This window comes from Sorghum bicolor, chromosome 1 (assembly GCF_000003195.3).
Source record: "Sorghum bicolor cultivar BTx623 chromosome 1, Sorghum_bicolor_NCBIv3, whole genome shotgun sequence".
NCBI lineage: Eukaryota > Viridiplantae > Streptophyta > Magnoliopsida > Poales > Poaceae > Sorghum > Sorghum bicolor.
The window spans coordinates 65,970,339-66,077,659 of record NC_012870.2 but is presented as its reverse complement, the minus strand read 5'-3'; the positions used below and the strand labels follow the sequence as shown (position 1 = coordinate 66,077,659).

General features: G+C 44.8%; 9 protein-coding genes, 3 long non-coding RNA genes and 1 other non-coding gene across 24 annotated transcripts; 7 read left to right on the top strand and 6 right to left on the bottom strand.

The window, feature by feature from the left end:
* LOC8082654 (zinc finger protein CONSTANS-LIKE 13) lies at positions 3,840 to 7,186 on the top strand. The gene is made up of 4 exons (XM_002467817.2): positions 3,840 to 4,997; positions 5,109 to 5,339; positions 6,402 to 6,697; positions 6,817 to 7,186. Exons 1-4 carry the CDS (start codon positions 4,377 to 4,379, stop codon positions 6,908 to 6,910), a joined length of 1,242 nt encoding a protein of 413 aa, XP_002467862.1. The 5' UTR covers positions 3,840 to 4,376; the 3' UTR covers positions 6,911 to 7,186.
* Positions 7,550 to 9,202, bottom strand: LOC8082294 (divinyl chlorophyllide a 8-vinyl-reductase, chloroplastic). The gene has a single exon (XM_002465229.2). It carries the CDS (start codon positions 9,072 to 9,074, stop codon positions 7,881 to 7,883), a length of 1,194 nt encoding a protein of 397 aa, XP_002465274.1. The 5' UTR covers positions 9,075 to 9,202; the 3' UTR covers positions 7,550 to 7,880.
* LOC8082653 (UDP-glucose 4-epimerase 1) lies at positions 19,867 to 24,945 on the top strand. The gene is made up of 9 exons (XM_002467816.2): positions 19,867 to 20,261; positions 21,518 to 21,567; positions 22,545 to 22,680; positions 23,253 to 23,354; positions 23,465 to 23,692; positions 23,794 to 23,878; positions 24,000 to 24,082; positions 24,272 to 24,363; positions 24,474 to 24,945. The coding sequence occupies exons 1-9, from the start codon at positions 20,067 to 20,069 to the stop codon at positions 24,568 to 24,570; spliced, it is 1,068 nt and encodes a 355-aa protein (XP_002467861.1). The 5' UTR covers positions 19,867 to 20,066; the 3' UTR covers positions 24,571 to 24,945.
* LOC110432048 lies at positions 27,540 to 37,114 on the top strand. 4 transcript variants are annotated; one of them, XR_002449522.1, is made up of 6 exons: positions 27,540 to 28,115; positions 33,856 to 35,040; positions 35,380 to 35,464; positions 35,887 to 35,987; positions 36,368 to 36,561; positions 36,648 to 37,114. It is a non-coding gene; the product is annotated as an uncharacterized LOC110432048 (long non-coding RNA). The 4 variants fall into 4 exon arrangements; XR_002449521.1 differs by having other exon boundaries at positions 27,553 to 33,966; positions 34,796 to 35,040; XR_002449523.1 differs by having other exon boundaries at positions 27,561 to 33,966.
* LOC8082292 (inactive beta-amylase 9) lies at positions 50,443 to 52,680 on the top strand. The gene is made up of 2 exons (XM_002467815.2): positions 50,443 to 51,399; positions 51,514 to 52,680. The coding sequence occupies exons 1-2, from the start codon at positions 50,686 to 50,688 to the stop codon at positions 52,387 to 52,389; spliced, it is 1,590 nt and encodes a 529-aa protein (XP_002467860.1). The 5' UTR covers positions 50,443 to 50,685; the 3' UTR covers positions 52,390 to 52,680.
* LOC110432047 (tubby-like F-box protein 6) lies at positions 52,957 to 58,491 on the bottom strand. 3 transcript variants are annotated; one of them, XM_021452022.1, is made up of 7 exons: positions 57,924 to 58,491; positions 57,398 to 57,838; positions 55,588 to 55,675; positions 55,376 to 55,505; positions 54,768 to 54,947; positions 54,041 to 54,504; positions 52,957 to 53,438 (listed from the first exon to the last, which is right to left on the bottom strand). In XM_021452022.1, exons 2-6 carry the CDS (start codon positions 57,734 to 57,736, stop codon positions 54,042 to 54,044), a joined length of 1,200 nt encoding a protein of 399 aa, XP_021307697.1. In that variant the 5' UTR covers positions 57,737 to 57,838; positions 57,924 to 58,491; the 3' UTR covers positions 52,957 to 53,438; position 54,041. The 3 variants fall into 3 exon arrangements, with proteins under 3 accessions (XP_021307697.1, XP_021307695.1, XP_021307696.1); XM_021452020.1 differs by having other exon boundaries at positions 54,036 to 54,504; positions 57,924 to 58,488; XM_021452021.1 differs by having other exon boundaries at positions 54,036 to 54,504; positions 57,398 to 57,813; positions 57,924 to 58,488.
* LOC110433168 lies at positions 61,691 to 62,438 on the top strand. Its single transcript, XM_021454912.1, has one exon. The coding sequence runs from the start codon at positions 61,783 to 61,785 to the stop codon at positions 62,362 to 62,364; it is 582 nt and encodes a 193-aa protein (XP_021310587.1). The 5' UTR covers positions 61,691 to 61,782; the 3' UTR covers positions 62,365 to 62,438.
* Positions 67,007 to 70,361, top strand: LOC110431820 (superoxide dismutase [Cu-Zn] 4A). 3 transcript variants are annotated; one of them, XM_021451466.1, is made up of 8 exons: positions 67,007 to 67,219; positions 68,479 to 68,566; positions 68,665 to 68,766; positions 68,872 to 68,967; positions 69,149 to 69,180; positions 69,260 to 69,335; positions 69,930 to 69,983; positions 70,089 to 70,361. In XM_021451466.1, exons 2-8 carry the CDS (start codon positions 68,491 to 68,493, stop codon positions 70,109 to 70,111), a joined length of 459 nt encoding a protein of 152 aa, XP_021307141.1. In that variant the 5' UTR covers positions 67,007 to 67,219; positions 68,479 to 68,490; the 3' UTR covers positions 70,112 to 70,361. The 3 variants fall into 3 exon arrangements, with proteins under 3 accessions (XP_021307141.1, XP_021307143.1, XP_021307142.1); XM_021451468.1 differs by having other exon boundaries at positions 67,068 to 67,219; positions 68,469 to 68,566; XM_021451467.1 differs by having other exon boundaries at positions 67,205 to 67,364.
* TRNAP-UGG lies at positions 71,234 to 71,305 on the bottom strand. The gene has a single exon. It is a non-coding gene; the product is annotated as a tRNA-Pro (tRNA).
* On the top strand, positions 76,330 to 77,123 carry LOC8082652 (translation initiation factor IF-2). Its single transcript, XM_002467814.2, has one exon. The coding sequence runs from the start codon at positions 76,410 to 76,412 to the stop codon at positions 76,953 to 76,955; it is 546 nt and encodes a 181-aa protein (XP_002467859.1). The 5' UTR covers positions 76,330 to 76,409; the 3' UTR covers positions 76,956 to 77,123.
* On the bottom strand, positions 77,527 to 82,991 carry LOC110433310. Of its 4 annotated transcripts, none has more exons than XR_002450675.1 (3): positions 82,469 to 82,991; positions 78,370 to 81,405; positions 77,527 to 78,284 (listed from the first exon to the last, which is right to left on the bottom strand). It is a non-coding gene; the product is annotated as an uncharacterized LOC110433310 (long non-coding RNA). The 4 variants fall into 4 exon arrangements; XR_002450689.1 differs by having other exon boundaries at positions 77,527 to 78,274; XR_002450684.1 differs by having other exon boundaries at positions 78,370 to 81,397.
* On the bottom strand, positions 83,793 to 90,344 carry LOC110431891. Of its 2 annotated transcripts, XM_021451654.1 has the most exons (6): positions 89,859 to 90,342; positions 89,190 to 89,475; positions 87,540 to 87,649; positions 87,094 to 87,465; positions 85,704 to 86,409; positions 83,793 to 84,144 (listed from the first exon to the last, which is right to left on the bottom strand). In XM_021451654.1, the coding sequence occupies exons 2-6, from the start codon at positions 89,209 to 89,211 to the stop codon at positions 84,071 to 84,073; spliced, it is 1,284 nt and encodes a 427-aa protein (XP_021307329.1). In that variant the 5' UTR covers positions 89,212 to 89,475; positions 89,859 to 90,342; the 3' UTR covers positions 83,793 to 84,070. The 2 variants fall into 2 exon arrangements, with proteins under 2 accessions (XP_021307329.1, XP_021307328.1); XM_021451653.1 differs by lacking the exon at positions 89,190 to 89,475 and having other exon boundaries at positions 89,859 to 90,344.
* LOC8082291 lies at positions 94,499 to 96,027 on the bottom strand. Its single transcript, XR_002450346.1, has 5 exons — positions 95,937 to 96,027; positions 95,638 to 95,837; positions 95,108 to 95,192; positions 94,913 to 95,018; positions 94,499 to 94,808 (listed from the first exon to the last, which is right to left on the bottom strand). It is a non-coding gene; the product is annotated as an uncharacterized LOC8082291 (long non-coding RNA).

The window sequence follows — 107,321 nt, the reverse complement described above, 5'->3', positions numbered from 1 at the left end:
TTATGCTAGTGCAAGCATTCGGTAGAGCGGTTAGAAAAAAAAAACTTTTCTGAGAAGTTGCACAAATAAAAGAAAGTATGATCAAATAAGCTAGTCTAACCTAGCTTTTGCATTTCAACAAAGATAAGGGTTATGCAGAGAAACGTGGTCAGAAAATCATCTAAAACAACAATTTTTTGTGAGACCCAGTTACAAACGCAGACACTTATATACACGAGCGCACACTCATTCCCACTGGCGGAGGGTAGTGGAGGCGAAGCTGGGCGCTTGCCCCCCCTTCCTGCACAGCGCCGATCACTGTAAAATCTACATATGTAATTATTTCTCAAGAGTAGTACTACTTTGTATAGACTGGTAGCTAGACTGCTAGAGTAGTTCTTAGGTCTCAACTCTCAAGGTTGTGTCAGCAGGCAAGATAGCCCTCAGGTCTTCATTGGATGTACTAGTCTATTAGACGATTCTAGAAGTGTTCCAAAAAATGTCAAAAAAAGAAGCTTATAAGTGCTTACCTGCCCCCCCCCTTGTGATTGACTCCACGCTCCGCCACTGCTCATCCAAATGAACACACGCACGCACAGCCTACCCCTATTAGCACGTCCGAATAACCGAGTAAGACCGGTAAATCTTGAGATTGACGAAGTCACCATAGGCGTCTCGCTGTAGACGAGCATGTCACCTACGATTGAAAGCATAACGCGGTTAAATCCTAGAATAAATCCAGAAAAAATACGAGCACCCGCATCAAGTCGAGGACTTGAACCTGGATGAGCAGATTCCACTACAAGGGACAGAACTTAGATCCGTTTCCCAAAAGAACATGTTTGGTTTCTAGTTTCAACTTATCTTGGTTATAAACAACTTATAAGATGTATCAAACAAGGCTCTCGAGTCTAGACTCCTACTATTATTCCTCCCATCCATACCTTCAATCTGGGTTGAGTTCCAACTTGCATTTTGAATGATGTTCCACGTTATTTCCATTTTCATCTATGAATGGAGTTCTCAAAATGTAGAAAGAGGCCATGTTCCACGCACAAGGTTGCTAAGGGTCGATCACATACTCTCAAAAGGGTGCTGTAGATTACATCATGACCCGTAGATATCACCGGGGAGAACAAATTTGATCTTCTGGGATGTACTATGAGGGTACGGGGTCAACTACTCAAAGTCTAGAGTCTACATGAGGTTCAAAATAGGTAAAAACCTTGTTCCATACGATACAAGATTCATTTGCATCTGATTGGTAATTCATTTCTGTAACACAATTCATTTCTGTAACACAATCACTAACGACATCGACTTTGTAAGCCTACTTCTCGAACTTGTAACACGAGATTCCGTTGATTTTTATGGGTGTGTTTGGTTTGATTCCTATATTAGCCTGGCTAGCCCAACCAAACCAGGCTAGCATAAGCCTGCCTCTAGCAAGCTAAAATATGTTTGTTTGGTTACCTGCGCATTTGAGTCAGGCTAGAATGGGTTCGTGTTTGGTTGGTTCACTTGGTTTGCATACTGTCACCTTTTCCTCACGCTGGTGAGTTTACCCTCCCTCTCTCTCTGACATTGCCTCGAACAGGTTATGGGTAGAGCCCTTCTCTACAATCCACGGTCGCTATGGCCGGATCTGGCAGCAAAGGAGGACAGCAAGTGGCGGCCTCCTCCTCCTCCTATTCCTCTCTTGTTTCCTCTCTCTCCGCAGCGTGCCTGGATCCCCTTTCCCCCAATTCCCCAAGCAGCCACGAAGAGAGATCCCACGCTCAACCACCGCTTCTCGGCCGCGGCCTCCCTCGGCCCCTCCCTTCCTCCTTCCCTCCGGTGGTCGCCGAGGATGGGAGCGAAGAAGACTCCCTTTCTCCTTCCCTCCGTTGGCCGACGGGGACAGGGAGCGAAGAAGACTCCCTTCCTCCCTCCCTCCGTTGGCCGACGGGGACAGGGAGCGAAGAAGACTCCCTTCCTCCTTCCCTCCGGTGGTGGCCGGGGACGGGAGCGAAGAAGCCTCCCTTCCTCCTTCCCTCCGGCGGTCGTCGGTCACGGGTTGGTGTGCCATCGCATCATTCCTCCTCGCCGCCGTCGCAGTGTACGCCGCAGCTCCCTAACTCCACTCTCATCCACTTGGTGTAGGAGACCCCCGCCGCCGTCGCAGGAGACCCCCAACGCTGCGGCGGAGGAGTAGGTGCAGGCTGTGGGCAGGTGCGGAGAACCACCGGGAGGTCAATCGAACGGGACAGAGGGCTGGCCAGTGCCTGGCTCAGTTGGGAAGCTCGATTTGGGCTTTCAAAGTTGGCCAGGCTATCCCGGTACGGTCGGGCAAGTCTGGCCATGTCCCAAGCCCTATTTAGCGAACCAAACACCCAATTTCTAGCCCAACTGAGCCATGGCCACATGTGGAATGCAACCAAACACACCCTATGTTGCTTTTGTTAGCATTTGTTTTTAGTCATGACTAGAACTTGTAATAATAAATGATTGTTTGTATATTAGAGACAAAAATAAAGACTATTGATTCCATTATTTTCTAAAAAACAAGACGATTTTGCAATTTCCTCAGCAAAGTGAGCCTACTTTTACTCACTCACCACCTCTTCCCAAAAGCCTTTGTGCTCGTATTTCCAAAAAAAACATTCAAATATGCTAAAAAAACCCAACAATATTATAAAATGGATAGATGATGAAAAGTTCTATGTTCATATAACATTTGAGAAGCAACAAAAATTTATACAAAGGAGATAAAAAAAATGGAATCAGCACTTTAGTGCAAAATCCGCAACTATTCACCATGCGTATGCGTATGTAGAAATGATATCATGATCTACACATGAGTAGCACAAAATTCGCTTAGGCCTTGTTTACTTCCACTCAAATATCAAAAAAATTTAAGATTTCACGTCGTATCAAATGTTTAGACGTATACATAAAGTATTAAATATACACGAAAATAAAAATTAATTATAAAGTTTAGTTGAAATTACGAGACGAATCTTTTGAGTCTAGTTAGTCCATGGTTGGACAATAATTATCATAAACAAACAAAAATGCTACAGTGTCGTGAAATTTTTTTAACTAAACACGGCCAGACTTGTTTAGTTCTGAAATTTTTTTGTTTTCGGGACTGTAGCACTTTTGTTTTTATTTGACAAATATTTTTCAATTATGGAGTAACACTAGGCTTAAAAAATTCATCTCGCGATTTACAGGTAAACTGTGTAATTAGTTTTTATTTTGTCTATATTTGGTGCTCCATGCATGTGCCACAATATTAGATTTGATGGAGAATCTTGAAATTTTTTTAATTTTTGGGTGAACTAAACAGGCCTGAAGACGGTTCACATGTAATTTCCTTTTTCCTGGTTTTCTCCCTTCCATACTCCCATACCTTGTACAGTCTTTCGAGTATCCAGTGTTTGGGTCCAATTTCTTTCGTGAAAAAAATCATCACTGCTGACGTCACCAGGCTCCCGCAGGTTCCTCTGCTTTCAAGCTGTCCCATCACCACCAACGGCAGCATCTCCCGCCGGGTCGCACCGCAGATCTTCCCGTCAGACAGGTGCACCTCTCCTCTCTTCCCGATCCCCGCCCCGTCGTCCCGTCCCCGTCCGAACCGTGGCGAAGCTGCTGCTGCTCCGTGCCTTTTGTCCTTTCCTCCCCTACGGCCCTACCCTCCCTCCCGGGCAATGCCACGCCTTCTGGCTCTCCTCTCCGAAAGCGACCACACCTTCCCGCCGTCGCTGCTGGCATCGCTCCCCGCCACGCCCGAGCCCGACGGGCCCCCACCCCCGCCGCTCCCTGCGCGCGTAGGTACAACGACCTTCTCCCTTGTGCCTTTGCCAATTGCCATCAGTACATCACGTCGAGAACGAAAAGGAGCTTCTCTTCTCGCGGCAAAAGACGCCGTCCCCTCATCACGAGTCGCGCGCTGTGCCTGTGCGGTGTCACCGCTCGCCGGTCACGTACACCCGATGCGGTGACAGGGTAACCGACGAGATCACGGGGACACCTGTCCATCGCCGACGGGCGACGGCCGGCAAAGCTTCGCGCCTTCGCGGGGAGTCGCCGAGCGGACAAGTAGCAGTGCACGGTAGACGCAGGGGGGCGAGCCTCTCGCTCTTTCGTCCTCGTCGACGTCGTGCGTGGCGCCTCCTTTTCAGGCCGTCCCTTTCCGCATTTACGGCGCTCACGCTTCTCGCTCCAGTCCAGTCTCCGCCCCGGCCCCGGCGCCCCCCCTTCTTCTTATCCCCCAAGCAAAGCCGCCCGGTCGGGGCAAACGGAAGCGAAACAGGGCCCGTCTCTCCTCCCTCCACTCCGAAGGCTGCGTCTCATCCTCTAGCTGAGCTCAGTCTCACGATCCAGCAGTGACTTGTCATCGCAAGTCCAACGCCATGGGTGAGGATGACGACGACCAGCGGAACCAGATGCTGGGCGCGGGCCTGGACCATGAGCCGGAGCGGCGCCCAGGGGAGGCGGAGCCGGAGGAGGGCAAGAAACCTGCGGCCAGCGAGGCGGAGGCCGGCGGCGACGGCGCCGGCACGGAGGCGGCGACCTGCGACTACTGCGGGACCGCGGCGGCGGCGGTCTACTGCCGCGCCGACTCCGCCAGGCTGTGCCTGCCGTGCGACCGCCTCGTGCACGGCGCCAACGGGGTGTGCTCCCGCCACGCCCGCGCCCCGCTCTGCGCCGACTGCCGCGCCGCCGGGGCCGTCTTCCGCCGCGCCTCGTCCTCCGCTTTCCTCTGCTCCAACTGCGACTTCGGGAGGCACCGGGACGGCGGTGACCCGCCGCTCCATGACCGCTGCGCCGTGCAGCCTTACTCCGGGTGCCCCCCTGCGAGCGACCTCGCGGCGCTCCTCGGGGTGCCCCTCTTCGACAAGCCGGCCACCGAAGATGGTGGTGCCTGGTGGAACATCTGGGAGGAGCCCCAGGTACTGAGCTTGGAGGATCTGATCGTGCCCACAACCCCTTGCCATGGATTCGAACCTCTCTTAACGCCGTCCTCGCCCAAGGTAGTAGCAATGCCTTCTTCTTGCTCTCACTGCCCCAAAAATTTTAGTCGTGTCTGCTTTTTACTCTGATTTCTCTGATTTAAATTCTCGACTGGTCATCCGATGCACAAGAACCGGAGCATCTCGCCGGACGGCAAGATGAACGAGGAGATCCTTCGGCAGCTGGGTGAGCTCGCAGAGTCAGATGGCGGTGTGCAGGCATCAGCAGGTCGTGAGGAGGCAGAGCAAGCTGGTGGAGATCAGTTCCCTTCCTGGGCGTCGCCACAGTATGCCACTGGACATGGCAATTTTGGAACAGAGAACAACCATGAGGTTGCAACCATGCCTACTCCTCTTTACGAGGTTTGATCTGCGGACTTGAATCTCTTCTATGACTGATTACCCCCGCTTTTTACAACCTAAAACTATGGATGTAGACATGAGTATCTTTCACTTCATTTGTTCACCCATTGAGGACGCATTGAGGGACAGCATCGTTCAGAAACTTATACTTAGACTAGTGTATGAAGCATTTCCATTTGAATGGCAGAAACCATAGATGGCATATTCTACAACTCAAAACGTGCTTTGCATTAAGTCATACCTATCTGATGAGGGATATATTCTGAAACTGCCTAAGTCTCATGACTTGAGCATACATCTCACGGGAGTAAGGAAGTGAGCATAGTTAAGAATCTCAGGGATGACTGAGCAGTGAGTACCCATGGTATGCTGTTCACAAACTATGGATGAAGTCAGTACTTATAGAAGAAAAATCATGTTATTCTCAAAACATGTGGTTTCTTCTCACTGGATAAAAAATTCCAGTAACATTTTTGCCACAGCATCAATCAAAATTCAAAAACTATGCCAAGGGAAGATAGTGTCTGAAGCATTTTCTCTTGTATGGCAGAAACCATGCATATTCTTTATCATATGCTTAACACACTTTCCATTGAGTCATAGCTATCTTGAAGAGGGATATATTCTGAATCTGAGGTTCCTAGTGTTAACAGCTCGACACAACACTTTGGAATCAGAAAGAAGTCACTGTAGTTAAGAATCTTGCAAATTCCATTTGGATAACTGGAATAAGACCAGAATAACTTGCTTATGATATATTGATACGGTTCTATTGCTCCGTTTTTCTCTTTTCTGGCTATACCATCAAAAGATTCGATTAGTAAACCTGAAACAATGTTTTGATACTGCCATGGTTCCACACCTCGTTCAGGAAGTAGTACTGCTACTTGCTGTGGCTGAACTTAGTAATGAAAAAGGATACTAAAGTCTAAGTATGGGGTGTAAAATCAAAGAGCTCTGGAAAACATAAATGTACACGTCCTCTCAGTGCTCATACTTCTGTACACAGTGCTTACTTATTTAGACACCAATTAACAAGCTGTTTTTTTTTCTGGCTGGCAGAATGGCAGATGGAATAACTGTGATTTGGATGCCCTAAATGATGCATGCAAGGTCGAGGTCGCATATGATCAGGTTCCAGTCAGCTCAGCTGAACCGTGCTTGTCATCATTTGCCCCATTGTCGGAAATCTGCCCCAGCATTAGCAATGGTAATAGTATGGAAGATAACCACCAGGTTAATCCTGGCATTGGCATGCCCATGCAAGGTCTACCCAAAAGGACTGGCTTTGATGTTGTGCCTTGCCCTGATCGTGACTCGGTCATTTCGCGCTATAAAGCGAAGAGGAAGACAAGAAGGTGAGATATGGATATGCCATGACATGATTTTTGTTTTCCCTGACAATTTTTCTGGTATGGACCAGCTTGGAGCGGTAACTTCTAATGTACATAACTGTGCTGCAATGGAACTCCTGCAGATTCGACAGGCAGGTCCGGTATGAGTCACGCAAAGTTCGTGCTGATGGCAGGCTCAGGATCAAGGGGCGTTTTGCAAAGGCAAACCAGACATGAACCTGAATTTGCAATATGCTAAGCATCTTCCGGCACGAAGAAGAAAATTGATTAGGGGCGATTGCGTGATTATAATGCATAAATGTGCCAGAATTTTGTTTGCGTTCAGTTCAATAGCTGATAACCATAGCTTCATATACAGTGGAATGATGTGTGTGTATTGCAGTTATGTGACTAGTGGCTACACTACTTTGAGAGATCAAACACCTGTATATAGTATGTGACTTTGACGTGCTGGAGATAATATAATAGTACCGTTATGTTTGGTTTGGCTTAGCTATTAACTTATTATTTGGCCTTGTTTAGTTCCAAAATTTTTGGCAAAATGAGCACTGTAGTAATTTCGTTTGTATTTGACAAATATTGTTCAATCATGGACTAACTAGGCTCAAAAGATTCGTCTCGTCAATTCCGACCAAACTGTGCAATTAGTTTTTATTTTTATCTATATTTAATACTCCATGCATACGTCTAAAGATTCGATGTGACGGGGAATCTGAAAAATTTTGCAAATTTTTTTGGGAACTAAACAAGGCTTCCAATGCAAAAGCTTCTTTCACTGATGAGTAATGAACAACGTTGTAATGCAAAAACTGAGAAATGATATTAACACATGGGATGGTGGAAATGTGGAATCTGTTAAGACGAATAATTCATATTCTGTGGCGTGGATTTCTTTTAACAATTCAACAATCGTGGAATTACATTTTACAGTGTTTACTGTTAAGAAACAGTGGGTGAAAACATATACTGTGTGCGGACAAGATTTCAGCTTCTTTGAACCAACAATGATTTTGAGACAAACAAAATTTCTCTTCCTCCAAATTAGAGAATCATCATACTATGGTACAATCGAATCGCAAGTTGTGTTTGCATCATCAAGAAGTCAAAAAGCTCACCTTTCTACAAGTACATTGTCGGCATAGAATTTACAAGTTCCTTTCTCCTGGAAACTGGCAATGGAGAAGGCCTAGAAGATGGTCTGCTCGCCGAGCTCCTGTCCCGCCATCCCTTCCCTTATCACTCTTTGGAAGAACTGCTCGAGCGTGTCCTTGCCGTAGCTTGGTGTCTTCTCGTCGCTGTACTCCCCGGTCTCCGGGTCCAGCAACAGCATGCTCTCTGAGGCATAGTACCTGCCAATCTTGCCGAACTCGGCGGCGTCCTCCAAGCCCGGGAACAGCTTGGCCAGTCCATCGAGCACCCAGATGACGGCGTCCATGATCTGGATGGGCACCTTGATGAACTTGGGCTCGCGCCCGAGCAGGCGGAACAGCATCTCCCCCTGCTCCAGCGGCGTGAGCGCTTTCCCCGGCCCGCCGATGGGCAGCACCTTATTGGCCTTGTCCTGGTCGTAGATGCAGTCGGCAATGAAGGCGGCGAGGTCCTCCTCGCTGATGGGCTTGCAGGCGCAGAGCTTGCCGTCGCCGAACATGACGTACGGCTGCCCATTCTTGACGATGTCGACCTGGCCGCCGAGGCTCTTGAAGAACGCGGTGGGGCGCACGACGCTGTAGGTGAAGGCGGGGTCCCGCGCGGCCTCCGCGGCCAGCTCCTCCTCGAACTTGAGCTTGGCGCGCTGGAACTCGAGGAGCGGCTTCTGCACGCAGATGGCGGAGAGGAGCACGAAGTGGGCGGCCCCGAGCCCGCGCGCGGCCTGGAGCGTGTGCAGCGTGGCGCGGTAGTCGACGCGCCACGAGTCCTGCACCCCGCCGCCGCGGCTGGCGAGGCAGCAGACCGCGGCGTGGACGGGGCCATGCGGGGCGAGGTCCGCGAGCAGCGCGGCCGGGTCGGTGACGTCGGAGAAGACGACCTGGGCCGGGGCGAGGTCCGCGACGACGTCCTCGGGCGAGTTGCGGCCGCGGATGCCGCTCCGGGGCCGCGCCACGGCGAGCACGCGGTGGCCCCGGCGGAGGAGCTCACGGACGACGTAGCGGCCGATGTAGCCCGTGGCGCCCGTGACGAGGACCGTGGTCTCCGAGGCCGGCAGCGCGCGGAAGGGCTGCGCCGCCGCTGGCGCGGGCGCCGCGGAGGAGGCGAGGAGCGGGCTCCGGCGTCGGGTGGCGGTGCCGGGGAAGGAGAGGAACCGGGGAGCGGGGCGGGTGGACGACGACGGCGTGGCGGTGCCGGTGGTTGGGAGGCGGGAGGATAGGAGGAGGGCCGCCATGGCAGTGGCGACTGGCGACGGGGAAGTTGGACGGAATGCGGGAGGCGCAGAGTGTCAGCGAGGAGCTGGGCGGCGTTTGTGGCGATGGCGAGGTGTGGGGAATCCGGTGGTGTGATTCTGGTTTCGGACACGGCGAGCACAACGGATGGATGGATCACATTTCGCGATCTTTTTTTTTTAGAGCAGAGAAAAGACGAGGGCGAGCATGGCAGCGTGATTTTGGGCTGAAATCTTTCTGAGCCCATGGGCCTATGTTGTGTATGAATCGAGAGGATTCCAACCACAAAACGCGGCCCGTCAGAGTCCAGTGTTGAGAATCACAATAAAAGCGGCACGCAGTGACTCTTCCGCCGCCGACGACGACGAAGAAACCCTAGCATCCGCCGCCGCCGTAGCTTCAAATCCTACGCCTGCTGGCTGCTGCTGCGGCTTCTTGCGATCTTCGTCTCTGAATTAGGATTTCTGTGTCCTTTTCCGCACCTTTCGGCGCCGTTTCGTTCCTTCTCTTATTTTTTCTCTGTCGATTCGGGGTTTTTTTTTTTGTTTTTTCAAATGGGGGTTGGATTTCTCTCGTCTCCTCGTTTTTTTTTCCGTCGATCTGTTTTCACTTTTGAGCGGGGTTGGAATTCTCTCTGTTAAAACCGCAAAAGCTTCGCATGATCCGCAAACGATTGGTTTTGCTCCTCATCATTTGTACAATTTCTAGGGATTGGTTACTGATTTGAGTGGTTCGTTGCCGGTGATGACAGCGTATGGCATGAGTCTCGATAACTATTTTGCGCTTCGGGTGATCTCTTGCCCGAGTTATCGGCGACAAAGATTAATGTGCCAAAATGCTAATCTGAGGCCAATTATATACCTCTTTTTTCTTTTTTTTCCTTAAAAAAAAAGGAAGTAGCTTCTTATTGCCCCCAAAAAAAATTGTTTGCCTCCAAACTGATTTTGTACTCGACTGTAATCCCTTTACTATAATCTATGTACTGTCAATCATTACAACGTCAGTCGATTAAGGGCGATCCACCTCAGAAAAGGTGGGTGTGTTTGGAACCTGGATTTGGCCATTTGGGAAGGGTTTGGAATGCTGTTTTTTTTTCATGCTACTAGTGCTAAGGTGCTGCCGGCTGTAGTTCAGAAGTACGACATCACTCCCCAAACACGAGTACGATACCAGTAAAACAAAGTTAACTTTTATTTATTAATTTAACAAGGATAAGAGAACATAATTCTCTACACATCGTTTGTGTTAGAGATTGCCAGTATACCATCAATAATTCTGTTAGAGATTGCTAATCCATACATAGATAAACAAGTTACCAACCATACCAATGGCACATGGCCAATAAGATGATAACGGCGCTATCTTCACCAGTTTATGGATGAAAGAATGTTTATGATTCTACTACAGTCCACAGCATAGCGTCATCGGTCCAATACACAATCTGATCACTTCCATAGTTCATTGCAGGCTTGTTAATGTCTCAGACTCTGAGTGTAGCTTGTTTACTTTCTTTAATGAGTTGGGCCAGCAATTTAGCTCGTTTAGTTCATGAGCTAGCTTAAACCGGCTCGCTGGCTGAACCAGCCAGAAAACAACAATCATAACCTCGGATCTTTCGACCGACCGCACGTTGTGACTCTTCACCTCATCTCTGACTCTTTATCTCCTTTTCAATTCCCATTAGTGACTCCCACGATCACAGGTGTCTATCCCCAACTCCTAATGTGATGGTGCATCATCCGTAGTTCGTAAACAGAAGCTAGAACGCATACCTGACACTCCTGGTTGTTGCACAACTTCAGCAATATTACAAACAATGTTTGCCCTCCACCATAGAAGCCACCAAGTAGTTGGTAACACGCACACACGGGTCACATTATTAGCGGGTGAAGGTACACAACAACAACACAAATACAGTGTGTAAGAGCAAGTGCGGTGCAGTCGTATGTCATCATTAGCCTCAATAAAAAGCTAACCTACATAATGTTCGAAATGGATGGGTAAGTTTTCGTCCCAACTCGACCCGTTTTCTATATTATGATTATGATGATGTTGTTTCTAAATTTAGTTAAACATAAAAATTGTTATTTTCAATTAGTTCTACCACCATTTTAACTATTTTTGTACTCTTTAATCACTAAAATATAGAAAAATCTCATACCGATTTTTCCCATTTTCTATATTCTAAAACTGTTTTTGTCCACTTTCATCCCTCTACCATTTTAACTATTGGGAGCACTTCTCTTTCTTACATTGTGCTCTTTCATGGTTGCTTTTGTATTTTGTCAGGTGAGACATGTGACTTCTACTGGTTACTAGTAGGCTCTACGAGAACACCATTTTCTTACGTACCTTTTCTTGTCTAATCCTATATGGTCTGACGAAGCGAACGTCTAGTATGGAGCAATGGGGGTGGCCTAAGGGCTTGCCCAACCCTACATCGTGGCTGTGTGCCTACGGTTCCACGTCCGCATTCGGTATCCACATTCATTCTTAGGGTGTCAATGCTGCTTGTAGAAGACACTTGCTTCACTTGACAAAAGCGAGAAGCTACTACCCAAGCGCGTGTTGGAAGCCAAAAGCTACAACTATGTGATGCTTTGGAAGCTAAAAGTGAAACAAAACTTTAAGGTAAAATCACTACCCTCGTTGGTTTGTGTTGGCTCTGCCCTAAGAGCTTCCCCAACGCGACATCGTGGAGTGCTGCCCCAGACTCCACGTCTGCATTAAACTTCCAAGTCACTGAGGCCGGTAGCCTCGCAAAGGTGCAGAGTCTCTTGCAGAAGCTTCGATAGCCTCAACTAACACAGAGTAGAAGCACTACTTCCTATGGAGAGCTTTGGGTGCAGAGAAAAGCAAAAAGGATGCAGCATGACAAGCTTTTAGCTCTGCAAAGAGCAGTAAAGACATCAGCACCGTGATAAATGGAGTGTTGCTTCGTTTCGTCTCTTGCATAGGTGGAAGACTACTTTTATATGAGGCTAACGATTCCATCTGCTTACGTTGGGGGAAGCCCTAATAGGCTTCTGCAGAAATAGCTATAGCTTTATCCAACAAAAAGGTAAAGCATGTACGAGGGTTACGTCCGGAGAGAGAAATGCAAGAGAAGTGTATGTTATAGTTTCTTATAAGTTTTGATTTAATTTGATACGCTTTTTACGTGCAACTTATTGTTTCATTCCTCTCCTAACCTTTCACTTGTCTCCGGAAGGACCGAATGGCCTAATAAAAAGAAATGTAACTTAGCCTATAATTTCTAAAACTCTCTTTACGCCTTGTACTCAAGTTTGTACAAGTCTATTATGAGCTTCATACGTTACCTTTTTGTAAATTTATTTTGACAATCACGTGAGCTTTCATTTGGATGCACTGCAACTGCACATGATGATCGGTTGCTGACCCTGAAGAAAGTGGAACTTTCCAGTAGTCCTCACGCAATGGATCTGAGGGGAAATGACCACAAGACACGGGAGAGGCTGGAAGAACAGAAGCTTTCTTCCTGATGAAAGAAGACAAAGGCAAGTGAAGCGACCGGAAGGCACGGGGCGCTGCCAAACTGCTCGCTCCATCGCCTCGCCTCTGCCCTGGCCCCCGGGCCTCTTCCGCTCTTTCTCGTGCGCCGCAGAGCAAAAAGGGCAAAGCTCCGCGCCTTTCGCTAACAACTCCGACTCTCCTAGTCGTAGCCATCAAATTGAGGTCGTGCCCAGGTTTTTTTTCTCGAGTCTGTTCGTTTAAGTTTATCAGCCCGAATCTATCAATCATTCAGTAGTGTTTTTCTTTTACAACAAATCAGTAAATAAATACTGAATTCACTGACTTCTTGTTATTTTTTGTTTTATTAAAGAGAGAAAAAAAAACAGAGAAGTTTAAACCGAAGTTGAGTGGAGCTCCACTCCACCAAACAGCACAGAATGTAACAAGATTTCATTCTAATTGAATGGATCTCCCGTTTATTACCATAGGCAGTTAATATTCATCGCACAAACATTTTATCATGGATTTAGAATTCATATTAAGGTGAGATCAAGTCTAATTAGAGGTAACAAAAATAATAAATTTTACTATTATATTATTGGTATGAGCACCGTAGAGCGTATTATATGGTATAAAGAGCGCCGTAGAACTTATTATATGTTCGTCGCAATGTACAAATATATACTACTCAATCCATCCCAAATTGTAAGTCGTTTGACTTTTTTAATATAAAGTTTGACCACTTGTCTTATTCAAAGTTTTGTACAAAATATCACTTTTTTTTTGTTGTGTATTGGTTTATTAATAAAAGTTCTTCAAGAATAACTTAAATTTGACTATATTTGCACAAATTTTTTAAATAAGACGAGTGATCAAACTTAGGGTAAAAAAGTCAAACGACTTACAATTTAGGATGGAGGGAGTATTTTCTAGCATGGATATAACATTAGCGGGACCCACTCGGCCGTCCAAGACCCAAGAGAGAAAGAGAGAAGGAAAGAATGATCCATCGATGGAAGCTTTGCGGATGTGGATGGTCGCTACGCATGCAGCTGCAGGTCGGTGTCCACCCTCCAAAAACGAAGACCAACTCTCACACGCCTCGCTCACCCATCTCAATCCATTCCATGCCCTGCGAGCCTGCGGCATCATACGAGTATATGCTGAACGATGAATTGATGATAAGGTTGAACTCAAGGCCATGTATATATGTTTCCTTTGTTTCGTTGTCCTAACATTGCTGTGTTCATTCCGCCGCCGCCGTCGTCGTCGTCGTCGTCTCAGGAGGTCTCAGGTCTATCCGGATATGTGTCTGACGCAATGATGATAGACCACCGGATGAGTTATACTACGGGTCTACGGCCATGTTTAGATTGGAGATGGAAAATTTTTAGGTGTCATATCGAATGTGTCGGAAAGATGTCGAGAGAGATTTTTAGAAACTAATAAAAAAACAAATTACATAACTCGTCTAGAACTACAAGACAAATCTATTAAGCATAATTAATCTGGCATTAGCACACGTAGGTTACTATAGCACTTAAGACTAATTATAGACTAATTAGGTTTAAAAAATTCGTCTTACGATTTTCAACCAAACTGTATAATTAGTTTATTTTTTTATCTATATTTATTGTTCCATATATGTGTCCAAAGATTCGATGATATGGATAAAAATTTTTTGGGTGGAGGATCGCTCATCCCATGCCTGTTCCTCGACAGGACCGGCAGGAGATTGGAGTCCAGACCACAGATGCGTCTCATCTCAGGCCGTGGCTAATTTTTTGGGTTATTGTATTATTTTTATTTATATTTAATAATTATTATCCAATTATAAACTAAGTAAGTTTAAAAAATTCGTCTCGTGATTTATATAAAAATTAAATGGTGTAATTAATTTTTGTTTTCATCTACATTTAGTGATGTGCCGTAAGATTCGATGTGACAAAAAATTTTAATTTTTTTTTTGAGTTTTGGAGGAAACTAAACAAGCCCTCTAACGTTGACTCATCCGTCCACAAAGTCATTTCGTTCAACGGCGGTTTGCTAGGAAAAAAAACAGTAGTACCCTTATTCATATTCAGAGAGTATGTGTCATGAGCCTAATTACACAACTGTTTTCATAAATTCTTGATTTAACGGTCGGCTGGGGCCGTTGGGTGGGCCGGGGTCCTTGTTTACTTACGCGGAGCAAGGCGGTTGATCCGACGGTTGTGCGCGTAGTGTTGTGCTGTCCGCTACAACCACAACGACTAGCGTATGCAAGGAGCAACCGCCCAAACTAGTAATTAACCGATGATGCCGATGTGTTTGAGAGTGAGTCCGAGATGACCGAGACCTGCATGCTCGCGTTGCGTCCCATTAATTCCGATCATCAGACACGTTGATCCTCCTCCTTCCCTCCCATCGCTTTCATCCAGATCCATCCACGCCGACTCCTTTCTCTCCACCCTTTGATTCCCTTCAATTCCTCTCGGGGCCTTCCCGGGCCCTGCTGCCGTGCCGTCCATCCAAAATCCAAAAAATGGCTCATCTTTATCTTGGGCCTTGTTTAGTTCCGAAAAGATTTCGGATTTCGGTACTGTAGCACTTTCGTTTGTTTGTGACAAATATTATCTAATTATGGACTAACTAGGATCAAAAGATTCGTCTCGCGATTTCCAGCTAAACTGTGTAATTAGTGTTTATTTTCGTCTATATTTAATGCTTTATGCATGTGCCGCAAGATTCGATGTGACGGAGAATCTTGAAAATATTTTGCTTTTTGAGGTGAACTAAACAAGACCTTGTTGTTACTACTACCCCGCCCGATAGATGTCCTTGGTTTCAGTTCACTTTGAGCAGGTTTACCTGCATCACCGTCCATATATTGTCAAACGAAACCGATGTCCGGCGGGGCTACTACCTGGGGTTGGAGGTTAGTACTCCTACCTGTCCTATCCAGATGAACCACGTGTGGCCGATATCCATGCACATGCTACTCGCGCTGTCAGGACCCCTGCACTGCACTATATGTTAGATTTTTACATTAGAGAGGTGCCTAGACAGTCATTAGTGACGCGAAAACAAATTAAATCACTTATATTACATCTCTGATGTGATAAGCCAAAGGTGTTTTTTGTATCACTCTCTAAACTATTCATACTTCGATTACACCTAGGAAAGAGGCATCATTTTCAAATAGATACAATATCAACACAGAAGAATACACACCTTTATATCTTTGAATGTCTTAAAAAAAACTAGTTCAGTATATCTCGATATTGACAAAGCAATCACAAGTGTGTACTTCCTCTGTTATGTAATAGTGTATTCTGATATTTAAAATTTACCTTGAGATAATAAAAGATTTGGTAAAACAAAAAGAAAATGTTTACTAAATGGAAATGCTTCATCCAGTACTTGACATACTTTTGTGCAAGAGAACTGAGAGTCTACCCTTTATTAATCATGGGGAATAGAATCAGATTTACATAAATTAGAAAATTAAGTGAGAGTACCTCATTATTGACCGGTAGGTGCGGTGGGATAGTTATTTTTCTTTAGATGTACAGGTGTGATAACTGATACCTGGACTATGCATGGTTCACGATCAAACTGGTAAGTTGCTACACATGGCTACGCTCAATTGGTAATGGCCTGGTGAAGCGTCCCTGGTAAACCAGGAACTCAAATGTGATATAATACTAGTCTCAGGAGGCTAGTAACACATTTATTACATCAGATAAGTTTCAGCGCAGTAGTCTCGATAAGCGTGGACAATGAAGGCACGCTATAATAATAAGACACCAAAATACAACATAGGTCCAAAGGACCCAGAAACAAACGATATCGCCATCGAACATCTGACGAGTCCCAATGCCACAGGCTTAGTTGGGTGCAGACACGACCTTACTCGAACGCCACTTCGGGATCGAAGTCCGGATCTTCCTCTGTTTAATAAAGCAAGGGTGAGTACAAAGTACTCAGCAAATCCAACCTTACCCTACGGAAGGGGATAACAGTATATATGCATATGGATAAATCAAGGATGAGGCTTAGTTCTATTTGCATAAAGCTATCTTTTTACACATGCAAGGTTTCATTTCACAAATACTGTTGTAAAAGACCTCTTTTTCCACATATGATAGTATTTCTAAAAAAATGGGGGTTTGATCACAATTTTAAGTGTTGTTGAACCCTTGTTCCCACAACACAATGGCAGTCAACCATTTATTTCCAAAATCACACTCACTCTCATGTTTTCACTCATCCCAATCCATCTAGTTGTTGAAACCGAACCATAACCCGTCTGAGACCGCGGACACGGCTATCCAGATAGATTTACACTCTGCAGAGGTTGTACACTTTTCCCACAAGTAGGATACCATAACTTACACCGTCGTGCAAGCACAGATCCATCAAAGTCATTACCCTCCATAGCTAAGTAATGGCGCTCACCACGGGAACACTAAGGCCACATCTCATGATACCACAATAATTCACAAAGCTCTTTTCATACAATTCCACAATTTCACATACATCACTTAGTGTCCCGTTGCACACCTGCCTCCAGGTGATTGCCATACTAACTAGAGGGATTTAGACTAAGCCTTTCCCATGCAAGGCGAGTGGTTGTACGATAAATGAGTTAGGCAAGATGAATCATCAGCTCAGTCCTTAATCGAGACAAGGCGGATATCTTCACGCTTAACCCCGCAAGGTATAAGCCACAACACCAGGGCATCCCCAAAAGAGATCTCATCCGCCCCATCTCCATAGTAATCACATCTGTAACTTGTTCATTAACCCTTTCACAATACCCACAATTTATTTTCACCACTCACACCTTTTACTTTTAAAATTATTATATTTGGGAAAATATAGCGATGAGTATCCAGGATGAGTAACAAGTCCTAAGCATAGCATATTATTTGTTCCTAGGTTCGAACAAGACAATTACCGGGTAATATCAATTCAAGGATGGCTATTCAACAGGTTTTAACTAAGCAGCAAAAATACTTCGTACATATATCTTACATGCAATATTTAAAACGGCTTCTACGGGTTGTGTTTAAAAATAGGATCAATATGCATCAAAGGGGATCGGTTGGACTTGCCTCCGTCGGCGTCCTCAGCAAACTCTTGCTGACAGTCCGAGTCCTCGGCGTCACACTCGCGGTACTCGTCTCCAACGTTCTCGTTTTCCGGCTCGTTCACTCCGTCAGCTAAAATACGTGACGAACGACACAGACAACAGGCACAGATAAATAATCATATAAATTCAAATGAGCTCCAAAAATCATGAAATTAATATGGGAGGTAGATCATGATTTTAGATGAATTTAGGAAAAAGAATTATTAAAATCAGAGTTAGCATGTGGCATTTGTGAAATGGTCGGAATTTAATCATGCGAAAAAGGCTAACGATGATTAAGGAATGGATGCTTCACGTGGGCATTTGTTTGGCTGGTAGTGCATGTTGCATGCATGCATGTACTATTTGGAGTTAATGCTTGGCCCACACATGCATGGTTAGAGAGAAATTAGCAGGGGTCATTAGAACTCTTCTCTATGTCATGGTTCTATTCGTGGAGTTCTTGGCAGTGAACCGGTACAGACAAATACATGGAAAAATACAGAAAAATACTACAGAAAGACAGAGAAGAGCAAGGAGATGCTCATGAGCTGCTCACCTCGTCTTGCGACGACAGTCGAGCTCGGCTTGTGCGTATGGCCGTATACGGTATACGCGAAGTGAGAGCGTCCGAGTGAGTGAGTGAGTGAGTGAGTGAACGTGTTTCTCGGGTGGTGAGAGTGAGCACCCGAGAGTGCCTTTTTATAGGCCAGAGTGCTCAGCTCGTGGCCATTAGAATTGCTACTGTAGTGCATGGCTACACAGGACGACAGGACGGTGGACGGTGTAATTTTCATGCAAAGGACGATGTCCCATTTGCATGCACGTTGCATGCAAATGGACGGTGTCACCGTGTCCTTGCATGCAGGTGCATGCAAATGGTCGGTGGCATGTCCTGCATGCATGCATGAGATATATATTCGTGTAGGTGCACTGCTATGTTTTCTCGCATGTAAGCTTGCTGGTACTTGCTATTATTTGTGCGCGAAAAATAAATATGGATGGATTAGATGGAGATACTATAGAGCTCAAATTATTTTATAGTTTCTGAAATATATTTTGAAAATAATTTTTAATGCGAGTGATTTTTGAATGCGAATTTTTGGGATGTTACACCTGGTGTGCATTTAGCAAATGAGATGAATTTTATATAATAGGAGGTGTTATCAAATAATTCAATGATAACAAAAAAGGCCTGATTGTTGTTGTATTTGGATCTCATTGTAGCTAGTCGTGATTCTAGATAGTGAAATAGAATATAGAACTCATTAATATATTGATTAATTATTGCCATTGTATAGTGAGAATATCCAAATCGTAAAGGTTTGTATAGATTGTTGAACTCTAAGACTTCATTATAGAATCCAATGTTTGGATCTCATCGTCGCTTTCCCCTTTTTTTAAATTATTTTTCTTATAGACATCCAAAAAGGGCTAAAGTAATACTGTGTTATGGGTGGCAATTAAGGGTGGCGTTGGCAGGTTATTATGTAGTGGATTTATATGTATTTGTTACTCCCTTTGTTTTTATCTACATACCATACTACTAGGTTTATCATAAGTCTAACATTTATATCTTTGACCATTATTTTTTTTAAAAAAAATGTAGTTTTCTTGACAGGTTTATATTTTTAGATTCACTATATAAATACTCACATAATATATACTATAGATGTTGTAAAACTATAATGATTGTTTTTAAATGGATAGCCAAATATACTAATATTTGACTCAAGACATATCAATGTGACATGTAAAAAAAAGAATAGAGGAGTAGCTGCGAAAATAAAATCCTCTTAATATTATATAAATTATTCATGTGTATTGTAGGCAGCATTAATGAATAATTATTCATAATTAATATTGAAGCAAATCCCGTTTCCAAATGGGTGGGGATTGTGGTGGTCAATTGCTTAGATTTGATACGGTTGACCTGATGCGGGCACCGTGGATGTACTAGTACGTATAGTACGTACACTTGGACGGGCGAGATCGCGGGGGTGGCGTTGGCGTGGCAGCGCGCTTCGAATCGAATCGAAAATCGAACGGGGGGAATCGCGGTCGAAGCGGAGAAAAATCTGCGCGGCTTCGTGGGGACGTGGCGGACTCCCGAATCCTCGCGCGCGCCCGGCCCTCGGGCCCCGGCCCAGGGCCCTCAAGGCCCGGGCGAGCGGCTATATATGAGATGGAGATGAGCCGCGGCGGTTTGCCAAGCAAAAACACGGCAGTTCTAGTTTTTTTTCGATCTCGATCGCAGGCGCAGGCGCAGGCGCAGGCAGTGCACACACAACTCGTTCTTCTCCTCTCCCCTCCCCTCTTCCCTTCCTCTCTCTCTCTTGCATCCTTCCTCGACGGGCGATCCGCCGCAGGCTAGTAGAAGAACCAAACAAAGGAAGGGGGAGCGATGGTGTCCGCCGTGCTCCGGACCATCCTGGTGACGGGCGGCGCCGGGTACATCGGCAGCCACACGGTGCTGCAGCTGCTGCAGCAGGGCTTCCGCGTCGTCGTCGTCGACAACCTCGACAACGCCTCCGAGGTCGCCCTCGTCCGCGTCGCCGAGCTCGCCGGCCACAACGGCGCCAACCTCGTCTTCCACAAGGTGCGTGCGCACTCTAGAACGCGTGATTGGATGATTGCTTCCTTCCTACCCTGCCTGCCCGGTGCCAGGTTCCGTTTCCTTTGTTTAATTTCTTCCTACTGTGATGATTTTTAGTTAGTTTTTTTTTTCTCTCCTGGCTCGCTGAAGTTCCGTTGTTGGGATCGTCGCCTCGAGAATTTTTCGGGGTTTGATGATTCTGATGATGGAATTTTATAATATTTGTTTAATCATTTTTGTTCTCCACATACTAGTAACTGAATTCCTAAGTCTTACTTAATTTGTTCATTTTTTTTCCGTTTCCATTCATGATTTGATTTCCTACTAAAATCAACACGAACGGAACAAGTGACAAAAAGGGGCAGATATTGATTGATTTGTGGGGGAGGTTTCTTTCCTGCTTCGGTTGACACGGCCCAGACCTTCCCATGGCGGTTAAGGACCATTTCCTTCTACGTCTAGTCTATTACTATAGTAGTTGTACCCAGCTAGCTCTAGCTGTTCATGGTCACACACCAGCACACCACACATCATCATGTCCACGTATCACACTCCATTCCTAAACCCTGGAACCTTCAACACATGGTTGCTTCACCTTCACCGCGTGCGTCGACGCCGTTTCGTCCGGTTTTCCGTGGCAATCTGGACGGCCGCCGCCCACCGCCCCCGATCTTTCCTCGCGTTGACGCGGCGATTGATGGATGCGTGCCCTCCTCTTAGTGGAAACTGGAAATGGTACACCACACATGCACGCCCACGCGTTGCTTTCTTGCTTCGTTTCTCTTTTTTCCTTCGATTCCTTTCTTCTGCACTCAATAAATTGATAAACAAAACACAGAACGCGTCGTCGTGCCGTCCTCTGCCTGTGCGGTGTTTGTGATTCATTGGTCGGGTCAACCGTTAGCCTACTTCCACTCCGACGGCTCCGTGCGCGCAGCCAAACCTGAACTGGAACCTGGCCTGCCTGCCTAACTCCAATCATCCATTTCCGTTCCGTTCCATTGTTGAATGCTGCGTGATTAGCGGCCGAATTATATTGACCTCTCCCAGCCCACAATTTAATACACATCCCATCTCGCCTATTCTGCACCTTCATATTCATTCGTCAGATCGAAAGATCACTATTCTATATTACTATGTATGCATACCCATTTGTCTGCTAATGCATTTTTTTGTTGTTGAACTAAACTGTCTGTTTCTGCAATACGCACGCTAAACTTAAACTGGCTTTCTAATTAATACCTCCTCTGCCTCTGCAGGTTGACCTTCGCGACAGGCACGCTTTGGAGGAAATCTTCTCGTCCCACAGGTAACCAACAACGCCAGCTCAATTTACCGTCTCTTAATAGTACTTAGTTTGTCATGTATTTTATGGGCGGCCTCCCGAATGTTCCAGCAGCATACTACACAACGACAGCTGCTAAATAAAGTACCCTCCAAACTACGAGTCCAGTCGTGGTTGCCAACAATTGTCCCTAATGATTCGCGGCACTACGCCGCTACTTTATTTACTCGTAACAGATACCATACGAGGCTCTGCTGTTTGTTTTATTTATATACTATCACCATGACATGCATTATTACCTCTGCTTTGTTGGAGCCTGCCAATCAAATTAAGTGTTGCTGTATCTGCCTGCCGAGAATCTGCCACTCTGCTTGCATTTCGAGAGGTGTCAAAATGATTGGATTCAGTTCAGGCCTTGTTTAGTTCCACCCAAAAAGCCAAATTTTTTCGAGATTTCCCGTCACATCGAATCTTTAAACGCATGCATGGAATATTAAATATAGATGAAAATGAAAACTAATTGCACAGTTTGGTCGAAATTTACGAGACGAAACTTTTGAGTCTAGTTAGTCCATAGTTGGACAATAATTACCATAAACAAACGAAAGTGCTACAGTGTCGCGAAATTTTTCCCACAAGGAACTAAACACGGCCTGGCCTGAACTGATTCCTGGCAAGCTGTTTATGGAATCTGCCGTTTCTTTTTTATTCAGCTTAACTGACTTGAATTATTGCCGAATCTGGCATGCTGTTAGTTTTAATTGACTAATTCAGTTTTAGTCGCCGAATCTGCCGCTTTGCATGCATTTCTAGAAAAGCAAGGTGTTTCTATTGCTTGTGCTGCATGGTTACCACCACAGCTCACCTTAGCTACGCTGTTTGGCTATCTGTGATGATCACTTTCTCGGCACCGCCAGGGCAGCTGTTGTTTGTTGCTAAAATATTTGACATTTTCCCTTTGCTCCTGACTAACACACGACCACTTCGAACTGTGGGTGCAGGTTTGAGGCTGTCATTCACTTTGCTGGGCTCAAAGCTGTTGGCGAGAGCGTGCACAAGCCCCTGCTTTACTATGACAACAACCTCATCGGCACCATCACCCTTCTCGAGGTGATGGCTGCAAATGGCTGCAAGAAGGTAACAGACACACTTGGCTCTTGTTTCATATACGAAGCCATCTTCTCTTGCCCTGCATTTTTGGGCACTCATGTGTTGCTTGCTTTACAACTTGTTTCTGTTGGCGTCGCCTACTTTGCATTGCGCATCTGCATGCCCCTTGCTGGGGCTCACAGGATACCGGTGTCCTAGTTTGCTTCTGGACCAGGTGCCACTGTCCCTTTTTCGTTGTCTGCCAGCCAATTTGTAAATTTGTGTCACGGAGGTGCCACAGCCATGCATGCTGTCCGTGACGAAATCTTCAATGCGATGGTTCCAGATTCTGTAGCTTGTCTCTCGGCCATCCATCCGTCTAACGTTTTCTGTTCAGTAGTGCTAGCTTGCTGTGACGATATTTTTTCTGGTGCAGTACGGGTTAGGAACTGAAAAATGACCTTCCTCGGCCATCCATAATGCATTCTCGTTTAATAGTACCTCAGCACTCATTTCAGCTTAGAATCCATTATCTCGCATTAATACAGCAGGAGTCTGAGTAATGCATCACCATCACTGTCTCTGGAAAGCTAACTGAACATGCTTCCTTGTCATTACAGCTGGTGTTTTCGTCATCTGCAACTGTCTACGGGTGGCCTAAGGAAGTTCCATGCACCGAAGAATTCCCGCTTTGCGCCACCAATCCCTATGGGCGGACCAAGGTTCCTTTTTTTTCCTTATTATTTCTTGGTCGTTGGTCCAATACTGCCTTTTTTTGTTCAATGATCATCTATTAATTACAAAAAAAACTTCGATGATACCGTGGCTGCAGCTTGTGATTGAAGACATCTGTCGCGATGTGCACCGTTCAGACCCTGATTGGAAGATCATACTGCTCAGGTACTTCAATCCTGTTGGTGCTCATCCAAGCGGATACATCGGCGAAGACCCCTGTGGTGTCCCAAACAACTTGATGCCCTATGTTCAGCAAGTCGCTGTTGGGAGGTTACCTCACCTCACGGTCTATGGAACAGACTACAATACAAAGGATGGAACTGGGGTACGTGTACTCTATTTGTGCTGCTCTGTTATTGTCTAATGGTAGTTAGTCCAGAACTCAGCTCATTATTGATCTATATGTTACTTACAAAAAACTGCCAGGTGCGTGATTACATCCATGTTGTTGACCTGGCTGATGGCCACATAGCAGCCCTAAGGAAGCTCTATGAAGACTCCGACAAAATAGGTTGGTTACCTATTGTTGATTCTAAACTTCATGGACAACTCAGCTGTTGTATATTCAAGCGATCAGCTAAAGCTGGCTAATGATGTGATGCTCGTCTACTGGTTGGTTGTAATGCATGTAGGATGTGAAGTATACAACCTGGGGACAGGAAAGGGGACATCGGTGTTGGAAATGGTGGCTGCATTCGAGAAGGTTTCTGGGAAGGTAAAATTAAGTTACTTTAAACAAACAAACACACACACACACACACACACACACACACACACACACACACACACACACACACACACACACACACACACACACACACATATATATATATATATATGTTTGCCAACATATTGATGTTTCGTTCATCCTACTGTTTGTCTGAGTTGCTGAAATTCTGTACAGAAAATCCCACTGGTGTTTGCTGGGCGAAGACCTGGAGACGCAGAGATCGTCTATGCCGCAACTGCCAAGGCAGAGAAAGATCTCAAATGGAAGTAAGTATGCTGCTAGCTGTGGCTTGTATGCTGCTGGTGCAGTTTGATTTATTCCGCGTGGCATTCTCCCGATCCGAACCTTAACGAAACAAATATATGAAAACTTGCAGGGCAAAATACGGGATCGAGGAGATGTGCAGAGATCTGTGGAATTGGGCAAGCAAGAACCCATACGGCTATGCTGGATCACAAGACAACGGCAAATGAATCACCGATCCATGCATCCTGCAGTAGTAGCGAGCAGCAAACTGAGCAGCAGCAGCCTATACCACCATAATTAATAACTCATCATATGTAATAGTCACTCAGTCAGTCAGTCATCTAATTAGGGGATGGTGCGATGGGCCTCGTTTCTTCATTGTATAGAGGGAGGAGTAGGGGGGTCCATTTCATCCATTATCTTGTTATTCTTTTTTTATCATTCCTGTAAGATTATTAGACCAGCCTGGTATTGCTTCATGGTTGGTTGCTAGAAAAGGAATAAACTCCTTGCATACCAAATTATTATAGATATATTATATACATGCATACACTGATTGTATCTTTATATTATGTTGATACTTGACTCGAATCAGTTGATGAGACCTACTCGTGCTGTCGTCCGCTCTGGTTCTGCATGATCGTTCGACTCGGAGTTCCTACTGTAAAACAGTACTCGTGTACTCGAAAGCGAGCCTAACACCATCTTTGGAATTGAAACGAACATCTGAAATCCTATGAAACAGGTCTGCTGTGCGCCCCCTGAAATCCTAAGAAATTGGTCTGCTGTGCGCCCTAATTTGCCGATGTTTCCTCCACTCCACTGATGTCTTAGGCCAGCTTTCATCTCCATCCTCCAAAGTCCCCAACCCCGCATGAAACCTCGCCGTCTCCAACCAGTTTACTCACTCGTTATTTTTTTTTACAACAAACAGATTGATTTATATTAGCAGCATGAAACTGATAGTATGGTTATAGGCTTATAGCTTTGCATGTTTACACTAGACAGTTGGTGATGTAAATAAGAGCACACAGGCTCAAGAGTGGAACCAGAAGCAGAGAGAGCCTGTCTAGCTAGGCTATCAGCATGACATACTTAGATAGACTCCCTCTAAGAATGGTCTGTGTACCACTAAAAGTGTCTACAGGTACCTCAGCCAGCAGCAGCCTCCATGGCGAGGAGCGCATAGAATGGGAGGAGGACGAGAGCGGAGGTAGGGAATGAGATCCTCTATAGTTGGCCAGCTAACTTGTCTCTGGAGTAGCTTGAAATTTGGCCGCTCATGTGTATATTTAACGATGACCAGAGCATATGGGCTGCCCCCTTAGCTCGCTGGGCTTTGGCCCAACATCGGCATGGCCTTTCAGAGCAGCATTCCCTTCAAACACAAAAAACAAAAACGTACAATAGAGCAGCACCTTCTAAAAAAAACGTATAATGGACAAGATTAAAGAAAATACTAAAGTGACTGATATGTTTATGGAACACAATCGTAAACTTCGGCTGCCACAAACCTCACACCTGAATACACATTTTGCTAACATTTACAGTATGGTAGCATTGAAAGATTCCACATCGAAGCACATTTTAGTGTAATAAGCATCTTTTTGACGGGGCATGCTGAGGAATGGTGTTGACGGACTAGACAGGGAGGATGCGACACACTTCCTCGGTGACAAGGCTCATGCATGGTGGCAGGGAGAGGAGCGTCAACACCAACGGCAGACGTGCAGTGCCGGCCCTGAGGTTTTAGGGTCTAGGGCGAAGCCGAGATTTAGAGGCTCCTAATATACACATGGATGAAACACCTTTTTTAGAGAAAAAGATAGAGGGACAAAGTTTTAAGTCTCTACCATTTGAAAATGGGAAAATAGTACAAAGTGAATGAACTAAATTTATATAGAGAGTGTTAAAGATAAATGCTTAGGTACAATGCATATAAAAACTTTAGAGATATTTTATACAAAATATTAAAACTAAGAAATAAAAAAGTAGGTTAAGCCTTGTCATATTCATATGCGCTTGGAAGAGGTAAGATAGTGAAGAAATCTAGCAAATTGCTCAAGCTTTCATGTCTTACTTAATAGAAGATGAAGAAAGCAAGTTAGCAGCGTAATGTACTAAGAATAATATACATAATTTTCTTGAGCAAATAAAGCATAATATGTATAACTAAACCTAAACTATTATATGCTGGAGCCATAAGGGGCCCACCAGACAGCTCAGGAACGAAGTATTGTGAGAACCGAGAAGTAAATACATACAAGTACATGCATATGCTCATGTGTGATAGATAATTTGGCACAATATACGCGCTAGTATAAAGTGAGCTGCATTTGTTAATCCTGCTGGCTAGCAAGTAGCAAGATGCAACGCCTGCATACATATAATGGTATACCTCCGATGGGGCCCCATGGGATTGGAGGCCTAGGGCGGCTGCCCCGTCCGCCCGCCCTCAGGGCCGGCGCTGCAGACGTGTCGCGCATGACGAGGGTGGCACCGCCGGTCCTTGGACGGAGGAGCCACGCGACATGGGGAGGAATAAACGATGGATGAGGCAAATGTTGGAGTCGCGGGGGAAAAGACGAGCAACACCGGATTTGTCACTCTGTCAATCGTCTCAATTTCAAAATCCTATAACTCAGCTTTGGGTCTAATTCCTGCGTCGTCAACCATCTCAATTAAAAAACCTGTAAATCCGAAATTGTTCTTTGGAACACAATTAAGTGTGGGTTTGTGCAGCTGAAGTGTATGTTTGTGTTTAGAAAAACATATCAGTTACTCTATAAATTTCTTTGTTCCTGTCTACTATAGTTTCACTTATTTTTGTCCATTGTAATTTCCCTTAATTTTGTTCATTATACTTTTTTTAGAAGGTGCTGCTCTATTATATGGTTTTTTTAGGTAATACTCTGCATTGTCAGCCGTCTCAATTTAAAAACCATGTAAATCCGAAATTGTTCTTTGGAACACCGTTAAGTATGAGATTTGTGCAGCTGAAGGGGTACGATTGTGTTTAGAAAATATATCAGTTACTTTATAATTTTCCTTGTTCTTGTCTATTATAATTTCACTTATTCTTGTTCATTATACCTTTTTTAGAAGATGCTGTTCTATTATACGGGTTTTTTTTAGGGAATGCTTGTTGTATTATACGTGAAAAGGCATCCTGATGTCGGGCCGAAGCCCAGAGAGCTCTAGGGAGCAGCTGGTCACCGTTAGATACAAGAGAGCGGCCAGATTTCCAGCGACTCCAGAGAGCCAACTCCAGGGGATCTCTTCTGCCAATGGCTACCACTCCTCGCCTCCGTCCTCCGCGCACCGGCCGGCGAACCTGCGTACGCACCTCCCTGGCTCCCTCTCCCCTCCCGCCTCCGCTGTACCGTGGGAGCCCGGCCAGCTGCCCAGGGTGGCCGGGCCTTGGCTCCGCCGGTGCCCGTGACCACACCACTGAAACCCACAGCCCTGGGAACAAAGACGGCGGCGATGAGGAAGGGCGCCGCGGTTGGCGCCGGACCGGCTCCCGAGCGGCGGCCGTCCTCGGATCCGCGCCTCCCCGGGGCCACCCCTCTCCCCGCCCCACCGCGCCGCGCCGCGTTGGATTGCGGACGCTTGTGCGGGCGACGGTGCTGCGGCAGCGGGGGCTGGGGTCGGGGACCGTCGGGGCGTGGTCCGCGGCGGCTTCCGGTCGCGGGCATGGTCGGGCGATGCGGGATCTGAGCCGCCATTGATGGGTTTTCTTTCGAGCATTGGTTGCGAACGTTTCGTTTTGGTATGGTCTCTGGCTCTCTGCCTCCTCTTGCTCGTTCTTCTCCTCTTCGGCCTTCGCCTCGTCCTCGCCGTCGTCGTGCCAAAAGGCACAACGACTTAGGGCAGGTACAATAATGGCCCTATAGCCAAAGCTAATGTTGATGTGGAGGAGAGAAGGAGAGAGATGATAGCTTGACTCTATTATTGACCTTGCTCTTATAATTTGGAATGGAGCGAGTAATTATTGATTCTTTTCCTTGTGTGCCATTATAACTGCTCGAAATTCCATATGACCGACTAAGACCTTCTTTAGTTCCAAGTTACTCCCATAGGATCTCTAGACATGGGATCTCTATGACACATGCATGGAATATTAAATATTACAAAGATTATGACTATTCTGCGCGAGGAATCTTTTAAGCCTAATTAGTCGTGTGGTGCGACAGTAAACATGTGCTAGTGACGGTTTAATTAGGCTTAATAAGTTTGTCTTGCGGAAATCGAGGCCGTGCACGGACCATTCTCAGTTTCGACCGTCGCTTCACACTGCCATCACTACGGTGCTGCCTCGCCGCCGTTCCATTCCCTGGCGGGGCTGGGAACCGTGCAGTGGTGCCTGATGCGGCTTACGAGTTGGGTTTGGTCTACTGGGGCTGCCCTTATTCGCTACTCCTGATGGATGGTATGAACTGTGGATAGAAACAGCGGCGGGGCTGCAGTGGTGATCTACTTCCCCTGTTGTTGCCTGCTGTGCTGTGCTCTGGATGTCCCGTTCATCCCTGTCTTTTCTTCCCCTGCTCACCTTGCGGGCTCTCTCTCTCTCTAGCGACGAGAAGCCACCAGGTATGCCAACCCCTTACCTTCCCTTCCTGCTGTGTGAAACTGACCACCCAAACCTTAACTTAAGCTATTTGGCTATTTGTATTCGGATCTGATCTAATTGCAAGTGTATACATGTATTATGGCTACTAAGAGCATCTCCAAGAGTTTCCAAAACTCACTACCAATCTTGATTTTTTTGGCAAGATTGAAAAAACTTCTCTCCAACAACTTCCTTTCTCAACTCCATCTTTCCGCACTTGGGTAAATCGATCCAATCGCACGGAAATATACGCGTGCGTATCGATTGGCCAATCTTTGTGGCATTTGGATTGGCAGTATGAGGGTGTCCCCAACGGGGTTTTAAATAGCTAGCGAGAAGGATTGTTTATATTATTTATAGGAGAGAGATTGGATGAAACAAATTTGCTAGCGCTGAGCAATGCGCTAGGCTCGCACAGCTCCCCATAAGACCTGTGTCTACCTCTCTCCTCTTTGCATGTTGTGCATGTTGCTGCTTCTCTTTTTTTGTTCAATCTTGTTTGCATGTTGCTAGCGATTTGAAGCAGTCCATTGCGGATGCCCTGAATGGGATCAGGATATGTGATGATGAGATATAAAGAGGTGGTTTTCTGGCAGTGGCGGATCTAGGATCTCAAACATGGGGGTACGGACCTGAGCGATGCAATTCGCTAATGATATAGTGATGACGACTGAATAGCGATAAATAGTTAGGTATATGAATTTAAAGAAGCAATTCGTCAACATTCATACAAAGATAGTCATTGTCAAGGTCTTGATAATAAGCATATTAGTTTTTGGGTGATTCAGAGTGGAAAAAATAAATCTTTTGTGCTTTATTGAGTAGTCCATAAAAAAGCTAAATCACTATTCCCTGTAATGCCTTGACCGTTCTAAGAAAATAAAATTAATTAAATAAGATCGAGATTCAAACTTCACAAAAGAAATATAATATAATGATGATTTGGAAGGAAAAAAGAGCCAACTTTATATATTTATCTCTCATAACTCGTTTTATGATTTTTATCTGGTTTATTTGGGCTTCCAAGCTGTAGAAGAAATACTAGTATGCTATGCACGGGTTGTTTTCCCTCTTGGATGAGCATTTGAGCTTAAGATATTGATATTTGACAAAGTGTTTAGAAATATAATATTTTATAGATATACATACTTTGGTTTTTTACAAAAATTTTGGGGGTACAGCTGTACCCCCATGCACCTACACTAGATCCGCCACTGTTTTCTGGCTTGGGTGTAAGCACCCAGTGGCCTTTGCAAGTGAAATTTACTTTGGGTGACCGTGTAAGAGATAGAAATGGGCCTGAACCTGTGAATCGAGTGCTGATGAAGGGCGATGATGCCTACCTTTTCTGATTGCATGCCATCGAGCAATCAAAGCTGCTGCGAGTATCTAATTAGAGCTGACCCTCTCCCCTCTTGAAGCACATTTAATCACCCCTTTTTGTTTGTTGTTCTGCCTAGGAAGGTCATTTGGATATGTGTGACAACCAGTGCAGTGCCACTTACATTAGGATGGTAAATTGTGCAGCAAGGGAAGGTAGGGCTTGGTTTCTATGATTGAGCAAAGGTGAAGCTGAGCTCTCTCTTTTTTTTTTCTTTTTCTTTTTTCTCTTTCCGTCTTTGCAACTATTCTCCGCTTCAAATTCTTCCAATCAAGAAAATTTGCTTACATGCTGATGTCAGAACTTGGCATTAGGGCAGCTCCAGTGTCTGGTTTGATTTATGTGCTGACATGGATTCTAAGATTCGGATGCTGTGCATGGTTTGAGCGCTGCAGTGTTGGTGGGGGCCACCACGAAATAGAAAAGAGTAAAGAATGCGGCATCCACACTGTTTCCTGTCCACACCTACTGCACAAAGGACGGCAGTAACTCCTCTCAATCAATTTTTTATTGGCTTGGTTCGAACCGAAAGGATGAGCCGCTTCCAATAATCGCTTTGCTTGGTTCGGTACCTGCAGTGGTGAAAGTGAACCATACTCCTCCTCCCTCCCCATGGTTCGGTTTCAATACACACTGGAGCTGCTCTTAGGTACATGTTGAGCAGCCAGCAGCAGCTGCAGCCCTCCTTCCCCAACTCCTGATGGATGGATAGATTGATGGATAGACCTTGCATAGAAACGGCGGCGGCGCGATTGGTGATCTCCTTCCCTTGCTGTTGCTTGTGCTGTGCTCTCGATGTTACCGTTCATCATTGCCTTTTCTTCTCCAGTTCACCCCCGCATGCTCTCTCTCTCTCTCTCTCTCTCTCTCTCTCTCGTGTGTGTGTGTGGTCTCTGTTGGACCCTTCGCTAGGTCTTAACCGGGCACTTTGCCGGTGACGAGCATCCAGGTCTCTCTCTCTCTCTCTCTCTCTCTCTAACTTAAGCTATTCGGCTATTTGTATTCGGATCTGATCTAATTACAAGTGTATACATGTATTATTATGCCTACTAAGAGCATCTCTAAGAGTTACCAAAACCCACTCCCAATCTTGATTTTTGGCAAGATCTCCAGCTTCTCCCTATCTGAACTCCCAATATTTACGCACTTCAGGCACTTGGGTAAATTGATCCGATCGCATGGAAATATACGTGCGCGTATCAATCGGCCAATCTTGGTGCCATTTGATAGGCAGTGTGAATGGGTCAGGATATGTGATGATGAGATATAAAGAGGTGGAAGCTTGGGTGTAAGCATCCAGTGGCCATTGCAAGTGACCATGTTAGACATGGAAATGGGCCTGAACCTGTGAATCGAGTGCTGATGAAGGGCGATGATGCCTAATTTTTCTGATTGCATGCCCTTCAGAAATCTAATTAGAGCTGACCCTCTCCCCTCTTGAGGCACATTTAATCATCCCTTTTTGTTTGTGGTTCTGCCTAGGAAGGTCATTTGGATATGTGTGACAACCAGCGCAGTGCCACTAACATTAAGATGGTAAATTGTGCAGCAAGAGAAGGTAGGGCTTGGTTTCTATGATTGAGCAAAGGTGATGCTGAGCCCTCTTTTTTTCCTCTCTCTCTCTCTCTCTATCTGCCTTTGCAACTATTCTCCGCTTCAAAGTTTTCCAGTCAAGAAAATTTGTTTACGTATTGATGTCAGAACTTGGCATTAAGAGCATGTTGATGTTGAAATTGAAGTTGTCTCACCACGTGGCAGCAGCCAGCTGCAGCATCAAAGAAGAATAATGATTTCCTTGTTCTAAGATATAATTCGGTTGTCTGTTAGAGTGTTGTGTGGCGCCCTGCAATGGGCCCCTTTGGGATGCTGGGTTTTCCCTGAATCCTTTGTTTTTTCATGTGAATTTGAACTGATTCATTGGTGCGGCCCTTTGGAACATAGGAATTTGATAGGGAAATACAGGAACATCACAGAAATCAGTTCTTTTTCATAGCAGAAATGTAGGATTCAGCAAAAAGTCCTGCATTCCAAAACGGGCCCGAAATTCCTGTTAGATTCCTATATTCCAAAGAGGCCCTAATGCAAGCAATCTAGGCTTACTGGTCCTTGTTAGATCTGCGCTTCCTGGTGCCATCCTTCCTGCTTCATTATGTTGGCTTTTATGAAGTCGAGCAGATGGCTTGGTAACCATGGAGTGGGTTTGCTGTGGCTTCTGGTTGGGGTTTGATTAGATGATCTGGGATCTACCCTGCGGTTGATGTTTTTTTTAATTATTTGATTGTAATTTTATATCCTCCTTTGCCCCCCTACCGTACCTTGCGCCCTCCCTTGTGTGTATGCACGCATGTGCGAATTTTCCATTATTCGTCTAATGGTTGTTTAACCTGTTTACATACAGTTTAAATGCTACACTTGTCTGTTTAAGTGGCTGTTTAGCCTGAATAATGGCTAAATGACAAGTGACCGACTGTTTACCATTTAGATCCACGGCGGAGCTGCTCCATGGTGAATCTGAGATCTAGATTCACTTTTTCAGTGATGGAGCTCTGCCAAACAGGCCACTAGGAATGGGTTCTGGTGGTGGTTTGGAGAACATATGGGGAAATCTGTGTTCCAAAGAGGCCTGAAACTACATCCTCTTGTCTCCTCTCCCAAAATTCTTTCTGTAACCATGTGGGACATGTTTTTCACTTATTTCTGGTGTTCACCTATACAAAACATTTTTAAGGTTTATATCATGAATCATGATGCCTTGTGTGTTATGACTTCCTTTTTTGTCTTGTACTACTCTTCAATGGCTATGATGATTGAACTTTCCATTATAGAACTTATGCATTATCTTCTGAGCTGGTCCCTGTGATCTTCTATTCTGTTTGTTCTTCACTTGCCTTCCTGCTGGATTTGAACCTGGGACCTGGGTCATTGTTAGTGGGACTAATAATATGCCAAGTTAGTTCCATCTCATAAGTTCGTACCGAAGTGCCCCTCAAGAATGAAGAAAGTAAAAAATATTCTCATCTCGGGCAATGATCAACAACCATGGCTGACATAAGCGCCTTTGAGCAATCAAGGCTGCTATGGGAACCAAACTGGAATCCTCTTCTTTCTCTCGGAAACCTTTTCAATTATGTTCTAACGGTAGTGGCTTTGTCCTTGGATGGTCATGCCATTCTTCATGGGTGATAACCAGGGCAGGTTCATTTATCAGAACAAGTTGCTCTGGTGATCAGAGATGATGAGGATATGGTTGAATGAATGAGCAAAGGCGAAGCTGAGCCCCCCAACCCCCCAAATACACACAAAAAAAGAGAAAAAAAGAATAGAGAAGGACGTTGTATCCTTTTTCCTTTTGTTGTGCTTGTCTCTTAATGCTATGTATTCCCATTTGAATTTTGTTGATTTGTTGGTTGAAATGTTTCCTAATTTTTGCCGTTGATTCTGCTGTCAGTGTTTGCATTGTCCTTGGTTTGCATGACGGATATTTTTGGTTAAGTTTGTTGATCCCAGAATTTATTGCAGTAGTTTCATGAGATGTTGAGATCATGCACTCTTCAAGTTGGAGCTGGATGAGTTTGAACTTAAGAGGCCATCACAACTATTATAGCCGTGCTGCAGCATTGATCCATTTTGGTAGTTCCTATACGTTTTCTTTTCTGATGTTTTTTTGATGCCTGTCTATTCACCTTTCTTTCTTGTTTGGAACTGTTCTTCAGTGTCTAATGATCAGACGTCCCAACCCTATAGGGCTATTACTTTGCAACATCCTGAATTGTTTGCTTTGTTATTTTGCTTGATTTGCTGCCAAACTAGGATCTAGTTTGCAACTAATTGTTGCCATTGCTGCTGTGGTGGTGTAGTATATTGTATATATTCGAATGAACGTTCCTACTTAGTTCATTTAGAGAGGGAGGGAGTACATGGTGCTTATACAAATATTGTGTTGATACTGGGGCAAATCTGAGCATTCAAAATGATGTGGTGCTTCGACAAGTATTCTGTTCTGTACTTTGATTATGATCCTCATACTTATGTTTATGATTCTCTTTCCTTCATGGTATCCTGCCTTTTCTAGTGATTTCAACTTGGGACCAGGATCATGTTACTAATGGGACTAACTTGGATTTGATGACATTTAAGATTCCTGACCTGGGTAGATATCGATGCATATTTTTTGGTTCGGACACACAAGCTTACTTGGATTAATTGCTCATTTAGTCATTTTGTTCTAAAATCTAAAGAATGTTTTCTTTTCCGACAAACTCATATTTAACCACTTCCATTCTTCCAACAATACTTTGGGCAGACAACCTTGGCATTAATGGTCCTAAATCCTAATTGTGCACCATGACCGTGATGAATCTTGGTTGATCAAACAAATGGATAGACATACTAAATTACTATCATGAGTGTGGCTGTACTTTTTGGTCATGTGTGTGAAAACTTCTCGTTGTGTGTGCAGTTCACAAAGGAACAGGCTATTTCTTGGCCTGCATGTTTAGGTCATGGCTCATAAGTTCGGCCGCAAAAGCTAAGAGTAGTTAGGAGTCAATACTATACTTTGTTGGGGATATAATAATTCCACCTATGAAACAGCACAAGGTCAACTTATCAGAGCCTCGCCCTCTGACCGCTGCTTCTTGTTGCTCCTCCCACTGATTGAACCACACGAGCTCTGATGAAGTTGTTGCCTTGCATCCTTCTTAGGTAACCATCACCATCCTTCTCAGGCAACTATCCCAGATAGTCGCTCCTCTGCTGGTTGCTAATTGATCTGAGCTGCTGAGTTTTGCCTCCATGAGATGTGCTATCTAGCTAGCTAAAAGTTCTAGAATATATATTTCTGAAACAATCCAGAACCATATCTATCTATTTTCTAATATGTTGTTCTAATATATGTGTTCAGTGCGAACATTAGGAGCAGGGTCTGGGGATGATAAGATTTATGGAGGGTTTTTGAATAGTTTGCTCCGTGTTCATTCTGTTATGTAGTCTAGAAACTCAGCTCATTACTGATGTATATTTTGCTGTTAAAAAAACTGCTAGGTATGTGATTACATCCACGTTGTTGACCTGGTTGATGGCCATATAGCAGCCCTGACGAAGTTCTATGAAGAATCGGACAAAATAGGTTGGTTACCAATTGTACATCTCTTGTAAAGATAAACCCCACTAGCTATTTTTCTTGCCATGCAAAGTGTCCACATCAGCATACACTAGAACATCCCACTGGCACATTCAACTATCTCGTCATGCAAAGTGTCCACATCAGCATGCACTAACACATCCAACTAACACATGTCATTATGTCTTCATTGAAGCTATTCACATTAGCAAACCACATCATTTATTAACATATATTGCTGCATTACCAACACCATACATATAGATTCTTAGTGATTAACATTCTAACATATTTATATTCCTTCATACCCGTGGCAATGCGCGGGGAATCCTCCTAATTATACTTCATGGACAACTCAGCTGTTGTATATTCAAGCAGTCAGCTGAAGCTCGCTAATGATGCAATGCTCATCTATTGGTTGGTTGTAGTACATGTAGGGTACTAGGGTGTGAAGTATACAATCTGGGGACAGGATAGGGGACATCGGTGTTGGAAATGGTGGCTGCATTTGAAGAAGGTTTCTGGGAAGGTAAAATCAACCTTGAACGAATTAGCCTTAGTTATTTGAACGTTGAAACCATCATGCATGGATATATCTTCACCAATATATGGATGTTTCATTCATCCGAGTTATTGGTTGACCGGCTGAATTCTGTACAGAAAATTCTCTGGTGTTTTGATAGAGCTAGGAATCTGGCTGTTCTTTATTGACAAATTGGAGAATGATTACAATGGCTAAACCTAAAAATGGCAGCAGTAATAGAATTGGTTCACCCTCCCTGGGTGGCTCTGACTGTGATGACTCTTATCTCTGCTCACCCTCCCTAATCAGATGGCCCTTAGCTATATATCCTAATGACCGACTGTGCACCACAAGCTGATAACTGAACTCCGATTTCTCCTCCGTAGATCCTAAATTAAAGGAACAGCCTCCTAACAGGCAACTGTGGCTGATACTTAGCCACTAGAGGCTGCTGTTGCCTTCTTCCTGGTGTATTGCTTTCCAATAAAAGCGTCCACAACCATGTTTGCTGGGTGAAGACCTGGAGACAAGAGATTGTCTATGCCGCAACTGCCAAGGCAAAGAAAGAGCTCAAATGGAAGTAAGTATGCTTGCTAGTTGTGGCTTATATGGTTCAGCATGTTGTCTCTCGATCCTTAATAATGAAAATAATATGAAAACTTGCAGGGCAAAGTGGGATCGAGGAGATGTGTAGAGATCTGTGGAATTGGGCAAGCAAGAACCCATACGGCTATGCTGGATCACGCGACAACAGCAAATGAATCATCTATCCATCCATCTATCCATCGTGCAGTAGTAGCAAGCAGCAAACTGAGCAGCAGCAGGCTATACTACCATAATTAATAGCTCATCATATGTATAGTCAGTCAGTCATCTAATTAGGGGATGCTGCGATGGGACTTGTCTCTTTAATGTATAGAGAGACGAGTAGGGGGTTCCATCTCATCCGCACCCGATGCCAGCATCTTCCCCTTTTTTTTTAAAAAAAAAGGAGAAAAAAACATTCCTGTATGATTGTTAGGCCAGTCTTGATATTACTCCATGGTTTGTTGCTAGGAAAGGAATAAACTCCATACATACCTAATTATAGATACACTGACTGTCTCTGATAATATGATACCATACTTGATTCGGATCGGTTGTCCTCTGATTCTGCATGATTGCTCAACTCAGAGAGCAGGTTTTGCCAATAACTGTTGGAATCTCCTAGTGATAAGCCTCAAAGATGGTTGTGGTGCGCAGCAGGCAGTTGATACAGCTCAGATCTGCTAGGCTCTCGTTTCTTCCTTTATTTCTTTATTTATTTATTTATTTCTTTCTTTCTTTCTTTCTTTCTTTCTTTCTTTCTTTCTTTGTCATGAATTTGATAGTTCTAATATGTTGGGCAGTTCGGTAAGCTAGAAATAAACTCATCTTTAGAAGGAAGCCTGCCAACTTGCTTGAATCCAAGCATCTTTTTTTCAAAGAATTGCTTGAATCCAAGCAACTTTTTTTTTCAAAGAATTGTCCTTGCTGGTTCATATGGTCAAAAGAAGTTTAGCCCCCTTGTTGGAGTTATGGCTCAGTCTCTTGTGCAATTTTTTATTTTTTTTCTTATTTTCTTTTCTTTTCTTTTCTTTCTTTGTTTCTTGATTTTGGTGGCAGCACTTACTTTCTGTTCTCCTTGTTTCATTTAAGCTTACCAGTAGAACTGCTCTGCTGTGCACGCTAATTGGCCAAAGTTTCCTCCACTCAATGATCTCTGGATTTTAGTCATAAAACACGAGCTGATTCTTCGCTTGCATTTCAGACTCATTTTTTTTGTTCGATTGTATTAGACTCCCTTCACTAATTGAAAATGTCATTGTTCCAAACACGAGAGTGGCCCCGCGGCCCGCGCGCACTAGTGTGCACATGGTAAATCCTGGAGGGAGTGTGGTTTGGCTCAGCTAGCTAGGGGCCAAATCCTTTGTATTGGAGGGACAGGTTAGGTCTGGTTTAGTTTCTAAAAAAATTCAAGATTCTTTGTCAAATTGAATCTTTGGATGTATGCATAGAGCATTAAATATAAATAAAAACAAAAATTAATTATACAGTTTGTCTGTAATTTGCGGACGAATCTTTAGAGCGTAGTTAGTCCTTGATTGGACAATAATTATAAAATAGAGATGAAAGTGCTATAGTAGCCAAAGCCAAAAATTTTTGCGAACTAAACAAGGTCTTAGGCATTGTTTAGTTTCGAAAACTTTTTGGTTTTCGGGACTGTAGCACTTTCGTTTTTATTTGACAAACATTGTCCAATCATAGACTAACTAGGCTTAAAATATTCATCTCGCGATTTATAGATAAACTGTGTAATTAGTTTTTATTTTTGTCTATATTTATTTAATGCTTCATGCATGTACCGTAAAATTCGATGTGACAGGAAATTTTGAAAAGTTTTTAGTTTTTGTTTGAATTAAACAAGGCCTTAATGCTGCCTCTGCCTTTGACTATGACAGTGAGGGATGATGGGCCATGGCCTAGGGAGTACAGTACTGTAGAGAGAGACTGACGTCCCGGCTGCATGCTTAGTGCTGGCAGCTCTGGTCCATCAACCTTGGAGGCATCGGCTCTGGCTCTCATCTCGGAATGGCATGATTGGATGGTGTTGTTGCAGACATACGTGAAGTGTTTTTTTCTCTCTTCAAATTCAAATTCTGTAGAAAAACCAAATGGACATGTTTTGTTGCCCAAATTCCGTAGGAGTAGCATCTAACGTATGGGCCCCATGAACCAGGAAGCTAGTTAGATTTGGGCCGAAATAAAGGTCCACGGCTGCTCGGCCATGAGCGGTGATGGACTGGCAGTGGACGCGTGCGAGTGGGCCCCTCCTCCCCAGCCCCGCATAAAAACCTCGTCGTCTCCGACCAGAATACTCACTCGTTAGTTTAAGTGTGAGGCCACCGCGTGTGGGCAGCGGCGGCGGCGGCGGCGGCGGAGCATGCGAGCCGAGCCCTCTGAGGCTACTCCCTCCAAATCTGCCATTCGTGCCGCTTGTTCCCACTCGCGGCGGCCCGTGACCACACCACTGAAACCCACAGCCCTGGCAACAAAGACGGCGGCGATGAGGAAGGGCGCCGCGGTTGGCGCCGGACCGGCTCCCGAGCGCCGGCCGTCCTCGGATCCGCGCCTCCCCGGGGCCACCCCTCTCCCCGCCGCGACGCGCCGCGTCGGATTGCGGACGCTTGTGCGGGCGACGGTGCTGCGGCGGCGGGGGCTGGGGTTGGGGACCGTGGGGGCAGGGTCCGCGGCGGCTTCCGGTCGCGGGCATGGTCGGGCGACGCGGGATCTGAGCCGCCATTGATGGGTTTGCTTTCGAGCATATTGGTCGCGGATGTTTCGTTTTGGTATGGTCTCTGCCCCCTCCTCCTCGTCCTTCTCCTCTTCGGCCTTCGCCTCGTCCTCGCCGTCGTCGTGCCAAAAGGCACAACGACTTCTAATTTGGAACGGAGCGAGTAATTATTGATGCTTTTACTTGTGTGCCATTATAACAGCTCGAAATACCATATGAGCGAGACTCTATGATAGAGTCTGCATTGTGAGTGCCCTAAGGCCTTGTTTAGTTCCTCCCTCTAATGTTACTCCCATGGTATCTTGAGACACATGTATGGAGCATTACACAGATTACGTCTATTTTGTGAGACGATTCTTTTAAGTTTAATTAGTCCATAATGTGGTGCTACCCTAAACATGTGCCAGTGACGGATTAATTAGGCTTAATAAATTTGTCTAGTGGAAATCGAGGCCGTGCACGGACCATTCTCAGTTTCGGCCGTCGCTTCACACTGCCATCTCTACGGTGCTGCCTCGCCGCCGTTCCATTCCCTGGCGGGGCTGGGAACCGTGTGGTGGTGCCTGATGCGGCTTACCTGATGGATGGATGAACCATGGATAGAAACAGCGGCGGGGCTGCAGTGGTGATCTACTTCCCCTGCTGTTGCCTACACCGTGCTGTGCTGTGCTCTGGATGACCCGTTCATCCCTGCCTTTTCTTCCCCAGCTCACCTCGCGAGCTTCTCTCTCTCTCTCTCTCTCTCTCTCTCTCATCTTCCCTTGCGGATGCCCTGAATGGGATCAGGATATGTGATGATGAGATATAAAGAGGTGCTTTTCTGGCTTGGGTGTAAGCACCCAGTGGCCATTGCAAGTGAAATTTACTTTGGGTGACCGTGTAATACATGGAATTGGGCCTGAACCTGTGAATCGAGTGCTGATGAAGGGCGATGATGTCTACCTTTTCTGATTGCATGCCTTTGACCAATCAAAGCTGCTGCAAGTATCTAATTAGAGCTGACCCTCTCCCCTCTTGAAGCACATTTAATCATCCCTTTTTGTTTGTGGTTCTGCCTAGGAAGGTCATTTGGATATGTGTGACAACCAGTGCAGTGCCACTTACATTAGGATGGTAAATTGTGCAGCAAGGGAAGGTAGGGCTTGGTTTCTATGATTGAGCAAAGGTGAAGCTGAGCCCTCTCTTTTTTTTTCTCTCTCTACCGTCTTTGCAACTATTCTCCGCTTCAAATTCTTCCAATCAAGAAAATTTGCTTACATGCTGATGTCAGAACTTGGCATTAGGGACATGTTGAGCAGCCAGCACCAGCAGCAGCACCTCCAGCCCTTCTTCCCTAACTCCTAATGGATGTATAGATAGATTGATGGATAGACCATGCATAGAAACGGCGGCGGCGCAATTGGTGATCTCCTTCCCTTGCCGTTGCTTGCGGCGCCACTAGGAATGGGTTCTAGTCTGGTGCTGATGGGGTGGTGGTTTGGAGAACACATGGGGAAATCTGCGTTCCAAAGAGGCCTGAAACTACATCCTCTTGTCTCCTCTCCCACAATTCTTTCTGCAAACATGTGGGACATATTTCACTTATTTCTGGTGTTTACCTATACAAAAGATTTTTATGGTTTATATCATGAATCATGATGCCTTGTGTGTTGTCACTTCCTTTTTTGTCTTGTACTACTCTTCAATGGCTATGATGATTGAACTTTCCATTATAGAACTTATGCACTATCTTCTGAGCTGGTCCCTGGGATCTTCTATTCTGTTTGTTCTTCACTTTCCTTCCTGCTGGATTTGAACCTGGGACCTGAGTCATTGTTAGTGGGACTAATAATATGCCAAGTTAGTTCCATCTCATAAGTTCGTACCAAAGTGCCCCTCAAGAATGAAGAAAGTACAAATTATTCTCATCTCGGGCAATGATCAACAACCATGGCTGACATAAGCGCCTTGAGCAATCAAGGCTGCTATGGGAACCAAACTGGAATCCTCTTCTTTCTCTTGGAAACCTTTTCAATTATGTTCTAACGGTAGTGGCTTTGTCCTTGGATGGTCATGCCATTCTTCATGGGTGATAACCAGGGCAGGTTCATTTATGAGAACAAGTTGATCTGGTGATCAGAGATGATGAGGATATGGTTGAATGAATGAGCAAAGGCGAAGCTGAGCCCCCCAACCCCCCAAACACACACACAAAAAGAGAAAAAATAAGAATAGAGATGGACGTTGTATCTTTTTTCCTTTTGTTGCGCTTGTCTTAATGCTATGTGTTCCCATTTGAATTTTTTTGATTTGTTGGTTGAAATGTTTCCTAATTTTTGCCGTTGATTCTGCTATCAGTGTTTGCATTGTCCTTGGTTTGCATGACGGATATTTTTGGTTAACTTTGTTCATCCCAGAATTTATTGCAGTAATTTCATGAGATGTTGAGATCATGCACTCCTCCAGTTGGAGCTGGATGAGTTTGAACTTAGGAGGCCATCGCAACTATTATAGCCGTGGAAGGTGCAGCATTGATCCATTTTGGTAGTTCCTATACGTTTTTTTTTTCTGATGTTTTTTTGTCGCCTGTCTATTCACCTTCCTTTCTTGTTTGGAACTGTTCTTCAGTGTCTGATGATCAGACGTCCCAACGCTATAGAGCTATTACTTTGCAACATCCTGAATTGTTTGCTTTGTTATTTTGCTTGAATTGCTGCCAAAGTAGGATCCATAAGTGAAGTGTTTTTTTTCTTTAAATTCAAATTGTGTAGAAAAACCAAATGCACACATTTTGCTGCCCTCATTCAGTAGTCCTGATGGATGGATGAACCGTGGATAGAAACAGCGGCGGGGCTGCAGTGGTGATCTACTTCCCCTGCTGTTGCCTGTGCTGTGCTGTGCTCTGGATGTCCCGTTCATCCCTGCCTTTTCTTCCCCAGCTCACCTTGCGGGCTCTCTCTCTCTCTCTCATGGTATCTTTAGACACATGTATGGAGCATTACACAGATTACAACTATTTTGCGAGACAAATCTTTTAAGTCTAATTAGTCCATGATGTGGTGCTACCCTAAACATGTGTCAGTGACGGATTAATTAGGCTTAATAAATTTGTCTTGCGGAAATCGAGGCCGTGCACGGACCATTCTCAGTTTCGGCCGTCTCTTCACACTGCCATCACTACGGTGCTGCCTCGCCGCCATTCCATTCCCTGGCGGGGCTGGGAACCGTCCGGTGGTGCCTGACGCGGCTTACGAGTCGGGTTTGGTCTGCTGGGGCTGCCCTCATTCAGTACTCCTGATGGATGGATGAACCGTGGATAGAAACAGCGGCGGGGCTGCAGTAGTGATCTACTTCCTCTGCTGTTGCCTGTGCTGTGCTCCTGTCCTGTTCATCCCTGCCTTTTCTTCCCCAGATCACCTTGCAGGCTCTCTCTCTCTCTCTCTCTCTCTCTCTCTCTCTCTCTCTCTCTCTGTGTGTGTGTGTGTGTGTGTGTGTGTGTGTGTGCGTGCACGCGCGCTCGGGTCTTCGATGGACCCTTCGCCAGGTGTTAACCGGGCACTTCGTCGGCGATGAGCATCTAGGTTTCTCTTCCCTTCCTGCTGTGCGAAACTGTGCACCCAAACTCTAACTTAAGCTATTTGGATATTGTATTCAGGTCCGATCTAATTAGAAGTGTATACATGTATTATGCTTACTAAGAGCATCTCCAAGAGTTTCCCAAAACCCACTCCCAACAAGTCCCTGTCTCAACTGCCAATCTTTGTGCACTTGGGAAAATCGAGCCAATCGGCAAATGTGGAGGTGGAAGGATGTGGAAAGGAATAAGTAGGACAGGGTTCCCAATGCAAATGTAAAGAGAGAAAGAAAGTATAAAAGCAGCTGGGATCCCTTCCGAAGATTATATCATGTGTACATGTGCACAACCATGTCCTTTACTGCATCCGTGCCTGTGGTTCTGTGTGCGTTGCTCCGAATGTTCCTAGCCCTTCTGCTCCTCATCCTCCCACCTTGGTGGCATTTGGATAGGCAGTGTGAATAGGATCAGGATATGTGATGATGAGATATAAAGAGATGGTTTTCTGGCTTGGGTGTAAGCACCCAGTGGGCAGTGGCCATTGCAAGTGAAATTTACTTAGGGTGACTGTGTTAGACATGGAAATGGGCCCGAACCTGTGAACCGAGTGCTGATGAAGGGCGATGATGTCTACCTTTTCTGATTGCATGCTATTGAGCAATCAAAGCAGCTGCGAGTAACTAGAGCTGACCCTCTATTCTCTTGAAGCACATTTAATCATCCCTTTTTGTTTGTGGTTCTGCCTAGGAAGGTCATTTGGATATGTGTGACAACCAGTGCCACTTACATTAGGGTTTAGGATGGTAAATTGTGCAGCAAGAGAAGGTAGGGCTTGGTTTCTATGATTGAGCAAAGGTTATGCTGAGCCCTCTTTTTTTTCTTCTTCCATCTTTGCAACTAGCCAACTATTCTCCGCTTCAAAGTTTTCCAATCAAGAAAATTTGCTTATATGCTGATGTCAGAAGTTGGCATTAGGTGCATGTTGAGCAGCCAGCAGTAGCCCTTCGCCTACCTCGCTCCCTCCTTTCTGTGTACGCACGCATGTGTGAATTTTCCACTGTTTGTCTAAATGGTTATTTAGCCTGTTTACATACCGTTTAAATACTACATGATAGTGTGCCGTTTCCATTTAATCAATTGTTTATCCCATTCAGAGGGCTATTTTGTTAGTTTAAGTGTTTGTTTAGCCCGAATAATGGCTAAATGACAAGTGACCGACTGTTTACCATTTAGCGTTTAGGGTAACACTGTTTTCACATGTATGCATGGCTTTAAGAGTTTGAGGATGCCATATTGCCATGTGTAAACGGGGTTGGATCTACGGCCCTGTTTGACAAAGCTCTAGTTCTATGAAAATCTTTGGAGCTGGTCATCTACATGTGTAGATCTGCAATGGCCAGCCTTGTTCCAATGTTGTGCAGTGCCACCACCTTAGGTGCCTTGCCTGGATGCTTTAGCGAGATGTGTGCTTGGGAAACAGCAGGTGCATTATCTGGTGCAGCATCTGTGTCTGGAAGTGAGATCTGAGATTTTAGCAGTGATAAATGGCTATTTTGTTTGCTGAATTTGGAATTTACAGGCCTCATTGTCATCGCCATGAGCTTGACTCTTTTTTTTTTGGAATTGGAGTTGGACAGGAAATCTTTCTGTTGGGATGGCATTGAGAAGTATGCCCGTTCATCCCTCTTTCTCCCTGTCCATCTGCAGCTTCAACAGTGTATTCCAGCCATTTTACTCCCTGGTCTAGCCTCAGAGATACGAGCAATCAGATTTATATATATCTTTATGCCCATTCTGTCAGTTGCAAATTTGGTTGCTATGTCTTCCCTACTATACTACTATAGCTCTTTTTCAGCATACAACATCAATCTTAGTCGATATCTTAGGAATGGGTTCTAGTCTGGTGCTGATGGTGGTGATGACAACTGCACTGTTGGCACTGACCTCCACTTCTCTAGGGCCTCCCTTTCTGTGTCATGACACATTGGCATGGAGACTCTTGACTTCTTGAGCAGTCGCCGGTGGGTCAATGGCAGCAGCAAGGGGTGGGAATTGAGTGGGGGGTTCATTTAGGCTATGGTTGGTGGATTGGGCTGCCAGCATGGTGTTCTGGATAGCATATGGGGAAATCTGCGTTACAAACAGGCCCGAAACTACATCCTCTTGTCTCCTCTTCCACCATTCTATCTGCAAACATGTGGGACATGTTTCACCTTTTTCTGGTGTTTACATATACAAAAGATTTTTATGGTTTATATCATAATGCCGTATGAGTTATGACTTCCTTTTTTGTTTTGTACTACTCTTGAGTGGTTATGATGCTTGAACATTCCATTAGGGAACTTCTGCACTCTAGCCTCTTCTGAGCTGGTCCCTGGGATCTTCTATTCTGTTTGTTTCTAGGGGTTGTTCTTCACTTGCCTTCCTGCTGGATTTGAACCTGGGGCCTGGGTCATTGTTAGTGGGACTAATAATATGCCAAGATAGTTCCATCTCATAAGTTCCTACCAAAGTGCCCCCTCAACAACGAAGAAAATAAAATTTATTCTCATCTCGGGCAATGATCAACAACCATGGCTGACATAAAATGCCTTTGAGCAATAAAGGCTGCTATGGGAAACAAACTGGAATCCTCTTCTGTTGGAAACCTTTTCAATTATGTTCTAACGGTAGTGGCTTTGTCCTTGGATGGTCGTGTCATTCTTCATGGTGATAACCAGGGCAGGTTCACTTATCAGAACAAGTTGATCTGGCGATCAGGGATGACGAGGATATGGAAGAATGAATGAGCAAAGGTGAAGGTGAGCCCCCCCCCCCCCCCCCCCCCCCACACACACACACACACACACACACACAAAATGAAAGAGAAGGGAGGGAAAAGTCCTATATGCTGTTGTTTCATGTTTTGTTGTCCAAGATAAGTATTCAATTTTTTCCCTTTTGTTGCATTTGCCTTAACACTATGTATTCACATTTGAATTTTGTTGATTTGTTGGTTGAAATGTTTCCTAATTTCTGCCGTTGATTCTGCTTAGTGTTTGAATTGGCCTTGGTTTGCATGACGGATACTTTCGGTTAACTTTGTTCATCCCAGAATTTATTGCAGTAATTTCATGAGATGTTTAGATCATGTACTCCAGTTGGAGCTGGGTGAGTTTGAACTTAGGAGGGCATTGTGTTTTCGCCATTACTACCTTTGGGCCATCGCAACTATTATAGCCGTACAGGGTGCAGCATTGATCCGTTTGGTAGTTCTTATACATTTCTTTGTTTTTTTCTCATTTTTTCTGTTGCTTGTTTGTTGATGTTCCTTTTTGGAACTGTTCTTCAGTGTCTGATGATCAGATGCTCCAACTCCAACCCTATTACTTTGCAACATCCTGAATTGTTAGCTTTGTTATTTTGCTCAAATTGCTGCCAAACTAGGATGTTTGACCATAACAACCAGTTGGCAACTAATTGTTGTCATTGCTGCTGTGCCGCTGTGGTGATGGTGTAGTATATTGTATATATTTGAATGAATGCGCCTACTTAGTTCATTTAGGGAGGGTGGGAGTACATGGTGCTTCTATAAATATTGTGTTGATACTGGGGCAAATCTGAGCCATTCAGAGTGACATGGGTGCTTCGACAAGTATTCTGTTGTCATACTTTTGGTTATGATTCTCATACTTATGGTTACGATTCTCTTTCCTTAACAATCCTGCCTTTTCTAGTGATTTCAACTTGGAACCTGGATCATGTTACTATGGACCAACATATCAAGTTGGATTTGATGCATCTAAGATTCCTGACCTGGGTAGATATCGATGCATAGATTCCTTGTTTTTTTGGTTGGGATGCCCAAGCATACTCGGATGAATTGCTCATTTAGTCATTTTGTTCTAAAGAATGTTTTCTTTTCCCATAAACTCATATTTAACAACTTTCATTCTTCCAACAATACTTTGGGCAGCCAGTCTTGGCATTAATGGTCCTAAATCCTAATTGCACGCCATGGCCTTGATGAATCTTGGTTGATCAAGCAAATGGATAGACATGCTCAATTACTATGAGCGTGGTTGTACTTTTTGGTCATGTGTGAAAACTTCTCGATGTGTGTGCAGTTCACATGGGAACAGCTGAACAGGCTATTTCTTATCATGTGCAACATAGCCTACATGTTTAGGTCATGCCTCATAAGTTCGGCCGCAAAGGCTAAGATTAGTTAGGAGTCAATACTATACTTTATCAGGGATATAATCACTAACCTGTGAAACAGCACAAGGTCAACTTATCAGAACCGCTGCTGCTTGCTGCTCTCCCACTGATTTGAACTACATGAGCTCTCATGAAGTTGTTGCCTTGCATCCTTCTTAGGTAACCATCCTTCTCAGGTAACCATCCCAGATAGTCGCTCCTCTCCTGGTTTGGTAATTGATCTGAGCTGCTGAGTTTTGCCTCCATGAGATGTGCTATAGCTAGCTAAAAGTAGCTAAAAGTTCTAGAAGATATATTTTTGAAACAATTCAAATCATATCTATTATCTAATATGTTGTTCTAATATATGTATTCTGTGAACATTAGAAGCAGGGTCAGGGGATTATGTGATTTATGGAGGGTTTTTTAGTAGTTTGCTACATGTTCATTATGTTATGATTGGATGTATCTGAGGAATAACAGAATTTTAAACATTGTCTGGACATAGGCCACTGTTCATTAATAGGTTGGAAAACTCTGGACAGAAGCTCTATAACAGTTCATTGATAAGTGCAAAGACTAATCTAAACTAGCATGACAATGCAAATTATTTTATATATGATGTTTCACTGATAAATACATTATCTAAAGCAACACCCTAAATGCTAATCAATAGGTAGGAAAATAGTCTAAACCAACTTATACAGTTCTTAGTGCAATGATATAGTGTAGCACATCTGTTCAGATTGCATAGAAACGTGGTGTGGTGTTGCATAAACAAATATGTTACCTGGTCAGGCAGGATGTGCTGTTGGATCTTGGAATAGCTGCATTGATATTGAACATTGAAGATGGTTGTTCTGCTTGCAGTTTGACTTCTTTTAGATAGTTGTAATTTCATTTTACTAAAAACTAAATGGATTTAAGTGGGTGAGGTTTGCCTATGCTTGAGGAATCTTTTACTGCTCCTAAAGAGGAAGGTTGTTCCTTAAATGAAATGATCCATGAAACTTCATAAATGAATAAGAAGTTTGAACTCTTTTAATAAAAATGAACATCTGTTTGGTTTTATAGTTGAACAAGAACATATCTGATGTCGCAGCTCTAATATCTTTTCAGAGTGAGTATGTGCGGGAGCAACGGAGTGAGTGATATGATTTATGGAGATTTTTTGTATAATTTGTAACATCATTAGTCGTTACTACGCAAGTTTCACCCGGAACAGCCTAGTTTGGCTGTCCCAGAGTTTCTGATGAATCTGGTAGCCTGAACTTAGGAATATCTTCCATAAATTGTTTTTACAGCATTGTCGGTGTCTTTGGGAAACTAAACCATAGCTGGATTAAAGAATCGTTCATGGCAATCATTTGTACTGCTATAGTGTATTCTTTTATGAAACTAAAGGCTTATAGCAGTAACAGTGTTTCCTATTATTGGAGTGTTTAGTGACTTTTTACTGCACGTATCGTTCTGAACCTTACAAATTGTTACCAGTCAGCTATCTACTAATCAATACCTCAGCCTTTTTTTCAAAAAAAAAAAATCAATACCTCAGCCATGAAAGAGTAAATCTTACAAGCTTATTTAGAAATGCTTTTCATTTTGCACCAGCGTAGTCCTCAGTTTTTTTTTGGGTACAGTTCTCACAATCTAAATCTCTGGTGTTTCAGAGATGAAGAGCTAATTGCATAGAGATCCACGAGGTTACAATGTCTTATCAATCATAGATCATTTTTGCCAGTTATGATAATTTATTGTGGTTATTCTGTGATTCAAAATTAGTTTAATTTTGCTTTGATAAGAGGACATATTTGAGCCAATTCTGTAATTCATAGTTTGAGAAGGAATTTTACACATTTTATGCGCATTATTTTGGCACAGGAAATGTTGTATGCTGTATAAATTTGATCTAAAGTTGATTACGTCTACATTATGATTCACTTTGGCTTGTGCTAAGTTAAATTTCTAACTTCTATCAAGTTTGTGGGGGAAAAAAAATATTTCTTGATATTGAAGTGTTAAAATAAGTCACCAAGTTTTGCAAGAGCACACATTGCTAGGTTCTATGTTCATATGGTGTGTTTCTTAGCAGAGCCTGGCTAGCAAGATAAGCCTGACTAGTCAAGCTTGGAGGGATATAATAGGAGAAAAGCCGCGTGTTTGGTTTGCCTGGTTATCTGAGATATTGTCGTGTTGGAATCTCATTGAACACGAACAGCTAATGCTACCGCACTTGTTGCTCGTCTCGCCGCCCCTCTCCTCCCGTCCTCTCTCATTTCAGTTGTCCACGCTGCCTGTGGTGTGGCCGAGGCCTGTCCTGTCCTGCCCCACCCTGCACGGCGTCGACCGGGCTTCCGCCTGGGTGAGGCGTCGCAGTGCTACTTCCTAGCCAAGTGTGTTTTCACGAAGCCAGGCTACATGGACGATCACGGTCACCACGGAGCCATGGACACGATCGGCTCCTGGCTCCGTCTTCTCCTTCGTCAGCATCGGACAACGGCTATGAACGTCAAGCTACCTGATACCGGTTATGTGCCTGACCCGGGCATTCGTGTGCCAGGTAATTCGTGATTGTCCAGCCATCCATAAGTAATGCTAATTGGACAACAGGGGGCACAGGTGTCGTTGATGTCCAGGACGACGGCAAGCAGTCGACAAATACTCATTCATTTACAGCTTCGAGAAAGAGTACGATACGGCAAAACTAAAAATGTCACACTTTACAGGTTGGACACGGTTTCTTGTAACACAGCACATTTCAAGTTTTTTGCCATAAAAAGAAAAGAAACGCCTCGACCACATCTTCCAGCATGCATGATGGATTCCCGAGATCGCTTGGCGCCGGATCGATATCCAAAACCAGCCTCGCATGGCTCGCAGGCATGGCGTGGAAAGCCACCTCCGTCGCATGCAAGGCAATGCGATGCAATGCAAGCCGCACGAAGACCGGAAAACGCATCCGCGCCCCCCAAATCGGCGGCGAAACCGCTGGCCGCCACAAACGCGATCCGGCGCCGCCCAGCCACACCCCCGGCACACCACGTTCCAGTTCCACCCCGCCGCGTCAGCGACGCGCGGGCACGCGCCCCACTCCCGTACCCCCAATCCGCGCGAACCGGGCCTCGCCGGGCGTCGGCGTGGCGCCTCCGCGTTCCTACGTGCCACCCTTATCCACAAGCGCCACGCTCCGAGGACGAGTGTCGTCTCCACCTGGGCCCACACTCGTCTTTTCCATGCCTTGCCCACTCCCGTCCCACCCACCGCCCACCTCGTCATTCGACGATTCGTCAACCTCTGGGCGGCGCGGGCGCGGCAGGATCCGACGCGATAGGACGGATAGGCCCCACAAGTCAGTGAAGGGACAAATGCGAGCGGCGCAGGAAAACCCGGCGATAAAACTTGAGCACCTGACCTCCTGCAAGGCTGCAATTATTTGCGGCACGCTGGCCTCCTGCCACGTGGCACCCGCGTCCTGCCCCCTCGGCTTTACCTCACCTCCTCGACCATAAATACGCGCGCGCCAAAAATTAGGATGAAAAATCAGTAGTACTACTACCATCCATCCACTCAAGCGAACCGACCAGAAAAGTGCAAAGCGCAGCGACCGACGCGTCCCGACCAGCTGACGTGGTAGGCACAGGACACTAGGGAAGCAGCCGATGGAGGCCGCGCTGATGCAGCAGGCGGCGGCGGCGGCGGCGGCGAGGTGGCGGTGCGTGGGGGACGCGTCGCTGGCAGGACACGGACAGCAGCACCTAGCCGGCGTCGTCCGGCTCGGCGTGGCGCGGCGTGCGGCCAGCCGGGCGGTCCGGGCCAGTAGTAGCACCAGGCTGCTGGCCCCCGTGCGCGCGCTCGTCTCCGAGGCCGCCGGCGAGCGGGCGGCGGAGGGCGAGGAAGAGGAGGGCGCGGCGGTGAGGCTGTTCGTGGGCCTCCCCGCGGACGCGGTGGTCTCGGACGGCCGCGGCGTGAGCCGCCCCAGGGCCGTCTCGGCGGCGCTGCGCGCGCTCAAGCTGCTCGGCGTCGACGGCGTGGAGCTGCCGGTGTCCTGGGCCGTCGTGCAGCCAGGGGCCGGGGGATGGTTCGAGTGGGCCGGGTACCGCGCCGTCGCCGCCATGGTCCGCGACGCCGGGCTCCACCTCCGCGTCTCGCTCCGCACCGACGGCGACGCGCTCCCCGAGTGGGTGGCCGACGCCGCGGACGCCGACCCCGACGTCCTCTTCACGGACCGGTCTGGGCACCGCCGCGTCGGGTGCCTATCCTTCGCCGTCGACGAGCTCCCTGTGCTCCTCGGCAAGTCGCCGCTCCAGGCCTACGAGGCCTTCTTCCGCAGCTTCGCTGACGAGTTCGAGGACTTCTTGGGGTCAACAATCACGGTAAGATAGTGATCCAATCCAAGTGCAAAACACATTTAAATCTTCTTCTTTTTTTGTTTTTGTTTTCTTTTGCGGGGAAAGTGAATCTTCTTTCTTGGTTTATTCATGGTATAGGATGTGACTGTCAGCCTGGGTCCTAACGGCGAGCTCCAGTTCCCGTCATACCCGCCGGGGAACCATGGCGCCGGTGGCTACGCCGGCATCGGCGAGTTCCAGTGCTACGACAAGTACATGCTGGCCCGGCTGAAGCGTCACGCCGAGTCGTCGGGGCAGCCGCTGTGGGGCCTGTCAGGCCCACACGACGGGCCGCGGTACGACGAGTCGCCGGAGTCGTCCGCCTTCTTCAGGGAGCCAGGGGGCTCGTGGAAGTCGGCCTACGGGGAGTTCTTCCTGTCCTGGTACGCCGGGGAGCTCCTGGCGCACGGCGACCGCGTCCTGGCCGCGGCGTCCAGGGCGTTGGGCGGCAAGCCCGTGGCGCTGTCCGCCAAGGTGCCGCTCCTGCGCGGGCCGAGCCCCGTCGACGCCACCGCGGGGCTCCACGGCGGGTACGGCCCGGTCGCGGAGATGTTCGCGCGGCACGGGTGCGCGGTGATCGCGTCGGGCGTGGAGGCACAGCCGGACGCCACGGCGGAGGATCGCCTGGCCCGGCTCAAGGCCGCCTGCGCGGAGCACGGCGCGCGTCTCGCGGCGGAGAGCGCGCCACTCGCCGCGGCGCGCGACGGCGCCGGCGCCGCGGGCGGCGTCTGGCTGTCCGCCGGGCGCACCCGGCCGTGCCAGTTCACGTACCAGCGGATGGGCGCGGAGTTCTTCTCGCCGGCGCACTGGCCGCTGTTCGTGCAGTTCGTGCGCGCGCTGGAGTGCCCCGAGGAGGCCCATGAGGACGACCTGCCGGGCAGCGCTGACGGCGGCGCTCGGCTCACCGTGCCGTCCGCGGCCGCGGCCGCCCCGCGCGGCGAAGCCACGAGGGAGGTGCAGATTCAGACCGTGTGAATCGCAGGGAAGGCATTTGTCACGTAGTATTCTTGATGTGTAGTAAGAGTATTGGGCAGTAAATAAATTTGAGCTGATACTTTTATCAGTGTGAAGTGGGAACCAAGAGCGGGAGTGTATGCTATAGTATATTACTAGGATTAGTACGTACTGATCCATTGGTATATCTTTTCATCGTGATAATGATGCATTCCTGTTGTTGTTGCGTTGAAAAACTGTGCATCGTGGTGTTCCCTCAAGGATCACAAGATGAGATATTTCTGCTCCAGTGATTTATGATTATGATTTTGGCATATCGTTTTGTCATGTTGGTGGCGCAACAAGAATGCCCATATCGTTGGTGTGGGTGCGTTGTGGTGGTGGCGTCCGCACGAAGAATATGGTTGGCGTGCGTTGCATATTGGTAGGTGGAAATTGTCCTCTGAACGCCTACGTTGAACAAGGGAAATCATGATCTCCTTGTGGCTATATAACCTATCTAATAAACTAAATATTTTAATACTAGTTCATGTTCAAAATATTACTCCAAAACTAGTACATTTACGTGGTTTTAGAGAGAGGAAAAAAAATCAAAAACTGTCGACTGGACGAAACGTTTTATCGCAAATTCGCAATGCAGGTTCAACAGTTGAAACAAGCCTCTTAGCATGTCTTTTCACCATGAACCCAAGCACTGACTAAACATTAAAACTCAAAAACTCGTACAGCGTAATCACGTCTGTTATCACACTATCACTGGAAACCTCTATTCTCACAAACTCATCAGCTCACCGATGGCCAGTGGCCACACAAAGCACAAGCCATTCTCCACACTATAGACTTTGACTTGCCAACACCGGCAAAGAATGCGCATATATTGAAATTCAGAGGAAAAATAAACTAGGCGGCGGAACAAGCAGGGACCAACTTTGTAGTGCAGCTATTCACACCGGAGCTCATAATCATTTTGTATCACTTCTTCTGGTGGTATGGTAGTTTCCAGCCCTCCTGCTCCAGCATCAGGCTATATAATGTATGCTGTCCTGCTATCTGCCATTGTTGCCCAGCTTCTGCAGATAGACGAGGCCAAAAGCATAGTTAGAATTAAAGGTGGAGAGGGCAAATGTTTGCTTGCCCAAGCAAATCTGCACCTATTTTTCTGTCTTCAAAGTTCAAACGGGAAAAGGGAATTATGAGCTATGAATGTGTTTAGCCTAATAGGATGCTCAGAAATGGTAACTGTGGAGAGTTCATCTTTAACATTGGAAATTGCATGTTCAACAGAATTTTATTGATGACTCAACAGATGTACAATGGAGATCATTAAAGGGACAAATGCAATGGTGGGTATTTGCTTTTGAATCTCAAAACATCTACAGAAAACATCAATAGGATATGCACAGACCCAAGACGGTCAGAGATCCCTAAGGTTTGGTGAAGGTTTCGTAATGGTGAGAGAGTTCCGCAACTAAGACTACTTTGAAGAGCACCAGCTGCTAACAGCTTCCATAGCACGTACCAATGGCAAGTGACTAAGGACACTGAGAAAGAAAACTAGACATTCAGTATGAAGTAAGAAAGGAGGATGTTGCGCCTTATATTATGGTCTCTATGGACCAACTGTGTGTCCATAATATAAGCAAGGGGTATAGAGGGAGAAAAATCACCTTGCCTCATTCGCAGGCAATTTTTGTATCAAAACTGCTCAGACAAATTGCAAAAGCTTGAAATGCTGATATTGGATAACGGTAGTCCATGGTGAACAAGTCTTTTCCAATCTTTCCAAATTGGAGAATGACCTTGTTATTATCTTGGTTCCCTGGTCCATTGTCATCAGAAGCTACCAACTGAAAGTTTTTAACAGAAGCAACAGTGACCCGTCCACGGAAATTCAGGCACCAACACTGCAGTTGTTCATGCCACCTAGGAGACTTGTTCTTCAGCACCAACCTATCCGATCTGGATGACTGCGATGTTGAACTGTCTATCCGAGCTGATTTAGATCTGAAGAATGGAATTGATGGGAAAGAGTCAAGACTGCTAAGTGGAAATTCAGTCTGTGTAGGAGCTTTCCCTCCTTCCTCGACAGCTGATGCCGGGATGGAATCCATAACACAGTTCATCCTTCTTGGACCTCTGCAACAAGCAAGAAAGAGGACAGTTAGTTATGTTGTCAACTCATGTACTAAAATCTAAGCAGCTCCTTCAACTGTTAGACATGAACAGTTTAACTGGTGAGGCCATTGACCTACCAATGCATTTGCAATTATCACCACCAAATTCTTTGCACCCAAGATTCACATATAAAGAGCTTATTTCTAGTAAAGGGCAGGCAACTATGTTTACCAAAACAAAAGTCCAGATTTAATTTGTTGTAGCAAGACAGTCAATGACTATACCTGGAGCCCAGAACATTCAGCTCGTAAGAAATATGTGAAACAGGATAATTCCCAGCCGGAACTCTAGGGGAGACCTGGTTCAAACCAACCACACGTGCAGAGCGACTCTTTGAGACCACAGCTCCATCATATGGTGGATGAGCATCATAGACAGTGAACTTTGTTCCAAGGAAGTTTGATCTGTTCAAAAGGGAGTTTGTTAGTAGACCTTTTAGCTATACCTTGCTCCGTGAAAACAATTCAAGCAATTTCGTCTGAAGTACATACTAATATAGAGGATGTGTGTAGCAGCAAGAAAGATGGACATCTTTAATATTTTTCGCAAGCACAATTATTGACAGCAAAGTGTGCATTATTTGACATGATGTATAAGAACAGTTCACAATAGGGATTTGCGCAAGGCAAAAGATAAAAGTAGTTCTCATATATTCCACAGACTGAAATGTGGCAAAATAAGGGAAAAAAAAAGAAAACAATGTTGTTGACAGTTGACACTTTAACTGAAAAAACCTGTAGTATAAGTAAGGGTATTGGCTATGTGTATTATATTAAAAGCTAGCAAAAATAATAGCTTTAACGTATTCCAACATCATATCTCAAAAGCTGACCTTAGCTTGCCAATATAGGTGCTGCTTCCCTTTGACATATCAACCTTATCAAGAGAAATTAGGTAGTCTGTGCATGTGGGCTTACGACACTTGCGTGCAGCAAGTAGGAACTTCCCATCATCAGCCAATGCTGCAAGAGAATTGTTCCAAACTTAGTAAATATAATCCATACTATGTGGGTGTAGTTCTAGTAGACAGATAAAAAAACATACCTTCTGTTAATCCAATATACAGATAATATGTCTGAGTAGTTCGATTCCTCCTGATGAAACATTTAAGAGTGCCATCCCTTGGGCCAGGCTGAAGTCATGTAGATAACAGTACAAGTACTATTAAGTCAGAATTGTTTGTCTTCAAACTTTAATTATAAGCAAATGTAACTGTACAAGTACTATTAAGTCAAAATGTGAAGAATTCTTAATGAAATGGAAAAACAAAATATAACACATTTAAAATGGCCTTTAATGCTGAATTTGTCAATGACCGCGATAACAAGGAAATGGGCCATCTAGCATAATCATCTGATTTTTCACATGTTCACATGTCCTTGATACATAACGTGTTATGACCAAGTTTGTTTTCTCAACAACCTCCCTAATATCAATGCACAGAATTCATGTAAGTAAGATTGTGACTTGTGTAGCCATCCAACATGGGCGGAGGGGGGGCCAATGCCCCTCCCTGTTATGAGGCGTCTTTTAGGGACCCAAATCGAATCCAATCCTTCTGACTACATGCTATCAACCCTAGTTCATTTGTTGATAACCGTTGCCAGGAAGATAGCCGAGCAAAGTCAGCTTGTGGATTGTTTGTTCTTCTCTTCCCTTTCTTCATACATGAGCTCCCCTTTATATAGCTATTCCTTAACTTCTAAGGGAGGCACAATCTAATCCTAAGAGATCATATCTTTAGTCGATCCAAATCTAATCCAATCTTTCTGATTGATCCTATGGCTCCCTAACTGATGGTCCATACCACTCCCCAGACTTCTTTTTTGTGTGGATGGGTGGGGCTGGGGGTGGGGGGAATACTGTGCATCCAACATTAGGAGCTTCTCAGTGACAGATGTTTCAAAACCACCCATAATATGATCACTGGCTTCCTGTGAAACAGATTGCCCATTCCTTGAGAGCACACGTATACAGGCATCCAAAAACGTAAGGAATGGTTGAAAAGGCATGATGGAGCACTCATGAAGCACAAGCGATGATTCAACAAAGGCATGATGTTTCCTTAACCGCTTCACCACCAAAACTAATAATTCATACAATTGCTGACTGGACCATTGCCTGCCCTTACGACCTAACTGAGTAAGCATCATCAAGAATCAATATGGTAAGAGCATCTCCAAGGGCTTTCCATTCTCAGCTTTGCATTTCAGGGGATTTGCAAAGTTGCAAATGAGTTTGCAAAGTTCCCAAAGGGGGGGGATCTCCAACCGTTTTGCATTCTCATCAAGTCCTTTCCCGAAATTTTTTCCCACGCGCCATCCGGCCAAAAAATTTCGCGCGCAGTGCCAGATCGCGATGAAGATGTTGTGTGGTGGCGGCGAAGGGAGCTGTCGCGCGATGAAGAAGCCGAGCGATGAAGAAGCCGAGCGATGAAGAAGCCGAGCGATGAAGAAGCCGAGCGATGAAGAAGCCGCGCGATGAAGAAGTCGCGTGGCGGCGGCAGAGGGAGATCGCGGGGGGGAGATAAATCGCGCGGGAGTCCTTTGGCGCGCCGAGTCGGGCAACCGCGATGCCGCCCAAAATATTTCGCGCGAGGGGACCGAGCGGCCTACGTGGCGGACCGAATTCCTTGCGAATCCCAAATGCAAAGCCTTGAGGAGGTTTGCATATATGCAAAGTTTCCACCTCTATTTGCAAACCTTACCAAATTGCAAACTTCATTTGCAAAGCCATTGGAGAGGTGTTTTCTACTCTTTTTTGCAAATTGGGCAATGCAAAGTTGATTTGCAAAGCCCTTGGAGATGCTCTAATAGAATAATTTGTACAACGAGGATGGCCGAAAAGCGCAAACCTGCTTAAGCGAGATGGGGAACGTGAGCTTCCCTGACACCTCCGGGACGCGCACGGCCTCCTTCATGATGCCCCTCCAGGTCCGGCAGACGCCGGCGCATGACACCACGTCCCTGCGCGCTGGCCACCAGCTCTCCGACGCCTCGATCCTCACCAGCACCTCCCGCAGGAGCTCGGGGGGCAGCTGCGCCCAGCAGCTCTGGTCCATCGCCTCCGACGGCCCCGCGGCCGCCGCCCGCGACGCGTTCCCGGCGGACCGGTGAGACCGGGACCGCAGGCTGTGCCGCGAGATGCTCCCGAACTCGTCCCTCATGTCCTGAATCAGGCTCCTGAAAGACATGTTTCTCCTGCACTGTCCTCACCAAATCAGCAGCAGACTCCGGTTCCAGGGATGACAGTCTGACACACCAAGAATCTCTGCTGACACCACCAAATCTCACATCTATGAGCAGCAATTATGGAAAATCAAGTCACATACATACCGTCAACATTCCGAATATATCACCACAACCAGAGGAGGAACCAACCTTTAGCTATGGTGCCTTGAGCGCGTTACCCATCCAGGAATCCTTCTATTTAACGCAACAAGGCACGGATTTGACCTGGAGCTAGGCCCAATTCCTCGCCTTGGCGCCTGCAACAAGCAAGAATCACCGGATACCAGAATCCTGCTCGATAAAATACTGCCTGGAGCAAGAGGCGCCCAAATTCAACTCCCCACGAAAGCGCTTGCAGCAAGTAAAGAAAAGAGACACAGACCACCCTTCTGTTCCCTCCAATTGGCCTAAAAAAGGCACCGACTGAAATGAAATGACCCGCGAATAACCGGTGAAGAGATTCTTGGTCTGTGGAGAAGAGAGGAGGAAGCAAGAAAGAATTCCGATAAAAAGGATCAGAAAGGAGTCGCCTTTCGCAGATTGTAATGGCCTAATGGGGGAGTAGGTGCCTGGGATTTTTTTTTATTAGGTGGTGGTAGCATAGGGACAGGTGGGGAAATGGCAAGCTGTCATGGATGGAGAAATGGAATTGGGGAGCTGATGGGATGGGATGAGCACGAGAGGGTTCCCCTCTCTTTCTGCTGGCTGCCTTTGTCTGGGTCTCGCGTCTCGGCGGCTGAAAATGATGGGTGGGCATCCATGTACTACCTACCGAGTACCGAGCGTTTCCTTCACATGACGACGATCTCATCCAATAAATTAATTGCTGGTTAGCACGCTAATAGATGTGTGCGCATGGTTGCAGCTGATTGCCCTTGCCTAAAAGTAAAGGGAATTAGGCCTCGTTTAGTTAAAAAATTTTTGCAAAATAGGTACTGTAGCACTTTCGTTTGTTTGTGATAAATATTGTCCAATTATGTACTAACTAGGCTCAAAAGATTCATCTCATCAATTCCGACCAAACTATGCAATTAGTTTTTATTTTCGTCTATATTTAATACTCTATGCATGCGTCTAAAGATTCGATGTGACAGGAAATCTGAAAAATTTTGCAAATTTTTTTGAAACTAAACAAGGCATAAGTAGGAGGCAAGGACAGACGGGATTAATACTAGCACTTTTGTTTGTTTGTGATAAATATTGTCCAATCATAGACTAACTAGAGTTAAAAGATTCGTCTCGCGATTTACAGTTAAACTATGTAATTAGTTTTTGTTTTCGTCTATATTTAATACTTTATGCATGTGCCGCAAGATTCGATGTGATGGAGAATCTTGAAAACCTTTTGGTTTTAGGAGTGAACTAAACAAGGCCTCATGATCATCTCCACCATATTGCCATTGCGGCATTGCCCCGTGCCCACAATCTTTCCCCTGTTGTCAATAGACAATAGAGTGGTATTGAAGCACAAGAAAAGAAACTTGAAAGATTTTGATCTTTGTGGGTCCTCCTTTGCCCGAACAGGCAGCGTGAGGAAACTGTTGCTGACCTGCTGCATCACCCCACCCGTGTACCTTGATGAGAAGAAAATATTTGCTTGCTGGTCAGGTGAGAGGTTGCTGTCATTCACCCTGCATCACACGCACCTGATCAGACGTCAGGTGAGAACCACAACGCGCTGCGTTATCTTTCCTAGGCCTAGTTTAGATGAAAAAGTTTTTGGATTTTGACACTGTAGTATTTTCGTTTTTATTTGACAAACATTGTCTAATTATGGAGTAACTAGGCTTAAAAAATTCATATTTTGATTTACAAGTAAACTGTGTAATTAGTTATTCTTTTTATCTATATTTAATACTTTATGCATGTACCACAAGATTCGATGTGACGGGAAATCTTGTAAAGTTTTAGGTTTTTAGATGTATCTAAACAAGGCCCTAGATGCTTTGTTTAATTTCACTTTCACTGTTGCTGAATGCCTGAAGCTATATATGTTGGTGGTGCTCAGGAATTGTTTAGTTCGTAAAAATTTTGGTTTTTGATTACTGTAGCACTTTCGTTTTTATTTGACAAATATTGTCCAACCACGGAGTAACTAGACTCAAAAGATTCATCTCACAAATTACAGATAAATTGTACAATTAGTTTTTTTCATCTATATTTAATACTCTATACATACGACCAAAGATTCGATACGATGAAAAATCTTAAAAAATTTTGCGAACTAAACAAGGCCTCCGATTAGCGGGGCCTGGCCACGCTAAACCACCGGGAGTGGATGGGAGGATCATGCCGTGCCTCCTAGCAGGTGTTGGGCGCTTTGTTGGCTCACACCACTCGTCCACTCCAAGAAACGTGCAGTGCCTGTGGTCCTCTCCGTTTCTGTTTCTCTGAAACGGCGTCAGTGAAATGATTTGCCTAGACTTGTAGTGGCGTCTGGCGACGACTAAAAACGCCATCAGGGAGGAAAGCTGTGTTTTCTCTAAGGTTTCTTTAATTGCTCATGTTGCAACAACAAAGGTCAGAACAAAGGAGGGAACAGGGCAATCAATCATTGGCAAACGCAGGTGAAAGGATTCGTTGAGAAATCAAGTTACTCGTGGTAGTTAACTAGTACGTAGTAGTAAAAGGGAAGAAGGAAACGAGTCCTTTCCTTAGGTCTTGTTTAGATCAAAAACTTTTTTGGATTTTGACACTGTACCAATTTTGTTTTTATTTGACAAACATTATCCAATCATGGAGCAACTAGGCTTAAAAGATTCGTCTCGTGATTTACAAGTAAACTGTGCAATTAGTTATTTTTTTATCTACATTTAATATTTCATGCATGTGCCGCAAGATTCGATGTGATGGAGAATCTTGTAAAGTTTTGGGTTTTTGGATGTATCTAAACAAGGCCTTAATCATGACTAACAGAAGCCGATCCGCTGCAAGGTGAGAATCTTTTTTTGCACGGTTTCTAAAATTCAGCAAGCAATATGGCGGCGGGGTGTTTGGTTGGAGGTGTCCAATCATAGACTAATTAGACTCAAAAGATTCGCTTGCAAATTACTCGCTATCTGTGTTTTTAGATTCATTAATAGTTTACATTTAATACTCCATACATATATCCAAACATTCGATACGATGAACGATAAACTTTATCAAAAATAACTAAGAGCATCTCCAACAAGTTTGCATAATTCACTTGGCAAATTTCTAGATTTGTCAAGTCTAAAACCCAAATGCCAAGTGAAAAAAAAGGTATACTCCAACAAGTTGGCATTTGGGCTTTGCAAATTGAAAACTAAAGGCCCACACGTCTTAATTTTTTTGGTGGGTCCGGTTCCAGGCATCAGAAACCCACCGGTTCCATCCCAGTCGGTGGCATGCGGCCGATCCACCTGGCCGCCTCTGCCTTCTTGCGTCGCTTCGCATGCCGTCGCTCCGATCCAGAGCCGCGCGCCCCTTCTTCCTCCTTCTGCTGCGCTCCTTCTTCCTCCTTCTGCTGCGCCCCTTCTTCCTCCAACCAGCCACCATGCCAAGGAAGAGATCCCGTGCTCGAAGTCAGCAGCTAGAAGATTCTTCATCTGATGACGACGTGCTTCTCTGCTCCTCGGCTGCTCAAATCTCCAGCAATCTGTTGAACGTCCGCAAGAGAAGGCCCGGAGGCTCCGTCCCTGGTCATCGAGTAATTTATCGTGATAGGGAAGGCGGCCATAAAAGGATGTTCCAAGATTATTTGGCCGATAATCCAACGTATGGTGAAGATATTTTCCGTCGAAGGTACATAGTTTCATCTACACATCAGATTTGTTTGTAGTATGTGCTTTCTTAATTTTTTGCTCAAATATGTCCTAGCTATCACATCGGATATGTACTTGTTGTCTTTAGGTTTAGGATGTCGAAGAAGCTTTTTCTACGCATAATGAAGGTCGTTGAAGAGCATGATGATTATTTCGTGCAAAAAAGAAATGGTGCCGGTGTACGTGGACTGAGTTGCTTCCAAAAGGTCACTGCCGCTTTGCGGATGCTCACTTATGGGATTCCAGCGGATGCTACGGACGAGTACATTCGCATCGGCGAAAGTACCGCACTAGAGAGCCTTCGAAAGTTTGTTGCAGCAGTGGTTGATATCTTTGAAGATGAATATCTGAGGTACCCCAATGAGAAAGACACAGAACGCTTACTTGCCATGGGTGAGAAGAAAGGTTTTCCTGGAATGTTAGGATGCATCGATTGTATGCATTGGGCATGGAAGAACTGTCCATATGAGAAACAAGGTCAGTACAAGGGGCATGTGGACAAACCCACTATCATTTTGGAGGCCGTTGCTTCGGATGATCTTTGGATATGGCATGCCTTTTTTGGGATGCCTGGGTCGCACAATAACATCAACGTTCTTCACCGTTCCCCTTTGTTTGCAAACTTGGCGGAGGGTAGAGCTCCAAAGGTTAACTATACAGTGAATGGCCATGATTATACGATGGGATATTATCTTGCAGATGGGATACATCCCTCATGGGCTACATTAATCAGTTCCATCACTTGTCCAATTGACTTCTTCTCCTTGTCCAATGCCGAGTACATCTTTCCAGCTTCATTGATCTAAAAAATAAATTTGTCAATGTACACATCATGTAAAATAAACCAAAATTAAAAATGACTACAAATCTGAATACCTTGTTTTGGATAGTCAAACCACTTTGATTCCTTCGTTCTATCGCCTCCATGCATGCACAATACTTGTTCACAGATAACTGAATTGCTAACCACCTATGCATAATTGAACTTTGTGTCCTCACAGCTGCAGTTTCCTTGCTCTTCTCAAAATAAGAATGAACTTTTTTCCAAAAGGATGCACGAGTTTGATTGGCACCATGAATGGGGTCCTTGCTAACCTTCAACCAACCGTTGCATATGACTTCATCCTCCTGGAACACAAAATTCTTGGTCCTCTTGGATCCTTTTGTACAGCGAGTTGCCGGCACCTCTTCCACATCGTCCTGATGTTTAGTTTCTTGAGTCATCGGAATGTTGAGGTCACCGATGCCAGCAAGAACACCTTCACCTTCATTGGGAACTCCATGGAGAAGTATGTCACTCAAAAATCCCTCCCCTTGCATTTGATCTGTACAAAAGGGCAGTGGCATCTCAATTAGAAAATGCAGTACCATCGATAGGGCAAAACATGAAAACCTAAAGGGCAAATCAAGATGAAAACTACCAGCAGCAACAACAAGAATAATGTCGTTCTACCCTAATTAAGACGGCCACAGCAGATCGATATTCCTATGTACGCAGCAGCAGATCGGTCCTATCTACCTTTACCCTATCTACGCAGCAGCAGATCGGTACCATCTCATACGAATACCCCTATCTACGCAGCAGCCGATCTAGATACAAATGAAACAAGGAAAGGAAAAGAGGGCGAAGAACATACCTGGAATGCCGAGGACGTCGTCCATCCTTCTCTCGGCGACGGGAGATCTACCTCTTGGCGACGGCGCGGTAGAAGAGAGGACCGACGGCGCGGTCGAGGAGCACTCCAGCGACGACGCGGTCTTGCGCGGACTGAGCGAGAGGAAACGAAGATGCGGCACGATGAAATAGGAAGAGGCGCGATCTCTTTCCTTCTAGGCCCGCGGGAAAAAAGGAAAGAGCGAGACGTTTTCCCGCGCGCGGGACAACCGGAGACGCCCGAAAAAACGACGATGCCAAGCGCTCGAGTGCGCGCAAATATGCGCCGGGAGGGGCTGGTTTTGCCAACCTTGGCAATTTGCCAAGTCTATTTGCCAACTTGTTGGATGATGGATTTTGTGGTTTTGCCAAAAATCAAGATTTGTCAAGTGCATTTGCCAACTTGTTGGAGATGCTGGCTTATATCTACTCCACGGAAATGGCCACATGCCTGCAAGTATCCAAGTTTTCTTTGTTGGCAATGGTACGGTGCGTAGGACGAAGAAGAGAGGCATGTGACAGTGCACAGTAGCATTGCGGACAGGCAACGCTGTCTTCCGGCCTGCGACTGCGACTGCGATTGCGGGCGCCGCCAGTGAGGACCATGCGCAGGCTGCAGGCAGGCAGGCAAGAGGCACCTGATGAGTCGACCGTCTCGTTGGTTGAACAATCCAATCCCAGCTGCTGCCGCCAACTCAGCACAAACCAGCAGCAGGCAGAGAGAGCACGAGCAGCGATAGCACTCCCTCCGTGTCTGCGAAATCTCATCTCGTATTCAAAAACCAAAAAATTTTCAAAGTTCTCCGAATCTTACGACATGTGTATAAAACATTAAATATAGATGAAAACAAAACTAATTAAATAGTTTATATGTAAATCACGAGACAAATCTTTTGACCTTAATTAGTCTATAATTTAATAATATTTGTCACAAACAAACAAAAAATACTACAATGTCAAAATCTAAAAACTTTTTTATAATTAAACAAGGCCTAAGTCTGGAGATCTGTAGTAATATTCCACATACTCCGTATGTTGGCATGAGATGAGAAGTAATAAGCCACTCGTAGCAAAGCATGAGTGAAGAGGAGTCGGATGAGAACTGCGACGGCACTGCAGTTTTTGGGGTCGAATTGACGTGCATCATATTATATCATACCTCCAGATCGGCAGATCATATTCATATCTGCCAGTGCCAGCACGGATCCTCCAGCCGGTGTGCTGCCGGAGACGGAGAGGGGTCGCCTAGCCAGGGCAAGCCACTGGAGGCGTCTGTGGTGGCCGCACGCGTTGGCCGGCCGAGGTTGCAGAACGTCGTTTTCGGTACAGCCCTTTCCGACGGTGGCGTGCTGCCGACGTGCACGTCCACCTCATTCCGGACCCGACCACTGCTACTCAAGGAGGATAACCTGCTATTGATGAGCATGTCACTTACTACTGGAAAACAACAACTATTACATGCTAAAATAATTTTAGAAAAATGGGGGCACCCACATTAATGTGATTTTCTCCATTTTTGTGTTCTCTCTGTGAAAAATGATTTGATTTCTATGAAATTCGAGAGTGTTTTGCACAAATACTATTCGAGAGTGTTTTGCACAGATACTAGCACAAGGAATCTAGCTCAAGCCAATTATGCTCTCTTTCAAAGGTGTGGCATCACGGCACTAAGAACTTATTCTGTTATCCAAATGCTGGGTCTCTAAAAGCTCGAGCATCATCAAAAAAGGTAGTAGGAGATTTCGGCTTCCACTGTTTACAACTAAGGTTATAAGCGGGTTTATCTGTGAACCCACTAATAGGTTTATTTTTATCGGGTTTGTGTCCTTATCTACATCCATTGCTCCTTTTTTTAAATAATAGTAATAATAATAATAGTAATAATAATAATAATAATAATAATAATAATAATAATAATAATAATAATAATAATAATAATAATAATAATAATAATAATAATAATAATAAATCAGTCTTTTTTTTAGGGTTGGAGATCATGAACAATTTGACCGGGAAAAGAAGAAATGAAGCTAGAAGCCTCATGACTTCATCATGAGCATAATGCACCTTTGCCGCAGCATTTTCCACACTTGTGAAAGCAGAATTTAGAAGGGGGGCACATTGGTTAGGACTTAAGACAGGAGCTACTTGCAGATATGCAAACGTGTGCTCATGAACAATTGAACTTGAACATGATAAGCCAGATGAGGTGACGGGGATCAGACCACTGGGCCCCGTGACGACAGTGGCCCAAGGGAAAAGGGAGAACGCTGGCGTCCTGCTGCTGGGCTGGTCTGGGCTCCCACGCGTCTGCGCCCAGCGCTAATGGGCAATGGCCCACAGAGCAAAAGTTGAGGACGAGCGGGACGTGGACTCGGACCGATCAAAGAGGAACACAGGCCGAAAACACCCAGTGGCCACGCAAACAAAAGAAAAGTACTCCGTATTATACTTTTCTCTCTTTCCTTTTTTTTTTAATCTCAGATGGTATTTTCTCTCTTTCCTTTCAGGACTGCAGCACTCTATAAATAAATAAATTTAGATGTATCGTTTTCGACGCAGAGAAACTTCAGTAAACTGAACTAAACACGTCAGTATAGAAAATAAATGAACGGCATGAATGCATCAAATATATATCATCCATGACTGATTTTCATGCGCCAAATATTCATGAGAGACACCATCGCTGGACAAATTTATAAAACGGTAATATAAGGAAAATGCTGAATTAATTTGTACTTTATATTTAGGTCTAGGATTATTTTTTTGGGGCTATGACAATGGAGCGACAGAGAGAGAAAAACATAGTTGACTATCATTGAGAGATTTTAAAAAATAAGGGCTCCCCATACATTAGTTATAGTTGGCATTTTCGATATGGGTTGTTAGAGAACCCCAACCTCAACATCAATTAGGTGGCTTATATAAGTGTTAAAATTCATTAGGTGGCACAAATAAATAGACCTTTGAGGTTTATTAGAATGTCTACATAAAGACTTACGGAGGTAGCCCATCTATAATTTTAATAGAGCATAATGAAATCACTGAGCTACAACTTCCAGTAAGTTTAGACTTTCAGCATATTGGCGTATGACGTATACAATAGTTAATTAAATTGATGCTATTAAGAAACAACACTATGATACTATTTATTTGGTGAGTTGTGTCATACTTGTGTTCATATTATATGCCAACTTTCAAAAATGTAAATACAAACAATACATCGAGAGTAGTTTAATAGCATTAGGCCACTCATAACTAATAAACTATGAGATAGTTTATATACTTATCAAATCATGTAGATACTACACTAAACCACCGGATGGTTTCTTTTTTCTCTTCTCAAACCACATGTCTTCTATCTCTTCTATAATCTATCAAGCAAATCTTTTTATATCTTATTTTTGTGTAGATATAGTTTTTTATTTATATAAGAAATCATTTCCACTCTCTCTCTCTATTAATTTGGTGACACGTGACCATTTTATTTAGTTTATACCTAATTAATACTATAGAAATCATCCTAGTTTTTGGAGTGAGACTACCATCGCAATTACAAAGTTTTCTCCTAGTTCTAGGTTGAGACTACCATAGAACTACAAATTACAGAAACTGAAACAAATACATTGGAAAAAAAAACTAATCTTATAAGATTTATACTGCCTCTGCAAAATTCGTAGTAATTTTCCTGAGTGAAATGGGTCGCAGAATAACTATTCACTCGTATACAGTGGTAGTAATAGTAATATCTCATTGCCTTTTTTTTTTTTGAAATTCTTGGCAGTACCTGCTGGTCGTTGCGGAATAGCAACGCAACTTGACTGCTATGTTCGGCTGCACCGCTGCACGCCTGCACCTACAAATCCAGCAGAGGCGCGCGTCGTCCTCCTCATCCTCCTCGCACCCGCAAACCCCCCAACCCCAACTACCCCCAGTCTCAGGAGAGAACCTTCCAGAAGCACAAGAATCCAAGGCCGTCGCCTTCCTCGCCGCGGGGGCCGCCTGAGGTATGCTACCTACCAAAACCCTCACGGATTCCCGATTCCCGGGGTTTCGATCGCCTTCACTCTGCTCAAATTGTTGCTTCGTATAACCTGGTCTCCGAATACCCCGGAGTAGAGTAGCTGCGGTTGGCTGGATCTCAGATCGGTGGTGCGGTTCCACCTCTAATTTGTTTTTCCCCTTTCCGCCTCCTTCGTTAGCTTCCGATTGATGGTCGAGTTAGATCTTACATCGTATCAATCCCATTCCTATCTTGGCGTCACAAGTAGTGGGACTCGATTTGCTTCGTATCACCGGATTAAGCACTTTGGGAGCGCTAGATACGTGTCATGTTAGTTCCCTTGTTCAGTCTTGTTGCTTGTTCTGGGATGAATGGTCGTGTGTGTACTACCTACTTGGAGTACTTTATGCTACTCGTGGTGGACTGGTGGTGTCTCCTGTTGGTATGCAGACTGTTGTGGAAATGTTAGCTATAGATTTTTTTTCCCTTTTCGTTTTCTGTTGTTTTTAGCTTTGATGAACCGGACCACAACTAAGCCTTCAGTTTTACCCCTGACCGTGAATACCTGATGAAAGGATGATATTTCAAAGGTCGTACTGGTATCGCTATTTGTGCCAAGAAAAAGTTTGGTTGAATCATACAATTTAACTTCTAGAAGTTCAAATGTTATAGCATCATGATTTCTGCCTGTTGAGATTAGCTATTTGGAGCACGTTTGATGAGATAAGTTTAGGTACCCATATCCTGTTATGGTTTGCCAGGGGATGTGTAGGATGAGTAGACTAGGGAGGTGACCAGTCAGAAATCACGTCTACCTTCATGATTATTTTTTTTGAAGTTCTATTTTGAGAATCTGAGTTGTGTATATTATTTGTACCCAACTTTGTGTGGTGTGTGGTGTGATTCTCCCAGAGTTGTGTTCTTCATGTGTGAACGGTCATACATTTTTTTCTTTTTGGTTGTCTTGAATAAGTGTACACGTCTGTGTTCTCTAGTATGTGGAGAACTGGAAACAGTCACTTGCAACATAGTGATATTGTCTCATATTTCCTCTTGGTTCACTTTTGATGCCTTGTTGCATAGCACATGTCTTTTGATCAAAATATTCCATCTTCCACTTATGATGAGATTATGTAGATGCTATATAACTAATTAACTAGGGGTTAACATCTAATATGTACTGATATATCTCACTGCTTGCTTGTAGTTTGTCCTACTTTTCACCGTACTGAAATGCCCTGTTACTTGTGGAGTTGTTTGCAGATCACATAAACAATGGTGAAGGCTGTTGCTGTGCTTGGTAGCAGTGAGGGTGTCAAGGGCACCATCTTCTTCACCCAAGAGGGAGATGGTAAGCCATTACAGTACATATTCTTTGATCTAGTATTTTATATTCAATTGAATTGTCGTCTTCGCCTTGTTGACTTTGCTTGTTGGATCTATTGTTAGGCCCTACCACTGTCACTGGAAGTGTCTCTGGCCTCAAGCCTGGCCTCCATGGGTTCCATGTGCATGCTCTTGGTGACACCACCAATGGCTGCATGTCAACTGGTATTTATTCTTCTTTTACTTTGGCTTGCTTATGTGATCAGGATGTGTGCTAAGTTATCGACCATTGAACTTTCTACTTGTTGGTGAACTTGTTTCATAATTAAGGACCACATTACAATCCTGCGAGCAAGGAGCATGGAGCACCAGAAGATGAGAACCGCCATGCCGGTGATCTTGGAAATGTGACAGCTGGAGCAGATGGTAATGATCTCTGCCCTCCCTTTCATGACCTGTTTTACATACCATGTAGTAGCTGGTCTCTAGTACTTGGGCTAAGGAGCTGTGTTACTTCTGTGATCCTTTATCCATAGTCCATATTGCATTCACATGCTGTGTATATGATAATATACTATCTTGTCTGAGTTTGTTTCTCTGCTGTCAGGTGTTGCTAACATCAGTGTTACCGACAGCCAGGTAATCAGACACTTGGTGGACCTTATGATTCCTATGTCACCCTAGCCTTCTCCTTAACACAGCTAATGATTTTTTTCAGATTCCACTTACTGGACCGAACTCAATCATTGGCAGAGCTGTTGTTGTTCATGCCGATCCTGATGATCTTGGAAAGGGTAATGATGTTATTTACTGTCCACACTTGTGCCTTTTGTGTGTTGAATGTGGTGCTTTTCCTTTGTTTTGAGCTAAGTTTTCCACATTGGTTCTGACTTCAGATAGCCCTATAATAACTATACATACCTGTTTATTTATGGATCATGTGAATAATCCATGTGAGAGAGTGTCTAATCATCTGATTATTAAATGATGCAGGGGATTTCAGTAAGGCTATGCTTCTACTGTCCTGTAATTACTTGAAAAAAAAACAGATCCAGCTTTTTATGCCATTTTTAAGTCAGGATAAAGGATATTTGAACTTTAAATAAGCTGAACTAGGTTATAGTGTCTGGCAATTGAGTCATCCATTTGGCTATCCTTTGATGTATTGATCTGAATCTTTTGTACTAAAACTTTGGCTTTGCACAATGCCATCTCTAATCTTGTTTGGATTATGAATATTATACTTGTAAAAGCATGTTTATGTTATGGTGCATGTCACTGATCAATCCACATTTCTCTATTTGAACGTCTTATTTGTGCACTTTGGCAGATTTTGTCTCATCTCAGATAGTATGCTTAACAATTGTTGGTTTTCTGTTTGTATTCAGGTGGGCACGAGCTCAGCAAGAGCACTGGAAACGCTGGTGGCCGTGTTGCTTGTGGTAAATCCCAGCCCCATTCCCTTGCGCCAGTTTAGCTTCATGTTTTTTTCCAGCAACAAAATGATTGCACACTCGATTTCTGATCGCATTATATTATCACTCCAGGGATCATTGGACTCCAGGGCTGAAAATGATCGCTGGACTTCGGGTGTCGTCTTTATCTCCTGCCGTCGCCAACAGACCAGCCTGAACTTTCCTAGACATCGTGAAATAAGAGCACCTGATCTATGATCAGTGTATTTGCCATTAAGCACCTGTAGCAACCGATGAACTAAACTGTGTTGAACTATGCTGGATCGCCTGAGTATGTGCTACGTGTCGGTTTTGAGAACATCCTATCGTTTCGATGTGCTTTTGTGAAACGTGTTGTTGCAATCAGTGGTGGCGACTTGGTTTTGATTTTGATATGCAGTCGGCAGCAACAGCAGCAGCTCGTGATTGCTGCTGAGGCTGTCTTGCTGCTGAAATATGCCGGCTGCATCGCCTGTCTTCAAGCTGGAGCTGGTGCTGGTCAGCGCCAGCGACGGCACAGCCGTGCCCACGAGGTTGCTTGCTTTTGCTTTTACTTTCACTGCCGGCTAGATGGACGACGGTTCCAGCGGCGGTGTAGGCCCTGTTTGTTTCGGATTCAAATCCGATTCTCGGTTGGACTGCGGTAGAGCATTTGGCAGGTGGTGGAGAAAATCACACGGTTTTTTTGTCCAAAGAAACACGGTCATAGCTGTTGCCTTCGTGGTCGGGAGCCGTGATCTCGGAAAAGCCGACCTGCTGGAGCGGTGATGTCAGAAAAGCCGACCTGCTCGCTCCGTTCTATTGGCTGAAAACTATAGAAATACTGTTTGTTGGTTTGTTATAAAAAAATAGCTAAATGATTGACAAAGTTTGCACCCTTAATCTGGTAAGGGATGGGCGTGAAATCGATCAGACGAAGAGCTTTTCGCATCCTTCGGTGGCGCGGTGTGGAGACTTGAGGCCCTGTTTAGTTCCCGTTAAACTTTACTTCTATCGAATATTTAGACATATACATAAAACACAGAGACTAATTAATTCATAATTAAACATGTATTATTATAGTTACAATATACTACAGTATATATTAAATTTTACTCACTCTAATCAAACATCCCAATAGGTTGACAGCCCATTGCACCGGGATGAACCAAGTGCCGTACGGATAGCTGCGGGCGAGGCAGGTGCATTATTAGGGAACAGAAATATGATAGGGAACAGGAAAAAAAAAGAGTAAAAAAGGGGCATTCCGAGAATCGAACTCGGGACCTCTCGCACCCAAAGCGAGAATCATACCACTAGACCAAATGCCCTGTTTGCGAATACGAGACGGCTTAAATATATCTATATGATAGAAACACGCTGCCTTTACCAACCTCTATTTTTTTTTTTTTTGAACTTGCAATGTCGACACTTATAGCTCCTGTCCAACGTTTGGGGTTGAGTTATTTGTGTCTGATCATCAAATGCCGGTTCAGAATAGGTTTAGACCGGGCAAAAGAAAATATATTTGTGCGAGTTGAATCCAGCGCACTGGCTCAGATCTTGTATCAAACTTTCTATTTTCCAGGTTAGAACGGATCATGGACCAAAGATTGTGATCCCCAAGCCTGATCCAACGTACTGAGGCATGGGCTTAACCCGTCTCGGTCGGCCGTGCCACAAAACCACGGCGGATCCAGTACCTACGGCAGCTGCAGTGAACCAGGAGCAGGACAGGACAGGCAGCACCGACACACGACATGTGAGGAATGAGGAATCCAAAACGCCCAGCAGCAGGCGTCCGTCCCTCCGCTGTCCTTCTAGAAGGCATCAAAGGAAGCTTGACCGGGGTCACCGCGTCCGCGCGCCGGGCTGCCGGCCCCGTCAGTGTCACCGTACCTGCACTCCACTGTGTTTTCCGCGGCGCGCCGTTGATCTGCTAGACTATCTCCAACGATCGTCACCCAAAATACAAGATCTCCTTTGGGTAGCGCTACAGGTAAAAGGTCTCCGGTCAAGTTTCCAAAAAGGTTCTATACCTATTTTTAGTCTTCTCCAACAACAAGACCTAAAAGACAATACTCTCTGCAGATGGGTCTCGAGGAGAGAGGATACTCAAATTTGGGTTATGCCTCTCCTGATACCCAAAATGGGTCTTCTGTATGGGTACTCTGTTGGAGGCTATAGGTATTGCGATAGAGACCCATTTTGGGTTTGGGTTCCCAAATAGGTCTCCTGTTGGAGAGGCCTTGTTTACTTCCCACCGAAGGCCTTGTTTAGTTACGAAAAGTGAAAAGTTTTCGGTACTGTAGCACTTTCGTTTGTTTGTAACAAATATTATCCAACCATGGACTAACTAGAATTAAAAGATTCGTCTCGTGATTTCCAGCTAAACTGTGTAATTAGTTCTTATTTTTGTTTATATTTAATGTTTCATGCATGTGCCACGAGATTCGATGTGACGGGGAATCTTGAAAACTTTTTGGTTTTCTGGATGAACTAAACAAGGCCGAAATTTAAAAGTTTTCAAGATTTCTCGTCACATCGAATTTTACGGCATATGTATGAAGCACTAAATATAGACGAAAACAAAAACTAATTACACAGTTTGACTGTAAATTGTAAGACGAATCTGTTGACCCTAGTTAGTCTATGATTAGACAATATTGGACACAAACAAACGAAAGTGCTACAGTAGCGAAATCCAAAAAATTTTACATCTAAACAAGGCCTAAATTATCCTCCAGCTCTCATCTCAACACGAATCGGCAAAGCCCAAAGCGTGCTTTTCATGTGTGTCCACGAGACGAGACGAGACGAGGGATCGAGGCTCATCAGCCGAGCACACATCTGATCCGGCTCCACCACAGGAGCATCTCTCAGGCTACAATACAAGGTCCCCGTTTCAAGGAAACTACTACTCCTGGAGACTTGAGCTAATTTTCTTGCTGATCGCTGCTAAATCCATTAGTGCAGCGACGCTGCTGCACTGCAGCAACAAGGGGTAGAGCGTCCCCAACGCGACACCGTGTGAATAGTGGTTTCAATGTCCACGTAACATCTACTCCTGGAGACATGGCATGATGCTTTTGCCCGGGGCTAATATGTTCTTGTTAGCTTGCGTTGCTGGCGCCCGTAGTAGCTGCACTTATTATATACAAAAAGAGAACATTTCTTAAATGACATTGAAATCTATTTTTCTTGCTTCTATGCCACTGAAAATTATACACTTCCTCTGTTACCGTCGGTTTATCATTTTAGTTGCCATGTAGGAGTAGTATGTGCCGTTACAGAAATCCAAAGTCCCTTAGTCCGGTCTCCTTCTAGAAGCCAGCCCTCGTGCAAAATGCGAACGCTGGAGCGCTTCTAGAAGGAGGCGCCGCTGCTGCTACGGCGTGGCCGTCAGCATCAACCGCGCTGTTTCGTCTGCGCCGTACGTAATGCCTGCCTTGTTTATCCACCTAATAACGATGCCAAGTGCCACCTAATGGCTAATACCACGTGCATCCATCGATTAGTGCCCAGCCCATTTTCAGGTACGTCTCTGATCCGGTCCAGCCTGTGTGGCTCCCACCAGAGCCTAAAAGTGCATGTTGTAGCGTATATGCATATTCGTATAATGTATATCAAAGTGTATAACAAAAACTATTTATCTAGAAAAGCTACAACTTCATATTTATTTTTAGAAGTACTATTTTCCTTCTTTCTCCGTATTTTGGAATGCAGTTGATTTTTTTGGAATGAGTCCGAGCAGAGGATTTGGTATGGATAAATCCTTTTCTTTTGTAAGCTAGCTGCATAACTCTTTTGATCCCAATAACTAAAATTTACTCCCTCTATCAATAATGTAAACATTTTTTAAGATTCAAAATTTTTCCATAAATATAAGCATTTCTGGCATAATACATCCCCCCTTTCATCGTCATAAACGTAATCAATTAGCGATACCTATTTTGGTTAGGGTTTGATAATATTTAATTTTTTAGTTCGCATATGGTCATTTCTGGCACTCATAGAAAAGAGTCATCATACTAAATAAGTATCATTACCTTATGAAATTTATGTTCATAAATACCTGTTTAGATTCATAAATGTTAAAGTTACTTTTATAGACATATTCAAAGTTAAATAGTTTGGACTTAAATCAAACCTAAAATTACTCCGTTTCTGAAAGTGAGGTAGTAATTGCATCTATTCTAAAAATACTTATATTTGTGTACGTTGGGAGTATGTCCAGTACTTTGAACACAATCGAGCCCATGTACAAACTTTCTATTCACCCCGTTCCAAAAAAAAGGTTGTTTTTTTTGTTCTAAATCAGACTTCATAACTTTATTCTAATTTACATGCATAATACCAAATTAAGGCACAGCTCTAACAAATTTCATTGTGGAATTAATAAACTAATTTAATGACATAGATGCTGGCACATAACATTTGTGTATGAGTTTGATCGAAGTTACGACTCGTGAAAAAAGAAAGGACTAACCTAGCGGAGGAGGAGGCAGGACCATGTATGCGAGAATGGACTATTGTACAGAGGTTTAATTATATGGCCATTTTTAGTTGAGAGTTTATAACGTTGTTTTAAACAATATAAAATATGGATACAATAATTACTTCTTATTATTTTATTTCACATAATCATGACTCATTTAGAATCGGAAACTGAGCGAGAGAGTTTCGCTCCCATGAAACTTACTTTTTTTCTTCTTAAAAACATTTTTTTGATGAAAATTCTTAAAAACATTTTGATATCATCAAGAATCTTTATATGGTAATCTATTAAATATAGATGACACTATGATAAAATTTCACTAAGACTGATCTAATATTGTCAGCTTTTTAAAAAAGAAATTTCTCGTGAATCTCTACTTCTCGTTTAGTTCACCCTGAAAACCAAAAGGTTTTTCAAGATTCCCCGTCACATCGAATCTTGTGTCACATGTATGAAACATTAAATATAGACGAAAACAAAAACTAATTACACAGTTTAGCTGGAAATCACGAGACGAATCTTTTGATCCTAGTTAGTCCATGATTAGATAATATTTGTCACAAACAAACAAAAATGCTATAGTACCGAAAACTTTTCACTTTTCGAAACTAAACAAGGCTTAAAAAAAGCTATCCTTTCCCTAACTTTTACTGTGACCCTCATCCTCTATTATTGCGCATCCTTTAATGGCCACCAAACCGCCGGACACTCCATTAAAACTGTAGTAGGGCCTTGTTTACTTCCCAGAAAATTTTGCAAAATTTTTCACATTCCCCGTCACATCGAATCTTTAGACGCATGTATGGAGTATTAAATATAGACGAAAATAAAAACTAATTGCACAGTTTGGTCGAAATTGACGAGACGAATCTTTTGAGTCTAGTTAGTCCATGATTGGACAATATTTATCAAATACAAACGAAAGTGCTACAGTGTCCATTTCCCAAAATTTTTCGGAACTAAACAAGGCCTAGTACCAGCAAAGCAGCAGAGCATCAACCCGTTGCAGCGGCAAAACAAACGCTGGCGGGGTTCGTTCGGTTGATGATTAGATCGTGTCATGGTTTTTTTCTACGAAAATAAGCTGATTCGTATGAAATTTCTGAAAGATTTCTGTAAAATTCCTGCATTTTGAAAAGGACCTTAAAGTTAGGCCTTGTTTAGTTGAAGATTTTTTTTAGTTTTGGCTTCTGTAACACTTTGTATTCGGTAATTATTGTCCAATCATAAACTAACTAGTCTTAAAATATTTATCTCATAAATTACAGGTAAATTGTACAATTAGTTATTTTTTTATCTATCTTCGATGCTCTATGCGTCGCAAGATTCGATATGATGGGGAATTTTAAAATTTTTTAAGAGCCTTTGCCATTGTTTTCTCTGTCACCAAACTTCTCACATGACATAGGTGATTAGGCATGTTACCGTTCATTTTCTAATGCCAAAATAGCCACAAATTCGGCACCACTTTTGTTGGCCGAACTTCTAATATAAGCCAAATTTTAGATGCGACATGTTTTGATTTTGTTCTAAATCGGAACACAGACTACTACTTGACGGCCCATAGGAAAAAAAAACTAAGCAGGTACAGTAAATGGATATGGATTGCGTGTTTGCTGGTATATAAAAACAAACAAATTGGATTGCTTGCTGCTTTAAAAATGCTGATCAGATCCGGCAAAATGACATCATTTGACACTCGTCTGTCCCAACACGTCGCCATTCCCATCTGTCGACGGCAGCTCACTCCCGTCCGGATCCCTCACCCAACACTTCTTTGAATCTTGGTCGCCTCCTCCGGCCCCGCCCCCGTATATATATATAGAAATAAATGTTCGCACGCTCTTGAAACTCATCAAGGCGCCCAAACCAAAACCAAAACGAGCTAAAAATCTTCGCTTTCACAATTCTTTGTGTGAAGCCTGGTCGATTGATCGATGGCCGCCGTGCAGCCGCGCGTAGCCCAACGCCGGCATCCGCCGCCGGCGGCGGTTCCGCCGCTACCAGCAGCGCCGTCGCAGGCGCCGGCGGCGCGGCCGCAGCTTCTTCCGTGCAAGAGGAGCGGCGCCGACGCCGCCGTGGCCGTCGCCCACGGCAGGAATAAGGAGAGGGTGGCGGAGTCGTGCTGTCCGTCGTCGTCGCGGCTGGATCAGCTGGTGCTGGTCGACGACGACAGCGGCGAGGAGGACGACGGCTGCGGCAGCTGCGTCGACGGTGCCGGTGGCGGCGGACAGGATGACGACGAGGAGGAGAGCGGGAGCGGGAGCGGAAGCGGAAGCGGCGGTGTCGCCTGGTGGAGCCAGGAGAGCGGCCGAGGCGGTCGCCGCTGCTCCCTCTGGGCGAACGGGAACAGAGCAACCGATGGCGGCCAGTTACGCGCCGGCGGCGAGCGCGACGACGAGGACCCCGCGGTGGCGGCGGCCAGGCGGCGGGAGGAGGACCGCAAGTTCTGGGAGGCGTGCCTGGCGTCGGGCTACCCCTGAACCCTGCTGGATGTTCTTGATTACTAGTGCTAGTAGTTTTGTTTATTTGATTGATGTGACAAGAAGGAGAAGTTTGTGATTTGGGCAACGTTACAAGTTACTGCGTGTGGTAAGAGTTTGTGTATGACGTGTAAAATGCAAATCATGAAACAAAGATGGATGGCCAAAGAGCTGCGTAGAACTAACCTACTGGTAGATTTTGTTGATGTGCCGTGCGCCCGTGCGTGCAACTGCGACAACAACAGGTCTCGTTGACTCATTCATCAGAAAGTGTAAGAGCTTGTGGGCAATCTTGGCAATGTTGATCCACTTCTTCTGTTCTTGGTTTTGGGTTATTTTTCTCTGTGTGTGTGTCTGTGGTACAAGATGGTGTTAATATACATACTCCCTCCGTCCACGAAAGAATCAATTCCTAGGATCCGTGCCAGTCAATTTTTTTAAAGTTTGACTAACTTTATAGAAAAGAGTAACAACATCTATAATATAAAATGCGCATTATATGAAAATATATTCTATGATGAATCTAATAATACTAATTTGATACTATAAATCTTAGTATTTTTTTCTAGAGATTTGGTCAAAGTTTAAAAAGTTTGACTTAGGACAACTTTAGAAATTGACTCTTTCGTGGACGGAGGGAGTAGTACATATGTATGGATAATGTTGTCCTCACGGTAGGAACTTTGCCGCCAGTCAATTTGAAGAGAAGATGCCCTCTATTGTATCTCGACTGTTTCTAGAATTAGCAACAGAGTGAAAAAAAGGACACCTAGCAACAGTGTTCAGTACAACCTAAATAAAGCAAAGCATTGTCCTTACTCCCGGGTAGCTTGTGCCCTTCAAAAGGATTGCTTTCCTTTCATAGCTAGGAGAAGGGACCCAATCAAAACGCTTTTGGCGATGTTCATGCACCAGCTCCTTGCCTGCTGATGCACCAGCTCCTGACCACTGCCTTTCATGTCGGTCACCGGCTGGGGAGGGGGTTAGTTGCGTCGCTTTCGGCTGGAAACACCGTCCAATTCACCACATCCCTCCCTAACACTAACAGCTTGGATGATATGAACTTGCAACTAGAGAATCTGTGGTCTGATCCAGCAACGAGGTCAAAGGAGGAGCAGTTCCCCTCCACCAACAAATGAGCATCGCACAAGACTACCGCGAGCCAAATCCCCAAGTTGTTGTTGTCATTATATCATGCTGACAGGATAGATGAAGTCATATGTACAGTACTGTTTAAACAACCATGAAATGATCTGGTAGTCATATCTGGAGCTGGAGCACAGCAATTTCCGCGGAGCTAGCCGACATGGCTGATTCACCTTCACGTTTCTATATTTGTTAGCAAACGTCACTGGTCTTGTTATTCGAATATTTTTTTTCATTTTTGTGATGGTTTTCTATAATGTTGGCTTACCACTCAGCTGTCAGCTCGCCCTCATCGCCCCTAGATAGGTGATTCTCTGCATTTTCCATCCGCCGTCTTCCTCGTTCGTTCCTGTAAATGGCCCCCTCACTACCTGCAACAAATGTCAGTGACACCTGCTTGGACAGCACAGCTCCAGTTAGTTAGGTTCTTGCCTAACCAAGCAGGAGTAATCGATTTTCTGGGGTTTATGTACTATATGATTTGAAAAGGAAACTACTCAAATTGTCACAAGCACGCCTATAAAAACAACACATTCTGGGTAAATTTCAACCGATTGCCCACCCCACATTTGGAGTTCAAGAAAGGAGGGCACGCTCCACACAGCGCAACTGCAGGTGGCGGTGGGACAACAGTTGAACTGACAAAACAAACTCGGGGGTAAAAACGACTTTGTGTTGAGATAGAAGTGGTTATTAGCCTAGGGATCCAAACAGGACTAAACTAATCACTAGTCAACTAATTACTAGTCAGCTAATCACTAGTCCTAATTCATCCATGGCTAAGCTTCTTTACTACATTTGTGACACGTGTGACTCCGTCTAAAAGCACTTAGCCAATGACAGAGATGAAGTTATGAACGGAAAGCGATGCTGCATCACATCGTCGTCGATGGAATGGACGATGCAGCATCAAGCCAGTTCACCAATGATGCGTACTACGGAGTACTGGGGAATACTATCTTCTAGCAAAACACACCAAATACCGCCTGCAGTGCAACAATAGATTCAAGAGATAGGGGCTCGTTCGGTTAGCTCCTTCCGGGCCCAGGATTCATTCTAGATTGGCTTCCTTATACAAATTAAACCTAGATCTTGTTCTAGTTCCGAAAAGATTTCGGTACTGTAGCATTTTCATTTTTATTTGACAAATATCATCCAATCATGGACTAACTAGGCTCAAAAGATTCATCTCGTGATTTATAGGTAAACTGTGTAATTAGTTTTTGTTTTCGTCTATATTTAATGTTCAACTAGGTAAATGCCCGTGCGTTGCAACGGGAACACATAATACCAACATAACATATTTACCTAAAATAGATACTACAATCATGTGTTTGAAATATCAATATTACATAAGTCTTCAAGAAAGATAGATAGTTAACATGTGACTCCAATTTTTAATACGAAACTGAAACATCAACTTCATATTGCACAGGCACCAAGCTACAGCTGATCACTAATCAAAGATGATCTAGAAATGAATTGTCTGACTTCTTACAACTGAAGTTGTAGTTGGAAGTATCCTGCGTATAAGTTGTTTCTTAATTCTTAAAGAAAGTACTATTTACTATCTTGAAAAAAATCTGTATCGACAAGTGAGACATTACCTCTTTGTAGCTTTTTAGTTTTGGGATGGAACTTTCTTACTGAAAGATGATTATTTTATTCAGCTTTACACTATCAATAGAATAGATATTTTATAGTTCTTTTTTATGATGCAAGCCATTTTGTCATAGTCTAAAACTATGAAACATACTATCTACAGCTAGATCAAACAGATGATTATTGTGTTCTTCATCTAAATGATTTGGTTAAGTTTTTAGATCAGCACATAAATGTCAGTTGATTATCGAACTCAATCTCATAGATATTAAATAAATTTATAGAACGTACACAAGGTCAGTTAGATTCAGTAGCAACAGAACTACAAAAGCCAGGGCAAGTCCTTTCCTTGATCATTTCATTCTTGCATCTATTAGTTGAGATGGTAAAAGCATGTTCACGAAACAACCAAGCACACATGGTCTGGTCAACCAATTTCTTTGAAGCTGACATAATCTGAACCATGTTTATTTCTTTCAAGCTGACATAATCTGAACCATGTCTGATTGGCCAATTAAAATTTATTGTAACAATGTTTTCTGATTGTTGCCACAATTCAAATACTATTTTATATGCAGACATAGGGAAGAGGAAGAGAATACCTGTACCTGAGGGAGGAGTAATTCTGGGAGGGGCTGAAGAGAACGCAACAGTGCGCGCCGTCGTGGCAGCCCTCTTCGCCAATCCCCAGCAACACGCGCACCGTCGAGATGAGGGTGAGTGCGAGGCCTATAGTGAAGTTACCTTTCAAAGCCTAGACCACTAAAGTACAGGGATCCCAAACACTAAGGTATCCTCATTAGTCATTACTGGCAGATCAGCTTATTTCAAATATCCTTATGCTAAAAATTCAATTAAAATACTATGCCAACTAAATAGTGTGCAGATTAACTAAGCAATTCTACAGGTGAACTCCAATTTGTCAAATAAAATTCAATGCTATAGCTATTTATTCTCTTTTGTGTTGTTTTGTTGTTTTGCAGGTTGCAACAAGTGCAAAATCTATTTTCAGTTTTGCTTGAGAATAAGTAGCATCCACTTTCAGTTTTTTCTATTGTCAGATTGCTACAGTTTATACTATTTCTATAGTTTTAATAGTTTTGCTATTCAGCAAGTGCAGGTTTTAGAGTTTCCAAACTATATTTTTACAGATTAGTAGTAGGTTCTGTACTTGTGCTAGCATTTGTTTTCAAAAATTTGTGATAACTGTCATTTGGAAATTATAGAATGCCTCTAAACAGATTTTCACTAAATTATGATGTTAGTTTTCATGACAAGAAGATGAAAGACCAATGAACAACCGACTCATAAAGTCTTGCATGATCAAATTATTTTGCATCACATAATGCAAAAGTTAACAATAATTATCACAGCTCCATCAAACTGAAACAAAGAAACTTCGAGCGTAAAACCAAATTGAGCATGAGACTATGAAATAATGGTTGGCGAAATTACCTGATCACCAGAATCGAACTGACTGCTTGGAACTAATGCCAGATGCTGTATAGGATGGCACCACGATCGATCTTCCATGGACTGTAGGTGGCGAGATCGGCAATATGTTGCAACGGACGTCGGAGAAGCATCTTGATTCCACGTGCCTAGTGTGTGGCAGCGGCAGGGCAAGACCTGAGTGCCTGGTGTGTGTGCCAACACAAATGAATTCAGAGCTGATCAACTGAAGCAGAGAAACCCTGAAAGGCTAAAACAGACATGTCAAACAACTTCAGGTCAGATGGAGGTATTGCACTTAGCTGGCAATTAAATAAATCCTCCACTTTACTATGAAAAATTACAATAATGTAGGACAACAGGACTCAAAGGCTTATAATAACAAATTAAATAATTCAGGGCCTAAGGTGGACATTAAACTGCAATGGTAAACTGATTTTGAGACCATTAGAATATCAAGTCACCCCACCAGCCTGCACATGTATTCTTTTTAGAAATGAATTTTTGATATGCTACTTAATCTCCATCAAAATCTCATTATCTAATATAGCCAAGAAGCATGAAAGGCTCCCCACAACAATGCAACACGCCCATCACTTCATGTTGCGTGCTCTCATAGTCCAAATAAGCAGCAACACAAATTAAGTAATCTAATTTGGGGATCAGATTACCAGCACTTCCTAATTTCTGAACAGTGAACAAAAAGTATGTCTTCCATTTTGGAGCAAGTTAGGCATGCCATGCTGTGATCTCAATTCTCCACACACCTATAAACTCATTCAGAATGTTCAGTTCATCAGAATGAATTCTTATATAACTAAACATTTCTGTTAAAACTGCAGGTGAATTGTTCCTTATCCAAATATTCATGCAGACAAGAAGATGCTCTCTAGTTACATGCATATTTAAAAATTCCATCATGCTACTTGAGGAACATTCGAAGCTGTTTCAAGCCATAAATCAGTGAGCTATTTCAAGCCTGACGAATAGATATGTTTTAAAGCCATAAGTGTACATTCAGTTAGCATGATTCTGAAAACAATGTTTACGATGGTTCAGTTATCTGAAAAGAAAAATCCTTACAGAGGAGCATCTAGCTGATTGCAGGTAATAATACCATACTTCCATCTATCTTACAGGAAAAAAGAAATTATCTGCAGCTAGATCTAACTGAAACGCAAATTGAAAATATCACGTGAATCAATATGCTAATATTCAAGATCAAACAAAGAACCAGACTAGCATCCCCTAGTACTTATGTGCTGATATTCAAAATCATACAAAGAACTGGATCTGTATCCGCCATTGCTCACCGTGTACACAGCAGATGCAGGACTGAGAGGGACGCTCGGGCTAGAGGCTGGCGTGGCCCGTAGCCAGGCGTGCGACATGGTAGCGCCGGAGACTTGGCCAGATGATCGGCTGGACCTGGGCATCCATCGTTCGGCCTATCCTTAGGCGTCAGGGATGCTGCGAGGCGGGCCGCGGACACGCGGTGACAACAAGCGTCGGGAAACGGCGATTTGGCACTTCGGCAGGCAGTGCATGCCGCCATGACACCACGTTTCGTCGCGGCGTGATCAGCGAGCGGCGGGCCTCCGTGTTAGAAACATGTTTGTGGCGAGGTGCGAAACAGGATGTGGCCGCGATGTTCCTCTGCTCGATGCTGCACCACGTACCTGGCTGCGGCACACTCCACCGCTGCCGTTGAGGGAGTTGAAGGGCTGGGTCGAGATGCAGATGCAGAGCGCGAGGGGAGTGCGGCGTCGAAGGGGATTGCAGCGCCTAGGGGAGTGCGGGAGCGAGGGAAAACTGAGCGAGGGGAGTGCGGCGTCACTGAGGAGTGCGGGAGCGAGGGGAATCCGAGTGGACGATTGCTTTTAGTGTGTTTTAGTTGTAGAGATGCATGCGACCAAAAATTCGATGTGACAGGAAATCTTAAAAAAATTTGCGAACTAAACAAGGCCTCAGTCTTCTGTCGAAGGCTATCAGGTTTCAGCAGATCTTCACATTCTAACACTGACAGACAACCTTTTCACATGGAGAATAAGATGGGAAAAGCATATATATATATATATATATATATAGCGATACATACAAACTTTAGTCACATCAATTACTGTTACCATTACAGTGAGAATAGAATCATGACTAGGATAATAGACCTACAGGAAAATCGCCAAAAAAAAAAGAAAACAAGGCAACAAACACCGACTCACTCACACCTAGGGGGGTGATAAGGTACAAAAGATCCTTTTATAAAAGAAAAAAAAAAGAAAAATGAAAGATACCATTCACAGTACAAACATGCTATTATGACCATATATGCCTTATGCCACAAATTCAGGAGTGCGAATTTAGCGAGGTGAAGCTGATGACATGTTTTCCTTGATAATGACATGCACATGTTTAGTTTTTTTGCTTCTGGAACATCTATTGTTTCATAAGATATAGATGTACCTTATTCATTAAACATAAGTGTTGAGAACATTGCTACTTGATTTTCAACCAAAAGAAAAAGAAAAGAAAAGAAAAAAGGTCATCCCCTCTCAAACTCATATATACAATTTTACAATGCATGACACAGCAAAAACTGGATCATCAATCAATAACATAAGACCCTTTGTATCCTAAATATTGAAGACCTCAATCCTGCACAATAATTCTCAACAAAAACCAAATATCTTAAATTGATTTGCGTATGATTGTACAAAGCAACATAAGGGATGAAGGACACAAGGGCCCGCCACATTACGGCTTTGACCACAAACACCCCCTCTGCTGCATTATACATATATTTACATCCATTAATGCATCACCAAAGACGACCATCTAACATTTTTTATGCTGAAGATCATTTGAAAAATGGTGATCCAAGCTGACGCAAGAACTTCACCTGGGTGAGAAATATGCCATCACTTCAACATGGGCCAGTACAGAAACGATGCAATGACCACCCACCAATGGGAAGATAACCTGGAGGCAAACGCTGCACCAAGTTATTGTAGATGTGTTAGACAACAACGACCAAAAGGATAAGTTTTGCATAAGAAAGAAGTACCATATAATATCAACTAAGGAAACTTCAAAGATACAGATTACAACTGTTATTTTTTTTCCCTGATGCCTGTCAGGAAGGCACACAACAAAGTCCCAACACTTCACTTTCATATGTACCTTCAGTTATTACGAAAGAGAATAAAATCTTGTGGTCCCAAGTAGGAAAGGTGTTGCAACTGTTCCTTTTCTTTTGGCTCTGTCGGGGAAAGCACACAACAAAGTCCCCATACTTCACTTTCATATGTCCTTTTAGTTACTATGGGAGGGAGGGAACCCCAAATTTTAGCTACTACTAGTTAACGATTCCGTGCATTGTCATGGTGGAAAGACATTCACGCAAGCTTATAGCCCAAAGTTATCTAATAGCATAGCCCTCGATCATTTACATATGATCGTTCGAGAAAAAATTCTATATGATCAATATTCAAGTAGAATTATGTTCTACTGTCTATTTTCTCGAAAACGCAGGAGAACTGCGCTTCATTATATTAAGAAGAGAACAAAGGGCAAGAGCCCAAATAATGAAACAACACCTAACAGAAACTAGGAATACATTCACGCCGGAGACACCAACACACAAGACGACCAGCTGGGCTAGACACACTAACTACCATGGAGGAGGGCAGTCAAGAAAGACAGCCCTTGAGCCCCAGCCATAGACCACAAATAATTCACAAATTAACAGATTTCAGACTCAAAAGTAGCTCTTAGTTACTGTCATCAATCCTAACTATCCCCTAAGGTTACAGAGGTACACAAATATTTGCAAGACATACTCTGTTTATAGTTTTCTCATCAAGTTATCAAGTCCTAACATTTCCCGCAAACCCGTTTCAAAATAACACAAATATCAGTGTCCATTTCACTGAAACTCAACATAAGTGCAATTTTTATTTAATTTTTCTATACCAGTTTATCAGAAGCACAATGGTGCTGGTAACAGAAGATAACTGCTCGAGCATGACCACAACCAGTATACTGTTCTGGGTCAGCTGTCATGTTCCATGCATTACCTATACTATAAGGATTTTTTTCCAATTTTTATGATTCCAGATAAATAAATGATTAAAAGTTCACAAGAACAACTGACAAATATGTTTTAATATTAAAGGCACATGTAACGCTACTTAAATGTCCCAAAACATTTAATCAAACTGCATTATTAAAATCTAAAGCTTGTAGAACAAATTCTAAAGTTGAGTGTCACAAAAATAGGCAATTTGGCATATAAATTTCAAAATATGATTTTGTCAACACGCCATCATTAGACACTGCACAGCATCAAGCTTAATCAACAAAAGAAGCTGATTTGGTACACAGCAAATACTTGGTCAACTGGAGTACGCATAAATTAGTCAGTATCAGTATTTTTAGAATGATCCAAAAAATGTTTGTTAAAACTTACAGAAAAAATGCATCCAGACACAAATTTGCTTCAAATAGATATGCAGTATGAGACATTATTAAAAAAATCAGTAAATAACTCACAGATAGATGCTCCAGGTGATATCGATGAAAACTTGTTGGGAGGCTTGGGGTTTCTCATACCGGGTGGCATTGCATGAAAAACAACATTAGGAAGTGCAGAGGATGGAATCCTTGGATGAAATGATGGCGGATGTACATATGGGCCTGATGCTTCATAACTATTTGGAGAAGCTGTGGGCACAACAGGGCGAGGACCCCTGAAGGGAGATGAATGGTGCTTAGGAGTGCTATGTTCTTTCTTGCGTTTACAGGTACCACAACTGGGAAAAGTAGTGCTGTGCAGAGGAGCTGGGGCAGGGGACAAATGCTGCAAACTCTGATGACTATGATCATAGCGGTGATGATGGCGATGGTGGACGTGGTGATGATGGTGGTGGTGACCATGGTCAGAATTGTTATCCTGATGGACTGAGGGAGATTGATTATTAGGTTGAGGAGCTGGACTTGGGGAGTGAGCATTGCCTGAGTTGTTCAGTGAATGTTGAAGGTAGGAGGACAGACTAATGTGCTTAACTCGTCCAAACACAGTGTGGTTCAAGCCCAAGTTTCCAGAAGAAGAATTTCTTAATGTTTGGGCTAACTGTTTTAGTCTTTGCAATGATGGTGGTTTGTTATCTGCCCCAACAGCAAGGAGAACAGACGCTTGAACAACAGTAGGAGGCGCAACTGTTGAACCATACAGATTTGTCAGTGTAACATATAGGATCTGCATTTCAGAAAGGAAAGAGTTACTCAGCGATAAAAGAAGCATTTGTGCTAAAGCACAAAGATAAAACTAAGTTTGGACAAAATAATTTTCAAAAGCAAAAAGCATAGCATGTAAAGATTAAGGATTGAATGAGCTTTCAACTCGTCGAAGGCCAACACAATGCAGGATTAGTGGAGATAATTTTTTTTCTGTTAACTAGCAAGATCAATCAATAGAGAAGAAACTTCACCAAGTGTAAAGCTTCTTGCATCAATCAGCAGGCACAGAAATTTTACTGGTGACAACAGCGAAACAATGATGATAAAGAAACTTGTTTACTCAGGACGGAAGACTTGAATGCCGTAGTGGCAAATAGTAAATAACTAAAATCACATCCATGGGCTATTTTGTTTTTTGTTTGGGTGCACAAATCCAGATATTTACACCTAAAATGTTAAAGAATTAGCTTATGATTTGCTAAACTGTTATGGCCATGCAGACTTGTATTCATTTTTGGCTCGTTAATGTACCACATATTTCAGCAGCACAGCAAGTTTATGGGTCATAATGGTCATTAACAAATAAAATTGATTTGGATTGACCAACTGAAATAATTTTTTTAAAAAATCGCCAGTCATGAGATGGGAACTGGTTCTTCAGTAATGCTTTGAACAAATGAACTGGAACTTGAGCAGCACAAACCTCATGTTCGTTAAGAAATAATCCAGATTTCATCTGGGCCTTCAATTCACTCAGCTTGTCTTGTACCACATCAATGGGAAAGTTCAACGAGAAATTAAATAAGCCATCAGGCTTCTGAGGAACAAAAGCAGTTTGTGGAGGTATAATCGTTATGCCACCAGGAAACCTCAATATCTCAAAAGAATAAGAATTCCCAAACATAGATGGTGTCAAATGGAGGATAGACTGCTGTATAACCAAGGACACCAAAGATGACCTCAGTATGCTTAACTCTGTTGGTGATAAGGTGAAATTACTAGGATAGGGCCAGAGCCCAAAAGTCACAGTAGTCCAGTTTGATTCCCCAGTTGGCTCCAATGAAAGTACAGATACCTAGAGTAACAGGAGGAGCAAATAATTACACCAAGTGAAGGACAGTCGCTATGGACAAGTGAAGTAGAACGTACCACAGAATTGTTGATGCCAATCTCTTCAAAAATATCATACTCAAGGTTTGATTTATTTCCACAAAGCTCAGAAATCATTCTTTGCAGCCTGAAGCTTGCAACCACATCAGCTGTAAGTAAAACAGAATAAGCACATAAGAGAACTGGAAAAAAAGTTTCATTAAGGCAAATATTATATGAGCACATGTTAGATCATCCAAACAAGCCTGTTTTCCATTAAAAAAATGAGAACTTAATACAGGGCAAGTGCACGACCCCTAGCATCAGCCGCCAGCATCCAGGATGAATCCTACTCTTGCTATCTTTGTGGTACTCATGGTGAACTGGTGATGTAGAGTAAACTTCAGAAATTTAAATATTATCATGCATTGTGATTGCCAGATGCAACATATAGTGTTTGGACAAGTGAACTTTGAACTGGTCAGGTTATATCTACACCTTTTGTACACCAATGTCCATGGCAAAAATTACCTGGATGACATTCTGTCAATATAGCTACCAAATCTTGCAACATATAACTAGAGGCTATCAATTCTGACACATGTTTCTGGGCAAATAGCCACGTTGTTGACACTAAGAAGAGCCTAAACCACAGCTGGGTCTAGAAAAGATACTGAAGGCTGCCCCCAGGTGGCGCTCCCTGTGCCAGCAGCTGAAGGCAGTTTGCACAGCGAGGGACCTTTTGTTTTAATAAGAACACTATCAGGATCAAACCCAGGATGGGAACACCACAACAGGCAGCTCAAGCACCACGTTGTACGCACGTCTGCAGTCTTTTTAGGAAAAAATGGTTTTATAGCACCCAAAGAACCTGACTTTTGGAGCACCAAAAAGTTGACCGTACTTTTTTTTTTGCAAATATGTTCCCATAACTATAATAGCACAGAAAAGTGTCACCTTCTGTTACTCATCTCCCCCGTTTTTCATTTCTGTTCATCAAAACTAAGTTGCAAAATACCAGTTTTGCCCTTAGTGTCACTATCTACTCTGCAGGCTGGGATCCATAAACTACCAAGTGTTGTGGTCATGCTGCGCTGCTACAATGGTCTCTCCTGGATGCTGTGGAGCATGACAATCATGTGGCAAATGGCAGCCGTAGATCATCGTCACTGCTGTGCAGTCCAGGCCTCTGCAACTCCCTTGGCAACACCCACAACCACAAGACCTCAATGCGTGTGCACACAGACATGATGTGACCCTATGAAGCTCCATCCTGTGATCTGTGGCAATTGTACATGTACCATTCCATAGACATCTACCTCAATGCGTGTGCACACAGACATGATGTGACCCTATGAAGCTCCATCCTGTGATCTGTTAGCACGCTCTTCTGCAACCAGCCTAAGCTCCACAGTTGACTAGGACAGCCGGTCAACGCGGTCAGTGCCAAGAAGAGCAGGCAAGATCGGACATGGTGGTGACATGGGAGAACCCAGTTTCGCAGTCAGAGACAAAACAGACACAGAGCAGGCATACTGAGTGGAAGTATTTTGGTCAAAGATAACAGCAATGGATGAAAAAGAATGTGATGAACTGCTAAAAATGAAGATTGCGATGTTTTGGTGCTTTTAAAGTGTTCCCAAACATTTTTGTGCTATTTCCCAAAAGTCAGATTCTTTGGGTGCTATAAAACCAAAAGGTTCCCATTACCTAAACAGCTTCCGACCTCCATTAGCAAAGTGGTCCTCGTCAATCAGCACCAACTGCATTTCAGGACTCAGGACAGTAGACCAACTAGCAATTCGCCGTAGGCCAATCGCAGTTTTGGTGGAAGACGATCAGGCATTGATTCCACAACAACCAACACAACCACCAAAGTGCTCTATATCTCTAATAATCAAATGTGCCACACATCTCAATCAAAAAATGCAACCCATAATAGCTACCCCTGTTGCTAACAGCTAGGCGGCTAGGTCAACATGTTGAAACACGAATCCTGCAAAAGTCCACATGCAACTCAAATTAAGGTCAAGGCGTGTCAAATTCTACTATCCATGTGACTAAAACAAATATGATGGACACGATCCAATTCTGGACAAAAATGCAAACCATAGAGCTCAGCGTTACGAGCTCAATTGATCCTCCAACACGCACACACGCACAGTGGAAAGACCAGCATTCCGCACCAGCACCACATCACAGCACGCAAGGGCTCCATCCTACTGCAGCCTCATCAGACACGAGCAGAGCACGGGGGAAATTAGCCCCCCCCCCCCCCCCCCCGAATCGCGAGTACAAAGAGAAGACGACGCTTGCGAGCTGCATTCCACTAGAAGTAGAACCCCTCGCCAAGCAGCAGGCAGCAACGCACGCACTGACCTCCGGCCCAGGGGTCTCCGCGCGCCTGGTCCTCCCTCCGCCGCCGCGCCGCGAACGGCGGCAGCCAGAACAGCGCCGACAGCACCACGGCAGCGCCAAGCACCACGGCGGCCGAGCAGCGCCACCACCGGCGGCGCCCGAGACCCTCCTCCCCAGGTGCTTCCTCCCGCGAGCCCTCCGCACCGCCGCCTCCAGCCGAGTCCGGCGGGTCCCACGCCGCTTTGCCCATCACCCAGCAGATCCGCTCACCGTGCTAGTGCTACCCCCGGCACGGCCATTGCGGGCACAGAACCAACGAGTGGTTAGGGTTTCCTCCGCTTGTGGCTTTGGGGCTCCGCGCGCGCGCTCCTCCAATGGGGTTCGCGAGGGGGAACTGGAGACGTGGAGTGGATGCGTGCGTGAGTGTTGGCGAGCGAGAGAAAAGACAGAGCGAGGAGCAGCGCGCGACCGCGACCGCGACCCCGACCGCCGAAAGCGCGGCGGCAGCGAGGGCGAGCGGGTGCTTGAGAGTACTACAGCGAGTTAAATCCTGGAGCGGCTCCCGCAGCTACAGCCCACAGCGGAAACACGTTTCCATGACCGGTGGGGCATAGCTGAGCTTGGGTCCACGAGTCCGTGAGGCGTGTCTGGGACGGAGGTGCGGCGGTTGAGGGAATGCCCGGGGTGGGGGCCGGGGGAGGCAGCCAGGTTGGTGGGAACGTGACGGGGGTTGATGACGACAACGGGGGACGGGTGGCGCCCCGCCGTTGAAAGGTGTTGACCTGTGCTGACGGGCGGGAGCGCCGCGGCGAGAGCGTGCGTGAATGAGCTCACGTGCGCGGTCCGCCTCTCCGTCGTCGTATCCTGCAGATGCGTTCCCCGTTCCCCCTACGTCACGGGTGCGGAGCTCCACGCCTCCACCATCCAAGCTCATCAAGGCTCCTCTGCTTCATTGGCCTCAGGCGACCAGAAGTGACTTCTGCTTTTCATCAACCGCTACTCCTGCGAGCCTGTATAAGTGTGTTTGGTTGGGCTTGATTTTTGTTTGGTTTGGGCTAGCTTAGTGGCGGGCCCAGTGGGTAGGCCCAGGACTTCCCTAAAATCTGACCCAACAAAAGTTTACTACTTTACAACCCATAAAAAATTGGCCCAAACAACACAAAGCTAGCCCAGTGGCCCAAACACCAGTCCCTGGAGCTAAGCTATAACTGATCATTCATACGCCTGGAGCTAGACTAAAAAAACACGGGATTGGTGTTTTTTCTGGAGCCAGGCTAGAGCCAGCCACGATGCTCCCTTCTCGTCACCACCCAGTTTCACTTTGTTCTTCTCTATCGGTGCTTGGCCTCCCACCGGTGCTCCTCCTCCCCCCAGTCATCCCTCGCTGGAGCTCCTCCCTACCGGTACTCCTTCACGCCGGCGCGAGAAAGCACCGGAGACGGTAGCACACCTCGTGTTGCAAGTAGACATTGAAGACGTCGCGGTTGGTGGCGTAGATGACGCGGGCACAGCTGATGCAGGTGGACGACTGTCGGAGCTCGAGAGTGGCTCAACGTTAAAGGAATCGACCTGCAGCGGCGGCTCGTCGGAGATTGACCAGGCACACCCTTAGGTGCTCAAGAACAGAGGAGAGGGGTCCGGAGATGCGCGTGCGCTGGAAGTTCTGCGGCACCACATCTCGCCACCCAACGCCCCCGCCGTCGCGGGGCACACCGTGGCTGCTGCGGCTCCGCCCACGCACGTCATCTTCGTCTTCCGCTTTGAGCTCACGGACTGGCGCGAGAGCAACAAGTTCATGCTCATGGTGGTGGTGGTGGTGGTGCTACCGTCGTGGAGACGAAGGAGTTCGTGTGCTCCGCCTCAGAACTGGAGGTCGATTCAACCCAGCCTCTTTATGCTACTGTTGTGTGCTCCGATGAAGGATGCCCTGTTGCTGCCATGGAAAAGAACCGAGGAGCAGGAGGTGCTTGTCGTGCTCACCTAGGTGCCCACCACCTGTCTGTGAAAAATGTCTCAAAGGGGGTAAAGTTACCAGCTCCAAGAAGAAGTGATTTTATGCAAAATAAACTAGACAACCAAACACACCATTTGTTAACCAGACTTAGATAAAACACACAACCAAACAACTAGCAATTGGCTTGATGATACCAAAGGTTGCCCGGGCTAGGATTCTAGCCAGGCTAGAAATAAGCCAGAAAACCAAACACACTTTATGACAATCTGTGGGGCCAATACTTCTGCTGATGTGGATGTTTTGTGCTAAGAACATCTTTTTTTAGATAGTGGAATAATGCTAAGAACATCTTCAGTGGCATCGTCAATTTGACAGCTAATATGTATATGACTAGTTGTGGATCCAACGTTAGAATTAATCAATAAAATTGTTCTCCACTAGTCACGTTCGATTGGCTATCAAGATAAAGATTGTGCATGCGTCCATCATGTATTGGCTTTCACTTTGCTCTGCGCGAGCGCTAGGGCACCGGCAACATAAGCTAACAAGAGCATTAAGACCCGTTTGCTTAATGCTGCTAAACTTTAGTTCGTATCACATTTAATGTTTGGACATGTGCATAAAGTATTAAATATAAATTATTTATGAAACTAAAAATATATCTAGAGACTGATTTGTAAGATTATTTTTTTAAACTTAATTAGAGCAACTCCAAGAGATATGTTATCCATGTTATCTAGGCTATTTTTATATTTTTAAAGCAAAAATTAAAGTCCAACATGTATGCTATTTGGTTTGCTAAAATAGCAAGTTTGCTATTCCTAAACTTTCGTTTATCATATATAGCATGTTATCCTCACTAGTTATCCTATACAAAGGCTGTTGTACACCTCTATGCTTTGAGTGAGTTTTTTATTTTACACAATGGCTAAATATTGTAGTTTAGAATATAATTTTACCTAGTCTCTTGGAGATGCTCTTACAGCTGCAGTGCTGTTAAACACAGCCAGGCGAACAGGCTCATGACATGTGTTATGCAGACATGCAAATATATGGCTTGTTTGGCACAGCTCAACTTTACTAGTAAAGTTTTTTTTAGAAAATAGCTTTATGAGCAACTTTCTAGATGAAGTTGAGTTGTTTTGGAAGAAGTGTTTGGTAAAATAGTTTCACCAACCACTTCATGCATAGATGAGACTATGAGAGAGAGAAATGAGGGAGAGAGCTGCAATAAGCTATTTTTTTCAGCTTTATCCAACTTATGTCTTTGTGAGAGAAGAAAAAAACAGCTTCATTCATAAAGCTGTTTTAGAAATAATTATTCGGTAAAAAAACAGCTTATGAAGTTTGTTGTGAGCCGTAGTAACTTTTAGTTGTCGTTTTTTTTTCGGGGAAATGATAAAATGCAGGCGAATGAGAATGGGGAGCAGTGGCCGAGCCCGGCAAGCCCGGGGCGCCCGTGCGTTTCGGAGAATTTGTTTGGGCCGGACAGCAAGCTGCTGCCTAGGCCGCGCAGTCCGCTGGGCCAGTGGGCATTAGCTTGAGTGGTGAATGGACGAGGAAATGAAATCCACGGCGGCATGGGCGGATGGACGGCGTTTGCTCGTTTAGTCCCAAACTGCTCGCTGGAGCCAGTTGCAGTGGGAAGCGCGGCTATTTAGAAGCGGTCACGGCAACGTAGACAGCCCACGCAGCTGCGCAGTGGGCACAGAGCGAACTATTCTTTCGCCTTTTACTAAAGAATACCGTGTGCCCGCTGCACTAAGCAGCATACGCTTATTTTTGGAGGGTTTCTTTCTCTTTCTGAGGAGGAGCCCAACAATTCAATTCAAGTTTATTTTAATTTAATAGGGGTTGTCCAGCAATTCTTTTTAAGATTTAAGAAATAAGAAAATCTGATCTTGTTTATTTCTTTCTCTTTCTGAGGAGGAGCCCAACAATTAAAGGAGTTGTCCAGCAATTCTTTGAACCTTTTTTTAAGTTTAGTGACAAAGAGTCCAACAACCTAAGTTTTATTTCGTAAAAAAAGGGGTTTCCTTATCTTTGGGATTAAGGATAGACTAGGTAGGGATAACTAATATTTTTTATTTAAAATTCACAGGTTGCTACGGGATAACTAATATTTTTTATTTAAAATTCACAGATCGCACAATAAGATAATAATGTTATAATAAAACTTAAATACCAATTATAAAGTTACATTTGACTTAAAGAAACAAAGTTCGTGAAATCAAACACGGTCATGGAGAGCACGACGTTATAAGCTCACAAATTCTACTTTATAGATCTTTCCGTGATACGACCAAGATAATGTTTAATATCAGCAGGAAGAAATCTTCGATATCCATTTCTTTCGTGCGCCAGTAAATCCACAAATAAATTCCGCCGCATCTCCGTACCATCCTGTCACACATTCAAGTATATATGTAAAAATTAGTGTGTTGCATGGGTAATACTACATTTTGTTAAAAAAACTTTACAAAAACTTAGACAAAGTGTTATACTCACTGTATAAATATGCGTGGCTTTTGGTCTATTCCATGTAGACATATATTGTAGGATGAGAAATCCACTTAAGTACCTGTAGCAAGATTTATGATCAGCAATAAATAGAAATAGTTAAATCATAGGTATTTGTTATTGCAAATGACGGTGATTTTGAGTTAGTTACCCATCTACGTCATCTGCAATGTTTTCTGCCCGTTTAAATTTCTATTTGAAAACATCCTCATCCCATCCAGGAATATGTTTATTAACTGCGATCGTGTAGTTGTAGCTAAATCCAAGAGTGTATTTGGCATACATAAGCGCTGGTGTGTCTTTACACCGTTCAAGATACTTTTCCCTAAGTTTTTTATTTTTATCTTCCTTTTTACGCGCTTCCATCCAGAGTAACTGTAGCGGCGTATCCTCTTGGGGCGCCCATGGGATCTCCCATCCTCCAGGCATTGAGGCGAGGGTCGAAGATCTCAACGCTAGAAACCATCTTGTCCCCATTGTATCCTCCCATTGCATATCTGAAACACAGGGCAAACAGCTAGATAAGTTCATTTGCCACGATTCAATACCAGGATGAGCTTAATTCTGCCAGAAAGACGAAGCATAAGAGGAAACTACTGACAGGCTTTCTCCCAGGACAGTTAGGGCATGGCATCCCCTCTTTGTGCTCATACTTGGAAGACGGCCGGGCCCAGACACCCTCCCTTTGGTCGTACCGTTCTGCTGATCTGCATGCAACAATGTGAGTTTAGTTCTGTTGTCTTATGTGACTGTATATCATGTAACAACATGAAGGGAAGTGTTAAGGAGGCCTTACTGTAAGTACGTGCTTCCATCATATCCACCAGTTGCGTAGATGCCTAGATGGTGCCATTCAATTCAGCTACAGCAAGAGCAAATCGCTGCAACATATATATTGTGAGAAAGTTAGCATATTGGTGTCAAGACTATTTGCCTCTTTGAGATGCTCTAATAAGTACAACTGATGTAAGAAATTATTGTGAAGATATAAGTGTAAGTAGCTGAACAAAAATCTAGGCAACCTATGCAAACAATGATGCGATGATCAGATGAATTATTATATGAAGCAGAATTCTTTACAGAGAGGATGAACACTGCTGCTGCAAGTATATATAAAAAAGTGAGAAAAATTACACATCATAACTTTATGTATCTTTACACAAAAATAAAGTTATTCCCTTTATGTGTTCTTATTTCTTAATTGCACCAAGATAATCAGAATACAAACATAGCTGACTCAAGGTCCAAGCACTACGTTGTAATGGGTTAGAGCCTAGAAGACATCAAGCTAGGTAAATAGTAAGCAAAGAGAGGATGAGATCATACAGAAATCAGCATAGATGGACCACATATCCATTTCCCGAGATATGGATCAAACATCTCAACTTCTGAAAAAGTTTCATTTCCATCTCCTCCACCAATAGCATATATTTTGCTATTAAGACTGATACCAGCAAGACTTCCTTTCTTTCGGTTCAATGAGGGGCATTCTATCCACTCGTTATTCCTTGAACTATAGCATTCCACTATCAAAAGAAAACAACCAGATAGAAGTAAATACATGCCACAAAAAATGAAAATTCATGCAAATGTAGTGAAATCATATTATAAAAACCAAGTCATACCTGTGTTATACCATGATGAGTTGCCACCTCCACCACCGAAAGCGAATATGTGACCATCCAATGCAGCAGCAGATGCATATGAGCGGGCGACACTCATTGCTGCAAGACCCACCAGTGTGTCTTTCTCAGGAGAAAAGTGAAAGAGCATCTAGGCCCCTAGTGGTTTCGGTGATTAATGACATGGTTGATTACTATGACTAACGTGTGTTTTGCAGAGGCAAAGTCATAAGTAAGGTCATGGTAAATAGGTACTTGATGAACAGGGACGTACATGCCTACTTAATAGTGGAAATCGTTTCGATTTTTAAAGGACGGATGGACATCGTCAAGACTAGACTAGGTCTAAGTGCCATATGGTGAAGAAGGGCACTTAGAGTAGTTTAGGACTTTGTTTTCTTCTAACCGTACTATTAAGAGGGACTTTGATCTAGTAGCTTGACTTAGGCAAGGCTTTAGGTTTAGGTGTGGTGCACACTTGGTAAACCTAGCACTAGGCAGCTCAGAGATAGTCCTTAGATTGAGTTAAACCAACTTCGCTTTCGAGAAATCGCTTTTCGACGGAGTTTGGGTGCCCAAAGGGGCACCGGACGCTGCACCGGACGCTCTGTGAGTGCGTCCGGTGAGGTCCTTAGCCGTTGGAATAGTGTGGTGCTTAGGGTTAGGCACCGGACGCTAGCACCAGACGCACCGGGTAGCGTCCGGTCCCTTACCCAGGGAGGTTGCAAGCCTTCCCTGAGCACCGGACGCTAGCACCGGACGCGCCGGGTAGCGTCCGGTCCCATGCGCAGGGAGCATGTAAAGTTTCCCCGAGCACCAGACGGTGCACCGGACGCTGGGAGTTAGCGTCCGGTGACCTGTCAGAGACAAGCGCAGGTAGCCGTTATGTAGCACCGGACGCTCGGTGCAGTGCGTCCGGTGCAACATAATGTGCGTCCGGTGACCCCGTTTTCAGTGGAAAACGGTTGGCCGACCTTTGGACTTCGTGGATAGTATTTATACTTCTCCACCTCGTCTATGAGAGCTCTCTTGCCCATTTGAACTTCAGTGAAACTTGTTGTGGAGTAAGAGAGTTGCAAAGAGCCTAGAGAGGATTGAGATTTGAGTGATTTCTTGAGAGAATCCTCCTCTAGTGAGTTCCAAGAGTCAAGTGTGCATCCACCACTCTCTAGAGCCTTGTTTGGGTCAAGTGAGAGTTCGTTGCTTGTTACTCTTGGTGATCGCCATCACCTAGACGGTTCGGTGGTGATTGGAGGCACGAAGACCGCCCGGAGTTCTTGTGGGTGGCTCGTGTCAAGCTTGTGAGCGGTTTTGGGCGATTCACCGCGACGGAGTGTCGAAGAATCAGCCCGTAGAGAGCACTTGGTCCTTGCGCGGACCAAGGGGGAGCAAGACCCTTGCGCAGGTGCTCCAACGAGGACTAGTGGAGAGTGGCGACTCTCCGATACCTCGGCAAAACATCGCCGAGCATTTTCTTCCACTACTCCTTTACATTCTAGCATTTACTTTGTGCCTTTACATTCTTAGAATTGCCATGCTAGAATAGGATTGGAACTAGGTTGCAAAACTTTTATCCGGTAGCTCTCTAGGACACTCTAGGCACAAGGGGTGGAATTGGAGCTTATAGGTTGCTTAAATTTTTAGAGAAGCCCAATTCACCCCCCCCTCTTGGGCATCTTGATCCTTTCAATTGGTATCAGAGCCTAGTGCTCATTATTTAGGCTTCACCGCCTAGAGAAAGATGTCTAACGGGGATGGACCGCCACCCATGTTCGATGGGAATGACTTCCCGTATTGGAAAATACGGATGGAGTCATACCTTGAGGCATGCGATGTAAAGTGCCTAAAAGCCGCGACCGAAGGGTTTGCCCCTCCGGAAAGAGCCACCGCTCTTACTCCACAAGAGCAAGAAAACGAGAAGTGGAATGCAAAGGCCAAAAACCACATCTTTAGAGGTCTTTGCAAAGAGGTGTTCAACCGTGTTCGGAGCCACAAAACCGCCAATGAACTTTGGAAGGAACTTTGTGCGCTCCATGAGGGAACAAAGAGTGAACGCGAGGAACGCTATCACCTAGTGATGAACAAGCTTAATACATTTGAAATGCTTCCTAAAGAAAATGCTAATGAAATGTATTCACGCTTGAATGTCATTGTAGAGGAGCTAAATGGACTTGGGCTTACACAAATGAGTATGGCGGATGTAGCAAGGAAGATACTATGTGTGCTTCCCATTGAGAAATATGGGCACATAGTAACTGTGCTTCATCAAGGCGATCTTTCCACCGCTACACCAACCACCATATTGGGGAAGATCAATGCTCATGAGATGTACATGCACATGAACCCTCAAGATGGCTCCTCGTCGGCCAAGAAAGAAAAGAAGGACTTGGCTCTCAAAGCTTCTCACAAGGGCAAAGCCAAGAAGATTGAAGTTGAGTCATCAACTTCAAGTGATGATGATGCATCTATTGCCCTCTTGGTGAGAAGAACCACAAAGATGTTGAAGAAGCTCAACAAGAATGGAGTCAACTTTGACTCAAGAAGAAGAAGTTCTTCACAAGTAGCAAGAGGAAGCCCATCTCCGAGATGGATTGCTACAATTGTGGTGAGCTTGGTCATCTTGCTCATCAATGTCCAAAGCCCAAGAAGGACAAGTACAAGAAGAAGAACAAAGAGCAAGATGACTCAAGTGATGATGAGAAGAATGACAAGAAGCAATACAAGAAGAAAGGTGGCAAGAAGAAGGAGCATTACAAGAAGAAGAATGGCAAGGCTTATATTGTTGGTGATTGGCTCACCGACATTGAAAGCTCAAGTGGTGACTCCTCCGGCAATGAAAGTGATGATGAGAAGGTTGCCGCCATCGCCATCGATGCTCCATCACCATCATCTTCACCACCATCTACATCCTCTACACACCTATGCCTTATGGCCAAAGGTGACCGGAAGGTACAAAGTGAGGATGAGAGTAGTGAAAGTGATAGTGAATATGAATCACCCTCTTATGATGAACTTGTAAAATTGCTAAACAAATACACAAAAGTCATAAGAAAGACTAGAAGTGAAAATGAAAAGCTTGAACTTGAAAATGACACACTTCTAGCAAAGCTTAAGTCTAGTGATGAGCTTAGAGACCAAAATGAGATCATGACCACTAAGCTCAAGGAGCTCAAACTCTCTCTAAAAGAGCTCAAAGAAAAATATGATAAACTTGAGAGTGTTCATGATGAGCTTATCACTAGATATAGAGCAATGAAAGAAGAACTAACAACTCTAAAAGCAAACTATGACAACCTTGAGATTGCTTATGAACTTGCAATTGATGAAACACATGTTGCTACTAACAATGTTGCTAAGCTTGATGTAGCCACATCTTGTGATGACTTACTTGTGGAGAGCACAAGCAAATGTGTTGATTGCAAGGGCAAGAAAGTGGTAGTGGCCGAGAGTTATGAGGACACTATCAAGCTCAAGGATGAAATTGTCATGCTCAAGAAAGAGTTGCAAGAACAAGCCAAGCACAAGACCAATGTGATTGAGTCACTTGATCAAGACAAGAAGCTTGCATATGAGAACAAGTTACTCAAGGAAGAAAATCAATATCTCAAGCTTGGTTTGATGTATGACAAGCAAGAAGAAGATGAGACATTCATCTTGGATGAGTTAGCTAGCAACAATGACCCAATCATCAAGAAGCTAACTCAAGAGAACAACAAGCTCAAGAAAGAGAAGGAACATCTAACCATGGGGTTAGCAAAGTTCACAAAGGGGAAGGACCTTCAAAGTGAGCTTTTTATGAACACCGTCATGAAGATGGACAAGAGTGGAATTGGCTACAAGGCTCATCAAACAAAGCTCATCAAGTCACTAGCCACTCATGATCAACCAAGCAAGCCAAAGCCCAAGAGATGCTTTGAGTGTGGTCAAGAAGGACACTTTTCTCATGAGTGTAAGGCACCACTACCACCACCCTTGCCCAAGCATGCAAGACCATTTGCCTTCAATGCTCACTACATTGTAAGGAAAGACAAGAGTGGCAAGGTCAAGGTTAGCTTCATGGGGCCACCCAACAAGCAAAGGCCAAAGAAGATTTGGGTGCCAAAGCAACTAGTAGAGAAGGTCAAGGGCCCTAAGCAAGTGTGGGTCCCTAAATCTCAAGCTTGATCTCTTGTGTGTAGGTGAACTACAAGACCGGTGGATCACATTGGGTAATTGATAGTGGTTGCACTCAACATATGACCGGAGATCCCCGGATGTTCACCTCTCTTGATGAAGATGTTGACAACCATGAGAAGATCACATTTGGTGACAATTCAAAAGGCAAGGTCAAAGGATTAGGAAAGGTTGCTATATCAAATGACAACTCCATCACCAATGTGCTCTATGTGCAATCTTTGAGTTTCAACTTGCTCTCGGTTGGACAACTTTGTGATCTTGGATTTGAATGCCTATTCAAGAAGAAGGAAGTAATTGTGACCAAGGAAGATGACAATGAAGTGATATTCAAAGGCTTCCGGCACAACAACTTATATGTGGTTGACTTCTCATCCGATGAAGTTGATGTCAAGACTTGCTTATTCACCAAAACTTCACTAGGATGGTTGTGGCATAGAAGGTTAGCACATGTTGGAATGGCTACACTCAAGAAGTTGATGAAGAAAGAATTGATTAGAGGCTTGAAGGATGTGACATTTGAAAAGGACAAACTTTGTAGTGCATGTCAAGCGGGCAAACAAGTTGCAAACACTCATCCAACCAAAGCCTATCTCTCTACTTCAAGAGTACTTGAGCTGCTTCACATGGATTTGTTTGGACCAACCACATATGCTAGTCTTGGTGGCAACAAATATTGTTTGGTCATAGTTGATGATTTCTCCCGGTACACTTGGACATTCTTCTTGCAAGACAAAGCCGAAGTTGCATCAATATTCAAGAAATTTGCAAAGAATGCCCAAAATCAATTTGATGTGAAGATCAAAAAAATTAGAAGTGACAATGGCAAAGAATTTGACAACACTAACATTGAAGAGTATTGTGATGAAGTGGGAATCAAGCATGAGTTCTCCTTAACATACACACCACAACAAAATGGGGTTGTAGAAAGAAAGAACCGGACATTGATCACCTTGGCAAGAACAATGCTAGATGAGTACAACACTTCGGAGAAGATGTGGGCCGAGGCGATCAACACCGCATGCTATGCTTCAAACCGGCTCTTTCCTCACAAGTTCTTAGAGAAGACACCTTATGAGTTGCTCAATGGGAAGAAGCCCGATGTCTCATTCTTTAGAGTGTTTGGATGCAAATGCTACATCTACAAGAAGCGCCAACACTTGGGAAAGTTCCAAAGAAGATGTGACATTGGCTACTTGGTTGGCTATTCATCAAAGTCCAAGGCATATAGGGTCTTTAACCATGCCACAAACATGGTTGAAGAAACATTTGATGTTGAATTTGATGAAACTAATGGCTCCCAAGGAGCAAGTGATAATCTTGATGATGTAGGTGGTGAACCATTGAGGGATGCCATGAAGAACATGCCGGTGGGAGACATCAAGCCTAAAGAAGATGATGATGATGTGCAAGTCATTGAGCCACCATCCACCTCACATGTACCACAAGATGACAAGGATGTGAGAGACTTGACACGCCCAGCCAGGATCCTTGACTTCGTGTTGAGGAAGACTCTTCTCCCCAGGACAGGCTACAGAGACGGGTTCACTCGCATCCAGCAGTGGTTAGTTGCTCACCTCATCTCCCAGACAGAGTTTGACTTGTGGGATCTGATTGTCTCAGAGATAGAGGACACCATCTCAGAGAGCTTCAGGGGCCGGCGTCAGTTGCCCTACGCACATTGGATCACCCTGCTTATACTTCGTGCTAGGCCACTGCCCCTGCCAGCTCACTTGCAGAGGGAGTTGACAGAGTCGGACACCGTCTTCCCCCACTACGACCCCAGGCAGATGTTGAGAGCACACCACGACCTCAGAGGTGCACCTCCTCCTCGTGCTCCACGTTCCACGTGGACCGGTGCCCCCACCTTCTCCTAGGGGCACCCGCAGTACAGCAGCAGTTGCAGAGACAGAGGAGCAGCAGGATATAGCTATTGGCGCGTTTGCAGATGCAGAGGCAGAGGGCGAGTTTGACTTCGCCTCAGACAGCTCAGATGATGACTATCAGCCGCCAGTGACGGATCTCCCTCCCAGAGCTCACGACCACGAGGCAGGCGGTTCTTCGAGTACTTCAGACCCCGCCCTGCTTGCTATCTTAGAGGGGATGAGAGCAGATCAGCGCCGTGCAGCTGAGGAGCAGGCGAGGCGAGATAGGGATCAGGCTGCCATCAATGCAGCCATGCAGGCCAGGCAGGATGAGCTCCAGCGTCAGCTCCTCACCTTTCAGGAGCAGCAGCTTGCTTTCTAGGCCCAGCAGACAGCGATGATGGTCGCTCTCATGGCCGCCTCCGGGATACAGCTACCGCAGATTCAGCTCCTAAGCACGTCGTCCGTCAGGCCACCTACTCCTGCACCCCAGACTCAGAGCCCGTCTCAGCAGCCGTTTCAGTTACCAGCTCAGAGTCAGCCGTTCTCGACGCCACAGCACCAGGTCTCTCAGGGTGCTATCTCTTCCGGCTTTGAGCAGGTACCTCAGTTCACTCCTCTCCGCTCAGGCTTCACTCCTCAGTCAGCGTCAGCGTCACAACTTGTGTGGGATTCGCAGACAGATCCGCACCTCAGCTTCACCTACAGTGCTCTGACTGGTGACCCTACGCCTCCTCCTCTGCAGGCTCCTGCAGTCTTTACGGCGCCAGTTACCACTACAGAGCTTCTGTCGTCGTCCGTAGCGTCGTCCGAGCAGCTTGCACCGTCTACTACCGTACCAGAGACGACAGCTACAGCGACCGAGTCCGTGCCAGCTTCGTCAGCCGGACTCGAGCAGCCAGCACAGCCTGTGACAGCTCCAGAGCAGACCCGGACCGCTTCACCAGCACCTGCAGCTTCAGAGGGTCACTCCACCTCCTCCGCCTCGACGACCGATAGTTCAGATGATGCAGCTCGTTTCGTGGCCACGCCGAGGGACTCTTCTGCTCCGCCTCCTCCGTCGTCTTCTTAGGTTTTTGGCGCTTGATGCCAAAGGGGGAGAGAGTGCGTATGAGAGAGTTAGGGAGTTAGGGAGAGCTAGAGAGGGAGTTTATTCTTTTGAGATTCTTTCTATGTGTGCTACTTCATCATGCATCATGTTTACTTTTATGCATGGCACCTGTGTGAGATACTATGGTTATGAGACATGCTTTGTGCTTTATGTGATATCTTAATGTCATGTGTTTTGGCTCATATTATCTTTGCTTCCGCGTTTCTACTCCGTGTAACTATGAGCCTTATGTTTATATCCTGTTGTATTTCACTCACATATTTGGATGCAGGGTATTGGATTTGGTTGATATAAGCATGACTAATCCCTGTGTTCTTATTGTAATATGCTTATTGAAACCAAGTCTCTTTAAAAACCTCAACTCTTTTCATACACGAGGTTGTCATCAATCACCAAAAAGGGGGAGATTGAAAGAGCATCTAGGCCCCTAGTGGTTTCGGTGATTAATGACATGGTTGATTACTATGACTAACGTGTGTTTTGCAGAGGCAAAGTCATAAGTAAGGTCATGGTAAATAGGTACTCGATGAACAGGGACGTACATGCCTACTTAATAGTGGAAATCGTTTCGGTTTTCAAAGGACGGATGGACATCGTCAAGACTAGACTAGGTCTAAGTGCCATATGGTGAAGAAGGGCACTTAGAGTAGTTTAGGACTTTGTTTTCTTCTGACCGTACTATTAAGAGGGGCTTTGATCTAGTAGCTTGACTTAGGCAAGGCTTTAGGTTTAGGTGTGGTGCACACTTGGTAAACCTAGCACTAGGCAGCTCAGAGATAGTCCTTAGATCGAGTTAAACCAACTTCGCTTTCGAGAAATCGCTTTTCGACGGAGTTTGGGTGCCCAAAGGGGCACCGGACGCTGCACCGGACGCTCTGTGAGTGCGTCCGGTGAGGTCCTTAGCCGTTGGAATAGTGTGGTGCTTAGGGTTAGGCACCGGACGCTAGCACCGGACGCACCGGGTAGCGTCCGGTCCCTTACCCAGGGAGGTTGCAAGCCTTCCCTGAGCACCGGACGCTAGCACCGGACGCGCCGGGTAGCGTCCGGTCCCATGCGCAGGGAGCATGTAAAGTTTCCCCGAGCACCGGACGGTGCACCGGACGCTGGGAGTTAGCGTCCGGTGACCTGTCAGAGACAAGCGCAGGTAGCCGTTATGTAGCACCGGACGCTCGGTGCAGTGCGTCCGGTGCAACATAATGTGCGTCCGGTGACCCCGTTTTCAGTGGAAAACGGTTGGCCGACCTTTGGACTTCGTGGATAGTATTTATACTTCTCCACCTCGTCCATGAGAGCTCTCTTGCCCATTTGAACTTCAGTGAAACTTGTTGTGGAGTAAGAGAGTTGCAAAGAGCCTAGAGAGGATTGAGATTTGAGTGATTTCTTGAGAGAATCCTCCTCTAGTGAGTTCCAAGAGTCAAGTGTGCATCCACCACTCTCTAGAGCCTTGTTTGGGTCAAGTGAGAGTTCGTTGCTTGTTACTCTTGGTGATCGCCATCACCTAGACGGTTCGGTGGTGATTGGAGGCACGAAGACCGCCCGGAGTTCTTGTGGGTGGCTCGTGTCAAGCTTGTGAGCGGTTTTGGGCGATTCACCGCGACGGAGTGTTGAAGAATCAGCCCATAGAGAGCACTTGGTCCTTGCGCGGACCAAGGGGGAGCAAGACCCTTGCGCGGGTGCTCCAACGAGGACTAGTGGAGAGTGGCGACTCTCCGATACCTCGGCAAAACATCGCCGAACATTTTCTTCCACTACTCCTTTACATTCTAGCATTTACTTTGTGCCTTTACATTCTTAGAATTGCCATGCTAGAATAGGATTGCAACTAGGTTGCAAAACTTTTATCCGGTAGCTCTCTAGGACACTCTAGGCACAAGGGGTGGAATTGGAGCTTATAGGTTGCTTAAATTTTTAGAGAAGCCCAATTCACCTCCCCTCTTGGGCATCTTGATCCTTTCAAAAAGGAATCAAGAGATGGTAACCAGGTCACGCCATTGTAACCACCTATCAGGAATATTGATGGCTTGCTCGTGCTTCCAAGAAGAGGCAATGAAGAGTCAAATCGGAATTGTAACTCATCTACAAGATATTCCAGCTGTTGTACTTTTCTTCATGAATCTTTAACAACTTCCCTCAAAAAAAGTATATCTTGATCTGACCCTTTCTGAGAAAATAACCTAAACATATTAGAAAATCTTGTGCAACAAAGTTTCCACCATAAATTCATATGGTAGAATTGCTAAGGCAAGCAGATTTGAGAAATCTACAGTAATCATACAAATGCAAGAAATATGCACTGTAGATATGAGCTAAATGGTGCATACAAATACAAGAGAAAACATTACTGATTCTCGGTGAAAGAACATAGCAACTATCAACATGATTAGAAAAGGTAAATATTGCCCAGTGAATAAAATTGCAGAATAGGGAAAGCAAAGTCATTTATTTATTTATTTATTGTTTATTTCTTCTAGGAACAAAAAACTCATTTATTTTCCACTTCCAACAAACAAAAGAAGACACCAACGAATTTTCCATTTCCATTGTTCAAGGAAGAAATAGGCACGCTGCTTTTTCTCCAATGGTTCCGGGCTTCCCGCGCCGCGCGGTCTACCTGCCTGCCGCACGGCACCGGTGCGTGCTCCAGAGCTGTCTGCCTGCCTGGTACTGATTCGTGAAACGGGCGCGCGGTCAGCCCACGCTACGCGCATCCCTACGTCCGCGCCAGTGCACACCGATCCCATCCATGAACGCGATGGTGGACACCATCACGGATGCCGTGGAGATCGCAATCGCTCGAGAGAGCACTCACCAGGGAGGTGTTCGACGTTTTGCCCTTCAGGGCGCCGTCCGTCGCGCTCTGCGCGACATCCATGACCACCGGACCCCCCTCCACCATAAGAATGGAGACCGTGGCCATGGCCGCTCACCGATGCCGCCCGGACAGAGGCAGTATGCCACTGGCATCTGCCCTCGCCACGAGCCCGCCGTCTTCGTTCGCCGTCTGGAAGCCGCGATGCCGCCACCCGTCGTCCCGAAGACTCCGGCCATCCCGAAGATCCCCACCGCCCCGAGGCCGTTGGAGCGGACGCTCCTGTCCTTCATGCCGCGTCCATGGAGCGGAAGCGGCGGCGCTCCCCCGCTCACCGCTGCCCGCGTCGGGTCCAGCACGTGGCCACCGGGTCTCCTGGAGGAACTGGCGGCAGTGGCCGCAGGGCATGTGGGAGACGGCGACGGCGCACAGCGCGGACTCCCCCGCGGCGGCGGCGGAGACGCAGCCGCTGGCGTCCAGCCCCACGGCGCCCACGCGAAGACCCGATCCGACGCGGCCGCTGGCGCCCAGCCCCACGGCGCCCACGCCGCCCACGCGAAGACCCGAGATCGGGACGCGTGCTAGCTTCCAACGACGAAGGGAAGTGGATCAGAAGGAGGGGAGAAGGCGAGTGAAGGGAAGGAGACTCACACTCCTCCTGCGACGCCACCGGCGACGAGGGACTTGCAGATCACGGAAGGGGATCGCTCCTCCTGCGACGCCACCGACGACGAGGGACTTGCAGATCACGGAAGGGGATCGGGGGTCTGGTCTCTGGTGCGCGAGGCGGTGATGCGGGAAGGGTGGATCGGGGTCTCTGGTGGTCACGGTGAAGATAGGAAAGGGGAGGTGATCACGGAGGGGATGGGGGGTTTCCAAGTTCCCACAGCGGACGCACGACCGGTGACGGGCAGGCTGACGAAACCAAAACCGCACCAAAAAAATATTCCAGTTTTAGTTTTTTTAGTTGTAGGAGAAAATACCTCTACTAGAGATCGGGTGCGGAAACGGTAGTCACGGTAAGCTTTTTAGCTGAATTAGTAATGACAAGCCTTGAACTTATCTACTAAATTTATCAACTCACAATAAATTTAAAAATAATACTTATGGCCAAAAGTAAATGGATTTTGCTTAGCCGTTCGACAGATGCAAAAGTCTGTTCGTCAAAAACAAACCATGCGTATACCTATGCGCTACTGAAAGATCTCATTACGGTCAGACATGATCAAACACATGCCAACTCCACGGCAGCTATTTTCCAGCCGTGTTCCTTTGCTTTAATTATCAACACCAAAACTATGATCAGTACAGATATAATAGCTACCCTCTTTACACAAAATTATTTCTATATGTGCTGGTCATGGTTCAACCTCCATGCTTATGTACATATGGCCACAGCCAGCGCAATGAATACTGCCGATGCGGCCTCA

What these genes read in the sequence shown, in the direction of transcription:
- LOC110432047 (XM_021452022.1), bottom strand. Translation starts at nt 57,736, where the DNA reads ATGTCTTTCAGGAGCCTGATTCAGGACATGAGGGACGAGTTCGGGAGC. An exon ending in TCCCCATCTCGCTTAAGCAG is followed by an intron (nt 55,676 to 57,397) that starts GTTTGCGCTTTT and finishes ACATGACTTCAG; the next exon opens with CCTGGCCCAAGGGATGGCAC. An exon ending in GTATATTGGATTAACAGAAG is followed by an intron (nt 55,506 to 55,587) that starts GTATGTTTTTTT and finishes ATTCTCTTGCAG; the next exon opens with CATTGGCTGATGATGGGAAG.
- LOC8082294 (XM_002465229.2), bottom strand. Translation starts at nt 9,074, where the DNA reads ATGGCGGCCCTCCTCCTATCCTCCCGCCTCCCAACCACCGGCACCGCC.
- LOC8082292 (XM_002467815.2), top strand. Translation starts at nt 50,686, where the DNA reads ATGGAGGCCGCGCTGATGCAGCAGGCGGCGGCGGCGGCGGCGGCGAGG. An exon ending in TCTTGGGGTCAACAATCACG is followed by an intron (nt 51,400 to 51,513) that starts GTAAGATAGTGA and finishes TTCATGGTATAG; the next exon opens with GATGTGACTGTCAGCCTGGG.
- LOC8082654 (XM_002467817.2), top strand. Translation starts at nt 4,377, where the DNA reads ATGGGTGAGGATGACGACGACCAGCGGAACCAGATGCTGGGCGCGGGC. An exon ending in TAACGCCGTCCTCGCCCAAG is followed by an intron (nt 4,998 to 5,108) that starts GTAGTAGCAATG and finishes CCGATGCACAAG; the next exon opens with AACCGGAGCATCTCGCCGGA. An exon ending in GCGAAGAGGAAGACAAGAAG is followed by an intron (nt 6,698 to 6,816) that starts GTGAGATATGGA and finishes GAACTCCTGCAG; the next exon opens with ATTCGACAGGCAGGTCCGGT.
- LOC110431820 (XM_021451466.1), top strand. Translation starts at nt 68,491, where the DNA reads ATGGTGAAGGCTGTTGCTGTGCTTGGTAGCAGTGAGGGTGTCAAGGGC. An exon ending in CTTCACCCAAGAGGGAGATG is followed by an intron (nt 68,567 to 68,664) that starts GTAAGCCATTAC and finishes ATCTATTGTTAG; the next exon opens with GCCCTACCACTGTCACTGGA. An exon ending in TGTGACAGCTGGAGCAGATG is followed by an intron (nt 68,968 to 69,148) that starts GTAATGATCTCT and finishes CTCTGCTGTCAG; the next exon opens with GTGTTGCTAACATCAGTGTT.
- LOC110431891 (XM_021451653.1), bottom strand. Translation starts at nt 90,087, where the DNA reads ATGGGCAAAGCGGCGTGGGACCCGCCGGACTCGGCTGGAGGCGGCGGT. An exon ending in CGGAGACCCCTGGGCCGGAG is followed by an intron (nt 87,650 to 89,858) that starts GTCAGTGCGTGC and finishes TTTTACTTACAG; the next exon opens with CTGATGTGGTTGCAAGCTTC. An exon ending in TTGGCATCAACAATTCTGTG is followed by an intron (nt 87,466 to 87,539) that starts GTACGTTCTACT and finishes CTGTTACTCTAG; the next exon opens with GTATCTGTACTTTCATTGGA.
- LOC8082652 (XM_002467814.2), top strand. Translation starts at nt 76,410, where the DNA reads ATGGCCGCCGTGCAGCCGCGCGTAGCCCAACGCCGGCATCCGCCGCCG.
- LOC110433168 (XM_021454912.1), top strand. Translation starts at nt 61,783, where the DNA reads ATGCTCACTTATGGGATTCCAGCGGATGCTACGGACGAGTACATTCGC.
- LOC8082653 (XM_002467816.2), top strand. Translation starts at nt 20,067, where the DNA reads ATGGTGTCCGCCGTGCTCCGGACCATCCTGGTGACGGGCGGCGCCGGG. An exon ending in GAAATCTTCTCGTCCCACAG is followed by an intron (nt 21,568 to 22,544) that starts GTAACCAACAAC and finishes CTGTGGGTGCAG; the next exon opens with GTTTGAGGCTGTCATTCACT. An exon ending in TGAAGACTCCGACAAAATAG is followed by an intron (nt 23,879 to 23,999) that starts GTTGGTTACCTA and finishes TAATGCATGTAG; the next exon opens with GATGTGAAGTATACAACCTG.